Source organism: Pongo abelii, chromosome 6 (genome assembly GCF_028885655.2).
Source record: "Pongo abelii isolate AG06213 chromosome 6, NHGRI_mPonAbe1-v2.0_pri, whole genome shotgun sequence".
Taxonomy (NCBI): domain Eukaryota; kingdom Metazoa; phylum Chordata; class Mammalia; order Primates; family Hominidae; genus Pongo; species Pongo abelii.
Window position 1 is genome coordinate 45,209,798 of NC_071991.2, and position 143,820 is coordinate 45,353,617.

The 143,820-nt window shown below is 40.2% G+C and overlaps 1 protein-coding gene and 1 pseudogene across 5 annotated transcripts; both read right to left on the reverse strand.

Annotated features, from left to right (window-relative positions):
* Nucleotides 1–22,136: 22,136 nt before the first annotated feature.
* Nucleotides 22,137–109,355, reverse strand: RALA (RAS like proto-oncogene A). Of its 5 annotated transcripts, none has more exons than XM_063725732.1 (6): nt 105,289–109,355; nt 63,905–63,969; nt 43,200–43,350; nt 39,383–39,591; nt 33,115–33,289; nt 22,137–24,137 (listed from the first exon to the last, which is right to left on the reverse strand). In XM_063725732.1, the coding sequence occupies exons 3-6, from the start codon at nt 43,311–43,313 to the stop codon at nt 24,015–24,017; spliced, it is 621 nt and encodes a 206-aa protein (XP_063581802.1). In that variant the 5' UTR covers nt 43,314–43,350; nt 63,905–63,969; nt 105,289–109,355; the 3' UTR covers nt 22,137–24,014. The 5 variants fall into 5 exon arrangements, with proteins under 5 accessions (XP_063581802.1, XP_054416544.1, XP_063581803.1 ...); XM_054560569.2 differs by lacking the exon at nt 63,905–63,969 and adding an exon at nt 71,948–72,040; XM_063725733.1 differs by lacking the exon at nt 105,289–109,355 and adding an exon at nt 104,701–105,157.
* A 7,736-nt stretch (nt 109,356–117,091) lies between these two features.
* Nucleotides 117,092–119,764, reverse strand: LOC103891119 (akirin-1-like; annotated as a pseudogene).
* Between the last annotated feature and the right edge of the window lie 24,056 nt (nt 119,765–143,820).

A 143,820-nucleotide genomic window follows, 5' to 3' on the forward strand; every position in this document is an offset into this window, starting at 1 on the left:
AAGTGACTAACTTCCGGTCAAACAATGTGATGGAAATACATAGGAGCTCCAAAAACATTTCATAGGAAACAGCATGTGTGTTCCCTTTGCTCTGTCTTTGTCTCTCTCTCCATCCTGCTGCCCAGAACATGGATGCTACCATCTTGAATTATGATGTTGAGGCCACACAAGGCAGAGAAAAGCCTGGGCTCTCAACAGTGTAGAACACCTTTCCAGCCCTGGGAAACCTACCTGGACTTTTCCTTTTTTTTTTTTTTTTTTTGAGACGGAGTTTCCCTCTGTTGCCCAGGCTGGAGTGCAGTGGCACGATCTCGGCTCCCTGCAACGTCCGCCACCAGGGCTCAAACGAGTCTCCTGCCTCAGCCTCCCAAGGAGCTGGGACTACAGGCACGCCCCACCATGCCCAGCTAATTTTTGTATTTTTAATACAGGTGGGGTTTCAGCATGTTGACCAGGCTGGTCTTGAACTCCTGACCTCAAGTGATCTGTCCGCTTTGGCCTCCCAAAGTGCTGGGATTGCAGGCGTGAGCCACCACGCCCGGACTTTTTTTTTTTTTTTTTTAGAGACAAGATCTTGCTCTGCTGCCCAGGCTGGAGTGCAATGGTGTGATCATGGCTCACTGCACCTTTGAACTTTTGGGCTCAAGCCATCCTCCCACCTTCTTGGACTCCCAAGTAACTGCGACTACAGGTGTGAGCCACCATGCCTGGCTAATTTTATTTTTATTTTGTAGAGACAGAGTCTTGCTATGTTGACTGTTCTCGAACTCCTGGCCTTAAGCAATCCTCCCATCTTGGCCTCCCAAAGTGTTGGGATTACAGGCATGAGCCACTATGCCTGGCCTTTTACTACAAATAAAAATAAACTTATAAGTGTAGAAATCCCTTATTATGGAGTTTCTATCCCTTGCAGAACCCAGTTCTAGCACACACACTTCATGCTATCTCAGACTTGGAGCTTATTAATGAGGTTTGATTTCTCCTTGGAGTAACCAAGGGGAATAGAGCACAGGTGCTTTTGTTTTTAAATATTCAGATTTATTTGGGAGTTCTATCATGCATTCTCCTTCTCAGAGACACTCACCAGTGCCTAATCTGTGACTTCTTTCCTGGCTTTTTTTTTCTTCCTTCACTCAATTCAGAGATTCTTAATCTCTTAATCTAGAGCCGGAAAAAAAAAGTATTCTCTTGCATTCATCCAAATCTATTAATTCTGCCATAAACTGCCTGCCCTGAGTTCCTTGGGGCTTTGACGTTTGACACTCAAACCTTTGTCTCTGCTGGGTGCTGTGGCTCATGCCTGTAATCCCAGCACTTTGGGAGGCCGAGGCAGGCGGATCTTTTGAGGTCAGGAGTTCAAGATCAGCTTGGCCAACATGGTGAAACCCTGTCTCTACTAAAAATACAAAAAAAAAAAAAGTTAGCTGGGCATGGTGGCATGCGTCTGTACTCCCAGCTACTCTGGAGGCTGAGGCAGGAGAATCGCTTGAACCCGGGAGGCAAAGTTTGCAGTGAGCCAAGATCGCGCCACTGCACTCCAGCCTAGGTGACAGAGTGAGCTTCTGTCTCAAAACAAAACAAAACGAAACAAAACAAAAAAACCTTTGTTGCCTTTTGTTGTCTCAGAGATGTACTTTGAAAACCAGAAATTCAGAATGGACATTTTTGCGTTTCTGTGCCCCTCTTTCCCTGGGACTGGGAGCCCGGAGTGCTGTAGTGGTTGCCCAATAGGGGAAAGGTCACAGGGACCAGGAATGACCGGGGTGAAGACACACTGGCTAGTTTATTAAATGATCCTGCCACATGAGCATTCACCTAGATGTAGTATCAGAAAATGCCAATACAGAAAACACGAGAAGTCTTCAAGAAACTTTCCCCCCAAAAGATTCTGTGTTCAAGTAAGTTTGAGAAACACTCGGAGCTTTTAATATGCTAATATGCACTGTGAGATGGATAGAGTGCTGTATTTCCAAAATTTACTCCCCTACTCCCCGAACCACTTACTAACACATCAAAGCACACACAGGATTCTGTGTTCTAAAATGCACTTCTGTGTAAGTACATGGGGTGTGTGGATGCAGAGATGATGTCCGGGAGGAAACAGAAGAGGCAGGTATAAACAGTCGCCTCAGGGAGACGAGGTCGGAAGGAGACTCCCCTTTTCACTGTGTTATCTTTTGGCATTTTTGGCTTCTGTTTACTATGTGCATGTATTAAAATAGATGAAATTAATTTGTGGAAGCTTAGATGAGCCCAAACCTGAAAATGTATTGACATCATATTTAACTGAATCCTTATGAATGATAACTACTGGACTTACTGAGGGTCATCTTAAGAAATATCCCTCATTGGTGAGGATGTGGAGAAAGGGGAACCCTCGTACACTGTTGGTGGGAATGTAAATTAGCACAGCCATTTCAAAAACCATGGAGGTTCCTCAAAAAACTAAAAATAGAATTACCATATGATGCAGCAATCCCACTTCTGGGTATATTTCCAAAGGAACTGAAATCAGTGTACCAATGAGATGCCTGCGCTCCCATGGCCATTGCTGTGTTACTCACAATAACTAAGATACGGCTACAACAAAAGTGCCCATCAATGAGTGAATGGATTTTTTAAAGGGGGCAAATATACATAATGGAATACTACTCAGCCTTTAAACAGCAGGAAATTCTGTCTTCTGTAACAGCATGAATGGGCCTAAAAGGATCCAAGAGAAATAAGCCAGGCACAGAGAGACAAATACCAAATGATCTCATTTATAGATGGAATCTAAAAAAGTTGAACTCAAAAAAGTAGAAAGTAGAATGGTAGTTGCCAGAGGCTGGGCCAGTGGGAGTAGTGGGGAATGTGGATGGGAAAAGGGGGGATGTTGGTCGAAGGATACAACATTTCAGTTAGGAAGACTAGCTTCTGCTAATCTATTCTACAACCTGAATTCTAACCCTAACCTAATTATCTACAGAATGATGACTATAGACAATGTATTGTATATTTCAAAATAGCCAAAAGAATGGATTTTAAATGTTCTCATCACAAAGAAAAGATGAGTATCTGAGGTGGTGGATATGCTAATAAGCCTGATTCGATTACTCCACAACATACATATATTTAAACGTCACATTGTACCCCATAAATATATATGGTTATTATTGTCAACTAAGAATAAAATGAAAAATGAAGAGAAATATCTCTCAGAAACTTTTCATTGAACCTGATATAAGAATGGCATTGAAGATGCTAGAAAATAAGAAGCAATAAAAATAAAAACAAAAAATGAATTTAACTGGTGTGGTGTGGAACTGATGCTACTAATTTTTTTTAAAGCTCTAATGTGCAGCTGGAGTTGAGACCTATTGGGATTTAGAAAGATCTTTAAGAGGTCCTCACTCAATAGCCATTTCCCTTGTATTAGACAAAGTACTAGACAATGGGAAATTTTAAAGTGAGACTCAGTCTCTATCCTCAAATGGCTCATGGAGATGGAAGTCACTTGGTTTCTTATCAAAGACGTGTCCAGAAACAGCCTTTTCTGCACTCATTGAGCCCAGCCCGCTTGTGTATGTGCTAGGGAAGGGCTTGGCATCAAAGCGAGGCCAGAGATGGGCTTGCCCAGATAATGGCTAAAAGGAGCTTATCAAGTCAGCCTAGAAAGCTAAAGAGCTTTGGGTCACCTGCAACCCTGAGGGCAGCCTGGTCCTTCCAGGCACTGCGGGGAGTTCTACATCCTGGGTGACATTCTCAGGCCTAGGAAGTGCAGGAGGGGGTCAGCTTGAATAGCAGTGGCTCCTGGATTTTGCTCTAAAAAAACTTTTCCACTTGCCAGGCCTCTAACCACTTTTTTTTTTTTTAAAGCATCTCAGATATAGAATCACCCAGCTTCTATTTTAAACTCCAGCAAATGGAGAAATCACCATTTCAGGGAAGAGAGCATGTCAGTTTTGGACAACTCTAATTTTATTTTATCTCAAACTTTCTATTGGAAATAATTATAAGCTCAGAGAAAATTACAAAATTAGTACAGAGTCCTTTCCCTGCATAGTGACACCTTCCATGGGTATAGTGCAATATCAAAGCTAGGAAATTTGCATTGGCACGTTACTGTTTTAGACTACAGGTTTTATTTCACCATTAAAAAAATGCTTCATGCATTTTGTGTGTATGTATATTCTTCGGTGCAATTTTATCCCATGTAGAAATTTGTGTAACCACCACCACAATTAAGATGCAGAACTGTTCTGTCACTGCAAAAGACCTCTGTCCTGCTACTTCTTTATACTCACACCTACTCCTTCACTCCCCATCCCTCCCCTGGAAACCACTTATCTTTTTTCTCCATCTCTACATAGACAATGTTATATAAATGGAATCATTCAGGATGCAATCTTTAAATATAACAGCTTTATTGAGATATAATTAATATAACATGTAATTCCTCCATTAAAAGTGTACAATTCAATGGTTTTTAATCTATTAAAAGAGTCATGCAATGATCACTACAATCAATTTTAGAACTTTTTCATCACTGAAAAAGGAAACCTTATACCCATTAGCAGTCACTCCCTATTTCTCCCAAACTCTCAATCTTAGGCAACCACTAATCCACTTTCTTTTTTATTTATTTTTTGACTGTGTGCTGAACTCTTAATTTGCTTTCTGTACCTATAGATTTGTCTATTCTGGACATTTCATATAAATAGAATTACACAATATGTGGTCTTTTGTGACTGGCTTCTTTCACTTACTATAATGTTTTCCAAGTTCATGTATGTTGCAACATGTACCTCATTATTTTTTATAGCTGAATAATAATCCAATGGATAGACAGATCACATTTTGTTTACCTGTTTGTCAGCTGATGAACATTTGGATGTTTCCATTTTTTGGCTGTTATGAATTATGCTGCTATGAACATTTGCATACAAGCTTTTGTGTGGACACAGTGTTTTCATTTCTCTTAGGTATACACCTGGGAGTGGAATGCCAGATCATATGACAACTCTATGTTTAACTTTTTCAGAAACTGTCAAACTGTTTTCCAAAAGCTGTACTATTTTACCATCCCACCAGCAGCGTATGAGGGTTCCAATTTCTCCACAATCTTACCAACACTTATTATCATCTTTTTTTTTTTTTTTGAGACAGGGTCTTGCTCTGTTGCCTAGGATGGAGTGCAGTGGCGTGTGCATGGCTTGCTACAGCCTCAACCTCCCAGGTTCAAATGATCCTCCTGCCTCAGCCTCCTGAGTAGCTGGGACTATAGGAGCATGCCCCGACACCTTGGCTAATTTTTAATTTTTTTGTAAAGATGCGATCTCATTATGTTGCCCAGGCTGGTCTCGCAAGCAGTCCTTTTGCCTTGGCCTCCCAAAGTGCTGGGATTACAGGCATGAGCCTTGATTATAGGATGACTATAATCAAGAGCCATCTGTCTTGATTATAGCCATCCTACTCGGTGTGAAGTAGGAGCTCACTGCGGTTTTAATTTGCAATTTCACTGATGACTAATGATGTTGAGGATCTTTTCATTTGCTTATTAGCCATTTGCCTATATTCTTTGGAGAAATATTTATTCAGATTCTTTGCCCATTTTAAAATCGAATTATTAGTCTTTTTATTATTGAGTTGGAAGAGTTTTTTTAATATATGCTAGATAAAAGTCCTTTATCAGATATACAGTTTGAAAATATTTTCTTCCATTCCATGAGTTTTCTTTATTCCTTCTTCATGGTATCCCTTGAAGCACACAAGTTTTTAATTTTGCTTTGGTTTCTGTTTATGAGACAGAGTCTTGCTCTGTCACCCAGGCTGGAGTGCAGTGGTACAATCTCCACTCACTGCAACCTCCGCCTTTCGGTTCAAGCAATTCTCCTGCTGCAGCCTCCCGAGTAGCTGGGATTACAGGTGCCTGCTACCACACTCAGCTAATTTTTGAATTTTTAGTAGAGACAGGATTTCACCATGTTGGCCAGGTTGGTCTCAAACTCCTGACCTCAAGTGGTCCACCTGCCTTGGCCTCCCAAAGTGCTGGGATTATAGTTGTAAGCCACCACGCTTGGCTAATTTTTGTATTTTTAGTAGAGATGGGATTTCATCATGTTGGCCAGACTGGTCTTGAATTCCTGACATCAAGTGATCTGCCCACTTCAGCCTCCCAAAGTGATGGGATTACAGGCATGAGCCATTACACGCAGCCCAAGAGTCTGTTTTGTCAGTCTTTTTTTTTTTTTTTTTTTGAGATGGAGTTTCACTCTTGTTGCCCAGGCTGGAGTGCAATTGCACGATCTTGACTTACCGCAACCTCCGCCTCCCAGGTTCAAGGGATTCTCCTGCCTCAGACTCCCAAGTAGGTGGGATTACAGGCATGTGCCACCAGGCCTGGCTAATCAGCGCACTGCAACCTCCACCTCCCAGCGTGCACCACCATGCCCAGCTAGTTTTTTTTTTTTTGTATTTTTAGTAGAGACGGGGTTTCTCCATGTTGGTCAGGCTGATCTCAAACTCCCAACCTCAGGCAATCCACCTGCCTCGGCTTCCCAAAGTGCTGGGATTACAGGCATGAGCCACCGCACCCAGCCTTGTCAGTCTTAAGATCTCTGTTTTAATGTTAATGTTGGTCAGCTGTTCTGAATTCCAAAGGGAGGGAGGTACAATGAGGCATCCTGGACCCCTCCTTCCCATCATGACCTTAACTAGATGTTCAAGTTTACATTGGAATGCCCTTGGCTGAGAGGGGGTCCATCAGTTGATTGGGGGGCTCAGAATTTTATTTTTGGTTTATAATTTTCACGTATAGTTTGAAGAAGAAGTTCAATTTTATTTGCATGTGGATATTCAGTTGTTCCAGCGCCATTTTGTTAAAAAGACTTTCTTCCCCTTTTGAATTATTTTGGCATCCTTGTCAAAAATCAATTGACCATAAATGTAAGGGTTTGTTTCTAGACTTTCAAGTCTATTTCATTGATCTATTTGTCTATTCTTATGTCAGTACCACACAGTCATGATTATTCTAGCTTTGTAATAAGTTTTGAAATCATGAGGTGTGACTGCTCCAACTTTGTTCTTTTCTAAGATTGTTTTGACTGTTCTGGATCCCCTGAATTTCCATATGAATTTTAGAATCAGCTTGTCAATTTTCATAAAAAAATCAGCAGAGTTTTGATGAGAATTCCATTAAATATGTAGATCATTTAGGGGAGTATTGCTATCTTAGCAATACTGTATTAAGTCTTCCAAACCAGTATGTTTTCTATTTATGTAAGTCTTCTGTAATTTCTTTCAGCAAATTTTTGTAATTTTCAGGCTACAAGTTTTCCAATTCTTTTTTTCTTTTTTTGAGACAGAGTCTTGCTCTGTCACCCAGGCTGGAGTGCAGCGGCACAATCTCAGCTCACTGCAACCTCCGCCTCCTGGGTTCAAGCCATTCTCCTGCCTCAGCCTCCTGAGTAGCTGGGATTACAGGCACACTCCACCACCCCCAGCTAGTTTTTGTATTTTTAGTAGAGACCGGGTTTCACCATGTTGGCCAGGCTGGTCTTGAACTCCTGACGTCGTGATCCAACCTCCTTGGCCTCCCAAAGTGCTGGGTGTGAGCCACTGTGCCTGGCCAAGTTTTCCAATTCTTCTGTTAAATTTATTCCCAGGTATTTTATTCTTTTGAAACAATTATAAGTGGAATTGATAATACGACTTAAGAAGAAATCACTTAGGCAGATAGTAAGGGTATGGGAGTCCTCAACAAGGCTTTTCTCTTTAATGAAAAGCAGCCCAAATCATTTTCTAACAAAGAGCAGCCTGTAAAGCTGAGCTGCAGACATAGACAAGCAAGCTGGGAGCTTTCAGGGGTGAATGCTGGCAGGAACTGGGGAATAGACATGTTCAAGATGGCGGCTCCATCTTCCTTTCTCAGCCAGACACGTGTACAGTAAGGAGCAGACAAGACGGCGCAGTCCAAGGAGAATTCATTTGCATAATAAGATTAGAGTGGGGCAACCAGCCTTCCCCAGCTCTCTGCTGCTCCCACCCCCTGCCCCATGCTATGTAAATGTCATACCTGATCAAACCAATCTGTGAGCCCTATGTAAATCAGACACTGCCTCCTCAAGCCGGACTATAAAATACGGTTCATTTGCGCAAGCCAGTCTTTTCTGTTCAGAAGACCCATCTCTATATGTAGAAAGAGATGTTTTTCTTTATCTTCTCTTCTGCCTATTAAACCTCTGTTCCTAAACTGATGTGTGTCTGTGTCCTAAATTTCCCTGGCACAAGACGACGAACCCCAGGGTATGTACCCCAGACAACGTAGCCACTTCAGAATTATTATGTTTTAAAAATCACTTTTGTTGGGTTGTTTATAGCTAGTGTATAGAAATGGAATTGACTTTTGTATAGATCTTCTTCTACTCTGCAATCATACTGAACTCGTTTATGAGTTCAATTAATTTTTAATGGATTCTTTAGGATTTTCTGTACACAGCATCATGTCATCTGCAAACAGAGTTATATTTCTCCTTCCTGTGGTGTTATTTTATATATATAGGTTTTTGTCCGTGGTTCCGGCCCATAGCCTTTTATAGTCTCTTGTTATAATGTTGGGTGTGGTAGGCCTCAGGAAACAGAATCTCTTGCCTTCCCTCCTTTCACCTGCCCCAAGGCAGGACTCTAATCTTCCCACCTTTCTGACTGTGGGTCTTATGACCCTCCTCTGAGAGGATCCTGCCTCATACCCTGGGGGAAGGAATGCTGACTTCCTGAAGCTTCCATAGAAGTCCAAGAGAATTGGGTTCAGGAATTTCCAAATAGCTGAAAATGTGGAGGTTCCTGGAGGGCGGTGCCCCAGGGAGGGCATGGAATCCCTGAGCCCATTCCCCCACACTTTGCCCTATGTATCTCTTCATCTGTATCCTTTGTAATATCCTTTATAATAAACTGATAAATGTGTTTCCTGAGTTCTGTGAGCTGCTTCAGCAAATTAATTAAACCCAAAGAGGAGGTTGTGGGAACCCCGACCCAAGCCCAATGGTCAGAAGTTCTGGAGGCCCAGGTTTGTGGTTGATGTCTGTGGATCAGGGGTAGTCTTGTGGACAGAGTATTCAACCAGTGGAATCTGATGCTATCTCCAGATAGATAGTGTCAGACTTGAATTGGAGGACAACCAGCTGGTGACCCCTGCTTGATAGTAGGGAGAAATGCCTAAAATTTTGTCACAGAAATCTTCTTCTATATAGATGATTATTGTTGTGGTGTAAGAGTAGAGGAAAAACGTGGTTTGAGAGAGTTTTTCCTGACATAATTTGTGTCAGTGAATTGGGATTTGCTGGAAAGGCCCTGACCACAGAAACGTGGTTTGGGAAAAGAAAGAAAAAAAGGGTCGGAGGGGGGATGGGGCAGTGGTAAGAAACCTTTGATTCCTGGGTGGCCACGTGGTCACCCATGGTATGAGGCGGCAGCTGTGTTGAGATTGTAAACCGAAAATAAAATTCTAAGCCCCGTGACCGTGACTGACTGAATGGGCCTACTCCCTCTTGGCTAAGGAGATCACACCTAAAACCTGAAAAACTAGTTCAGGCCATGACAGGAATGAGGGTGCTGATGTTAGAGTAGGTAGCTAGGCAGACATGAGCAGGGCAGGAGAGGAGGTTTCCCCTGCCCAATCGCCAGCAATGTTAGGCAACCATCAGGTGAAGGTGGTTGTTAAACTGCCTGTCTAAAATAATAATCGGTAGTCTCCCAATAGATAGAAAACACCTGAAGCTGGTGATCAGCGGCTTCCCAAAAAGATCTGAGGAGTTGGGCAAGCAGGCTTAATCATGCACACTAAGGGGCAAAATGGTGGAGTTTCACTGGTGTATGACCTTCTTCTAGGAACACTTGACTGGTGTGGGAAAAAAATGCCTCAGATGAGCACGTGCACAACTTCAGTAAACACACTGCTCATGTGGCCCCTCTCAAGTGCTGACAGGCCATTGTGTGTTTGGACAGCCCACCCCAAGGGAAGAATCAAGGGAGAGGAAACACAAACCCTGGAACCATGACAGTGTATAAAACCCCTATTTGGCCAGGTGTGGTGGCTCACACCTGTAATCCCAGCACTTTGGGAGGCTGAAGTGGGTGGATCACAAGGTCAAGAGATCAAGACCATCCTGGCCAACATGGTGAAACCCCATCTGTACTAAAAATATATAAGTTAGCTGGGCCTGGTGGCATGCGCCTGTAGTCCCAGCTACTCAGGAGGCTGAGGCAGGAGAATTGCTTGAACCTGGGAGGCAGAGGTTGCAGTGAGCCAAGATTGCACCACTGCACTCCAGCCTGGTGACAGAGCGAGACTCCATCTCAAAAAAAAAAAAAAAGAAAATTCAAGGATTGGATGGGGCACTTAGATCTCTCAAGTCACCTGCTTGGCCTTCTTCCAAGTGTAATTTGCTTCCTTTTGTTCTTGCTCTAAAGCTTTTTAATAAACTCTCACTCCTGCCCTGAACTTACCTTATTCTCTCACTCTGCCTTATGCCCCTTGGCTGAATTCTTTCATCTGAGGAGGCAAGAATCAAGTTTGCTGCAGACCCGTCGGATTCATACTGCCAATACAGACATGCCTCATTATACTCTCCTCCCTTTAGAATTCAGGCACAATTGACCAGCATTAACATTAAAACAGAGATCTTAAGACTGACAAAACAGACAGTTTGTAGCAGTAAGATACCAAATTTCAAACCAGTGCTAATATAGCATCACATGACAGATAGCAGGACCTGAAGAAAATCCAAAATACATTTCTTTGACATATTTTGAAGTGACCCTCAAAGCCTCTTTGTGTTGGGGGAAATTTTGCATATGTAAAGAGTCTCTATTAACATAGCTAGATCTTTCCGTTTCCAGTTGCTCCCAATCCTGAAGAGACTCACTGAAAGTCTAGCACCTTTTAAAGGTCTACATAGGAAACATTTGCCATCTATTATCTCTAAGGTCGCTACCTATGAGACTTCATCTACATAATAGGAACCTTCATCTCCACAACCCCTCATCTTAACCTAGACACTTCTTTCTATTGAGTCCAGGTTTTTAGGTAACAACTCTTTCAACTAATTGCCAATCAGGAAATCTTTGAATCCATCTATAACCTGAAAGCCCCCTTCCGCACTTCTCCGGCTTCAAGTTGTCCTGCCTTTCAAGACAGAATTAAGGCATATATATGAGGTATCAATCAATGTCTTATGTCCCCCTAAATTGTATAAAATCAAGCCATAACTCAACCACCTTGGGAACATGTTCTCAGGACCTCTTGAAACAGTGCCTTGGGACATGGCCACTTATATTTGGCTCAGAATATTAAATATTTTAGAGTTTGTCTTTTTTCATCAATAAGGTAAATGTTTTCAGTGGAATTTAAAGATGGATCCAACTCCCAGGGAGTTGGGTCACTGGAGGCATAAGGAAATGCAAACTAATAAGAAAAAAATAAAATATTCAATCTCTCGGCTACTGTTATCTATAATAGCTAAAATGAAAGTAAAAGAGGCTGGGCACGATGGCTCACGCCTGTAATCCCAGACCTTTGGGAGGCCGAGGCAGGTGGATCACGAGGTCAGGAGATTGAGACCATCCTGGCTAACAGGGTGAAACCCTGTCTCTATTAAAAAATACAAAAAAAAAAAAAAAAAATTAGCCAGGCATAGTGGCGGGTGGCTGTGGTCCCAGCTACTCAGGAGGCTGAGGCAGGAGAATGGCGTGAACCTGGGAGGCGGAGCTTGCAGTGAGCTGAGATTGCGCCACTGCACTCCAGCCTGGGCAACAGAGCGAGACTCCGTCTCAAAAAAAAAAAAAAGAAAGTGAAAGAGAGTGTGAAGTTGGGTCTTGAGGCTGGACCAAGCTCAGATGTAGGTCTGAGCTCAGGCCACCAGCCTCAATGCTACCCACAAGTGGGAACATTATGCCAGGAAAACAAAAAGTACCTCTGAGAACTGTGGTTACCAAGAAGGTATTCAATGTGGGAGAAGGACGAAAACAAGTAACGACTGAAGCCAGAGGGAATACTGTGAAGGAATTGTTTCATTTTGTGGATTGGTATCATCAGCTTCCTAAGGCATCTTTACAAAAATGGATTATGAGAATAACTAATTTAGGAGCAGTATCTTTGGTTTTAAATGCTGAGAGTGGAAGAGCATGTTTGGGTTGATGCAGGACCCATAGCTCACTATTGAACAGTCGCAGATGGGTATATATGATCTGGACACACAGGAGGTTATGCCCAAGGGAACAGCCAGCCTGGTGCACTGGATAAAAGCCACTGTGAGGTCTGTTTACCCTGGGAAGGGAAACTGTTTAACTTCACTATAAAGGCCAATGGACACCCCAGATGAGGCAGCTGATTCACTTCATATGCAAGCCATGTGCAATTGACTCTATGACCTCAGGGATATTCACCCACTGAATATGTCTGCTACCCAGGTCATAGATAATTAATTTTATAATTTTTTGTAGAGATGGTGTCTCACCATCTTGCCCAGGCTAGTCTCAAACTCCTGGGCTCAAGACATCCTCCCACCACAGCCTCTCAAACTGCTGGGATTACGGGTATGACCCACCATGCCCAGCCCTATTTTTAATTTTAATTTTTTTTCTTTTTTTTTTTTTGGATATGGAGTCTCACTTTGATGCCCAGGCTAGAATGCAGTGGAGTGAGCTCTGCTTACTGCAACCTCCACCTCCTGGGTTCAAGGGATTCTCCTGCCTCAGCCTCCCGAGTAGCTGGGACTATAGGTGCACACTGCCATGCCAAACTAATTTTTTGTATTTTATTAGAGACAGAGTTTCACTGTTGTTGCCCAGGCTGGTCTCGAACTCCTGAGCTCAGGCAATCCACCCGCCTTGGCCTCCCAAATTGCTAGGATTACAGGCATGAGCCACCGCGCCTGGCCAATTTTGTTTCTTTTAAAGACAGGGTTCTCACTATGTTACCTAGGCTGGTCTCAAACTTCTGGCCTGAAGTGATCCTGCCCCCTCAGCTTCCCAAAGCATTGGGATTACAGGCATGAACCACCAAGCCTAGCCTATTCTCTCTACTCTTATGAATGGATCCAAAATTTTCCATAATAAAAAGTTAAAATGTTAACACTGCTCAATGAAAGTTAATGGCTTAGTAACTCTGCATTTCTTTCTTCTTTCTGTCATCTTCAATGACACTTCCTATGTTGTTTTACACTGTTCACAGAGTCTGCCTCTCTTTCTCCTGAAGTGTCCTGGTGGGCAGGAACTGTGTCCTGTTCACAGTCTTATCTCTGCAACAACGCCACTCACTCCAACAAATACAAGATGATGTAAAATACATGTCCTGGGGACATGATGGTGTGTAAAAGCAGACATAGTTGCCAAATCATTGAACTCAGAGTTCAGGGGAACCCTCAATCATTAATTAAATAGTTGTGCCCGTAAATGTACAATTGCTCCTAAGTGTTGCATAGGAGGATACATAGAGTTAACAGGTGGGGACTCGATTAGTTAGGCAGCTTAGGGAGGCCTCCCTTAGAAAGTAACAATCAGCCTGAGGGATAAGAAGCTTCAGTCTGAAGGATGAGAAGGAATTAACCTTGTTTATCAGTTAGGATGCTTTTGGCTTCAAGTATTGTAAACTGTAACTTAGTTGACTCAACAATAAGGAAAATGGATCATCCCATATAAGATGCCCAGAAATAAAGAAACTTCAACATTGGACAACTCAGTAGTTCAACAATGTCATCAAGAACCCAGGCTCCTTGGGAGGCTGAGGTGGGAGGATTGCTTAAGGAAAGGAGCTTCAGACCAGCCTGGACAACGTAGCAAGACCTCATCTCTACAAATATTTAAAAAATTAGCCAGGCATGGTGGCATGTGCCTATAGTCCCAGCTAATTGGGAGGCTGAGGTGAGAGGATCACTTTACCCAGGAGTTTGAGGCAGCACTGACCTATGATTGCATTACTGCACTCCAGCATGGTTGACAGAGCAAGATCTTGTCAATAATTCAAACAAACAAACAACAACAACAACAAAAACCCATGTCCCCTTCACCTTCCTCTTGCTATTGTCAGTGTTGGCTCATTTCCCCTCATATTGCAAAAATGGCTTTCACAGTTTCAGATGTTATGTGTAGAGACAAACGTTACCAACAGAAGAGGAGCCACTACTCCCTGTGCATCTACATTTAGCAGAAACTCTTCCCATGAAGTCTTGAGACAGCATCCCAAGTCTTATTGGCTAGAATCACATGATGCCTAGTCCAATCGATGGCAAGGGGAATGGAATCATCCTATTTGCTTAGACCAATCAAACATGATTTACTCCCTGGAGCTAGAATTGAGCCTTCAGCCTCTTTTCATACAGAAAAGAATGGATTCCTGAACAAAACTGGGTTGTGCCAGAAAGGAAAATGGGTGGTGGAGGAATAAATTTGGGGTAGGAACCAATATTGTTTGCTATGCTTGACAAAGAGGAATGCGAAAGAGGTTTTCCAGCAGTGGGACTAGCATGTGCAAAGGCTCTGAATTGGGAAGGGCTACAAGAAATGAGTGTGGCTGAAACATGGAGTGCCAGGGGAAGGGAGCACAGCATAAGATGGGGAGAGCTTGCAAGGCCCAGTGAGTCTTGTGCATTAGTTTCCTGTTGCTGATATGACAAATTATCTCAAATTTAGTGACTTGAAACACCACAGACTTATCTTACAGTCCTGAAGATCAGAAGCCCAAAATGGGTTTTATGGAGCTAAAATCAAGGTGTCAGCAGAGCTGCACATGTTCCTTCTGGAGGCTCTAATGGGGAATCTGCTTTTTGGCATTTCCCACTTCTAGAGGCTGCCTGCATTCCTGGGCTCCTGGCGTCACAACCCTCATTCTCTGCTTGCATCTTCCCATCTCATTCTCTGACTCTCTGACTCTGACTCTCCTGCCTCCATCTTAGAAGGACCCTTAAGATTACACTGGACCCACCGAGATAATCCAGGATAGTCATCTCATCTCAAAATCCTTAACTTAATCACACCTACAAAGTCCCTTTTGCCATATAAGATAATAACATATCCACAGGTTCTGGGAACTAGGACACGGACACCTTTGGGGGGCTATTTTGCAGCTCACCACACTATTTTTGGAGTCCTGTATTTATCTTAAAAAGACTGCTCTCACAGGTTGTTGAGTGCCTGTGGCTTTTCCAAGTGCAGGATGCAAGCTGCTGGTCTATCTACCATTCTCCGATCTGGAGGGTGGGTGGTCCCTTCTCACAGCTCCACTAGAAGGTGTCCCAGTGGGGAATCTATGTGGGGGCTCCAACCCCACATTTTCCCTTGGTACTACCCTAAATAGAAGTTCTTTTTGAGGGCTCCACCCCTGTAGCAGGCTTCTGCCTGGACACCCAGGCTTTTCCATACTGAAATCTAGGCAGAGGCTCCCAAGCCTCCTTCACTTTTGCATTCTGTGTGCCTGCAGGCTTAACACCAAGTGGAAGTCATCAAGGCTTAAGGCTTACATTCTCCCAAGTGACAGCTCAAGCTGTACCTGGGCCCCTTTGTGCCCTGGCTGGAGCTGAAACGGCCAGGATGCAGGGAGCAATGTCCCAAGCTATGTAGGACAGCAGGGCCCTGGGTCTGGCCCATGAAACGATTCTTTCCTCCTTAGCCTCTGGGCCTATGATGGGAGGGGCTGCCACAAAGTTCTCTGAAATGCCTTTGAGGCCTTTTCCCCATTGTTTTGGTTATCAGCAGTTGCCTCCCTTTTAGTTATGCAAATTTCTCTAGCAAATGGTTGCTCCACAAACTGCTTGAATTCCTCTCCTAGAAAAGCTTTTTCTTCCTCTGCCACATGGCCAGGCTGCAAATTTTCCAAATTTTTATGCTCTGCTTCCCTTTTAAATATAAATTCCAGCTGCTTGTACCTGTAATTCCAACACTTTGGGGGGCCAAGGCAGGTGGATCTCTTGAGTCTAGGAGTTTGAGACCAGACTGGGAAACATAGCAAAACCCTGTATCTACTAAAAACAAAAACAAAAAACGTTAGTGGGGTGTGGTGGTGCATGCCTGTATTCCCAACTAGTGGGCAGGCAAAGGCAGGAGAATTGCTTGAACTCAGGAGGCAGAGGTTGTAGTGAGCCAAGATCATGCCATTGCACTCCAGCCTGGGTGACAGAGTGAGACCCTGTCTCAAAAAAATTAATAAGGTTTATTAAAAAATGAATATAAATTCCACCTTTAAGTCATTTCTTTGCTCCTGCATTTGAGCATAGGCTGTTAGAAGCAGCCAGGTCATGTCTTGAATGCTTTTCTGCTTAGAAATTTCTTCAACCAGATACCCTAAATCAATCATCACACTTTAGTTCAAACTTCCAAAGACCCTTAGAGCATGGACACAATGTAGCCAAGCTCTTTGCTAAGGTGTAACATGCATGACCTTTCCTCCAGTTCCCAATAAGTTTTCCATTTCCATCTAAGACCTCAGAAGCCTGGACTTCATTTTCCATATCACTGTCACCATTTTGGTCACAACCATTTAACCCATCTCTAAGAAGTTCCAAACTTTCCCTCATCTTCCTGTTTTCTGAGCCCTCCAAACTCTTCCAACCTTGGCCTGTTACCCAATTCTAAAGTTGCTCCCACATTTTCAGGTCTCCTTATAGCAATACCCCCTCCTGGTACCAATTTTCTGTATTAGTCTGTTCTTGCATTGCTATAAAGAATATACCTGAAACTAAGTAATCTATAAAGAAAAGAGGTTTAATTGGTGCATGGTTCTGCAGGCTATACAGGAAGCATGGCGCCAACATCAGCTCAGCTTCTTGGGAGGCCTCAGGAAGCTTACAATCATGGCAGAAAAGGGGGCGGACATGTCACATGGTGAAAGCAGGAGCAAGTGAGATGGAGGGGGAGGTACCACACACTTTCTAATGACCAGATTTCATGAGAACTCACCATCGTGAAGACAGCACCAAGCCATGAGGGATCCACCTCCCGCCATGACCCAAACACCTCTCACCAGGGCCCACCTCCAGCATTGGGGATTTCAATTCAACATGAGATTTGAGTGGGGACAGATATCCAAAATATATCACCTGCTGAGCCCTGCATACCCTGACAATCACTAGCTGTCCTTTTAAGGCTCATTTGTTATGATAACTTGTCAGAAGTTTTGTGGCTTCTGTCTTGGAAATGGTTATTGACCTTTGAATAAGGACAGTGCTTCATCTGAAGCCTCCTCCCAGCAGTGGAGCAAACTCACAAAGCAGTTGCCAATTTCCTGGAATGTAATGTTTCCTTCTCTCTTTGGCAGATATGCAGTGAGACAGGGGGATTACCTGGATATGCTACTGGCCAGCCTTTTCACCAGAGGCTGCAGCTGCTGCTCAGCATTTTCCTGTTTTCCTTTTTCTATTGTTTAAAAATCCTGTTGATACAAGCTCTTGATGTTAATGTGTCTCAGAATAAATACAACTGTGACATAGGCTTCACAATGTGTTTTGCTGATTTCATCATGTATTATCATTCTCATTTGCTATCACTTTCCTGAGACAGTATGTTCTTTCTGGCACTGTGGGAGTGTGATGTGCTGGGGGCAGGATAAGAGAGACACAAGATGTGATGTGATATGCAGGTGTCTGTGCACCTTCACCTCCATGCTCCACTTATGCTATTGGCCCTCTCAAGAAGATTTGCCTTTGGTGATGCAAGCTGACCCCCAAAATAGAGAATCAAAGTGAAGGCAGGCTGCTTTAGTTTAGTGGTTTGAATCAGTGAACCACCTCATAATTCCCAAAATGCATCCTCACTCACATCCAATGCAATGGGGCCTGAAAATCTAACCACACAAACTCTTGGAGCCGGTATCTCAGGTTGCTCTAAAAAATTCTTCAAGAATGAAATTCTTCATCAATGCTTAACCATGTGCTCTCTATATATTAAGGGTCAAAACGTTGAATGATTCAATCTCTCCAGTCTCTCAGTCAATGAGTAAAAGTGTATTGAAGGCCTCTTCTAAGTCAGAACTTTCATATCAGGGGCCAAAGAGAATATTCATCCCCACATTAATGGTCTCTCGAGTTTGCCTCTCCCCTGGTGCTCCAGGCCTTCAGTGAGGCTGAGAGAGGAGCTTTATCTGTAACTAGTCAGGTATCTCTGACCTGTCCTTCCTTCTAGGGTCCTTATGCTCCATATCCCCATCTTCCTGGCAGGAACTCCAGATATTGAGAAAGATACTAGAGTGGGATAGAAAGAACACGAAAGACTCAGCCAGCAGTGGAAGATTAAGTCTTTCTAGCTGTGACCTTGCACAGGCCACCTGGTCACTGCAGACTTCACTTCTTTGTTCCCATGACTTGCCATCTGAGGGTACTTTCAGTGCTAAGACTCAGTGAATACAAAGGTGTGGCAACCTGAATCTCTGGTTCCTTAAAGTAGAGTCTCCCAGTTTCTTCTTTCCAACATAAAACATGGACTTCAGGGGTATTGTCAATGGTTTAATTGGTGCCAAGCAGAATGTCACACAGAAACTGCTTTTACGGAGAATGGGGGCAAGCCACAGAGAGAAATTTTCTCTGCATTTAAAATACACATACCCTGTACTAAAAATAGCTTATTCTTTGTAAAATCCTCACAATAACCCTAGGAATTAGGCACTGACTAGGAGTTTCACAGTGAAGAACCTGGGGTTCAAGGAAGTTCCTCAAGGCAAATGAGAAAGGATGGAGGCCAAATTTGAATTTCAGTTCATCACACTCTGGGAACCCTCAGACTATTGTGCTGTCTCCATTTAAAGCACCCTCAGCCCCCACCCAGAACTTGGAAAGGTAAATGGGAAGAGTTTGAAATTAGCAGACTGATGACTTGGCTGGATGTGGTGGCTTATGCCTCTAGTCTCAGCTACTCAGGAGGCTGAAGTAGGAGGATCACTAGAGTCCAGGAGGTCGAGGCTGCAGTGAGCTATGATCATGCCACTGCACTCCAGCCTGGGCAACAGAATGAAACCCTGTCTCTAAAAAAAAGAGAAAGATGACAGACGCTTTTTTTTTTTGATGTGGTCTCACTTTGTTGCCCAGGCTAGTCTCGAACTCCTGGGCTCAAGAGATCCTCCCACCTCACCCTCCACAGGCATGAGCCACCATGACTTTCTTTTTCTTTTTCCTTAATTGAAGCTCTGCATTCTAATTTTGGTTCTTATGTTACTTCTGTGATCCTCTGCCAATTATCTTTCTTCCCATCTGTAAACTGAGGGAATGGCTTCTAAGGTGCCTTTTAGGCCAACTTCTAGGATTCTAGGAAAACCATCTAAATATCTACCTGTTGAATCCATTGAATCTGGCATTCTTTTTTGTTGTTGTTGTTGTTTTTTGAGATGGAGTCTTGCTCTGTCACCCAAGCTGGAGTGCAGTGGTGCAGTCTCTGCTCACAGCCAACCTCCACCTCCCAGGTTCAAGCAGTTCTCTTGCCTCAGGCTCCCAAGTAGCTGGGATTACAGGTGTGCACTACCGCGCCTGACTAATTATTGTAATTTTAGTAGAGACAGGGTTTCACCATGTTGGCTAGGCTAGTCTGAAACTCCTTTTGGTGATCCACCCGCTTTGGCCTCCCAAAGTGCTGGGATTACAGGTGGGAGCCACCGCGCCCAGCCGAATCTGGCATTCTTTACAAAGACCAGTCCATAAACAAATAAAAGAGCTGGCATGTGATGATGCACCTCTCAGGGCTATAACCTGAAATCCATTTCACATCCTTCATAGACCAGTTACCTGTCAGCAGAGGCTCAGAAGTTAGCTCTAATACCTGCTTCCAATTCAACAAGCCCCAAAACTGTCTTTAGGAGTATTTTCTAAGTACTATATGCTTGCAAGCACCTAAATGCTTTTCTGTTTATTTTCCTTGGGGCTTTTGATGAAAGCAATCTTTTGTCAGATATCTGACAGTTTTTCTATCAGATTAGCCTTGCAAGTTTTCATGTGTCTCATATCCTCTCTTAAACAGATGTTAACTGTTCCTCCACCCTTTCCCCAGCCCCATCAATGGTGTCTGGGTCCTGATTGAGAATAGATGACCAAACCTCACTTCCTGCCCATTTGCCGTGCACCCACAAGGCATTGTCTACAGTAGCTGCATGCAGAACTGCTAGAGTAGAGGACTGAAATGATTTTGCAGTTAAAAAAACATGGGAGGAAAGCTCTGGGCTGTCAAAGGAATGCCGCCTCTTTACTGATGTTATGGAAAAAGCAGTGTCAGGCCTGGCTCCACAGCTGAGCTCTGCACAAGGTTTTGCCTCTTGGCTCTTGATCCTCTTAGCAACCAGGCTGCAAGCACAAGAAGCCTCTTTCTCATTCACACAGCAACATCTGCAAGCTTTCAGTCATTCAAGACGCTGCAGCCCTGGGGAAATCTCGGGTGTTTCCCACTTTAGTATAGGCAATAACTAACTGTAATCTGAGCTCCATTCTGTTGCTTCTCCACTGTGCAGTGATTAATAAGAGCACGGACTCAGAGCCAGACTACTTTGCTTCCAATCTCAGTTAATAATGACCAGTTCTGTGGCCTTGGGGAAGTTATTCAAATTCTCTATGCCTCAGTTCCAACATCTGCAAAGTAAGGGTTAATGGCACTATCTACCTCATTGGGTTAAGTATTAAATTTAGATATATAAAAATACAATATCTTGCATGTCAGATGTACTGTTTGCTAATATTATATGGATTGACGATCATTAAGAAATAGGGGGCCTACTTCAGCATAAGGAGAATGAGACAACCTCTAATCTTTTTGAAACTTCACTTCCTCTCCTTATACATGGGGTACTTTCTTCAGTATGAATTTCTGCAATTGTCCCTTACACCTGTTTGTCCTTCACCTGCGTATTCCCAGCCGAACCCAGAGCAGGCAGTCCATCAAAATCTATTGAATACTAAAGGCACAAAGACCTCTACTGATCTGCCATTCTTGACTTCAGACACCAAAGGAGGCTTTTTTTTTTTTTTTTTTTAAATACAGATACGGTCTCACTTTGTCCCTGATGGCTGAAGTGGCTTGTTCATAGCTCACTGCTGCCTTGAAATCCTGGGCTCAGTGGATCCTCCTGCCTCAGCCTCCCTGGTAGCTGGGATTACAGGCACGTGTCACTGTGCCTGGCTAATTTTTTGATTTTTTTGTAGAGATGAGGTCTCACCATGTTGCCCAGGCTAGTCTTCACTCTTGGGCTCAAGCCATCTGCCCACTATGGCCTCGCGAAGTGCTGGGATTACAGACTTCGCCTAAAGGAGACTTCTAACGCTGGATTACTCTGAAACCTCTACAGAAATTTTAGTAAATGCTTTGATAGCTTAAGGTAGTAATATAAAGTTGCCAAATTTTTACGTTCTTCTCACAACATTTTGAGACATGACTTTCTGACTCATTCAGGTGAGCAAGACCATGCCCGGCTAATTTTTTAATTTTTTTGTAAATGGGGCTATGTTGTCCAAGCTGGTCTCGAACTCTTGGGCTCAAGCAAACCTTCTGCCTTGGCCTCTCAAAGCGCTGGGATTATGAGGCATAGTATTTGACATCATATTGCATATTGGTGTTACGAATGTGTACACACAATGAGATTTAAAATTATTCCAATTATAACTTAAATGTGCTCATCCTAGCACTGCTTATGAGTTATGAAATTAAAATGAACCGGATTTTGAAAGGTTGTGCTCAATATTGGGCCAGATTGTTTCTAACTTGCAGGCTATTCGATAGTCAATAGGCCACACTTCCCTCCAGACATCAAACGTTGGCCTGAAGCTTGGTGAAATGGTATAGGGTGTCATTCCTTCCACAATTTGGAAATTGTCTCTGGGGCTCATTCTGATTAGAAAATGAATATAAAGCTGTCACCTATTCATTCTAGAGTTTGGAGCATTCTAAAAGTAATGTACACATTTGTCATTTCATGACGGCATAGAGTATCTTCAATGTAGTTGTACACGAGTCCTTCCATTTCTGAGCCTTGATTAAATCTGAGCAATGCTGACACTGTTATTTAGGAAATCTGGCATTACACAAAAGAAGTCTCCAAACTGAGAGCTCAAAAGATTTAGTTGTTTGGTAAAGATGCCTCATTTGATACATTTGAATGTTACATGTTACGTTGTAAACATCAAGTAACACCACAAACATTTTAAAAAAGGAAGTTTATTGGTCTTTAAATGGCTCAAATTGCAAATCAACAAATCGGGTAGTGGCATCAGCCTAAGACACGTGATGCATCTTTGTCAGTTGGCTTCATAGCACCTTAGTACCCAGGAGAGGAAAGGTCTCAAAGCAAAGTCACAATGTTAGTGGTTAGGACCCCTGGTTAAATAAGACTGTAATGAGTACACATGGAGATTGCTGGGCCCACTGGCCAGTGTTACATCGGTAACTTGAATTCCGCACATGGCATAGCCTATGAGAAATACGAAATGAAAGATGTACATCTCAAACCCTTTAAGGACAAATATTTAACATGAGAAGCTGGATGTAAATATCTAAAGAGTGAGTTCCTAAAAAGCCTATTTTTAACTTTACGTACACACCTGTTACCTGGAATGCCTGAGCACATCTTTGACCTGTTCAAATTAGGACTGAGGAAAAAGAAAAAAATACTTTGTTGAATCAACTGTCCTAGCCCCACTGCAAAGAGGAAAAAAAAATCTGGCAGTGGCATATTTCCCACTGAAATTATGTCCCCAAGTAGCATGCTAGAATTCTTCCAGCAGGTACACCACACAATGGTGACATAGCCTAATGTGTGGTCAGTGTGTGCCACACGTTTTCTGCACTATACCCAGGTTTGATGGCTTGATGTTAACTTCTGAAAATGTAGCTACAGTGTTCATTATAAACATAAACAGAACAGAATTACTCCTAATAATTCCTGTATCAAACTGTAACTTCATGAGTATAAATTTAGAAATGAACAGATGGCAAGCATGAATATTTTCCCAAAGTGTTCTAGTGCAAAATGCATTAGCACTACTGACATTTTCTTCCTCTGCCCTGCTCCCAGATTAAAAACTTAACACTTACATGCTCACCACTAGCAGAAAGGGATTTCCAGGGACCAGCATCTCAGAGAAAAGGAGGGTTCATTCAAACATAACTGGTGCTGAATCCTCGCAGTTGAAAATTATCTTGCAAGTATATGCTGGCCCTTCATTTAAAATGAACTTGCAGTTTATTAAAAGTGATCAAAGAGCTCTGGAATCTTATTTTCAAGAACCAGAGTATGGCACACATTTTAAATTTGGACAGACTCCTAGCAGACAGTTACTTCTCAAGAATTATCTATACAAAAGCTGTACTCCATGCTGGGCATCTATTTTCTCACCAGGACACATGGGGCAGTGGACCCCTGGTGTCAGTAAGAACACACCCAGAATGATATAACCGGATATTTTTCAGTTTCTAAATTAAGGCATATTCAAAAAATTCCATGTACAAGTTTACACCACTTTTCTAAGTTACTCACCAGGTAATTAAAGCAGATTCACAGATGAATTACTCTCAGTTTAACTATATGCAACAACCATGCCAATAACTTTTCTTCTAAATTTTGCATAATAATGGTTAAAAAAAGTGGTACAGTTTAACTATCATGTTCACAATTGTCATTTTTCAAGGCAGTAGAAGACCAAGACATTTTAAAATGATATAAAATTTAAGCTTTATAATAAACACCAGAGGAAGTCGCCTTTCCTCCCACTCCCCACCCCCATCTCACCTCTTCAATTTCAAGAAAGACTGCCCGAGAAACACAAGCTTACACGCTACATTCAGGACCATGATAAACGTAGGCAATTATGAAATAAGTTGAACTTTGCTTCTTGGTGAAGCCACATTAATTTCTTTTTAAAGTAAATTTGACTTTCATTGCAGTTCCAATTCATGCTTTTAGTGATATACAACAATTTCCAAAATGTTAAAGTAATTTCAGTCAATTAAGCCTTCAATGGCAATGCTTATAAATTATATTTATTAGTATGGTCAAGATAAGAAAGGAGTTTGGGCTTTAATTATAAAATGCAGCATCTTTCTCTGATTCTCTTGGCTAAACTTTTCCTCTTCTTTTTTCCATTCTTTTCTTTGCTGTCTTCCATCTTTCTCGCTCGAATTTCTCTCATTAAATCAAAAAATACCTAGAAAGAAAAAAAAATAGGATAAATAAAGCAAACAGATATATGAACTTACTACTTCTCCAAATCACAGCAGTAAACTTTGGGGGTAACACAAGTATAAATATTTAAGAGCTCTTGTTTGGGAGTATAGAGTGGAAAGCATAAAACTAAAGCCTGATTTTCCTAGTATCTTGAAAAAAGGAGGAAACTAGGAAGTTTTCTGAATTACACTTTATGGTAAAAATGTTCATATGTAATAAAACCTGATCTTTCTGTTCCAGTTTTTGAGACAAAAGTCTAAAAAGTGCTATAAGGTGATGACAGACCCAAAGATAAAACTCAATGGATTATATTTAAGTACTTTATAATCAATAAATGTATTTTATTAATTTATATTTAATAATATATGCTTAAATTTATATTTAATAATTTGATTATATTTCATAACTTGGTTTCCTCAGCTCCATTTTTAGAAATGAAGCTGAGGAAGATGGGTGTATGCTTTATCATCTTGATACCAGACACTATGAAACAACTTTGTCTGTTACTCTGTATTTGAGAATTTATCAGTTTTTGTCCGATGTCTAGGAACCGGTAAATAATGAGATATTAGCATAGTAACTAAGAAAATTACGAGTATAACAATTCAAAGTTAAATTTCAATAAGAAATTCCTATGTTCTGTAACATAGAAGGGTCTGGAAGGCTACACATTTACACTCCCACTCCCACTCCACATAAACGGCTGAGAGTATATGATAAAAGGAGGAATAACTTTTATGATCACTTTTGAATTCTGGATTTAAAAAATGTTTTTACTTATAGAATTAAAAAACTCAGTATGACTAAAGATAAGCAAGAAATACGAAAGCGACAATGAGTGCTGTGAGTAAAGAAGTGTGTGTATGTCATGACTGATGTGGCCTTTCCTAACGCGTCTGAAAAAAGCAAGGCACAGAATAGCAGATGGAGCGCTACCTGTGTGTGTGTGTAGGGCAGGAGTATACATGTATTTGTTCGCCCTTGCACAAAGAACAATGAAATAATAAACCAAACCCTACTAATCAATTTTATTTTCAAGAAGGGAGGAGGGTACAAGGAAGAGTGAGGCATCTCTGAGTATATCTTGTTATAGAATTTCTACTTTAGAGACATACGTGTTTTACATATTCAAAAATAAAATTAGGCCAGGTGTGGTAACTCACAGCTGTAATCTCAGCACTCTGGGAGGCCGAGGCGGGCAGATCACCTGAGGTCAGGAGTTCTAGACTACCCTGGCCAACACGGTGAAACCCCGTCTCTACAAAAAATACAAAAATTAGCTGGGTGTGGTGGCAGGCACTTGTAATGCAGCTACTGGGGAGGCTGAGGCACAAGAATTGCTTGAACCCAGGAGGTGGAGGTTGCACTGAGCCAAGATTGTGCCACTGCACTCCAGCCTGGGTGACAGAGCGAGACTCAGTCTCAAAAATAAAAATAAAATAAATAAATAAATAAAACAAAATATCAAATCCTAAAAATTGAAAATCAAATTAAAATAAATTAAGACTGGCTGGGCGTGGTGGCTCATGCCTGTAGTCCCAGCACTTTGGGAGGCTGAGGTGGGCGGATCACCTGAGGTCAGGAGTTCAAGACCAGCCTGGCCAACATAGAGAAACCCCATCTCTACTAAAAATACAAAAATTAGCCAGGTGTGGTGGCGTATGCCTGTAATCCCAGCTACTCGAGAGGCTGAGGCAGATCACTTGAATTCAGGAGGCGGAGGTTGCGGTGAGCTGAGATCGTGCCACTGAACTCCAGCCTGGGCAACAGAGTGAGACTCCATTTCAAAAAACAAACAAACAAAAAGACACAAACAAGTAAGACTGACTAGAGGAATTATTTCAAAGGTCTGTAAGACATAGCATAGAAAGTATCTATTTTAGAATAGATGCTAAGGATAAAAATAGACACAAAATTCCAACAAAACAAAACAAAGACAAATCTTAAACTTTTTTTTTTTTTTTGAGAGAGTCTCTGTTGCCCAGGCTGGAGTGCGATGGCGCAATCTCAGCTCACTGCAACCTCTGCCTCCTGGGTTCAAGAGATTCTCCTGCCTCAGCCTCCCAAGTAGCTGGGATTACAGACATGCACCACCATGTCTGGCTAATTTTTGTATTTTTAGTAGAGATGGGGTTTTGCCATGTTGGCCAGGCTGGTCTCCAACTCCTCACCTCAGGTGATCTACCTGTCTCAGCCTCCGAATGTGCTGGGATTACAGACGTGAGCCACAACACCCAGCCAAACTTCATTTTGTAGTTTGTTTGTGACAGCAATGTTGCTCTTTTGGAACTATTTTATTAATGCAAGGGAGGAATTATGTTAATATAATTTAGGAACCAAGATCTTCAGTGTAAGAGAAAAGATACAAGTACAAAATCAAAGATGTAAACATTTGTAATGTTAAATTTGAATTGGAAATAACAACATGATCACATTTTTTTTTCTTTTAATAATACCTATTTCCTAGAACTATTCACTGAAAAATGACAACACAATAGCAACAAGCAAATTATGTAACTATGCTGTGGCTGCTAAATATCATTCCTCCTAAACAGAACCTGAGTTCCTTAGATGAATGGCTGATTCCTGATCTGCAGCAAGAAGCATAAAATTTAAGTCAGAAAGCAAGGAAGCTATCAAAGATAAATGGGCTGAGTCAAATGGACATAGGACCAACATGAAGGAACATAAACGGTTAAAAGGAAAAAAGCATAAAACACACACACACACACACACACACACACACACAAAGTATGCAACAGAACGGAACACAATGATGACATAAAAGCCATGAGTTTTTGCCCCCACTAGTTGTGATTCTATTTCCCCAGAGACTAGGAATTTCAGAAGACCTCTGTTTCAAGTCTCTGGCTAACTAGCTAGGACAGGAGGTCTCGATTCTAACTAAATGTAATTATTGGAATATTCCCAGTATTGCTTTCTAATGCAGATAAATCACTATGAAAAGGAAACTAGATGAAGGTTTAATTTCTGATTTTATTTTCAATTGAATTTTGTCTGTTTAATTGACACATATTTACAGAGTACACAGTGATGTTTTGATACATATAACGTACAATGACTAAGACCAGGGTAATTAGCATATCCATCATCTCAATCATTTATTATTTGTGTTGGGAACATTCAATATCCTCCTTTCAGGTATTTGAAACTATACATTATTGTTAAGTATAGTCATCTACAATAGTATAGTACACCAGAGCTCATTCCTCATATCTAGCTGTAATTCTGTATAATTTAACTAATCTCTACCTATCCCTCCCATTCCAGCCTCTAGTATTCTCTGTTCTATTTTTTACTTCTATGAGATCAATTTTTTCTAAGCTTTTACATATGAATGAGAACATGCAGTGTTTAACTGCCTGTTCCTGGCTTATTTCACTTAATTGTCTCCAGTTCTATCCATATTGCCATGAATGACAGGATTTCATCCTTTTCAATGATTGAATAGTACTCTATAGTGTATATATATCACATTTTCTTTATCCATTCATCTGTTGTTGGCACTTGGGTTGGTTCCGTATCTTGGCTATTGTGAACAGTGCTATAACAAACAAATGTCATTAATAGGAAAATGGCTGAATTATGGAAAAGTCTAACCATGGAATACTTTGTGGTTTTAAAAAGAATATGGATACATCTATATGCAGTGACATGGAAGAGCTGTAAGATTTGTCATAAAATTTAAAAAGCACACCACAGAAATATGCTCTATATATACAGATACAAAATATATTACGTGCGTGTATATATATATATACACAAATCCTATTAATACAGGGAGAAAAAACAAGCAAACGCAAACTTTCCCTTAGAGATATGTATGCCTGCTTTTAACGTCTGGAAAGACACACCCGTGTTAGCACTGGTTACTGAAAGGGAGGGGAAAGGAGTGAACTATGGGAGAAAAGTGACTCATTTTTCCTCCTTATGTTTCTATATTATGAATTTTTCTTTATATAAGCATGTATCCATGTATTACTTGTACAATGAAAAAACCCAAATATGATATTTTCCAAAAAATACAGTGTATTTCTACCAAAATTCTTCCCTCAACATAAAACTGATTCTCCTGACATAATAAATCACGCTGCCCCTTTGGACATCTGTTAATATTTGCTCAACTTCTCTCTATTCTGCCAAAATATTCCTTAAAATCAAGAGCAACCTTGGAGTCATGAATTAAGAACCAGAGCATTTAGCTAGAAGGATACTAACAAGGTCATTGAATGAATCCAATGAGTACACAAGTAGGATTGCCCAGATGTTCCTCTAGCCTTGGAGTGATTCCTCTGTGACAAGCGTGGCTTCCTGAGACATGCCATGCCCCAGCTCTGGTGGCTATGACACTTTTTCATGAGTAGATTTAAAATCTGCATCTTTGAAACTTCCACCTAATGGTCTATTTGGACTCCAGATGAGGATAACACATGAGCCAATGATCTTATGGAGAGCTAGCATTTGTTCTGTGACAAAGCATGACACTTCACAATTTAATAAAAGGAAATTAACACTTGCTATTCCTGAAAATTTGTGATCAGGCTTCTAGTAGTGGATGACATAAGAAATGGGAGATACACTAGCTATTCCAACCATTGTTTTGTTTTGTTTTTGAGATAGGGTCTCACTCCATTACCCAGGCTGGAGGGTAGTGGTTATGATCTCGGCTCACTGCAGCCTCCACCTCCCAGGCTCAAGCAATCCTCCTGTCTCAGCCTCCCGAGTAACTGTGACTACAGACATTCGCCACCACACCTGGCTAGGTTTTCTATTTTTTGTAGAGATAGGCTTTTGCCATGTTGCCCAGGCTGGTCTCGAACTCCTGGGCTCAAGTAATCTGTCTGCCTTGGCCTACCAGAGTGCAGGGATTATAGGCGTGGGCCACCGCACCTGGGCCCCAACCATTGTTTTGAGTAAAATATTGAAGAAAGAATGTGAGCATGTGAGCACCAGAGTTGGCCAGACCCAGAAGCCACAGATGCCACCACGAACCCTGTGACCTTGAGCCAGTTATGTAATCTCCCCACACCGCAGATTCCTTGTCTAAAAAGTGAGCATCAGAAGAGTATCTATGCCTCACACAATTAAGGATTAAATGGTTGGTACTTACCACAGTGCCTGGCTCTTACAAACACAAACAAATATTAGCCTTTCTGATTATTAGATTATTTCCTCAGGAAAACAACCACGAACACAAGTATAACCTAATTCCAGAAACTGAATAGTTGCTGCAAATGACTTTTACGTAGCCACTGAGGTACTTTATCTGGTAGCCACTCTGCAGGATGTAGCAGTACATGAAATTATAGTCTTCAGTATGGATTTGCACCTCACCTTACAAGCAGCCTTGTTTAATGTAATTCTGTTTTGGACAGGTGACCACCGACTACAGACTGTATTAACTGAAACTGGCCACAGCAATGTTTCCTATGTGCTTTTCCAGAATCCTGCCACTTTTCATCAAGAGCTGAAGTCTATTCTCCTTCCTTCTCAACCTAGGTGAGACTTTGTGACTACCTCCAACCTGCAGAATGAGGTAGAAATAATGCTGCATAACTTCAGAGACTATGTCATAAAAGGCCATATGGTTTCTGCCTGGTTCTTATTCTCTTGTGACACTTGCCCTTGGAGACTCTGCCCACTGTGCTGTGAGGAAGCCTAAACTAGCACACATGGAAAAGGCCACATGGAGGAGCCAACCTGGAGAGGAATTGAGGCATCCTTGGATAACGGCCAGTATCATCTGGCTGAGCCAGATATGTGCGAACAAGCCTTCAGAACCTAAGTTTAGGTATTTCCAGTGCCTAGACTTGAAGTTTTCAGCTGAGGCAGCAGACACTGTAGAGCAGAGCCAAGCCATTTCCACTGTGCCCTGTTCAAATTCTTGGCCACAGAATTTATGAACAGAATAAACGACTGTTTTACCCATAAAGGTTCTGGGGTGTACTTTGTTATACAGCCACAGTAACTAAAACGGCCTTATACCTTTATTTTATTGTTTATTTTTTGAAAAAGTAATACAGTCGTACCTCAGTATCTATGGGGGATTGGTTCCAGGATGCCTGTGGATCCCAAAACCTGTACCTACTCAAGTCCTGCAGCTGGCCCTGCGGAACCCATGGATACAAAAAGCCAGCCCTCCACATATGCAGGTTTCACATCCTGCTGTATTCTCTGTCTGCATTTAGTTGTGGATGCAGAGCCCACCGACATGGAGGCAGACTGCATCTGTGAAAAAAAATCTGCACAGCTCAAATCTGTGTTGTTTGAGGGCCAAGTGTCCATGAACATGGCAAAAAGTTCACAAGGGTATTTACAGTGAAAAGAGCATAAACTGTGGCTTAATTCTCTGGAGGCAACCACAGGTACCAGAGTCTTACGTATCCTTATGACGTGTACATAGATAATGTGTATGTATGTGTGTTTAAAACACATGGCAGCAAGCTACAGACACCACTCTGTACTTTGTTTCACTTACTTTATAATTGAAGATCATTTGATATCAGCACATTTAGTTCTATCCTCATTTCTTTTTAATGGTTGGGCAAAACTCCATTATTTAAACCAGTCCATTATTGAACACTTGGATATTTCCAGTCTTTTGCTTCTAAAAATAATGCTTCACTGACTACCACTGAACATACATGTATACGTGAGTGCATAATTTGTTCTGTATAATACATTTTTAGCACTTAAATTGTTGGGTCATAATTCTGATGGGTATCACAAAACTGCCCTTCCAACAACATATGAGAGGTTCCTGTTTTTCTATACTGTTGCCAACAGTATATTCTATTCTCAACCTCTTTGCTTTTTTTCTCCCAAAGTGACGGGCAAAAAAAGGACATTCCACTATATTTTTAAGTTGTACTTCCCTTTTTATAAGTGAGACCGAGCCTCTTTTCCAGTTTAAAGGCCATTTGTGTTTCCTTTCTACGACATGCCTGTTGCTGTTTTTGGGCCATTTTCCCTAGGTTTTTGTCCTGTAAGAGCTGTGCTAATGCAGACACCATACTTCCCAGGGCCTCTGATGCCAACAGATGATCATCACAAAGACTGTTACAATATAGCTTTCTATCTTGGACTGCCAGTGTCTGCATCTCTTCCCCACTCCCCTTAGGTTCAAATAGTTTTTATAGTGTGTTCTACAACCTACTCGAAACATCGATTAGAAAAGTATATATATGCTATGAGAATGTTCAACGTTGCCTTTTAAAACCTCAAACACCCTCAATCTTAAAATATATTTTCATTAGTACTTTAAAAATATTTGCCATACAAATTGTCTCTTGAAATCTATAATTTTCTAATGACTTAGAAATGTCAGGCACAGGCTGGGCATTTTACATATGTGATTTCATTTCATCTTTACAATAATCCTGTGAAGCAGGTATTCTTGTTCCCATTTCCAAACGGAAGCTAACTGAAATACCCAAGCCCTAGTTACTGTGTTCAGAAACCATGGTTCCCAGGAAACTATGATAGGGCATGCTATGGACTGAATGCTTGTGTCACCCCAAAATTCATATACTGAAACCCGAATTCCTTATGTGATGGCAATAAGAGATGGGGCTTTTGGGTGGTAATTACTTCACTAGGGTAGGGTTTTCATAATGGAATTAGTATCCTAAGAAGAATCAGGAGAGCTATCTCTCTCTCTCTGTCATGTGAGGATACAGCAGGAAGGTATAAGGAAATCCAGCAAATCAGGAAGAAAGCCCTCTCCAGAATCATATTGTTTAAGACCTTGATCTTGGACTCGCCAGCCTCCAGAACTGTGAGAAATAACTTTGTTATTTAAGCAAAATACACATACACACACACATACACACACACACACACTTGCCCTAGTCCTAACCTTAGAAAAAATTAGTATCCTGAATATAAATCTGTAGTACTCACTTTGTACAGATATCTTAGACCTAAAGGAATCTGACAACGTCTTAAAAAGTTAATAAGCTTAAGACAGCAATGACACTGTCTTAAGACCTACAGCAAAATAAAAGAACAAATCTCAAACTTTTTTTTTAACCTAGTACTTTCTGGATCAGCGTTATAAATCTACAAGAACATGCAGCACTTGCTAGAAGTGTAAATTCTCATGCCCCATTCCAGACCAAATGAATCCAAATCTCTAGGGGTAAGACCCAAGAATGTGTGTTTATCAAGATTTACAGGCAGTTCTTTTGCCTATTAGAGCTTGAGAGGCACACTATAGAGCCTAGATACTTGCAGGCTGAAGAAAGACCCCACTTGGAGGCCTTTAAGATTCTGTGCTACCTCAGCCCAGTGAGCAGTCTTTCTAGATACTGGAGCTGGTCTAGGGCAGTGAGATGAAATGTACTTGCGAGTGTTCCACATCTGGTCTTCAGGAAGGGCCACTCTGAACAAAGCGAGAAGACAAGAAAGGAGGGCAGAGGGTTTCCTTTCCTTTCTTTCTCTTTCAGGAGAAAACAAAGGTTGAGGGTAGGGAGTGGAGAGTGGCAGGAGAGACTTTAAAATGCTCTTATCTGGGGGCTTCTTCGTCTTGGGAGGTACCCTTATTTTTAAGAACTTAGGTGGGGTTGGGTAGACATCAGGTCAGAGGTAAGAACGGTTTAGTGCTGGAATCTTGGGACTCACACGATTCCTTCTAAATTATCCAAAGACTCAATAGGATAAGGGGGAAAAAAAAGTCAGGAATGCCATCAGTGCTTTAAAAAAAAAAAGAAAGTACATTTAGCTGCAGTCTCTCATGTTTTAATGTCTCTTGGGAAGCTAAGGACAAGGTGAACTAAAATTCCTAACATGTATCTGAGCACTCAAGGATGATAAAAATCAACAAGCATTAAATCTCTATTTGAAAGTTTCATAGACTCTCCAGACAAAATGGAGCCAAGTTAAAGCAAACCAACCTATTTTAACGTGATGCAGTAGTAAAGAGAGTCACGTGTTACCTTGTCAACATTAGCTCGTGTTTTAGCAGATGTTTCCACGTAGTTAACATTCCACTGCTCAGCTCTGTTTTTTGCCTCTTCTACAGAAACCTGCCTTTTATCTTCTAAATCTGATTTGTTACCAACCAGTAGAAATGGAACATTCTCATCTTCTTTTACTCTTAAAATCTGCTCCCTGGATAAGATAAAATGAAAAAGAAATATTAACATTATAAGGATAGTACAGAAAGTTCTTGTTTACCCCATACCTAGATTTCCCTAATGTTAACATCTTCTACTACTGTGGTACACAAATCACATTTAATGAACCAATATTGATACAGTATTAGCAACTAAGGTCCAACCGTTATTCAAATGTGCTTGCTTTTGGCCTGACATCCTTTTTCTGTTCCAGGATCCCATCCAGGTGGCCACATGACATTTAGTTTCATCATGTCTCTTTAGCCTCGAGTTGGCCATGGTAGTTCTCAGACTTTCCTTGTTTTTGATGACCTTAATAGTTTTGAGGACTGCTGGCTGGCAGTTTGTAGAATGTCTCTCAATTGGGATTTGTCAGATGTTTTCCTCATGATTAAAGTAGGGTTAGTGGTTCTTGGGAGGAAGATTTAGAAAGTGCTATTCTTATTGCATCATATCAAGGGTCCCACCAATTGTTTTTTAAAACCCAAATGTGCCAGAAATTACTGGAAGTCAGACCTTGAGCATACATTTTGCATTGAGAGGTAAGTTATCCACTGTGAAAGCGTCATCAATTTTAAAGTACCATGGTTCTGCTCTTCCTAGTCATGTAAGTCTGAGCAAAGTGCAAAGTACTTCTTACCTCAGTTTCCTCATCTATAAAATGGAGCTAACAATTATTATACCTTCCTTATAAAGTTGCTGTGAGGGTTAAATGTGAAGTGCTTAAAACTGCATGGAACAGAGTAAATATTCAAAAAATGTTAGCTCATTATTAATCTACTGGAAGAAATGTTTTCTTATAAAATCAACAAACAAAAGGAAATCTGAAAGACTTAGGTTCACTAATTTGCTACCTTAAAAATGCCTCTCCTTTGAAATTATTAAGAGCTGTTGAAGCTATAGAACGTAAGTAAAGTCAGCCCTCTGTATCCACAGACTCAACTAACTGCAAATAAAAAATATCTTTTAAAACCCCAAAAACAGCCAGGTGCAGTGGCTCATACCTGTAAACCCAGCACTTTGGGAGGCTGAGGCAGGAGGATTGCTTGAGGCTAGGAGTTCAGTACCAGCCCAGGCAACATAGTGAGACCTCATATCTATAAAAAATAGAAAAAAAAATTGGCTAGGTGTAGTAGTGTGCACCTGTAGTCCTAGCTACTCAGGAAGATCGCTTGAGCCCAAGAGTTCAAGGCTGCATTGAGCCATGATTACATCACTGTACTCTAGCCTGGATGACAGAGTAAGACCCTGTCTCAAAAAAAACCAAAAACCAAAAAAAATGCCACAATAAAAAATAAAACAAAATTTAAAATGCAGAATAACAACTATTTACATAGCAATTACACTGTATTAGCTATTAAAAGTAATCTCGAGATGACTTAAGGTACATGGGAGGATGTGCATAGGCTGTCTGCAAATACTACACCATTTTATAGAAGGGACTTGAATATCCATGAATGTCGGTATCCATAAGGAGTCCTGGAACCAATCCCTGCCCCGCCCTGATACTGAGGGACGACTGTATTTTAGAATAAGAGACAATGAGAAAATTAAAGGGATATTAGAATGGCAAATCAGCAAAGTACACTTGGTTTTGCAGACTTTTTTTTTTTTTTTTTTTTGAGACAGGGTCTTACTCTGTCACCCAGGCTGGAGTGCAGTGGCATGATCACGGCTCACTGCAGCCTCAACCTCCTGGGCTCAAGCAATTCTCTCACCTCAACTTCCCGAGTAGCACACCTATACTATAGGCACGCACCACCACACCCAGCTAATTTTTTTCCTTTTTTTGTAGAGACGGGGTTTCACCATGTTGTCCAGACTGGTCTTGAACTCCTGAGATCAAGTGATCTGCCTGCCTCAGCCTCTCAAAGTGCTGGGATTACTGCTGTGAGCCACTGTACCTGGCTGCAGGCATTTTATAGTGATGCTTGAAAAACCGGGAAAAATCTTCTTCTTGCCTTATTTTCAGATTATTCTATTCTGTGCTTCTTAGACAATGTTTCCTAAATACCACCACCACACTACTACCACCAACATTTTACTCAGCGCTCACAATGTGCCAAACACTGCTTTCAGGACTTATGTACATTTTCTCATTTAATCCTTACCTAAACCTATATAGTTAGTATCATTAGTATTCTTGTCCTACAGATGCGGAAACTGATGCACACAGAAATTATGTTAACTTGCTCAGAGACACACTTAAGTAGAACCAGGACTGAGAAATCCAACTCCAGAGCACACAATGAACTTGTATAGTAGATACCAAGAGAATACGAAGGCAGACCTCCTGGATTTTAACTCTATGCTATTCCTGACTGTACAACCTGGGGCAAGCCACTTAACCTCCCTGCATTTCTGTTTCTTCATTTATAAATTTGGATGTCACTTTTTAAAAAAAAGTCAAATTTAAGACATCACTAGTTCTCAATCTTATTTTATGGACTCTAAGAAAAACTGCTAGCAATTATAACTGTATGGTGCCATATCATAAGACATAGCCCTGAGAGACGTTAAAATGTACATCTTATAATCTATGAAATCCAGTAGTATCTATCTCACAGTGTTGTTTGAGAAACTAGTTTATATATGTGAATGCTTAGAACAGTCTGGCTTCTGGTAAGTGTTGCATGAGTATGAGGTAGTGTTACTATTATTATTACTTCATTCACTTGATTACTCATGGTGTAGCAAACATTCTAACACATTCAACACTCAAAGGAAGTTCTTTGGACCTGAACTCTCAGTTCTTCTAATGTGAATAGACTATAGGCCGCACAGACTATGGGCCACAGAGAAAGTAAACTCCATTCTTCACTGATTTGTATTTGTCTTAAACATCCTTTTAGAAAATAAACTGTCAAACAAGCACGGTATCTGGCTGATGCAGGCTAAGATGTACAGCACTACACAGTGCTATGATGCTTCCTACCACTCACATGATTTCTTGCAAAAACCATGTCAACCTTCACCATGATTACTATTAAATATATGCGGTACTTGTGAAGGGCATTTTGGCCAATCACAATCTTTTTCTAGGGCGTGCTGTGACTTTCTTAACCAGTTTCCTTTGTGAATGAGGGCCTGAATGCTGTTCCTTTTTTTTTTTTTTTTTTAAATTATACTTTAAGTTGTAGGGTACATGTGCACAACGTGCAGGTTTGTTACATAGGTACACATGTGCCATGTTGGTTTGCTGCACCCATCAACTCGTCATTTACATTAGGTATTTCTCCTAATGCTATCCCTGCCCCAGTCCCCCACCCCACGACAGGCCCCAGTGTGTGATGTTCCCTGCCCTGTGTCCAAGTGTTCTCACTGTTCAATTCCCACCTATGAGTGAAAATATGCAGTGTTTGGTTTTCTGTCCTTGTGATAGTTTGCTGAGAATGACGGTTTCCAGCTTCATCCATGTCCCTACGAAGGACATGAACTCATCCTTTTTTATGGCTGCATAGTATTCCATGGTGTACATGTGCCACATTTTCTTAATTCAGTCTATCATTGATGGACATTTGGGTCGATTCCAAGTCTCTGCTATTGTGAGTAGTGCCGCAATAAACATACATGTGCATGTGTCTTCACAGCAGCATGATTTATAATCCTTTGGGTATATACCCAGTAATGGGATCGCTGGGTCAAATGGTATTTCTATTCTAGATCCTTGAGGAATCGCCACACTGTCTTCCACAATGGTTAAACTAATTTACACTCTCACCAACAGTGTAATAGCATTCCTATTTCTCCACATCCTCTCCAACATCTGTTGTTTCCTGACTTTCTAATGATCACCACTGAATGAAGCTGTTAACAACAACTAACCTGCCACTCAGTCTCACCACCTGGAAGGTGAGACTGACTCAGGTGTTTGTAACTCTAGCACCTCTGGTCATATGTGTGTACATACAGTCATTAATTTATTTCTTAATAAATACCTACTAAGCTACTCTGAGTCAGGTGCTGCAGGGAAACCAATACTGAAAAACTATAATGTGACTGATGCTGGTAGAAACACGGCTGTAGAAAACCTGGACTTACTGGGTTCCGAGGTGAGAAGATGTTATTTTTTTAGAGTTAATAGATTGGTTTTATTAGCAACTTTGCTGGATGTCAGAGAAAAGTAATTCTATGGTATAAACTTCATATACATTTTGCTTAATATAATACTCCCTTTAAATACAGTTTTAGAGGCTATTACAGAATTTCAGAATAGGGAAGTACAGTCTGGTCCAACTTCATTTTTGACATAGGAAAGTAAAAACCAAAAGGTAAGGGTTTTTGAATCAAGACAAATGTTTACTAAACATGTACTTACTATAGATTATATGCTAGCAACTATGTCATATATAGGTACTGGGGATACTGAGACAGGAAAGGAATGGGTGTTAAGTGTGATACCGGAGCTGTAGCAAGGACACTGCATATACAGACGAGGAAGCAATGGATTTTGTGGATCATAGAGATGACCAGAAAGGCTAAAGGGAGGAGCTGATATTTATGCTACTCTTTTATTTATTTATGCTACTCTTGCAGTTTAGACCACGTGGGGTGCCTACTGTAACCATTCAGACCTTTTCAAAAAAGCCTTTCATATTGTTGGTGAGTCACTAGGGTCATTTTTATTTATGGCAGGGGCATTGGAGGTATGCCCTAAGAGTAATGAATCATCCTTATTTTCTGTAATAGTAATAGCCCAAGATTCTTGCATGAAAATACCTTATTCTCTTGAGATATCACTTTGACTTTGGTGACTATGGTGATAACATTTATTCCATTACTTAGAACAAGACTTGCTATATTATAAGCACTCAAATATCTGCTGAATGAATAAGCACTGGCATTTATATAACTTTCAACATGTCTCCCACAATTACAAGCTACCAGAGTCTGCCATCCTTTGCATGCCATCATATATGAAATTTCTTCCTCACAGAAACCAACAAACTTTATGAATAAATCTACACTTCAGAGTTTCTCAATTACCTGCTTTTTGCAAAGAATGCTCTCTTAGAATAAGTTCTTGAGATTTTCAAGTGTGCATAAAAAGGAATGCTCTGTATAGGCCTTGGTTTAGTTTTTTGCTCACCCACCTGAAATGCCCTTTCCTTATGTGTGAAAATTCTTCTTTTCTTCAAGCTCATCTATTTCATGAAGGTTTCCCAGCTTCTTTCCCCTCCCAGATCCTCTGCACTAACCACTGCCCATGTTTCCTACTTTGTCACTAACTTGCTCTTGGTTAAATGCCTTATATATTCATCTAGGCTGTGTGAATCTTGAAAATAGAGGATACATTACATGCTTCTTTTCTGTCCTCCATAATCAAGTAGACACTTCACACAGAAATAAAAATATGTATCATTTAATTAAAGAACACTTGATTTATGCATGTAGTATTTGCAAGACCACGCAAGAAATCTATGCCAAATTCCTCTTAGATATAGAGGAGCACCTCTTTCCCCTTCACCAAAACTACCTCCTCTAAAACCAAATGGGTTCCAGATTTTGATTAAACAATAAATATTAAAAATATTATATAAAATCTAATGTGCCCATCTACAGAGATATTATTTCTATTAAAAAATTCATTCATTCTGAAGGTTCCCATGTAATAAGAAACAGAAACAAAAAATTCAGTCTGTGCTATCAGGGCATCTATATTTTGAGGAGGATGGCAACGTGCCTACTGAGCATTACATAGGTGCTGAGAAACTATGACTAACAGAGAAAGATGTAAAACCTGAGTAAGCTCCATTATGTGCTCTAAGTATGAACTGTTATGGCAGTAGTAGTTTACACTAAAGAGAAATACTTCAGTAACTCATAGAGACTCTGGGTAACTGAAGCTGTCACAAAATCAAACTCCAATATAGGTGACACTGGGAGAGCTGTAAGACTATGCAAAGTATCCTAACTCTGTGTACATAACACGGTAGAGAGAGTCATATACTGATATCAAAAAGGGAATAAACGCAATTAGAGACAGAGTAAAAGACTAACAAGTTAGAACCTTTAGTTGTCTACTTGTTTCTGGGGAAGAAATTGTTGTATAGTATGTCACAAGCAACAACATTACTCTAGGACATACCTGAAGTCAGCTGTAGCTGCAAAGGATTCCATTTCTGTAATAGAGAAAACACAGAGGAACCCCTCCCCGCTTCGGAAGTAGTTGTCTCTTATTGCAGCGTAGTCCTCCTGCCCAGCTGTATCTAAGATATCGATCTGTACTTCCTCCCCATCTAGCACTACCTTCTTCCGATAGCTGTCTGCTTTGGTAGGCTCATAGTCCTCCACAAACTAGAAAAGATAAAAACACACCAATTTTTTAATTATTACGTTTCATAACTTATTCTGAAATAATTATAAATTCATGTGAAGCTGCCAAAATAGTACAAGACGAGTTCTGTATACCCTTTGCCCAGATTCCTCCAATGGTAAAAACTACATTAATTTTAATTTTAGACAATTTGTTGGTTTCCTCATTTGCAAACAGAGAGGGCTGAATTATTATCTCTAGGCTGTTTACAGCTTGAAAACAGCTTTTCTTCCTTAAAACACAATACCCGCAAAAACTATCACACATATATTTTACCAAATTTATAACAGTCTTTTTTCTATGTAACTCTAAATATAAATTTTCACGCTAGAATTGTGGAAATAACTTAAAAGTCAATATTTTGGTAAGCACTGAAAGTATCATTAAATCCTTTCTTTTTCTAAAATGAACTAAGTCAATAAAGTGATTTACACTACTCAACAGAAAATCAAATCTTAAACTTTATGAGACTTCTTCCCAAACTTTTGATTTTTTAAAGTACAATTTAACAGCTTTACATTCCCACTCCTATCGTCAGCCCCATAAATCTCACTTTAATATACCTTGATAAACGAGTAGGTAGATAGGTAGGCAGGTAGATGATAAGTATGTGTATATGTACGCAGACAAGGCCTTACTATGTTGCCCAGGCTGGTCTTGAACTCCTGGGCTCAAATAATCCTACTGCCTCTGTCTCCCAAAGTGTTGGGATCACAGGTGTGAGCCACCATGCCCGGCCTATCTTTTGATATCATTGTTAGCATGTATTCATTTACACACAGACATTTGTGAGTTTTTTATTAGCTCCTATAAATATTTACATTATCTGATATATTCTTATTTATTTGCTATGACTGTATCCTGTCATTAGAATTTAACCCCTCAGAGCAGGGACCTTGCATATGCTATTCATCATTGTATCTCTAAAGCCTATAACAGTGCCTGGTACATGGTAGATACTCAATAAATAATTATTTAAAAAATGGACACAGTGTATTTGTAACTGTAAAAGTTAAATAACATTCCACCACATTTACATGCTATTAATGTGCTTAGTCATTCATTAAAAGTTAGGCATGTGGGCTGGGTGTGGTGGCTCATGCCTGTAATGCCAGCAGTTAGGGAGGCTGAGGTGAGTGGATCACTCGAGCCCAGGAGTTCAAGATCAGACTGGGACACATGGCAAAAAACCCCGTGATATGGTTTGGCTCTGTGTCCCCACCCAAATCTCATGTTGAACTGTAATTCCCAATGTTGTGGGAGGGATGAGGTGGGAGGTGACTGGATCATGGGGGCAGATTTCCCTCATGCTGTTCTCAAGATCGTGAGTTCTCACGAGATCTGATGGTTTTTAAAGTGTGTGGCACCTCCTCCCTTGCTCGCGTGTGCTCACTCACACACTCTCTCTCTCTCTCTCCCCTGCCCCAACATGTGAGGATGTACTTGCTTTCCCTTCACCCTCTGCCACAACTGTAGGTCTCCTGAAGCCTCCTAGTCATGCTTCCTGTTAAGCCTGTGGAACTGTGAGTCAATTAAATCTCTTTTCTTCATAAATTACCCCAGTGTCAGGTAGTTCTTTATAGTAGTGTGAGAACAGACGGATACACCCCGTCTCTACAAAAATATACAACAATTAGCTGGGCATAGTGGCATGTGCCTATAGTCTCAGCTACTTGGAAGGCTGAAATGGGAGGATCGCTTGAGCCTGGGAGGTGGAGGTTGCAGTGAGCTGAGACTGCATCACTGCCAGGGCAACAGAGCAAGACGTTACCTTAAAAAAAAAAAAAAAAAGTTAGGCATGTGAATATTCTGACTTTGGCTTCCTTACTGTCAAAAGGAGACTGATTTAAGGATTAGTCTGAGAGAAGATTAGCTCTTAAATAAACAGTATGAAAAAAAGAATTGAATGAATAAATCAGTAATTTCATGTAAAGTACCATGTTAATCCACTCTCCACAAACTTTTTTTTTTTTTTAGAGACGGGGTCTTGCTCTGTTGTGTAGGCTGGAATGCAGTAGCACAGTTATCGCTCACTGTGACCTCCAATGCAAATGATCCTCCTGCCTCAGCCTCCTAAGTAACTAGGAAAACAGGCACGCAGCACCACGCCCAGCTAATTTTTTAATTTTTTCATAGAGACAGGGTCTCACTTTGTTGCCAGCTGGTTCAAGCTCCTAGCCTCAAGTGATTCTCCAGCCTATGCCTTCCCTAAACTTTTTAATTCGTTCACTAACAAGCATGGCAACTGACAGATTTAAGGGTTTTATGTATGTGTGTAAAAAGAATGGTGAGACACAGGCAACAGAAAAAGACATGGGGGGTTGGGTGCACTGGCTCATACCTGTAATCCCAGCTTTGGGAGCCCAAGGTGGGAGGATCGCCCTGGGCAACAGAGTGAGACCGTGGTCTCTATTAAAAAAAAATAAAAGGTAAAAAAAAACATAAAGACATGGGGTGGGAAAAATCTGTAGGGATATTTTTAGTCAAAAGACTAGGTTTAACACTTTGTTGCTTATCACAGATCACTTTTCTTGGGTAAGTTGGGTAACTCTCTGAGGTTCTGTTTTCACATCTGTAAAATGGGGATATCACCATCAACCACACAAGATTGTTACGAGGACTAAGTTCTCTGCAACCATAAAACCTGGCTTTTATTGGGAGAAAACAGAAGTGAGGATAAATGCTTACATTGGATTACCAACTCTTAAATCATTAAGACTTGATAACATTCCTGCAGGGGAAGACTACATTGCTATATATAGGCTACACCTTAACTCAGGGATGATGAAGTCTGATATGAATACATGCATACAAATCTGTAACCTGTGTAGTAATTATAAATTTTAGTGACTTGGCCTGCTTAATGATTAATGTAGTGCCATGCCAAACACACAATAAACGACTTTTTCATCAAGTTTATTAAAAGATTTTTTCTTTTTTTTTTTTTTTGAGATGGAGTCTTGCTCTGTCGCCCAGGCTGGAGTGCAGTGGCGCGATCTCGGCTCACTGCAAGCTCCACCTCCCAGGTTCATACCATTCTCCTGCCTCAGCCTCCCGAGTAGCTGGGACTACAGGCACCCACCACCATGCCCAGTTAATTTTTTGTATTTTTAGTATAGACGGGGTTTCACTGTGCTAGCGAGGATGGTCTCGATCTCCTAACCTTGTGATCTGCCCGTCTCGGCCTCCCAAAGTGCTGGGATTAGGCGTGAGCCACCATGCCCAGCCTAAAAGATATTTTATATATGTTAACCTCAAGTCTCTATTAAGTATTATACACACCACTCCTATTAATTAAAGGTAGGAATCTCCAATAAAACCTAAAAACAAAAAAGCTAAAGTTAGATTACTAAAAAAAGCGTACTGTTTTTAGTTTAGCTTTGTTTTTAAAGCATGAGGTTTTTAAGGACCGTAAGTTCCTGATTTGTAAAATCAAGTTATGTACAGATGGCTCTAAACACAAAAATGAAAAAAAAATTATTAGTAATTTCAAGGATTCAAAGAATCCATACAAAATAGCACCAAAACTAAGCTAGGGAAATACTCTCTGAAAGGCTAAACTTTGATCCATTATAAAATTAGCACTTACCTCATCGTACATGAACTGTAGAGTCAGAGCTGACTTGCCCACACCACCACTGCCCACCATGATGACTTTGTGTAAGGCCAAAGAATTCTGACCCTTGGGCTTATTTGCGGCCATCTTGTGTCTCAGTTTTCACCAAAGGATTAAGAAGAATCTAAGAAGAATGAAAGAATAAGTAATGCTCAGTACATTCTTCTTTAGAATTCCAGTGTAAGAAAGAGATATGCCCTTAGAGTTCAATATACTAGTTTTCAATCTGTAGTGATTTTAAACAGATGGCAAATGAAGTATGCTGACTTAGGGAAAGAACCATGAACCATTTATCAGAGAATACCACTGCAATAAAACAAGCCTATGACTCAAGGGCATTTCTCTTAAAATAGTTGGGTTTCAGTAATGAGCTATGATCAAAAGTGAAAATTTCCCAGTACAACTGCATGCTGACAATAATGGGGTATCAGCTGCACTGCAATATGTCCACACAGATATGAAAGCAGGCTAAAGGATCTCTTTGTTTTCACACTAATTTATATTGGCAATAATTAAAGAGATGTTTCTTCCTTTTTTTTTTTTTTTTTTTTTTTTGAGACGGAGTCTCGCTTTGTCGCCCAGGCTGGACTGCAGTGGCATGACCTCAGCTTACTGCAGCCTCCACCTCCCAGGTTCAAGCGATTCTTGTGCCTCAGCCTCCTGAGTAGCTGGGACTACAAGCACACACCACCATGCTTGGCTAGCTTTTGCATTTTTAGTAGAGACAGAGTTTCACCATGTTGGCCAGGCTGGTCTCAAACTCCTGGCCTCCAATGATCCACCTGCCCTGGCCTCCCAAAGTGCTGGGATTACAGGTGTGAGCCACCGCGCCCCCAACCAAGATGTTTCTCTTGAGTAAGAAACAAGTGACCAAAAAGACTGCTAATGTGTTTACTACATCATGCCTCACATTAAGGACCTCACTGAAATGCTTACTTACTGCTATTTTATAGAAGACACCCCATCCCAACAACTTGGTAGTAGAATTATAAACAGAATTCAACACTGTATACCCCAACTAACAGATTACTGGAACATATGTTTCTTGGGATGGCTGGCCAATCTAACTTAAATGCTTCACTTTTCTCAGAGCATTCACTATTTAATACATTTTTACACTCAGTGTGGAGAGGCCAGGTTCTTACAGAAGTTGTAGTGACTTTTGGCCATGCTGACTTGGCCTTAGACAAAATCCTGTGAGGCCACAACAAACACTCCGAACATGTGTGGAGATCCAAGCAAAGAGACTTTTTGTTATTGGGAGTTGAGGGGGTTGCACCCCTTGTCCTCAGCAACTCTTTGACTTGTTTCGGACACAAACAGCTTTCTAAGTTGCAGCTCCCAGAACCACGCCCCGTCCTGTTTACCTCTCTATCTTGGGCCAATCTTTCCTAGCTCAGCTGCATCAGACCCACAATGGTCTCCTTCTGTTCTTCACTCTTCTATGCCTCTTGGCCTTTGCCATGCAGCTTCCTCTGTCTGGCATATTCTTATTCCATCTGGCTAACTCCTCTTGGTTTTTGGGTCTCAGCCTTACCTGAAACTCTCAACCTAAATTAGGTTCTCCTCTGCTCTGTGCTCTCAGATAGCATCTGATACTTTTCCTTCATAACCCTTATCACAAGTTGAAATTGCCTGAATATGTACTAGGTTGGCGCCAAAGTAATTGCAGTTTTGGCCATTACTTTCTTTTTTTAATTTTTATTTATTTTATTATACTTTAAGTTTTAGGGTACATGTGCACAATGTGCAGGTTAGTTACATATGTATACATGTGCCATGTACACATGCTGGTGTGCTGCACCCATTAACTCGTCATTTAGCATTAGGTATATCTCCTAAAGCTATCCCTCCCCCCTACCCCCACCCCATTGGCCATTACGTTCAATGGCAAAACCGCAATTACTTTTGCACCAACATAATAGTATAAGTATTCCTCTAGTACATCAGAAACAGTGAGTTCAGGGCCATGTTCATTTGGGTTAATAGTCTGCTTAATGTAACTAACATGGCTGGCAAAATCAGCCATTTAGTGCAAAAGTGTTGAATGAATGAATGAATGAATATACAAATGTTTGCAGTCTGACTTAACCCTGAGAAATGCTTTAAGCCAAGCTTGTCCAACCTGTGGCCCGTGGGCCACATGCGGCCCTTTGAATGCCCAACACAAATTTGTAAACTTTCTTAAAACATTATGCGACTTTTTTTTTTTTTTTTTTTTTCAGCTCATCAGCTATCGTTAGTGTATTTTATGTCTGGCCCAAGACAATTCTTCTTCCAATGTGGCCCGGGGAGCCAAAAGATTGGACACCCCTGCTTTTAGGTTGTACTGGTGTAAAGTAGCTCCTGCTACTAGAGGTTCAATCACAAACGGGCCAGGACAATCTGCCATGGGTCTGTGCCTCACATACTGGCTGTACAGGGCACCCAAGAACTGGGCGCGGCTTCAGGTCCCACCCATAAATCATTCCCATATGCCTGCTTGCCCAATATATAAAAGTATTAAGAAAAATCCCCCATAATCCTACTGTCCATTTAGCAATATGAACAGGCTAACATACCTCCTTGGAGACTGCTTTCAATCTACATTTAACATAACTGAGATCACATATACATAAATGCATTTTTTTCATCCTGTTCTTATCATTCTATCAAAAGCATTTTAGCAGAAGCAGTTTGAACCGTTAAGCATATGGCAAAAAATTTACACTTACAGGCTAAGAGTTCAATTTAACTCAACAAACACGAATTCAGCCACTCTTTTACTCGGGTATGGAGAACATGACCATTAGATTGTGAGTGCTTATCACTGCTCAAAAACAGTGAAAATTACAGTATACTGCAGGTAACTAAAAGTCTGAAAGATACCAAGTCTAAGCCAGTTTATGAAGCATGCTGTTGCTGGTGTTCCTAAATACATCAGGAAGTGACTTCTTTATTATGATCATTACTTGCTGGCAGTTATAATCATGTCACAGCTAATATATCTACTGTTTTATTTTTAAAACAGTACATATCACACGAGCTCAGGGCATTACCATATCAATTAATACTCTAAGAGTTGTGTGTGTGTGTGTGTGTGCGTGTTCAAAAGAAAACAGCAGTCACTACAACTAGGTTAAAACACTTTTCCTTCTAGAACAATTTAAAATACAATCTGTGACTCAGAAACAGAAAAGACAGAGATTTCCAAGGATGTTTTTCCAAAGTGCAAACATTTCCTAATAACTATGAGCTGCACATTCCAGACTATTATTAAGAGGCTATCCAGGAAAAGAAGCTCCTGCCAAGGAAAAACTACTCGACCCCCATTTTAAAAGACTTGGCACTCCACCACTTAATTCCCAAGCCCTGGTCTAGTTATTGTTTTGAATGATAAACAAGCCATAGCCCCTGCCTATGTGGAACTTAAGACAAACACACACACAAATTACACAAATAAGCAAATACCATTAGTGCTAAGTGCAATGAAAAAAAATAAGGCAGCAATGGGGGGAGGAGCTACTTTAACCAGATGGTCAAGGATGACTCTGAAGAGGTGGCATTTGAGCTGAGACCTGAATGTTTTGAAGAAACCAGTCAGCTCTGAGGGGAGGGAGTTCCAGACACAGGGAATAACAAGTACAAAGAACTTAGAAGGGGGTGGGAGTGGGGAGCATGTTCTAGGAAGCAGAAGAAGGCCAGAGAAGATGAAGCCTAGTGTCAGTCTGTTTCCTGTTGCTATAACGGAGTATCTGAGACTGGGTAATTTATTTTTTAAAAAGAAATTTATTTCTTACAGTTCTGAAGGCTGGGAATCCCAAGAGCATGGTGGCAGCAACTACATGGCTTCTGGTGGAAGGCATCACATGGCAAGTGGGCAAGTTTGCTGCCTCTTACAAAGCCACCAGTCTCATCATGGGAGCCCTACCCTGATGATCTTATCTAATCCTAATTACTTCCCAAAGCCCCACTGCCAATCAACATACGAATTTGGGGATTAAATTTCTAACACATGGCCAGGTGCAGTGGCTCATGCCTGTAATCCCAGCACTTTGGGAGGCCGAGGCGGGCGGATCACTTCAGGTCAGGAGACCAGCCTGGACAACATGGTGAAACCCCACATCTACTAAAAATACAAAAAAAATTAGTGGAGTGTGGTGGCAGGTGCCTGTAATCCCAGCTACAAGGGAGGCTGAGGCAGGAGAATCGCTTGAACTCAGGAGGCGGAGGTGGCAGTGAGCCAAGATCATACCACTGCACTCCAGCTTGGGCAACAAAGTAAGACTCCGTCTCAGAAAAAAAAATTGCCAACACATGAAATTTGCAGGACACATTTAAACCACAGCACTTAGTGAATGACTGGAGAGTAAGAGGAGGTAAAATTGACAGGTAGGCAGAGGCCAAATCACAAAAAGCCTTGAAGGCCCCGGCAGTGTTTGGATTTTACTACAACTGCAATGGGAAGCCTCTGGAGTTTTTAAGAAGGATAGTGGTAAAATTTGTGTTTTTAAAAAGATTACCCTGGTTGGTGTGTAGAGAATGGACAGTGGAAGTGGCAAGAGTTGAAAGTACAGGAGGCTATCCCAGTAATCCATGCAAGAGAGGACAGAGGCTTGGGGCACAGCAGCAGCAGCAGCAGCAGTAATGGTATTACTAGTTCCCGTATTAACTACTAATATCACCTATACTGGGGACAACCAGCATTTACTGACCACTCACTAAGTGCAAGGCACTGTTCTGAGCACTCTGCACATACTAATTCAGCTGAGTACTACATTTCAGATATTTACAATCCTAGGCGGTATGTACTATTTTAACTTCATTTAACAGATGAGGAATCTGGGTCACAGATGTCGACTTGCTCAAGACTGAGCCAGAATTCAAACTGAGGGAGCCTGCTCTCCTAACCACTATGTTATTTGGGATACATTTTGAAGAAACAGTTGATAGGACTTCCTGATTGACTGGATGGGAGAAAACAAGACTAACCTTTAAGTTTTTTGTCCCAAATATCTGAATGTTAGGCATCTATACCTAAGATGGAGAAGGACCAAGAAGGAATAGGTCTGGGAAAGAAATCCCAAGCTCTGCTTGCACATTAGACATTTCAACTAGAGTTGAACAAGAAAAACTGAATGTTTTAGTCTAGAGTTCAGGGATGAGGGTAGAGATGGAAAAAAAAATTGCATGTCAGTTTACAGATGATATTTGAAGTCACAAAACGGAATGAGCTTTCTTAGGGACAAGACGAAGATAGATACGAGAAAGTGGCAAAGGAGAGAGCCTTGAAACAACTCAACAGGCTAGTTCAGCAGGAGATCTAGTAATCGCACAGTCACTGAGCCTGGCTGACTTAAATCCCACTGACTGACTGAGGTGAGATACGATGAGAGACCAAAAAAAGAGCTAATTCTGTGCAAGATGGAGGTTGTTGTTAATTTTGGGAAGAGTCATTTCACCAATTGAGGTAAGAATGGGGTGGGTAGTGCATGCGAGTAATCCCAGCTACTTGGGGGGCAGAGGCATGAGAATCGCTTGAACCCGGGAGGTGGAAGCTCCAGTGAGCCAAGATCCAAGATTGCACCATTGCACTCCAGCCTGGGCTAGAGAGTAACACTCTGTCTCAAAAAAAAAAAAAAAAAAAAAAAGGAATAGGGTGGGTTTGGGTTGAGGAGAAACAGAAGGTACAGAATTGGATTTTTACTCTCAAGATGAATGGAGAAATGCAATCATAATGGGAAGGTGTTGTTAGGAAAAGGGCTTTTTGTTTGGCTGCTTTTTAAATATTATTAAGGGATGTTTGCATGACAATCATCCAAGAGAGGCATAAATTAATGATCTAGAAGACAGAGTGAACTCTAGGAGCAAAGTTCTGGAGTGAACCAGAAGAATTAGGACCTGGAACATAACAGGAGCAGGGACATCTCTTCCTTTGTAATGGGAGGTAAGACAATGCAAAGAATAGGGGTGTAGGTGCCAGCTGCAGGTAGATTTATTTCTTTGACTGTATCTAAATTTCTTCAATGAAATATAACCACAGATAATTTTGCGAGGGATTCGGAATTCAAAAGCAAGCCTGTCTAGATAGATCAATAGAACAGAATATACAAAACCAGATTCAAATACATACTGTAGTGTAGTGTGTAATAAATGGTGGCACTTCAAATGGGGGTCAGGGAAGATGGAGAATAATTCAACAGGTAGTGTTTGGACAACTGTCGAGCCAACTGGAAAAAAATAAAAGTTGGATCTATTCTCTTCATACCAATATAAAGCCTAAGTAGATCAAAGATTTAAGTGACAAAATGAAATCACAAAGGCACAAGGAAAAAAATATGAAAGAATTGATCATCTTTAATCTTTTTTTTTTTTTTTTTTTTGAGACAGTCTCGCTCTGTCACCCAGGCTACAGTGCAGTAGCGCACTCTCGGCTCACTGCAAACTCTGCCTCCTGGGTTCATGTGATTCTCCTGCCTTAGCCTTCCGAGCAGCTGGGATTACAGGCATGAACCACCATGCTCAGCTAGTATACATATATATATATATTTTTTTTTTTTTTTTTTGAGACAGAGTCTCACTCTTGTTTCCCAGGCTGGAGTGCAATGGTGCGATCTCGGCTCACTGCAACCTCCGCCTCACCAACCCCAGGTTCAAGCAATTCTCTTGCCTCAGCCTCCCGAGTAGCTGGGACTACAGGTGCACGCCACCACACCTGGCTAATTTTGTATTTTTAGTAGAGATGGGGTTTCTCCATGTTGGTCAGGCTGGTCTCAAACTCCCGACCTCAGGTGATTCGCCTGCCTTGGTCTCCCAAAGTGTTGGGACTACAGGAGTGAGCCACGGCGCCCAGCCTGTTTCATAACCTTAGAATGGGGAAGGTCTAAAGTATTACATAAAACCCGTCATAAGTTTGAAAAATTTTACTACTGAAAAAAATTTCTGGCCAGGCGCGGTGGCTCACGCCTGTAATTCCAGCACTTTGGGAGGGTGATCATGAGGTCAGGAGTTTGAGACCAGTCTGGCCAACATACTGAAGCCCCATCTCTACTAAAAATATAAAAATTAGCCAGGCATGGTGGTGCACGGCTGTAGTCCCAGCTACTCAGGAGGCTGAGGCAGGAAACTCACTTGAAACCGGGAGGCAGAGGTTGCAGTGAGCCGAGATTGCGCCACTGCACTCCAGCCTGGGCAACAGAGAGTCCGTCTCAAAAAAAAAAAAAAAAAAAAAAAATTCTGCACGGCAAAATCTTCTAGAAGCAAAGTAAAAAGATAAAACTGTGGAAAACATTCGCAATTCATTTTACAGATAAGAGATGATTTCTCTATATAAAAAGCCATACCGCACTTCTCACTACTGCACTTGACTAGTCTTTAAAATAGTTACTATAAATAAAAAACTGTAGGAAATTGGGCAAAAAATATGAATAGTCACGGAAAAGGATATACAAATGACTCAGTATACTTGACCTCACTGATAAGATAAATACAAATAAAGCTATATTGGGATAACGTTTTATCCATCAAACTGATAACCGTATGCTTGCAAGGGCTAGCAAACCAGAGCCCCCTTGACTTGTTTTCGTACGGCCTGTAAGTTAAGAATGGTTTTTGTTTTTGAAGGGTTGTAATTAAAATCAAACCAAACCAAGAAGAATATGTAACAGGGAATGTGGCTTGCAAGCCTAAAATATTTTCTGTCGGCCCTTTACAGAAAATTTTTGTCTATCCATGGTGTAGAGAAATAGGCATATTCAATGATTGCTGGTGGAACTGTAAATCTGATACATGGAATAATATGTAACCACAAAAAATGAGGAAGCTCTTTATGCACTGAAATAGAAGGAACTCCAACACAGAGTTAAAGTGAAAAAAAAAAGAAGATACAGAACAACATATCCCATATGCTATGTGTTGCCTAAAAACATTAAAACAAAAAAGGAACATTCAGGATTTGCCTGTTCATATATTTGGAAGGATATTTTTTTAAAATGGTAACACAAGGTTGTCTATGAAAATGGAAACTAAGTCACTACAGAGGTGAGAGAGTATACCATTTTGTACATTTGATTTTTGTATCATGTAAATGTATACTTTATTTTAAAAATATAATTAAAACTAGTCATAAAATAAATCAACAAAGCCCATTTATTGTACTTGGCAAAACTGCAATTAACTATGTTCTTGGTACCTTATATAAACTAGAAATTGGAGGTATGAGCTTGAATTTTAATTAAAATACAACTTATCCACATGTACATGCCTTCGTATTTTTCCCCTTCAAAGGAACAGGGGTCCTTGAATTCCAAATTGTGTGACTTATTTGGCTCCTCAATTATTTTCTGTCTCTTACCGTTCAACTTTTTAAAGTGATGTCCTAGAATAATACTATAGAACCTATTTGGGGTGATGGGTGGGCTTCAAGTTTTCAAGCTCACTTCAAGCTCTGCTTCATCCAGAAACTAGACAACTACACCATGCTCATATGAGCTACTTATTTCCTTTCTTCTTTCCTCCATTTTTCCTTCTCTCCAAAAATATACCGAGGGCCTACCTTACTACGTAAGGCACTGTGCTAGGTGCTGAGGCTATGGAATCCTGCCCTTGTATGTTTAGTTAACAGGTCCCACAATGTATTAGTTTCCTGTTTCTGCTGCAGCAAATTACCACAAAATTAGTGGCTTAAAACAATACACATTTATTCTGTTACAGTACTGGATGCCAGAAGCCCAAAATGAATCTTAAAGGGCTAAAAAGAGGATGCCAACAGGGTTGGTTCCTTGAGGGGGCTTCAGGGGAGAATGTGCTCCTTGCCTCTTTCACTTCTAGAGCCTGGGGCATCCCTTGGCCCCTGGCCGCATCACAGAAGCACCACTCTGCTTCTGTGGCCATACTACCTTCTCCTCTACTTTAGCCAAACTCAAACCTCCCTCTACTTCCCTTTTATGACACTGGTGATTCATTTGGCCCACCCAGATGATCCAGAATAATCTCCTCACCTCAAAATCCTTAATTATGCTGGCAGAATTCCTTTTTGCCACATAGAGCAACATTCACAGGTTCTAGGAGTTAGGACATGGATATTTTGTGGGGCCATTACTCAGCCTACTGCTTACCACACACAGGAAAGTGGGTCAAGGAGCTTCGGACCACAAATCTCCAATCCAGACTCTAAACTCTCTATTTTAAACTTTAAAAATTATTCCAAAAACAATCAACCCAGTTTTTTCAATACTTATTAAGGAATACTCTACCAAGTAAGGTGTCAAATACCCCATGACTGCCAAAACAAAAACCCCAATGATCTTTGTATGTCCAGAATTCATTATTATATTCTTTAGATTTTCGATAGAGAAGCTCATTACAGGATAAGCATAGCTAATCCAAAAATCTAAAATGTGAAATGCTCCCAAATCCAACATTTTTTAGTGATGATATGACCCTTAAAGGAAATGCTCATAGGAGCATTTGGGATTTTTGGATTAGGGATGCTGAACCGGTAAGTATAATGCAAATATTCTGAAAGCTGAAGAAAATCCAAAATCCCAAACACTTCTGATCCCAGGCATTTCAGATAAAGGATACACAACCTGTTTTAGGCTTCAGTGTAATAAAAATATTGGCTGGTAAAAGTTGTGAGAGTCCTTTTTAATAAACTGATTCAAGGAAGCATTTCCCTTGCATCTGATCTGAACGGTGCATTAAAGACTTATGATCGGCTGGGTACAGTGGCTCATGCCTGTAATCCCAGCACTTTGGGAGGCCGAGGCGGGCAGATCACGAGGTTAGGAGACGAGACCATCCTGGCTAACATGGTGAAACCCCGTATCTACTAAAAATACAAAAAATTAGCCCGGCATGGTGGTGGGCGCCTGTAGTCCCAGCTACTCGGGAGGCTGAGGCAGGAGAATGGCGTGAACCCAGGAGGCGGAGCTTGCCGTGAGCCTAGATCAGGCCACTGCATTCCAGCCTGGGTGACAGAGTGAGACTGCATCAAAAAAATAAAAAGACTTATGATCATTAAAGTTCTGCCCCTATCAAATCATTAAAAATCACAAGTAGGTAAAGGCCGTCTTAGTGAATGGAAAATATTTCATATAAACAACTCACACATGATACTCCCTATCTGCATTAAGAATATTTGCTCAATTAAAAAAACACAGGTAATATAAAATGAACAATTTCAGAAGAGGTAGAATATACATGACGAAGAAAAGGAGATACACAGTGTTTTTGTTTTTTTTTTTTAATTTCCCGGACATGGTCTCACTCTGTTGCCCAGGCTAGAGTGTAGAATGTAATGGTACCATCACAGCTCACTGCAGACTTGACCTGCTGGGCTTAAGTGATCCTCCCACCTCAGCCACCTGAGTAACTAGGACTACAGGCATGCAACCACCCTCAGCTAATTTTTAAAATATTTTGTAGAGACAGGGTCCGTGTTGCCCAGGCTGGTCTTGAACGCCTGGGCTCAAGTGATCCTCCTGCCTAGGCCTCCATGTTAGGATTACGGGCTGAGCCACTGTGCCAGGCCCACAAGTATATTTTCCTAACTGACTGAAGAACAAGTATCATCAATACAGGTTGAGCATCTCTAACCTGAAGATCGGACACGCTCCAAAATCTGAAACTTTTTGAGCACTGACATGATGCCACAAGTAGAAAATTCTACACCTGACCTCATGTGACCTCATGTGGGTTGCAGTCAAAACGCAAGTGCACAATACAGTTTATTCAGCATCCCCAAGACCCTGCTAGCTCTCTTCAGCTGCAATGTATCTTTTCTGCACATGCCCAGATTCTCTCATGCAAGCATTCCCACAAAGAGTAGCAAAATGGTTCCACGTATACAAACTTTGTTTCAGACATATAATTATTAAAAACTGGCTCACGCCTGTAATCCCAGCAGTTTGGGAGGCCAAGGCAGCCAGAGCACTTGAGGTAAGGAGTTCAAGACCAGCCTGGCCAAAATGGTGAAACCCCGTCTCTACTGAAAATACAACAAAATTAGCAGGGTGTGGTAGCATGTGCCTGTAATCCCAGCTATGCAGGAGGCTGAAGCAGGAGAATTGCTTGAACCCAGGAGGTGGAGGTTGCAGTGAGCTGAGATCATGCCATTGTACTCCAGTCTGGGCAACAGAGGGAGACTTTGACTCAAAAAAAAAAAAAAAAAAAAAAGCATAAAATTACCTTCAGGCTGCTATATGTATAAAGTGTATATAAAACATAAATGCATTTCATGTTTAGACTTGGGTCCCATCCCCCAAGATATCTCAATATGCATTTGCAAATATTCCAAAATCCAAAAAAATCTTGAAACACTTCTGGTCCCAAGCACTTAGGATAAAGGATACTCAATCTGTACTATTTAACGTCTCAGAGCACAGGGAAAGCTTCCAAATTCTTTTTAGCAAGCTAGCCTAACAGTGATGCAAAGTACTGACAAAAATAGAATAAAGACAAAATAGAGTGATTGGACTACCACATGAATATGGGGCAAAAAATTCTAAGTAAAAAATGTTAACAGATAGAATCTAGCATATTAAAAGAATAAACCAAAGTGACCAGGAGTGATTCAAACCAGATACAACAATGGCTTAGTAAGTCATAATTTCTGATATTAATAGATGAAAAAAATCATATGAGTATCTCTACAGGTTCTAGAATAATATTTGATAAAATTGTTCATAAAAAAAGCAGAAATAGATTATTGTTCACTTAATCACTCGGAAACTGTCTTAAAACCCAAATCAGGCCCAGTGCAGCGGCTCTAATCTGTAATCCCAGTGCTTTAGGAGGCTAAGGCAGGAGGATGGTTTGAGCCCAGGAGTTTGAGGTTACAGTGAGATATGATTTTGCCACTGCATTACAGCCTGGGCTACAGAGTAAGACCCCTCCCCGCTTTTTTTTTTTTTTTTTTTTTTTTTTTTACAGTGCATGCCTGTAGTCCCAGGTAATTACTTGCAGGCTAACTTTCTTTGTTGAATTTTTAGTAGAGACGAAGTCTCACTATGTTGCCTGGGCTGGTCTTGAACTGCTGAGCTCACGCAATCCACCTGCCTTGGCCTCCCAAAGTGCTGGGATTATAAATTTGAGCCACTGGGTCTGGCCAACCCTCTTAAGGGAGACCCTGTCTCTTAAAAATCATTTTTAATGACAAAATAAAAGCACTTCCATTAACTTCAGGAGTAAGATAAGGGTGGCTTCTAGCATCACTCTTACTTGGCACTGTTCTGGAAGTGGTACCATATTAGAAAAGGAAAGAAAGAGGCAAATGATCATTATTAACGGATAATATGATTTCATACCTAGAAAGACCAAAGGAATCAACTGCAAAATTACTACAAATAAGAGATTTCAAAGGGTAAATGGTTATATAAGGAATATAACATATACAATTAAATTTCTTCTCAAATGACAGAATATATAATGAAAGACCCAATTTACAACCTCACTCACAAAGAGTATATAACTAAGAATACAATTACCACTATCTGTGTAAGATACACATGAAGACAGTTTAATAATAATACTTAAGTAACATAAAGGATGACTTGAATAAATGAAGACAACCTGTTCTTGAGACATAAAGAGTGTATTTTGGTAAAGGTACAAAAACTCTGACAGTAAAAAAAGACTATTAATTATGAAAATTAAAAATATCTTCATGATTAAAAAAAACCTAGTAAGTCAAAACACAAAGGACCTGACTCAGAAGTCTTCTGACCTGTCTCCTAAAGTTTTCTTCACCATAAAATTTGTGAAGATAATTTCTCTCTTTTTTTTGAGACAGAGTCTTGCTCTGTGGCCCAGGCTGGAGTGCAGGGGCACGATCTTGGCTCACTGCAACCTGTCTCTCAAGCTCAAGCAATCCTCCCACCTCAGCCTCCTAAGTAGCTGGGATTACAGGCGTGCACCACCACGCTCAGCTAATTTTTGTATTTTTAGTAGAGAAAGTGTTTTGCCATATGTTGAAAACTGACTTGAACTTTTTGAGGGGAGGTTGATTTACATACAATAAAATTCACCCTTTTAAGTGTATGGTTTAATGAGTTTTGATAAATGTATACAGTCATGTAACTACCATGACAATCAAGGTACAGAACATTTCCATTACCCTACAAAGTTTCCTCTTGTCTCTTTGCAGATAATCTTCTCCATCACCCTGGCAGCCACTGATAGGATTTCAGGCCTTACTGTTCTGCCTTTTGGATCATAATGTATGTAGCTTTTTATGCCTGGCTTCTTTCTGTTAGACAAGGCTTTTGAGACACACAAATATTGTTGCATGTATCAGTGCATGTATCTGTTTTTTTTTTTTTTTTTTTACGACTGAATAGTATTCCATTGTCTGGATGTATCATGATTTATGTTGTTTCCATTTTTTAAAATTTTATTAAGTAAAGCTGTCGTAAACTTTTGTGTACAGGTCTACATGTTTTCATTTTTCTTGGGTAAACAACAGGTACAGAACTGGTAGGTTGTATGGTGTGTGATTAAATGTTTTTCAAAGTGGCTGTACCTTTTTGCATTTCCACTAACAATGTATGAGATTTCCAGTTGCTTTCACATCCTGGCACTGTCCTAGGCTTTTAATTTTAGGCAGTCTAGTGAATGTGTAGTGGTATTTCCTTATAGTTTTAATTTGCATTTTCCTAATAACTAATCATGTTGAGCTCTTTTCATGTAGTTACTTGCCATCCATATGACTCTGGTGTTCAAATCTTTTGTCCATTAAAAAAACTTTTGTTTTGTCTTTTAAGTGAGTTTTAAGAGTTCTTTACATATTCTGAGTCAAATCCTTTCCAGAGATGTGTTTTGAAAATATTTTCTTCCAGTTTGTGGCTTATCTTTTCATTTTCTTGACGTATTTTTTGATGAGTATTTTTCTCTATGCTTTTGGTGTCTCAAAAATGTTTGACATTTTAAGTGGCAAAGTAACTACTATGTTTTGAACATTTACAAATAAAGCCTTATTATTTAGTTAATAATTTATTATAAAGAGATGGAAGTCCAGTCAAAAAAATGACATTAGTTATAACTGACATCCTAAATAGTTAAGCCCTCCATTTTAAATATGCCATCAAGCTCGGTAGGAACAACATTCAAAGAAAATCCCTGCGGCATTTTTCTACTTTTGAAACATAACAACTTAGTATTTTCACGTTACTCTAACTGTACTGAATAAGGAGAGCACAAAATAATAATAAAGACTGAACTAAGAAAAGTAATATTCTGTTTTAAGGGCACAGTAGTTGATGGCTTAAAGATGGTTTAACGTTTTACCTTGTCTGCAAAATAAAATTTATTTATAAGACTTGCCAGACATGTTGTCAGACATCAAAGCACAGAATCTTAACATCATGAAGGGTCAAGTTTTATCTCCCTGGGTTTCAGCTTATTTGTAACACTAAGGTTAACATTAATAAAACAGCATATGTAAGATATCTAATATGCATAAATAATTATTCAATAAAGGGTAACAAATATTCAGGCGTCTTTTTAGAAGACCCTAACTTTACATGCCACACATACTCAGTCCACAGTCAGTGCAAAATCATTACCAGTAGCACAAAGGTAAAGCCCTTACCACAGTTAAAACTTATAAAAAATTTCTAAAACACATGAGAAAGTGATGGCTGAGACTTGAAAGACAAAGCATTAGCAAATCAAGTGAACCTTGGGGTGACAGTAAGAAAGAAAGCTATAAAAAGTAAAAGGGCCAAAGACAGAACTTTATAAACCAAGTCTTTAGATTTTTATCCTTAGAGCAATGGAGAACCACCAGGAGTTTTAAAAAAAGGGACTGGGACTCAGAAGGCAGGAGGAACAGGTGGAAGGCCACAGGTCAATGATGACTTGAGTTAGGACTAGGGAGGTGGGACAGATGGATCTAAAAGATATTAAGAAAAAAAGAGTCAAATGAACTAGATTAGTTGTGAGGGGTAAAGGAAAGTGAGAATTTAAGTCAAAACAACAAACTTCCTAGCGTAAGTGGCCATGGGAAGGAAAGGAAAGGGAACAAGCAGCTTCTGTGGGACCAGGTGGGAGGAGGAAGGGAGAGAAGAGTTACTGCAAGGAAATGATGGAAATCAATATTGATCTATTAAAAGATCAAAATATTTAATAAGAAAAATCTGAGAGTAGCTTAAGAATAAGCAGTTTTCTTACCCCAGCCCCAGTGGTTTTGCTACTAGACTATGACCTGAATGTTTTCAGCAATATTGAGAAATAAGTTAATAGGGTAGGACCTGAAAGGTGGAAAAGGAAATAAAAGACTCATAAACCGCTATTTATATTTTAATATTTGTTTTTAAACCCCTATGTTTTCAAAATCAGACATAGTTTAGAAAAGCATTAATAATTAATTGCAAAGATATATGTATGCTTCCACATTCCTATGCTAATTCTGGAAGGATACATCACCTTTTGAATTTTGATCCATGTGAATGTATTACATATTTGGAAATTAAATACACAGATGTTTTTATTTACTGAATTTAACAGCTTACAAAATTGAATAAAGAAATAATGTTCAGCTGAGCATGGTGGCTAACACCTGTAATCCCAGCATTTTAGGAGGCTAAGGTGGGAGGATAACTTGAGACCAGGTGTTTCAGACCAGCCTGGGCAACACAGTGAGACTTTATCTCTATAAAAAATAATAAAAATTACCTGGATGTGGTGGCATACGCCCGTAGTCCTAGCTACTCAGGAGGCTGAGGTGGGAGGACCACTTAAGCTCAGGAATTTGAGGCTGCAATGAGCTAAGATTGCACAACTGTACTTTGGCCTAGGCAAGACAGCAAGACTCTGTCTCTACAAAAATAATAATAATGCAGGCTTAGATGTTTAATAGATCTAATCTTTAAAAGTATAATTTATGTAATTTATACCTGCTTTAGGTTCTATGTATGAGCTACTACAAATTAAGCATATATATAGCCTGGTAGTTTGAGTTTCTGTTACTGATATATTTATGAACTTGATATTGTCTATGAGAGCTTTGTTAATTTTAAAAAATGCAGCCAGAAAAAATAACTGAATTAACCATGCCTGAATGATCCAGTTTAAAAATGAGTAGGGCACTTGCTTAACTGGTTAAGACTTACATCAAACCATGTATTAGAATAGTGACAGAAAGTTTACTAGCAGGCTTTTTTTTTTTTTTTTTTTTTTAAAGACACAGAGTCTCGGTCTATCACCCAGGCTGGAGTGCAGTGGTGCTATTATACCTCACTACAGCCCTGAACTCCCAGGGCTCAAGCAATCCTCCTGCCTCAGCCTCCTGAGTAGTTGGGACTACAGGCACGCCTGGTTAATTTTTTTCTATTTTTTTTTGTACAGACAGGGTCTCACTATGTTGCCCAGGCTGGTCTTGAACTCCTGGCCTCAAGTGAACTTCTCAACTTGGCTTCCCAAAGTGCTGATATTATAGGCATAAGCCACCGTGCCTGGCCCACAAATGAAATATTTTAAAAGAAAAATCGAAGCATAGCCTCTGGTTTACATGAAGACATCTGTTAAATCCCACTCTTTAATACACGTTTCATCAGTAAGTTGGCTCTCTTTGTATAGCTGCTTCTCTGATCTTTTGGTATGCTTCTGGATTTCCTTTTTCTTTTTCCTATGCCTATATTCTGCACCAACATATATTTATTGAGTCAGGTACTATGCTAGGCATTGGGAGAGGGTGGGGAATAGGTTCATAGGTGAGCAAGTCAAGATTCTTGACTTCAAAGATCTTAAAATCAAGTACAGAGATGGAGCAAGAGGGGGAGGGAAAGGATGTATTAAATTCTTATACATCATTTTGCCTTTTGCATTCCTTACCACTTACGTCCCACTTGTATTTTTATTTTATTTATTTATTTATTTAGACAGAATCTCGCTCTGTCGCTAGGCTGGAGTGCAGTGGTGCGATCTCGGTTCACTGCAACCTCTGCCTCCCAGGTTCAAGTGATTCTCCTGCCTCAGCCTCCTGAGTAGCTAGGAGTACAGGCAACTGCCACCATGCCCAGCTAATTTTTGTATTTTTAGTAGAGATGGGGTTTCATCATGTCGGCCTAGATGGTCTCGATCTCTTGACCTCATGATCCGCCCGTCTTGGCCTCCCAAAGTGCTAGAATTACAGGCGTGAGCCACTGCTCCCGGCCTTACTTTTTCTTTTCTTTTCTTTTTTTTTTTTTTTTGAGATGGAACTTCACTCTTGTTGCTCAGGCTGGAGTGCAATGGTGCGATCTCGGCTCACCACAATCTCTGCCTCCTGGGTTCAAGAGATCTCCTGCCTCAGCCTCCCGAGTAGCTGGGATTACAGGCATGCGCCACCATGCCCAGCTGATTTTTGTATTTTTAGTAAAGACGGGGTTTCTCCACGTTGGTCAAGCTGGTCTCAACTCCTGACCTCAGGTGATCTGCCCACCTCGGCCTCCCAAAGTGCTGGGATTACAGGCATGAGTCACTGCGCCCAGCCTTATGTTGTTTTACTGACTTCATAGCTGTAATTTTTAATGGCTATGTAATATATCATCCTGTAGACACAAAGCAATTTACTTACCATACACCATAATATAAGACATTAGAGCTGTTTTGAATTCTTCAAAATTATAATGGATGACCACCTATTTCTACATTTAAAGTACTTTCCATGAGACAGAATCTAAGAAATGGAAAATTAACAAATTGACTGTTTAAGGTTTATCATGCACATTGTCCAACTGCTTTCTTAAAGTGCTGTACTTTAGCACAGTAACTATGCTAGTATTGCTAGTATCCCTACTGGCACTGAGTATTCTTTTAAAAAACCTGCTACTTGTATACTGTGAAAAATATCTCATTGTTATTTCTAATAACATCTCTGATTTCTTAAAGAGGGTGGATATTTTTTCTATGTAGTATTTCTTTTGTGAATTGCTAGTTCTTATCCTTTACTCATCTGGCAATAATATCTTGTATCACATTTTGTGTAATTTCATGTCACCACTGGCTAGACTTTTCTTTTATCTTGCTCTCCCAGTCCACTATAGTAAGTTTCCTCTGTTGTTGGGTAGATCTGCTTCTCACAACAGATCAGGAAGACACTTTAAATTCACTGGGTATTTAAAGTTTCACTTTAGGTTCATGGGCAAGAAACAGGTTGACAGATTGGCTCCTTCTCCAAATATCAAAAAAAGAGAGTTTACCCTGGGTTGTTAACATGTTCATTAGAACTCCTAGTCCTCCCAGGCTGTGAGTTCAAAAAGAAATGTTTTTCGAAGTAGATTTCCAAAATTAGCATGGAACAGATGTTGCTGCAATCTTTGTATGGGCTGGTTGTGTGGGCAGGATATCAAGCTAGCTTTTCACATATATTCCTTTAATTAATAGCATGTCCTATCATCTCTTCTGCCCTCTGTTCCTATTGACTCATTGCTTAAAGTCTCTTCAGGACTCAGTGGGGAAGAAGAGATTCCCCTTACAGGCCTCCCTCACGGGAATGCTGGGTAGCCCTTCCTTCGCCCTGCTTCATCCATCAGCACCATCTGTCTTCTGTCTTCTACAACCTAGAAAGTCTCTGCTTTGCTGATGGTCACTCCATCTGTTCTCATTCTCAGTGCTATTACAGAATTACACATTTCTGTCTGTAAATTCTTTTTCCTGTCTTTTCACAGGGAGTTGGGGATAAGAGGAGGTAGACACATATATTTAGTCTACTGGCTTTCATTACTATGAACTTGAGTTAAAATCCTGAGTTGACTTGATTTGGAACCCCAAAATATTTCAAATTTAGAAACTATAAAAAAAATTCCAAGACATTCAATTAAAATTAGCTTGAGTTTTAAAGAATACTATTTTTCAATACCAACTTCAAGAGTAAATCAGTTTTCTGATATGGATGACCAAAGAATGATAAATAAACACAAAAGTTTAAGATGCGGCAATACCTGGCATCAAAAAGAGTGGGAGTGAGGCAGAAATGGGAGAGAAGAGAAAGGAAAGCTAATGGTCTGAACTACTACAGAGGATTGAAGTGATTTTTTCCCCAAAAATGTTTTTCTCTTCACAGCATTGGAACAAGTTGGCTAAAACTCAAAATTTATAAGAAGATGTATTGATCAAAGCCTTGAAAATTAAGCACTGACATTATTTTTACAAACCAGGAACGTAAAGCTAAAGACTGACTCTATAGCAACAAAGATTCCCTTTGTGCCAATTAACCTTTACTACAGCTCTTTTACAGACCACCTGCTGAATTCTTACTTTGTGGAACTGTGGGTGAATAGCCAATTCTTTTTAAGGAGTAACAGCGAGCAGCTAAAAAGAAAGAAAGAAAATATAAAGTAGTAATCTCTTAAATTCTGACTTGCTATATGTGGCACCCCACATCCATCCAGTCAGGTTAACCTCTTAGTATGTACTGTTAAGATCCTTCCTATATAAGTAAGGCATTGAGAATGTCACTTTTTAAATTTAAAGAATCCCTTTGGCACTGAATATAAAATATATTTACCTGAAATTATGTTTAATGACAACTATTATCAGTTACATTCTCCATCACAAATCTGTTTATCACAGGCTCACTTCCACGGGTGATCTTGAATGCTGTTGAGTACGCCTAATCCTACCATTTGAGTTCATCACCTCCCAACACACACAGGCACAGGTGGTTGAGCTCCTCCTACCCTCAGTGTTTTTTCATGACTATAAAAGTAACATATATTCATTATATATAACTTAGAGAGTAAAGTCAAAAAACGTCACCTTTGTGGCCCTGACACCCAGTATACATTTTTTTTGAATTTTTACTGTCTTCTAGGACTATCTTAAACAAAGTAGTCAACCAGTCACAAAGTTCAGCAAGCTAAGAGGAAAATTCCAAGGAAAGCAGGAAAAAGAAAGAGAAAAAAGGGAGATTAAAAAATCCAAATAACTGGATAGGGCAAAAACCTTGGGGAAAAATAAATAATCTTCCTATTTATTGAGTGCTTATTCTGTGTCAGACACTTTTTCAACTTCGTACTTAATTATCTCATGAAACCCTCAAAACAACTTTAGACCTATCATTCACATTTTATAGGTGAGAAAATTGAGCCATATCAAGCTTTAAAGATGTGCCCTAGGACACACTATTGATGTGAAGCCAGGATTAAAAAAAAAAAATTCATATCCTAAGTGTTTGCCATCTAAACCTGATCACCACAATGGAAGAAACTAGTAAGAATGACCTTACACAAAGGTTAGAGGCAATTTCTTTTAAACATAAAAAGATAATTCTCACGGGTGGCACAGAAAAGCTATCCAAATCATTTTATAAGGTCAGTGGTACAAAATAGCAATAATCACACCAAAAAAAAAAAAAAACTACATTGCAATCTCATTTATGAACAGAGAAATTCCATAAAATACCAACACCTGAAATTTACCTCTCAGCACACAAATAATCCATTACAGTATAGTGTGTTATACAGTTGACCCTTGGACAACACAAGGATTGGGGGTACTGAACCAACTCCCCCAACCCCACTGTGTGCAGTTGAAAATCCAACTTTTGACTCCTCCAAAACTTAACTACAAATGCTTACTTGACTGGAAGCCTTACCAATAACATAATAGTTGATTAACACATATGTTATATGTATTATATACTGTATTCTGACAATAAAGTAAGCTAGAGAAAAGATAATGTTAAGAAAATTGTAAGGAAGGAAAAATACACTTACTAGTCATTAAGTGAAAGTGGATCATCATAAAGGTCTTCATTCTCATCATTTTCATGTTGAGTAGGCTGAAGAGGAGGAGGAAGAGGAAGGATTGGTCCTGCTGTCTCAGGGGTAGCAGAGGAAAAAGAGGTGGAGGAGGTGGAAAGGAGGCAGAAAAAGCAGGCAAACTCATTGTAGCTAAAGAAATGCACTGTAATTAGACGTTTTTGCTTTTTCATTTTTCTAAAAATGTTTCTATGTGGTACCAATCCTTCTTCCACCATTTGCTTTAGTTTTAGTGCTTGTATCACGGAAGAGTCTCTGTTGTAAATGAAGTCAAAAGCAGTCTTGAATAATAAGAACCCTTTTGCTAGATTATCTAACGTCACTTTGTTTTATGGGTTTGCTTCTTCTAGGACTCCTTTCTCATCACCTGGCACCAGTTCAGAAGCATTGATCTCTATCAAGCAGACTTTTGTTCCCCCTCCCACTTTTTTTTTTTTTTTTTTTTGGCACTTCCACAAACTCTTTCAAGATTTCCTTGACTGGCTATGTCATAAATCTTATGAAGTCATACACAACATTTGGACACAGTTTTCTCCAGCAGGAATTTATTGTTTGGGGCTTAATGGCTTTCACAGCTTTTTCTATAACAATGATGGTATCTTCAATGGTGTAAGCCTTCTAGGCTTTCATGATGTTCCTTCTATTGGGGTCCGCCACAGCACTGACATCCTTTCCAGAGTGCTGTGTGTAATGAGCCTTCCAGGTCCTTACGACCCCCAATCTAGAAGCTGAATTCAGAGACGTTGTGTTTGGTGGCAAGTAGACCACTTCAGTGCCTTCGGTTTCGACCTCATAGGGTTTGGAGTGGCCAGGGGCATTATCCAATATCAAAAGAACTTTAAAAACCAATCCTTTACTGGCAAGGTACTTTCTGACTTCAGGGACAAAGCATTGATGAAAGCAATCCAGAAAAAGGGTTCTTGTTGTCCATGCCTTCTTGTTGTACAACAACCTAAAGACTGGCAGCTGGTGTTTATCTCTTCCTTTCAAGACTTGGGGATTAGCAGCTTTATAGATAAGGGCAGCCCTGATCATAAACCCGACTGCAGTTGCACAAAATGGTAGTTAGCCTATTCCTTTCTGCCTTAAATCCTGGTGCTTGCTTTTCTTTCCTACCAATAGAAGTTCCTTGTGGCTTTTAAAATTTTTTCCAGAATGGGGCAATTTTGTCTGCATTAAAAATCCGTTCAAGCAGATATCCTTTCTCCTTAATGCTTTTCTTAATGGCTTCTGGGAATTCACCTGCTGCTTCTTGGTTGGCAGAAGCTGCTTCTCATGTTATCTTGACATTTAAAAAGCCAAACCTCTTTCTAAAATTATCAAACCATCCTTTACTGGCATTAAATTCTCCAGCTTTTGATCCTTCACCTTCCTTTTGCTTTAAGTTGTCATATAATGACTTTGCTTTTTCTGGAATCACATTAGAATCTACAGCTATGGCTTTTTTTCGTTAGACCCAGGGACAGATTGGAAAGGTATGCCTTTCTTACAGCAACCCTGCACCCTCATAAAAGCAGAATTTACAATATGATAAAAATGTATTTTGCAACGAATGCAAAGTTTTTGTGCCTGCTGCTGTAGCTGCAGTGAAGGCTTCGTATATTTTCTTTTCTTTTTTTTTTTTTTTACAATGTCCCTTACTCTGGATTCATTCATCTTGAAATGATGGGCAATCACAGCTGAAGACCTCAATCTATGGTACATATCAGGCAATTAAACTTGTTTCTTGTAATGTTGACTTTTCTCTGCTTCTTGGGAGCACTTCCAGCATCTCCAGTAACATTTCCTATGGGTCCCACGGTGTTATTCAAAGTTTACAATGTTGTACAAACACTACATTTACTGGAGAGATGAACTGCTCACACAGAGATAATTGGTGTCACATGGCATTTGAAGCGGGTATTTGCAAAATTTGAGCTCAACAATAGCAACAGGAGGTAGTTATAAAATTATTACAGTAGTATCATATGCACTACAGTTAATTTTATGCAGTTATAATTTAATACTGAATCTTTACATTGGTTTACATTTCTCTTGACTGCAAATGGCACCATATATAGTTGTGTTTGTATGTGATATGATTTGGTCGTGTCCCCACCCAATCTCATCTTGAATTGTAGCTCCCATGATTCCTACATGTTGCAGGAGGGACTCAGTGGGAGACAACTGACTCATGGGGGCAGTTTCCCCCACACTATTCTCATGGTAGTGAATAAGTCTCACTTAGCTTGGCTCTCTCACTCTCTCGTCTGCCACCATGTAAGATGTGCCTTTCACCTTCTGCCATGATTGTGAGGCCTTTCCAGCCACAGGAAACTGTGAGTCTGTTAAACCTCTTTTTCTTTATAAATTACCCAGTCTTGGGTGTGTCTTTATCAGCAGCATGAAAACAGACCAATACAGGAAACTGGTACTGGTAGGGTGGGGTGCTGTTGTAAAGATACCCAAAAATGTGGAAGCGACTTTGGAACTGGGTAATGGGCAGAGATTCCAACAGTTTGGAGGGCTCCAAAGAAGAAAGGAAAATGTAGGAAAGTCTGGAACTTCCTAGAGACTTGTTGAATGGCTTGGACTGAAATGCTGATAATGATATATAGACAATGAAATCCAGGATGAGGTGGTCTCAGATGGAGATGAGGAACTTGTTGGGAATTGGAGTAAAGGTGACTCTTGCTATGTTTTAGCAAAGAGACTGACAGAATTTTGCCCCTGAACTAGAGAACTGTGGAACTCTAAACTTGAGGGAGATGATTTAGGGCATCTGGTGGAAGAAATTTCTAAGCAGCAAAGCACTGAAAAGGTGACTTTGGTGCTGTTAAAAGCATTCAGTTTTAAAAGGGAAACAGAGCATAGAAGTTTGACAAATTTGCAGCCTGACAATGCAATAGGAAAAAAAAGCCAACTTTCTGAGGAGTAATTCAAGCAGGCTGCAGAAATCTGCGGAGCCGAATGTTAGTCACTAAGACAATGGGGAAAATGTCTCCAGGGCATGTCAGAGACCTTTGCAGCAGCCTCTCCCATCACAGGCCTGAGGCGTAGGAGGAAAAAATGGTTTCATAAGCTGGGCTAAAGGCCCCTTCCCACCCCGCAACTGTGTGTAGCCTAGGGACTTGGTGCCCTACCTCCCAGCCACTCCAGCTATGACTAAAAGGGGCCAGGGTACAGGTCGGGTTGTAGTTTCAGAGGGTGCAAGCCCTAAGCCTTGGCAGCTGCTTCCACGTGGTGTTGAGCCTGTGAGTGCACAGAAGTCAAGAACTGAGGTTTGGGAACCTCTGCCTAAATTTCAGAGGATGCATAGAAATGCCCGGATGTCCAGGCAAGGGCAGGGCCCTCATGGAGAACTTCTGCTAAGGCAGTACAGAAGGGAAATGTGGGGTTGAAGCCCCCCAACAAAGTCCCCACTGGGACACTGTCTAGTGGAGCTGTGAGAAGAGGGCCACTGTCCTCCAGACCCTAGAACGGTAAATCCACTGACAGCTTGCACCATGAGTCTGGAAAAGCCACAGACACTCAACATCAGTTCATGAAAGCAGCCAGGAGGGAGGCTGTACCTGGCAAAGCCACAGAAGCAGAGCTGCCCAAGACCATAGGAACCCACCTCTTGCATCAGAGTGACCTGGATGTGAGACATAGAGTCAAAGGAGATCATTTTGGAGCTTGGATTTGACAGCCCCGCTGGATTTTGGACTTGCATAGGGCCTTTGGCCCCTTTGTTTTGGCCAATTTCTCCCATTTGGAATGGGTGCATTTACCCAATGCCTGCACCCTCATTGTATCCAGGAAGTAACTAACTTGCTTTTGATTTTACAGACTCATAGGCTAAAGGGACTTGCCTTGTCTAGATGTGATTTTGAACTGGGGACTTTTGAGTTAATGCTGAAATGAGTTAAGACTTTGAGGGACTGTTGGGAAGGCATGATTGGTTTTGAAATGTGAGGACATGAGATTTGGGAGGAGCCAGGGGCAGAATGATATGGTTTGGTTGTGTCCCCACCCAAATCTCAACTTGAATTGTAGCTCCCATGATTCCCGGGTATTGTGGTAGGGACCCGTTGGGAGATAACTGAATCATGGGGGCAGTTTCCCCCATACTATTCTTTTGGTAGTGAATAAGTCTCATGAGATCCGATTCTTTTATAAGGAGTTTCCCTTTTAGCTCAGCTCTCTCATTCTCTCGTCTGCCACCATGTAAGACATGCCTTTCACCTTCCGCCATGATTGTGAGGTCTCTCCAGCCACAGGAAAAGTGTGAGTCCATTAAACCTCTTTTTCTTTTTAAATTACCTACTCTTGGGTATGTCTTTCATGTCAGCAGCATGAAAACAGACTAATATAGTATGCATGTATTTTGATAAATTTTAACTTTTTATAAGATTTGTGTACATTATATGATAGTAAATAATAAACTGGTATCTGCATATATTTAATGCATTCATGATATACCTATCTTGTTTTCAATATTTCTAGGTTATACAGCTCACCTGCAAGTTTTTTCAAATTGTTGTAAATCTGTAAAAAAATTTCCAATATATTTATTGAAAAAATCTGCATAAGTAAACCATTGTGGTTCAAACCTGTGTTGTTCAAGGGTCAACTGTATTCCAAAAATGCAATATTAGATTAATAGTAAGCATAAAAATACAGTCATATGAATGGGCCCAATAAGAAAATCAATATAATCAATGCAAGTGAAAAGAAAAGGTTACGCAGAGAAGGCAAATCCATTAAAAAAAGAGAGAGAGAAAAGAAATAAGCATTGGATAAAATTCAATATTCCTTCTTGATAAAAATTCTTCTGAGTTAAGCACTAGAGACTGCCTCTTATAAGTGTTATGTATTTCTAAAGAAATGGATCACAAGTGGGAGTCATTTTACAATTTTTTTTTTTTTTTTTGAGATGGAGTCTCTGTTGCCCCAGCAGGAGTTCAGTGGTGTGATCTTGGCTCACTGCAACCTCTGCCTCCTGGGTTCAAGCAATTCTCCTGCCTCAGCCTCCCAAGTAGCTGGGACTACACGTGCACGCCACCACACCCAGCTAATTTTTGTACTTTTTAAGTAGAGGTGGGGTTTCACCATATTGGCCAGGCTGGTCTTGAACTCCTGACCTTGTGATCTGCCTGCCTGGGCCTCCCAAAGTGCTGGGATTACAGGCGTGAGCCACTGTGCCTGGCCTTAAATTGTTTTTAATTAAAAAAAAAAATTTTTTTAAAGAGGGGGCCACGGGCAGACAGATTCAGACTCCCAGCCACAGGCATCCAAGGGCCAAGAGCTGCACATAGCTTCCTTGGAGAGCATGTTCCTTTTATTACTATTTTTTGAGAGTCATTTTTATACAGGAGCCACACTAAACTTATCTGTATTTTTAAAAAATATACATGCCACTAAAGCAAGTGCAACGCATTTTTAAGGAATGCAAATTAGAGAGAACATGCTAGTGAGAGGTAGAAGGAAGCTCAGAACTCTTTTCTGGGCTTTAGTACTCCTTTCTGCAGTGGCCAATGAATTAAGAGACAACTTTTGCTCATATTTTTGGGCTTATTTAGAGCCTATTTACCCAGAGATTCCAAAAACAGTGATTAATAATAATAGCATAACACACAAATTACCAGCAGTGAAGGGAGACAGATGCTGTTCAAAGAAATTCCATTTTCTCTTGGCTACGATAAAATTATGAATCATGTGGGGTAAGCCGCATTGTGAGTCATAATTAAGTTAATAACCAACTACAGCCTGCTCACTACTGTTAACTCCCTTTCATGAAAGACAAAAGTGTATTTGAAAAGTACAAAATCTTAAGTTGAAGTTATACAAAACATAACATGAAGTTACAAACTAGGGGAAAAAAAAAAGACTTGACAATTCCCTGAAAATCATAAAACATCTTGTAGCACTTATATTTTTTCTTCCTAAGAGTACTGAAAAATCTAAATTTAAGATTTGATCATATTTATTTTTTATTTTTGAGACAGAGTCTCTCTCACTTGCCCAGGCTGAGGGGTAGTGGTGCGATGTGATCTCAGCTCACTGCAGCCTTGACCTCCTGGGGTCAATCAATCCTCCTGCCTTCAGCCCCTTTCATCCCCACCACAGCAGCACCACCACACCTGACTAATTTTTTCATTGTGTTTTTTTCTAGAGGGATTCTGCCATTTTGCCCCAGGCTGGTCTGGAACTCCTGGGCTCAAGTGATCTGCCTGCCTCAGTCTCCCAAAGCGCAGGGATTACAGGTATGAGCCATCACACCCGGTCCATACCTTAAAATTTTAAATAATAGTAATTTATGAAGTCATAAAGTTTCAGTTCATATCAGACAACTGATTACACCAAAAACATATGCATCTGTATGCAAAGTCTGCTTGAGGCAGGCTCGGTGGCGCACACCTGTAGTTCCAGCTACTCAGGAGGCTAGGGTGGGAGGACTGCTTGATCCCAGGATTTTGAGGCCAGCCTGGGCAACATGGTAAGACTCCATCTCTAAAAAAAAATTAAAATAAAAAAATTAAAAATAGCCTAGAGGGAAGATTCGCTTACAGGTATTTTTAACCAGAAGTATGACTCAGAATCAGCTTTTTAAAAAATGCATTTACTCTGGACCCATCCATGAAGATCCTAATTCACTGGTCAAGGATGCAAACAGTGTGTGTGTATACATATATTTTGTAAAAAACTGCCTAGATAACTGTAGTTCATATCTCTGGTTAAAAATCATCACTGTGTATATTTATAAAGTGAAACCATATAAAACTGCAAACATTATATATATATACATACAAAAACAGCAGTTTCATATGGTTTATCTAATAGAAAGTGGCTAGGGGATAAAAATATCCAACAGACTGAACATACTAGTTTGCACCAGTGCGCTTTACTAAGTTCTTTATACTAGTTGTTCAAAGTATTGATAACACCAGGCAAGAAATGGGCAAAAATATACCTAGAATTTGTATGGGGAGGTGAGAGGGTTGGAGAGGCAGCTGAAGGAGAAAAGGAGCAAAGTCATGGACGCCACAGTGCAAACCACTGTTATGTCTGGGATGAAGACCACTGGGGTTAATGATAGAGTGAGATGGTAATAGAAGACACCAGAGAACATTAATTTAAGAAAAGCCCTGCATTTAGCAACTGTCTGTGTGCTCAAGAAAGGGACAACGCTTCTCAGTCCTTTCCAACGTGTCTAACATCAAGAATACGGACTAGAATGCATGTGCTGTTAATACTCTTAACTCAGAGAAAGAGAAGTAGGGGGAAGAGTACCCTCTCTTTAAGGGGCTTAGTGGGTACAGTCATGGCTCATCAGGAATGAACTAGTATCACACAGGCTGGGCATCAGGCCCATGCACAAGTAAACCTCCAATCTTTTAAAACTATCATTAAAAGACAATCATATTTAAAATTGAAATACTAAACACATGCACCTACATTCAAACTAGTGGTTGGAAGCAGAATTGTAGCATTTCATTAACAATTTTTTTTTTCTTTTTTTGTGGAGACAGGCTCTTGCTGTCTTGCCCAGGCTGATCTTTAACTCCTGGGCTCAAGCAATCCTCCTGCCCCAGCCTTCCAAAGTGCTGGGATTACAGGTGTCAGCCACCATGTCTGGCTGCATTTCATTATCACTTAAGGCTTACAGGTCTCAATTAATATAGAGGACAGGTTAATGACCAAAAAGATAATGTTTAGAAGGTTCAGACCCCACAGAAAGTAGGGCTTTCCTGGGACCGTCTCCAATACAATATCCTTCAGTATACTAGTCTATTTCTTTCCATTTTACAATTTTTAACAAGTTGCTTTTATGTTTACCTAGAAGTTTCATTGAACAATTTTTAAAAGTAAACATAATGAAATTGAAGAATCACAGAAGGAAGCCTTAAAATAATCCAAACCCTTCATTTTTTATATGAGGAAATAAGGGTTCGATAAGAGTTACATCACTGGCATGAAGTTCTAGAGAGTTGTGGTGGAGTTAAAATGAACTGGGCTGGGCGTGGTGGCTCATACCTGTAATCCCAGCACTTTGGGAGGCCGAGGTGGGCAGATCACGTGAGGTCAGCAGTTCAAGACCAGCCTGGCCAACATGGTGAAACCCCGTCACTACAAAAATACAAAAATTACCTGAGCATGATGGCAGGTGCCTGTAATCCCAGCTACCTGGGAGACTGAATGGGAGAATCGCTTAAACCCGGGAGGTGGAGGTTGTAGTGAGCCGAGATCACACCACTGCACTCCAGCCTGGGTGACCAAGCAAGACTCCATCTCAAAAACAAAAACAAAAAACACAAAAACAAACAAACAAAACTGGAACTGAGCCAGGATGGTATGATCCAAGAGATTCTATATATCCATGCCAGGGTAGTCAGATGTGACATCACTGGAAACTCCCCAATGACTTTTGAAGTGAACATCCCTTACCCTCATCCCTTCACTTTATCCCAAAATCCAGGGTCCAGATCAAGAGATGGGCTGAGCATGTTTGTTTTACTTAGTAACTGGTACCCACTTCCACATTCACCAATCTATTATACTGGAGGACTGAGTTTAAATAAATGGGCCAGAGTTCAACTAACTTCCTTCAGGATTAGACACAATATAACCTAACAGTTTCATGTTATGCCAGGTGTTCAAAAACATGGTCTTGTTGCACAGTAACAAGTGCTGTATGAAGACAAAGAAACTTGTTACAATAGACTCTTAACAACAAGGCATTCTGGTTGCCAGATAATTGGCTGCAGCTCATAAATTACCTTTTTTTCCTTTCCTGGGTTCTTGTTCCTATCAAAAATCAGTAGTAGCCTCATAGAGTCATAACTAATCCCAAATTAGTGAGTCTTAACTCTAAAGGATTGAAAGAAAGACAAATAAAATGCCAATGCTCTTATATGCTATAGGATTTTAAATTGAGAAATAGCAAACATGAATAGACGGGACCTGTATTTGCTTAATTCCAGTAGACTAAATACTTTGGCCTAAATACAGTTGTCAATCTCATAAACCCAAGAAATACTCAGAAGCAAGAACATTCAAGTAACTCTGAATTTTGAATTGCTAGTTACAGTTCACTCGACAGGATGCAACTATAATGTACAAGGCTTGGGAATAAATTTAAGATATCAGAATAGGGGTTTTGACTCTGCCACTACAAAAAACTATATACTCACTAAAACACCAAAGGGACTGATGCAAAGCCCCTTAGATAAATACTGCCTGCCTTTTTATGTAAGTTCAGCTGATCACAATAAAAAGTGAAATTAGTTTAACCCAGCTTACTTAAAATTCTTCAGAGACTCCACATTGCTCATAGGTGAAAATCTAAATTCCTTAATTCTGCCCCTCCGCATTTCTTTTTTTACTCCTCTCCCCTTAATCCTTATATGCCTTGATCCTGATGTATTCTGTAATTTCTATTAATAATTGTGGAAAATTTGGGGAAGTCTGGGTTAAATTATAATAAGCAAAATGAAACAATGATACCAAGTAAGGTTAACAGACTCTGTAGGGACTGGCATGACATAACTCAAAGAAACAGAAGATATACTTGAAGTGAGTTTACAACAATCAATTATTTTCCAAATAATATTCTGATCCACATACCTTTTTAAGAGGAACAATAAACTGGAGTTACAGTATGAAAAAAAATTAAGAAATGGGAAAAGAAAAACCTTGGTTATCAAAAGCTTATCTAGCCACTATGTTATTCTATATGAATTTTAGAATTATATTTGGAGCAGCTTTATTGAGGTACAACATATGACAAACTGCACATATTTAAGTCTGTTCAACTGTAATCCCTCCCTTTCCTTTCCCTCCATCTCCCCTCCATTCACTGATCTGCTTTCTGTAAATATAGATTAGTTAGTACTTTCTTCAGTTTCACATAAAAGGAATTATGCAATATGTACTCTTTTATCTGGCTTCTTTCAGTAAGCATAATTTTGACATTTATCCCTGTTGCTTGTATCTATAGCTCATTTCCTTTTATTGCTGAGTAGTATTCCATGGTATGGATATCTTACAATTTGTTTATTCATTCACCTGTTGATAGACATTTGAGTGGTTTGTAGTTTTCAGCATCTGCTGACAAAGGTACAAAAGGCAATTCAGTAAAGAAAGAATCACTTTTTTAACAATGATGCCAGAACTATTAGATGCAAAAATACAATTGCAAAAAAAGAATTTAGAGGCTGGGCGTGGTGGCTCATGACTATAATCCCAGCATTTTGGGAGGCCAAAGCAGGAGGATTGCTTGAGCTCAGGAGTTCAAGACCAGCCTGGGCAACATAGTGAGATACAGTCTCTACAAAAAATAAATTAGCTGTGTATAGTGGCACACGCCTGTAGCTCCAGCTGCTTGGGAGGCTGAGGTGAGAGAACTGCTTGAGCCTGGGAAAGCGAGGCTGCAGTGAGCATGATCACACTACTGCACTCCAGCCTTGGTGACACAGCGAGATCCTCTCACAAACAAACAAACAAACAAAAATTTAGATTCACATATACACCATATACAAAAAAATTAACTCAAAATGGATTGTTTCTACATGTAAAACCTAAAGCCACAAAACTTCTAGAAGAAAGCATAGAGTTAGGCATGTGACCTTGGGTTAGGCATTCGATGATTTCCTAGATACAACGTCAAATGCAAAATCTATCAAATTGATAAACTGGACTGCATCAAAATAAAAAACTTCCGGTGTTTGAAGGTTAAGAAAATGAAAGGATAAGTCACAGACTGGGAGATAATTTTTACAATTTAAAATTAAATTACTGAGCAGAAGACAAAAGGAGGCAGATTTGGCTCACTAGCAAGATCTTTCCAATTACTTATTACTGTAAAAATTGGAATAAACTGTCTGTAAGCCCCATCAAAGAATTCAAACAGATAAAGAAAGAGGATTGGAGACTGAGTTAATTAAATTCAAATTCCTTCTTATTCTATAAATACATATTTTAGCTATTTCTAAGAAGACCAATTTAATGCATATTTGATAACATTATTCAATGGTAAAAGAAGCAATTATGTTCTTGATTCATACAATTCAATAAAAATGTTTTCAATTAAAACATTTTTACTGATAGGGTGATGTGACTGTGTACATAAAGGTAAAGAAAGTTGTTCAAATAGAACCCCCTGTGCAGTGTCCTCTGCCTTCCAATTGCTCTCCAGCCTTCAATGGGCTAATTGTTTCATTGTTCCCTAGTATTCTGGATATAACTTCTATCAGTGCTACTCACCAAATTAATTATTGGGAGCTGAGAGCTGTCTTTTTCAGTTCTGTAATCTCAGCATCTAGCACAGTATATGAAAATAACTAGTACATATTCAGATGGAAAAAAAACCCTAAACTCTAGAAAATGATTTTGGAGAACAGTTCATCAGTATTGGCAAAATTCTAAGACATCCACCCAGGAGGAATAGGAACTCTACTTAATGCTGTTTTATCACCTGGAAGTACAATGTACTACAGACAAATTAAACACTGGTCTCAGAAGCTATAAGCTACTACAAGACTAATGCTCAAAAAGGTCCTAAAAAATAAAATGGAATTGTGAGGGAGAATTCTCCTGAGCTGAGGTGACACTTCATATAATTATTCTAAATAAATAAATTCTAAATAAATTATTCTAAATAAATTATTACAACTAGGTAGGAGGATTATAGGAGCTCAGGAGTTTGAGACCAGCCTGGGCAACATAGCAAGGTCTCATCTCTACTAAAAATGTTTTAAAAATTGGCCAGGCATGGTGGCACACATCTGTGGTCTCAGTTCTCAGAAGGCTGAGGTAGGAGAATGGCTTAAGTCAGGTAGTCAAGGCTGCAGTGAGCCATGATTGTGCCACTGCACTTCAGCCTGGGTGACAGAGCAAGACCCTATCTCAAAAAATAATAATAATAGGCCGGGTGTGGTGGCTCAGGCCTGTAATCCCAGCACTTTGGGAGGCTGATGCAGGCGGATGATAAGGTCAGGAGTTTGAGACCAGCCTGACCAACATGGTGAAACCCCGTCTCTACTAAAAATACAAAAATTAGCCAGGCGTGGTGGCGCATGCCTGTAATCCCAGCTACTCAGGAGGCGGAGGCAGGAGAATCGCTTTAACCTGGGAGGCGGAGGTTGCAGTGAGCCGAGATCGCACCACTGCACTCCAGCCTGGGCAACACAGCGAGACTCCGTCTCAAAAAAAAAAAAAAAATAATAATAATAATAGTTTGAGACCAGCCTGGCTAACAATAATAATAGTTTGAGACAAGCCTGGCTAACATGGCAAAACCCCATCTCTACTAAAAATACAAAAATTAGCTGTGTATGGTGGTGCATGCCTGTAATCCCAGCTACTTGAGAAGCTGAGGTGGGAGAATTGCTCGCACCTGGGAGGCAGATGTGGCAGTGAGTCAAGATCACACCACTGCACTCCAGCCTGGGCAACAGAGCAAGACTTCATCTCAAATAATAATAATAATAATAATATAGTTAATTAATTCAACTATATCAAGATTTGACTACAAAGAAATTCAAATCCTCTGATAGGCATTTACTAAAATCACTCTAGAAAGTAGCAAACCTCTGTAAAACTTTTCTTGCTTCTTACCTTATACAGGTATTATGAAGTTCAGGAGTCTGAGGAATATTATAATTGCTTTATTCTTATATCCACTCCAACAGGTTTATGTTACTCCTATGATTACAGCAACTGAACAATTTTTGCAAATTAACTGAGGATTTGAATATCCCAGTCATCCTTGAGAACCCAATAAAGCCAATGGACCTTCATCCTAGAAGCACTACTATGGTCCTGTTTAAAAACTAATGCAAATATCATAAAACTTATACCTACAATTATTGCTTTTGGTGAATTTGTATGTGAATTATTAGCAAGAATTGATATGGTGGGGGATGGCTATTACAGTTTGAATGTTTGTCCCAACTCATGTTGAAATTTAACTGCCTTTGCCACAGTATTAAGATGTGGGACCTTGAAGAGCTGAGTAGACCATAAGAGGCCACCCTCATGGGTGGGATTTGTGCCCTTATAAAAGGACAAGTTCATCACTTTTCACTTTGCCCTTTCACCCTCTCTTGCTCTACTGCCATAGGAGGACACCACATTCCTCCTCCCTAGAGGATGCAGCAATAAGGGACCATCTTGGAACCAGAGATTGAATCTGCTGATACTTTGATCTTAAACCTCCCAGCCTCCAGAATATGCGAAGGAAATTTCTATTCTTTACTAATTACCCAGTCTGTGGTACTTTGCTCTAGCAGCAGGAAATGGACTGAGACAATGGCTATCGGTGTCATGATTATCCATAGAAAATTAGTGATAAGAATATTTATTGTAACATTATTTGTCATAGTAAAAAACAATTATGGATAGCCATGAACCATAAAACAGTCATTTAAAAATGACACTGAGTACTGAATGACACTGAAAAATGTTCAGAAAATAAAAGCTGCTTACAAACAGTATTTATATATTAACATATTAACTTTATTTTGAACAGATATGTATTACTACAAACATGAAAAAATTAGATAGCAAAATAAAATTTCACTAAGAGTAATCTGAACAAGGGAATACGAAAAATGTTTAACTTACAGGGCTTTCTGCTTAACTGTATTCCAGTTTTCTGCCACAAATATTACTTTTGTAATCAGGAAAAAAAAAAAAGCTTAGTGAAAAAGGAAAAATATTTAAAATATTTGTGGTTAGGCTCCAATATAATCAAACTGTCACAAATAGCTGCTTCAGCAATTGTAGAAACACTGGTCACATGACACGGAGTTTTGCAGACACTCAAGTGGATGAGTGTGGTGAGGAGCCTCCAAGATGGCTTCCAACAATCCCCACACCTCCTAGTATTCACGCCCTTATGTAGGCTTCTGTGTTGTACCAGGGTTGGTCTGTGTGACAAATATACAGATGTTCCTTAACATACAATAGAGTTACATCCCAATAAAACCACTGTTAGGTTGAAAACATCATAAGTCGAAAATGCATTTAATACACCTAGCCTACCCTGAACATGCTCAGAAGACTTATATTAGCTTACAGTTGGGCAAAATCAACTAACACAAAGCCTATTTTATAATAAAGTGTTTGTTGACTATCTCATATAATTTATTGAATACTGGGTTGAAAGTGAAAAACATAATGATGGTACACCATTGTAAAGTTGAAAAATCCTAAGTCGGGGACTGTCTACGATACAGAAGTAAAGGCATGTCACTTCCAAAGATTAGGATACAAAAGGCTGAGGCTTCCGTCTTGGGCACTCTGTCTCATTACTTTCTAAAGGGGAAGCCACATTATGACTAGTCCAAAGGAGAGGCTGATGTGGCAAGGAACTGAAGCCTCCTGCCAGTAGCCATGAATGAGATACGAAGCCGACTCTCTAGACCCAGCCAAGTCTCAGAAGTCTGCAGCCCTGGCTGACACTTTGATTGCAGCCTCATGGGAGATTCTAAGTCAGAACCATCCAGCTAAGCTGCTTCCACACTGCTGACCCACAGGAACTGTGATAATAAATGTTTGTTGTTTTAAGCAGCTAAGATATTGGTAATTTATAACACAGCTCCAATAGATAACTATATAGTTAGCTTACAGTTTGAGACTAGGGCCCCTTCCAAGAACCCGCCTTAGGAAAAAGCAACGAGACTGCAAGTCATTCTGCTCTAAATTCAAAGTTCTGATTTTCTATGTGGTTTGACCAAAACCAAAAAAGGGGTCTTAATACCTTCTTCAAAATGTTCAATTCCCTAGATTTTATATCTATTTCTTCCCCTCTCCCACTCATATTTCATCCTATCTTTTCGTCAGTTACTGTAAATCTAAGGGTTGGCAAACTCTTTCTAGTAAATATTTTAGGTTTCTCTGTAGCACTACTCAACTCTGCTGCCATAGTTTGAAAGCAGCCACAGACAATACCTAAATAAATGCACAAGGTTATGTTCCAACAAAACTTTATTTTAAAAACAGGCAGCAGGCTGAATTTGGCTCCAGAGCTGGGGTTTGCCAACCCCTGCTATAAATGAAACTGATCAAGATCCTAGTAAGCCCAATGCTTCCACTCATGTCGATCTCATTCCCTCTAGCCAACTCAACAGAGACTGCTCCAGAAATTCTCCCCCTTTCATCCATGAATTTGTTCCTCTCTACTGGATTCAAATGTATTTTTTTCTATCTTAAAAATAAAACAAAAACTCTCAACCCTACTTCATTTCTCAAACTCACTGTCTCCAATTCTGTTGCTTTTATTCTCTCTCAAGCCTACTCATATCAAGCTTTTGTTAAGGTCACCTCCACACTGCTAAATCCAACAGTCAATTTTCAATTTTCGTTATACCTCACTTATCAGTAGCAGCTGACCCAGATCATCACTCCCTCTTTCTTAAAACATTTTCTTTGTTTGGTTTCCAGCATACCACAATCACCTGGTTTTCCAAAGTCATTATGGCTTCTCTTTTTCCATCCATCTCTTTTTGGGTCTCTTTTTTCTATCTACATTCATTCCTTTCATGAGTTCACTTAGGCTGTTTGAGTTGCTGTAACAAAACATGTAAGTTTGGGTAATTTATAAAGAACAAAAATGTATTTCTCATAGTTCTGTAGCCTAGAAGTCCAAATTGAAGCAGGTTCGGTGTCTGGTGAGGACTATCATCTGCTCCAAGATGGCACCCTGTTGCTGCATCCTCCAGAGGGGACGAATGCTATGTCCTCACTAGGAAAAGGAGCAGAAGAGGAAAAAAGGGCCTAGCTAGTTCCTTTAGCCTTTTTATAAAGTTGCTGATCCCATTCATGAGGACTCTGCCCTCGTGAACTAATCACCTCCTATTGGCACCATCTCTTAATATTGTTGAATTAAGGATTAAGTTTCAACATGAATTTTGGAGGCAACACAAACATTCAAACCATAATTTGGGGATGACATCCAAATTTATATCTCTGGATTTCATCTCTCCCCTGAACATCAGAAACTGCCTACTTAACACATAAAACTAGTTGTCTAATAGGCAACTTAACTGTCCAAATTCCAAACTGTCCAAAACTCCACACCTGGTTTAACCTACTCCAACCTGCTTCTCTCTTAGCTTTCCCTCTATTAGTAAATGGCAACCCCATTCTTTAGGTTGCTCACACTGAAACTCCTGGAGTCATTCTTTTATTTTTATTGAGACAGGGTCTTGCTCTGTCGCACAGGCTGGAGTGCAATGGTATGATCACAGCTCAGTACAGCCTTAATCTCCTGGGCTCAAGCGATCCTCCCACCTCAAGCCTCCTGAGTAGCTGGGATTACAGGCGCATGCCACCATGCCCAGCTAATTTTTGTATTTTTTGTAGATACTGGATTTTGACTTATTGCTTCTTCTGTCTCAATCTCTTGGGCTCCAGTGATCCGCTTGCCTCGACCTCCCAAAGTGCTGGGATTACAGGGGTGAGCCATTGCACCTGGCCCCTTGGAGTCATTCTTAACTCTTCTTTCACAGCCCACATCTGATTTGCTGGCAAATCTGTCACCTCTACTCTCAAAATATAGCCATTCCTAAGACTTCTCATATCACTGGGAATAAAAGCCTTATGAGGTCTAAGAGATCCTAAATTACTTTGCCATTCCTTCTACTGGAAGATTAGCACATGGCTCACTCCCTCACATCCTTTAGGATTCCTGTCTGCAGAACATAAGATCCATGAGGGCAGGAATTTTGCCCATTGTATTTACTGTTATATCTCCACTACCCTAGATAGTGCCTGACACATGAGGCCCTTAATATCTGCTGGACGAAAGAGTTAACTGTGAAAAGAGACCAAAAAAAAAAAAAAAAAAAAAGCTATTAAGTTGATGGAAAACTTACTGGCAAAACAAACTGTATATATTAACTCCTTTTTCATTTTCACACTGTTTTTAAACATAAAGCTCTGGATTACACATGATAGCAGAAAGAGGACTAGACTATGAGTCAATGGGCCTAGGTTCTACCACCTAATAGCCTCTAAATATTTTGGTTTTCTGCCACTACAAACCTCTGAAGACCATGGTTTTCAGATATGTAAAATGAGAGGATTGAACCCAGGCCACTGGGCCCCTGTAAAACCTACAAAATTCCAAAATTTTGTATATGACTTTAGAAGCTTACATGATGAGAGCCTCTATAAAGGTGTGTTAATAGGGAAGTATAAATCTGACTTCCGGAGAAAAATGTTATACCATATAGAAGTGGCATACCAGCTGATGCGGTTGTTGAAACAAAATGAAACAGACACTTACTTAAGGGCTTAAAATAGATCTAAGACTTTATGATAGATACTTGAAAAGTTATCTCTGTTTTCAATAATAACACTGAAAAGCAGGAAGAAATTTTCATTCTTTCTTTAAACAACAAAAATTTATTTCTTACAGTTCTGGAGTCTGGGAAGTCCAAGATCAAGATGCCAGCAGATTCGGTGTCTGGTGAGGACCCATATCCTCCTAGATGGCTGTATTCTCACTGTAACCTCACGTGGTGGAAGGAGCAAGGGATCTCTTTGGGGTCTTTTTCAATAAGGACACCAATTCCATTCATGAGGTCTCTTCCCTCATGACCTAATTACCTCCTAAAGGCCCCAACTCCTAATACCATCACCTTGCGGTCTAGGATTTCAAAATACGAATTTGGGGGGAACATAAACATTCAGTCCAGTGCAAACACGTCCGGGATCACACAACAGTAAGCTGGAATTCAAATGCAGGACTATGAAACTCCAGACCTACATTGTTTCAAATGTTTCCAACAATACCTCAAGTTTTAGTTACAGGATACACAATACACCTAGGATAGATACAGAACCTTTTGATCAGAAACAATCACAGAGTAAGCTTCATGAGCGCAGAAGCTATGTGGATTTCCACTAGAAAGAATCTGTGGTGGCTCACGCCTGTAATCCTAGCACTTTGGGAGATCAAGGAGGGCGTACCACTTGAGCGCAGGAGTTCGAGACCAGCCTGGGCAATATGGCAAAACTCTGTGTCTACAAAAAATACAAAAATTAGCTGGGCATGCTGGCACATGCCTGTAGTCCTAGCTACTTGGGAGGCTGAGATGGGAGGATTGCTCGAGCCTGGGAGGTCGAGGCTGCAAAGAGCCATGACTGTGCCACTGCACTCCAGCCTGGGTGACACAGTGAGACCCTGTCCCCAAAATAAATAAATAAGAATCTGTTCATAAGCTAACAGGAATACTCAGTTATACTGATCTCACTAAATGCTTTAGTGCCAACACAACATTTATATACTATTAAAAATAAAATTTTACATTTTATAATAGCTTATCCAACCTCTCATTATTTTCTTACTTTTTCTAACTCATTATTTTATGGTTTATAATGGAAATCATATAACTGAACAGCAGTACATGGGTAAGGCTGAAAAGTAAATATATACATGGGAGGCTCTAGAGTTCTGTACTGAGAACATGCAGGACCAAAAAAACATTACTCCTCTGTAACAGAGGTACTCAAAGTGAAGTAGTTAATGACTAGAACAGAATAAATTTGAGAGTACACAATTAGAAACTTTTATAGAGAAACTAGAGCAATTTTATGTCTATTCAATGTTCAATCTTTTTTTGAGACAGGGTCTTGCTCTGTTACTCAGGCTGGAGTGCACAGCAAGAACACGGCTCACTACAGCCTTGACCTCTGGGCTCAAGTGAAGTGATCCTCCTGCCTCAGCCTCCTGAGTAGCTGGGACCACAGATGTGTGCTGCCACATCTGGCTCATTTTAAAAAATTTTCTGTATAAATGGGGGTCTCACTGTGTTGCCCCAACTGATCTCAAGCAATCCTCCCACCTTAGCCTCCCAAAGTGCTGAGATTACAGGTGTGAGCCATTGTGCCCACACAATTTAAAAGTGGGCTTGTTTTTATTTTTTATTTTTGGAGGGGGGGTTGTGGGGACAGGGTCTTGCCCTGTCATCCAGACTGGAGTGCAGTGGCATGATCATGGCTCATTGCGGTCTTGACCTCCCAGGCTCAAGTGATCCTCCCACCTCAGCCTCCCAAGTAGTTAGGACTATATGTATGAGCCAGCATAGTTTTATCTTTCAAACATTTCATTCTTCTAGTAATTCATTGTGGTTGTATTTTCCAAAGGTATCAGTTGGCCACTTATTAAAAATTTTTAAAATAGCCCTTCACCAGAGATAATTTTGAGAGCTCGGAAGTTGAGAATGGTCCCAGTCTGTCTAAAGGCAAATCTTATAATGCTTCTTAAATTGTTTTGATGACTCCCCATTGACCTGAAATAAGGTGCTTTATGATCTGCCTACAACCTCCTGACACCTCTAATCAGCCTCTTTTCCCTCCCCTATTCACCCCTTAGGAATATACTCTTGCTCTAAATTCATGGCATGAATTTTATTTCCCAGTTTTGGACATTCAATGTCAAACTCAACCTGATGCATCTCCATTATCAAAATCCTATTCGTCCTCCTGTGGTCACTTATGGAAAGCTTTCCTTGTTCCTTAAGCCTAGATTAAGTGCCAGTGCCTATTATTTGCCTAGTATAGTGCCTGGCACATGGTAGGTGTTTATTCATTCAAGAAACATTTTATTAAACAAGATTTATGCTCATGTCACTATACCACAATGTCTCCCCTAAAAGGTTATATGCTTCCTTTACACTTTACTGACGATAAATGGACTTTTATCAGCTTCAAATATTAAAGGAAAAACAAACTATAATTTCTAAAGAAAAAACTCTCAATTACTATCATCATTCCCTCTCTCATTTCATTTATAAGGCCATAATTGTCAATGTGTCCCAGTTTAAGAATTAAGAAAACACACATTAGTAACAACATTCATCTCAAAATATTTTCATATTACTGCCTTAAAAACGAAATGTTCTTTCTGAACCCTTCTGCCCCCCACCTCCCACACTGTCACACAGGATTTACAAAATAGGTTTATTGACTAATATAACAAAAATAAGCTACAAAACCCTGCTGTTGTTTACCCTTGTCCCAAGAATTTTAATGTAAGTGATAATACTTTATACTGACATTAAATTGGAAAAAAAAATGAGTACTCAGTTCTGAACTTGGATGATGTTACAATTATAATCTCAATGTTTTAAGCCAAAGGATACTTCACACTTTTAACGTCTAGGAAAGTCATCAAAAAGTCTGATTGCATCAAACCGGCTTAATCCATCAGTGTAAAGAAAGAGGAAAAAGTAATTTATAAGCAGAACTTGGGTTTCCTACAAATTTGCACAAATCTGTCATGTGATGAAATGTATTGTATACTGCACAACAAAACTTTTTAAAATGAAGTACCTAAAATTTCACTAAAGGCATAGAAGTTTACTACTTTTTAGTCTCAATGGTAGTGATCCTCTGACAAACATTACTTCTGGGTTTTAAACAATCAAGAAATAACAGCGTAAATATTCTGGACTATATATTTACCTAATCTCTTTTGGTTGAAGAACAAATTGTCAATATTTGCATCAAAGATGTAAAAATCTAATGAAATTAGATAGTTTAAATCCACTAAGAATAAAGGGCAGTATTCTGTTTATGGCAAAATAGTAACCAAATGAACAGCTGGGGTTGAAGGAAAAAGAGATGAAGGATGACACAAAGTATTTCAGTAGTAATGCAATCTTATTCTTTTATTTCCAAGTCTCTACAAGAAAGCAACTATTATCTAGATAATTTTAAAAGTACTCACATACATATTTATATGAAAAATTAAACTATGTTTCACTCAGGCTAATAATAACAGCATTCTCTAAATACTTAACAACTGATAGAGGGAAAGTGGACCAGGATGTGCTAAGACACAAATGGAAGTCAAGCTGGGATAAACCTCAACACAGTCAAGATGGGAAAACCTTGATGATTCAACCAAGGTTACAAGAAATGATACATTCTAACTGTATGAATTAGCTCCCAAAATAAGCACCAATGAGTGAATACCTACTGAGTATCTTATTACACTTAACTCTTAACACATACAAATTTAAAAAAAAAAACCATAGGAATTTCCCAGCAAGACCATAATCAATAAGAAACAATCAATTTAGCCACCAGAAGTAGTACTCAGGTAGAATAGTATTTTAATTTCTGAGTTATATTCAGTAAAGATTTTGAGTTCAGAATTTTGTCTCTCTCACAAATTCCTCAATTTAACTGAATAATTTTTTAAAAGATTTCTGAGGACCTGGAGTCATTATGCGTATTAACCTGCTCTCAGAGGCTATTACAAATTCAGGGCAGTATTCCTTGAATTCAATAGCCCTGTAATGTGGAACTCTGAATTCTTCTATCAGCATTGCACAGTCTTTCTTTTCTTTTCTTTCTGTCTTTCTCTCTTTATTTCTTTTGAGACGAAGTCTCAACTTTGTCACCCAGGCTGGAGTGCAGGTGGCGTGGATCTCGGCTCACTGCAACCTCCGCCTTCCAGGTTCAAGCGATTCTCCTTCCTCAGCCACCTGAGATGGCTGGGATTACAGGCGTGCACCACGACACCTGGGTAATTTTTGAATTTTTAGTAGAGACAGGGTTTTGATATGTAGGCCGGGCTGGTATCGAACTCCCGACCTCAAGTGATCCGCCTGCATCTGCCTCCCAAAGTGCTGGGATTACAGGCATAAGCCACCACGCCTGGCTAATTTTTGTATTTTTAGTAGAGAGGGGATTTTGCCATGTCGGCCAGGCTAGTCTCAAACTCCTGACCTCAAGTGATCTGCCTGCCTCAGCCTCTCAAAGTGCTGGGATTACAGGTATGAGCCACTGTGCCTGGCTATTTTTCTGCCTCTTTCTTCCCCTGCATAGTTGTCCCCCGCTGATTACTACTGCCTATGTGCCTGCCTGCAGCAGCATCCTTTCACCCCTAAAAATTGTTTGGAAATAAACTATCAAGTTTACTACTAGGTATAAAGTAACAACAAGTAGGTTCTGGGTGATAATCTAATTATTCTCTTATGCATCAGATACATAATAGCCTTTAGTGCTAGGACTTTGGCATTTATATGGATGCTCAAAGGTGTTCTTTGTTTGTTTGAACTTTACTTCCTAATTCTTAATGGTATAGTCTTAAGTTTCCTTATCTTCTACCTCACAGGGTTTTACTGGATGATTAGATGTAAATAATGAATATAAAATTGCTTAGGTCAGGGCATGGGAACAGAAGGAAATCTACAGATTTTAGTAACTTCCTCCTGCCTTATGTGTTTCATACCTAAGCTGTAAAACTTGAGCTCCAAGTAAGTGAATGTTACAGTGTTATTTTCAGAAGTTTGCCATCAGGATGGTTAGAAACTAACTAAAGAAATGAATGATGTGTGGCTTGAACAGGCAGACTGCTTGGGAAACCAGTGGGAAAGTTTTACGACAGCCAGCTTCCATTATTTGATTAAAGGTATATGTAAAATGAATACTCTGAATTCTGTCAACAGAGGCGCTATTTAACAAGTGCTCAAAAATGTGTCTACTAAATGCTGCTCCTGATAGCAAACCAAGGAACAAAGAGAAGTCACAACAGTCTTCAGTCCAAAGAGGACATATTTTTAAATATAAACATCCAAAAATGAAGCAGATTTCCACAATATCACTACAGGGGTTTACGAATGGCTAATAGCTGGATAGTTTTGAGGGGATTTTTGTAAAGAGTGTGAAGGAAATCAGAATATATAACCCCAAAATATGCCTCTTTGATGTAAACATTACTTTTTAGCTGAATACAACTGCAAGATAGCAAACTAAGGAAAATCTATCTCTACTCTCTCCCTTTTCTACCTAAAGGCAGGATATAGGATATAAATTCTCTGTTACTAGAGACAACTCTAGACTCATCAGCCCAGAGACAGCACCAGAGGAATCTGCAAACAAATCTTACTCCTTTACTTTCCCTCTATATCTTTACCTTTCCACCATTTCCCACCCCTGGAAGCGTAAAACCCTTTCCTTTGTCCTGTCATTTACCCACACATTTACTGTTCTTTGTTGAAGATGCTATATAAACCAGAGCTCTAAGCCACTGTGCTCTGAGTTCGTTTTCACTGAGGTTTCTCCCACATGTTGAACGCTGCACATGTTAATAAATTTGCTTGTTTTTCTATTGTTAAATTGCCTTTTGTTACAGCGGTTGTCCCAACTGAGGAACTAAGATGGGTAGAGGTGATCTTTAGCCTCTCTCTTGGGTAGAAAAATACACAAGATGACCCCTTAAGGTCTGTTCCAACTCTGACAGATAATACATTTTATACAGATAATCTGAAGCCAGAATTTTTCAATTCTGCATTTAATTTTCATACTAAAATAAATCCCGAAAAGTACTAGATGGAAGAAATGTAAGTTCCACACAGTATCCAAAGATATCTGTTCAACTACATGAACAAATTCCAGTTATATCTATCTACTAAGGGTTTAGATAAGAAGCACTTCAAGTGATAAAAATGATTTCCTTTTTTGAGCAAGAAAATCACAAAAACTACATCAATAACACCATCACCATCACCATCCACATCATATACCCAACATCATGAAAATGAACTGGGAATTATCCTTACTTAAAAAAAATTATCCTTACTTAAAACAAAAATCACTTCAAAGATGAATCATATAACATATGGACATTGACAGAGCTTGGGAATCCAAATATATGAACAGAGGGGAAGCAAACCAATAATAAAAAATTGATTTCAGCAATCTGTAGAAATATAGGAACTCCAAGATGGTCATAACCCCACTCAGAGAGCTAAAGAAAACTACATAAAAGAACGTCCATGAGAAGTGGGGAGGTCAGCCACAATTATCAAGTTGTTATCATTGTTGATACAGGTCCCCTCCCTTCCCTGGGAGGTGGGAAGATGTATGTGGAATGTTTTAGCATAAACCAAGTATCATATATGTTTGTTTCAATATGAAAATGGTGCTATTAGTAAAGCCTGATTTAATGTTAAAATTAATCAGAAAATAAATGTGAGTTTTCAAAAATAGTCCAGGTATTAACCCTCTATTCATTACTTTTGGTTTAACCTCATAAAAATGGGCAAAAATGATATAACACCCATAAAGAAGTAGACATATGATTTGTCTGCCCAGCACCCCTTCCTCTCCTTACCCCATCACAACAGGACTAAATTAGGATGTGCCACTTCCCTCAAAAGCAAGGCATGAGACCCAAGCTGGCCAAAGCACTCCATTTCTTGGGCTCTTCTGATAGGGCTAGTGAGGAAGACTGTCTCTGCTGAGCTGGGAAGAACTGAATCTGGAGATAAAGGTGACTATACTCCTGACCACATGAAGAGAATCTGCCAGTAAAATGCAGAAGGAAGTAGAAGAAGAGAGGAAAAAAATGGCAAAATTCTGTTTTGCTGAACTGGATTTCTGGCTCTTACAACTGAAAGAGTCCTAATACCCACAGTATGACTATTTGCTTCACATGGTCCAAAGCGGAAGAGTTTCTCACTGCTTAATTGTTGAATGAAGATGAAGGTGACTATTCTTTCTTTAATTGATTCTGCTTCAATACTATTAATAGATACATGGAAGAATTAAGACCAGAAGATTTAGCTTTTCTTCCAAGCCTCCAAGAAAGTCTCATGGGAAATTAGAAAACATTAAGAAAGGCTCATGGTCAACATCATTACAAAAAAACATAGCACTCTCTGAGAGAAAATATCTGCCATTCATATATATCTGATGTAAGATTTGTATCTGTAATAAACAAACTCTTACAACTCAGTAACAAGAAAATAAATAACCCAATTTAAAAAGAAACAGGAAAAAGATTTGACTAAACATCTCACCAAAGAAGATATGTGAATGGCTAAGAAGCACATGAAAAGATGCTGAACACCATCAGTTATTAAGGAAATGCAAATGAAAACCACAGTAAGATATCATTTCACGCTGGGTACAGTGGCTCATGCCTGTAATCCCAGCACTTTGGGAGGCCAAGGCGGGTGGATCCTTTGAGCTCAGGAGTTTGAGACAAGCCTGGGCAACACGGCAAAATCCCGTTTCTACAAAAATTAGCCAGGAGTGATGCCACGCACCCGTAGTCCCAGCTGTTGGGGAGGCTGAGGTGGCAGGATTGCTTGACCTGTGAGGCTGAGCTGCAGTGTGCCAAGATCTCACCACTGCACTCCAGCCTGAACAACAGAGCAAGGCCCTGTCTCAAAACAAAACAAAACAAAACAAACAAAAACCAGATACCATTTCATACCCACTAGAATGGTTATAATACAGAAAAAACACTAATGTCAAAAAAGACTACAGCAGGTCCTCAAATAATGTTGTTTGGTTCATCATCATTAGGTTTTAATGAAATAAGGGAAAAAACCCCACATTCCAAAGATGTGCATAAGAGGTTCACAGGCATGTCTAAATTGTCCATGTCTGAGTGAGTGTGGGTGTGTGCATGAGGGCATCCTGCAACAGGACGGTGTCCTGTTCAAGGCTGGTTCCAGCCTGGTTCCCTGAGTTGCTGGAATAGGCTCTCACCATCCAAGAGCCTGAACTGGAAAAAGCAGGTTGGAAAATGAATGGATGAATACAAATTATCAGAAAATAAAAATCTATAAAGTCTATGATCATCGGACAAATGCATGAAAACACAGGATATGATATAAAAGTGCTCAGAAAGCCTGCCATATTTGTGATTATTTCTCTCCCTCTATTTTTTAAAGGAACAGGGTCTCACTATGTTGCCATGGTTAACAGTGCAATGGCTATGCAGTCTTAACCATAACGCACTACAGCCTCAAACTCTTGGGCTCAAGAGATCCTCCTATCTCAGCCTCTCGTGGAGCTGGGACTACGTGCGCACATCACCACCATTTCTTTTTTAACTATGTGGTGGCAGAAAGTGCTCCTTACAATTTTCACATTGTAAAGATTTCTTCTTTGATTTGACCAACCACCAGTGCAACTGCTGTCACTCACTGATTGACCAAAAATTGGTTAAGTAATAATCTTACTTGTTTGTATCAATCTTTCTGAAAGGTATGTAAAGCTCACAATTCTTTCAATGTTTAGAAGTGTTTTGGGTCTTGATTTAGAAATTTGTGATGTTTTTGTGACCAGAAATATGCTGCAAAAACTTAACTCTTGTTTGTATCAATTAACCTATGGTAAAATTGTTTTTGTTATACACCATTTCACTTAAAGTCACATTTTCTAAGAACCTACCTATGACATTAAGTGAGGACTTACTGTGTAACAACTGTCCATAAACACGCAGAGAAATAGAAGCCCTCAAACACTGCTGGTGAGGATGCAAAGTAATGTGCAGCCACTCTAGAAAACAGTGTGGCAATTTCTTAAGAGGTTAAACATAAATGTACCATACAACCCAATAATTACACTCCCAAGTATATATACATGAGAAATGAAAACTATGTCCACACAAAGACTTGTACATGAATGTTCACAGCAGGATTATTCACAACAACCAAAAAGTGGAAAAACTCCAAATGTCCACCAACTGATAAATACATAAACAAGATGGCCTGGGCACAGTGGCTCATGCCTATCATCCCAGCATTCTGGGAGGCCAAAGGAGAGGACTGCTTGAGCCCAGGAGTTTCAAACCATCCTGGACAACACAGGGAGAATCCTATATCTACAAAAAAATTTAAAAAATTAGCCAGGCCTGGTGGCATGTGCTTGCGGTCCCAGCTACTTGGGAGGCTGAGGTGGGAGGAATGATTGAGCCCAGGAGGTCAAGACTGTGGGGAGACATGATGATAAACAAAATGTGGTATATCCATATCCATAGAATAGAATACTACTAAGCAACAAAAAAGAACTACTGACACATGCCGTAACATGAATGAACCAGAAAGACACTATGCTAAGTAAAAGAAGCCAGACACAAAAACCACATACTGTATGATTTCATTTCTAAGTACCATCCGGAAAGGGCAAATCTATGAAGATCCCTATTATAACCTTAGAAAAATCACTGACTTGACACTAAATATTGTTCTAAAGCTATGAACAAGTGGCACACTCCTGTAATCCCAGCTACTCAGGAGGCTTAAGCAGCAGGATCACTTGAGGCCAGGAGTTAGAGGTTAGAGTGAGCTGTGATCACATCATTGCACTCTAGCCTAGGTGACAGAGCATTCAGCCTAAGTGACAGAATAAGACCCTGTCTTTTAAAATAAAATTTAAAAAAAAGACAGAGAGAGACATTAGGAGACAACTGGGAAACCTGAATCTGGGTTAGATATTAGAGAATGTTATGGAATTGTTACTAATTTTCTTAGGTGTTACAATAGTATTACAACAGTATTATGCAGGAGAATGCCTTTATTCTCAGAAAATGCAAGCTGAAGTACACAAAGGTGAAGTTTCTCCAACTTACTTTCAAATAGCTCAAAAATCAATCAATAAATAAAAGCATCTATACTCAGAAAAAGCAAATGTGGCCAAAATGATAATTGGTGATTGGTGAATATAGGTGTAGGGTATGTAGGCATTCAATACACTATGTTACTCTTTTCTATAGGTTTGAAATGTTTCAAAACAAAAAGCTGGGAGGAAATAGCACTCTCATTTTAAACCTAACCAAATGTAAATGGAATCACCAATACAGTTATCTGTGCATTTAGAAAGAAGCACATAGTTGGTGTATAAATACTGTCATCTTTTTGGTCTACCTGTGTTAACATACTGAAACTAACAGAGGGAACAAATGGAAACTAAAAGTATAAAATAATTATTCAGAGACTGAACCAGTTAAAGCTTTACAAAAAATGCTATTGTTAAGGAATACTTTTTGAAGTATTACTTAAGTCAAAGCAACATAATGAATTGGTGCTAAAATCTTTAAGTTACAGGTGTGTTCAAAAGAATTGTTGAATGGAGGTTAATAAATGTGGAAGAACAGCCGTCCTCTCTATATCTCTTGGCTGATAATAAAGATCAAACAAGGATAATGTATACAAAAGTGCAGGTTCCATTAAAAAAAATTAGTCACACTTTGTACCTTCCTGTTAATAGGGACAGAAATATAGGATTAAACCTAGCATCATTTTGGGTTACTGTGGCTGTAACTGGGACTCCTCAATTATGTAGTCAACGCTGCACTAACAATTCACTTAGACAATGTCAGTATTCACTATGAATAATTCCCCTTCATTACTCTTAAACATTCTATTTGCTATACTACAAATTTTAAGTGTGCTTTTAACAATTTAATGTTTTTAATAGCTTGAAACTCATCTGATATGGTTTGACTCTGTGTCCCCACCCAAATCTCATGTCAATTTGTAATCCCCACGTCAGGGGACGGACCTGGTAGGAGGTGACTGGATCATGGGGGTGGTTTCCCCCATGCTGTTCTAGTGATAGTGAGTTCTCATGAAATCTGATGGTTTAAAAGTGTAGCACTTCCTTGCCCCCATTGCTCTCTCCTGCTCCACCATAATGAGAACGTGCTTGCTTCCCCTTTGCTTTCCGCCATGATTGTAAGTTTCCTGAGGCCTCCCAGTCATGATTCCTGTTAAGTTTGCAGAACTCTGAGTCAATTAAACCTCTTCTCTTCATAAATTACCCAGTCTCAGGTAGTTCTTTATAGCAGTGAGAGAACAAACTAGTATAACATCAAACACACAAATGTAAAACAGCAATTTTGTTGATGAATCAAAAAGAAAGTCCACCTGGAAGTTCAAACAAAAAGTCACATTTATAGTTTTTACAACAAAGAAAGTGTTCTTGGGACTGGACCTCAAACTTAGAGATCAAAGAAGAAAAGGCATACACGATATGCTAAAATATAGATAACTTAATAAACACAGGGGAGCTCAAAGTATCCTAGCAGATGAAGGAAGACAGAAATTATATTCACTAGAATGGCTATAAAAAAAAAGATAAGACAATAACAACCGTTAGTGAAGTTGCGGAAAAACTGGGAACTCTCATACGCTGCCAGTGGGGATGTAAAATGGTGCAGCCGCTTTAGAAAAGTTTGGCTGGTCTTCAAAATCTTAAACATGGAGTTATTATATGACCCAGCACTTCCACTCCTAGGTATATACACCCAAGAGAAATGAAAACATACATCTATGCAAAAACACATACATCAATGTTCATGTCAGCATTATTCAATATAAGCCCCAAAGCAGAAACACCCGCATGTCCATCAACTGATGAATGGATAAATTATGGCATACTCACACAATGGAACATTATTCAGCCATAAAAACAAATGAAGTATTGCCGCATGCTACAACACGGATGATCTTGAAAACATTATGTTAGGTGAAAGTAGCCAGACACAAAAGACCACCTATTGTATGATTCCATTTATGAAATCCAAAAATTATCTGGAATAGGCAAGTCTGTAGAGCAGGTTCCCCAACCCCTGGGCCACAAACTGTTACCAGTCTGTGGCCTGTTAGGAACCGGGCTGCACAGCAGGAGGTGAGCGGAGGGTGAGCAAGCATTACTGCCTGAGATCCACCTCCTGTCAGATCAGTGTTGGCATTAGATTCTCAAAGGAGTACAAACCTTATTGTGAACTGCACACCTGAGAAATCTAGTTTGTATGCTCCTTATGAGAATCTAACTAATGCCTGATGATCTGAAGTGGAACAGTTTCATCCCAATGCCATCCTCCTCCCCATCTCCCCCAGTCCGTGGAAAAACTGTCTTCCACAAAACCAGTCCCTGGTGCCAATAAGGTTGGGGACCACTGCTGTAGAGACAGAAAATAGGTTAGTAGTTGCCAGGGGCTGAGGGGCAGAAGAAATCAGGACTGATGACTAATGAGTATGGCTTTCTTTTTGAAGGTAATGAAAATGTTCTGGAATTAGATATTGGTGATAATTGCACAACTCTGACTATATTAAAAACCACTAAATTGTACTTTTTCTTTTTCGAGACAGGTCTGGCTCTGTTGCCCAGGTTGGAGTGTAGTGGCACGATCTTGGCTCACTGCAACCTCCACCTCCTGGGCTCAAGCGATCCTCCCACCTCAGCATCCTGAGTAGCTAGGACTACAGACAGGCACGCGCCACCACGCTCGGCTAATTTTTCTGTATTTTTTTGTAGAGATGCTTGGCTAATTTTTTTCTGTTTTTTGTAGAGATGGGGTTTTGCCATGTTGAACTCCTGGACTCAAGCAATCTGCCTGCCTTGGCCGCCCAAAGTGCTGGAATTACACGCGTGAGCCACCACACCTGGCAAAACCGTACATTTAAAAGGGCAAATTTTATGGTATGTGAATTATATCTCAATAAATCTGTTACTATAAAGAAGATTCAAGTCCTCACTACAGAAAAATAATAAGCAAAGGAAATAAAGACAATTCACAGGCTAAGAAATATAAATGACCAATGAATGTGCAAAAAAGACAAGCAGTTGTAACCAGATAAATAGAAACTTTAACAAAACAAAGAAATGGATTTTATGAACTGGATCAAAACAAAACATAAAAATAAATAAGCATAGCAACAAATGGCAACAAAATGATCAAGTTTTATTTTATTCTTAGGGACTAAGAAAGCTACTGAAAATCACAAGCAGCAAGTAAGAATGAAGTAGCAGGCACAGAGAATTGTCTTAGCTGTATTATGTAGACACAAGAAATAGGAAGACTTTGGAGATTAATAGGGTAGTGGGAAGGTTACCAATTATTCAAACATTAAATGACTAGGGCTGGTGTCCCAGAAACCTAAGACTTCAGGGGATGGACTAAATATTTTAGGCAGAAAGATGATGGAAGACAGATTTCCCTCAGACTAAAAATGGTGGGGGCAGGCAGAGGAAATAAGACAACAACAAAAAAGAACAGAAAAGATCACCCTCCTGCTGAAGTGTGCCATCAGGGTAGCCGCATGTACCACAGGACAAGATCTGAGGATCTTCAAGGCAGGAAACCCCCAAGTCTGCCCCACCCAAGTCTGAATTTCATACCAGTGAGGCAGCAAGACCCAGAGAGAAAAAGTTGACATGGGTCACAGGAAAAGTGAAAACAGACAGCTGGAATGGACCAAGGTGAGTGAGGGCCCCTCAACCTAGGGACAAGAAGAGATCATTAAATACTCCACCTACCAGCACTCCTGGGACAGCAAAGATGGACAACAGGCCATGGACTGAGAGTGGTAAGGAGTTCTAGGAAGGAACTCATTAGCATATGGGGCAATAAATTAATAAATATCCTACCACCCAGCCCTCCTGGGAGAGAAAACAATAGAATGACAGAGAAAGGCAACAGGATGTAGTCTGAGAGTTCACACAGGGACCTGGTAATCTTGAAATTATAAGAATCTACAGAAAATATGCTACTTGAACTTTCTGGATAAATTAGACGGCAGTGAAATAAAAACACTCTCCAGAACTTGGGAGACCAAGCACTGGTGTGCAATGACCATCACTGCCATGTGGAGGGAACATGTGCAGGATGCTGGGCCAACACCTGATTTCACACCAACAAATCATTCCTGCCAGATGAGTGGATTCGCATAAATAAAACCTGGAGAAAGAACTGCCTCAAAGCCAGATGTCCCAGGCCTTACACACTTGTCAAGAACCACCCACAGCTATGTACTCTAGGATTACCCCCCAGTGGATAAACTCATCTAATTACAAACCTGCTGATAGGGTTTGGCTGTGTCCCCACCAAAATCTCATCTTGAATTACAATCGCCATAATCCCACTTGTTGAGGGAGGGACCAGGTGGGAGGTGACTGGATCATGGAAGCTGTTTCCTCCATGATGTTCTCATGACAGTGAGTGAGTTCTCACGAGATCTGATGGTTTTATAAGGCAGTTTTTCCCGCTCTTGCGTGCACAGCTCGCTCTTGCTCACTCTCATGCATTTTCATTCTTTCTCTCCCCTTCTCTCTCTTCTGCTGACATGTAAGACACGCCTGCTTCATCTTCTGCCATGATTTTAAGTTTCCTGAGGCCTCCCCAGCCATGTGGAACTGTGAGTTAATTAAACCTTTTTTCTTTATAAATTACCCATTCTCGAGTATGTCTTTATAGCAGTGCGAGAACAGACTAACATTTACCTTGCTATACGATCTAGAAATCCAAGAAGTCAAGGCAGGAACATATCAATACAAAACAAGCCTTGCTCATCTGCAAAGCACGCACACCACTTAAGACTATGATGCCTAGAAGGGAATCCCTAGATTTTCATAGACCTATGACAGCTTTAGCCTAGAAGGGAAAAGGAGGTCACCCTGTGGCATCTATAACTAGCTGGGTAAAAAACAAAATGAAATCCAGAAAACTGTGTAGAGAAGCGAGAAAACTCAGGGCTGCTTGTATAAACTGAGAAACCATGGAGCAGTTATCATGCTAAGCACCATATTTTGCTACGATGCACTAGGAAAGTTGACCTTTCCTGCTTCTTACCATATCCATCTCCTTAAGTATCTTTTGTTAAAATTTAATTTTTTAAAAATTGAGATGGGGTCTCACTCTGTCACCCAGGCTGGAGTGCAGTGGCATGATCTCAGCTCATTGAAGCCTCCCCTCCTGGACTCAAGTGATCCTCCCACCTCAACCTCCCTAGTAGCTGAGACCACAAGCGCATGCCACCATACTCAGCTAATTTTTGTACTTTTTGTAGAGACAGGGTTTCACCATGTTACTCAACCTGGTCTCAAACTCATGAGCTCAAGCTACCTGCTAGCCTCAGCCTCCCAAAGTACTGGGATTACAGGCCTTAGCCACCACGCCCAGCCAATCTCCATAAGCATCTCTTAAAGACACAGCGAAGGACTGTGTGCAACCCTTGCAAGGTATATACATAGCCAAACTATTATCTAGGTTGAAATGTACACATTTGTATATTCATGGTGAAGATAATACAATGAAGCAATCAGTACCTCTATTAAAGACACTGTTACACTGCTATTTAATATTGTTCTGGAGATATTAGTCAATGCAACTAGATAAGATAAACAGTTAAAGGCAAAAACACTGGAAAAGAAGGAAAAAAAACTATTTACAGATGACACGATAGTATATCTGGAAAGTCTGAGAGAAACAATGATGGAAGTAATTGATATGATTTGGATGTGTGTCTCTTCCAAGTTTCATGTTGAAATGTGATTCCCAATGTTGGAGGTGGGCCTAGTTGGGGGATGTTTCGGTCATAGGGCAGATTCCTCACGAATGGCTTGGTGCTGTCCTCACAGTAATGAGCAAGTTCTTACTCTATTAGTTCACATGAGAGCTGGTTGTTTAAAAGAGCCCAGAACCTCCTCCTCTCTCTCACTCTTCTTTTGCCATGTGTCACACCTGCTCACCCTTCGCCTTCTTCCATGAGTAAAAACTTCCTGAGGCCTCAACGGGCCAAGCAGATGTTGGTGTCATGCCAGTACAGCCTGCAGAACCATGAGCCAAACAAATCTCTTTCCTTTATGAATTACCCAGTCATAGGTATTCTTTCATAGCAATGCAAAAAAGGCTAACATAGTCAACTTAGTAACAATTTGGCAAGGTGGCAGGAAGACATGCAGAAATCAATAATATTCGTATACACGGACAATAACCAGTTAAAATACATAAATGATAAGAAAACTATAATAGCAACAAAAAAGATAAAATAGCTTAGGAATAAACAAGAAATGTTGAAAACCTGTATGAAGAAAACTATAAACCATTCCTCAAAGACACAAAAGTAGAATGTAAAAAATAAAAAGACATTGTTTGTTTTAGGTTAAGATGTCTCAATACCATCAAGATGTCAATTCTCTAGCAGGGCATGGTGGCACACACCTGTACTATCATCTACTTGGGTGGCTGAGGCAGGAGGATCACTTGAGCCCAGGAGTTCAAGGCTGCAGTGAGCTACGATGGCACCACTGCACTCCAGCCTGGGCAACAGAGGGAGACCCTTTCTCCAAAAAAAAGATGTCAGTTCTTCATAAGTTAGTATAAGTTTAATGTGATCCCAATAAAAACAGCAATGAGGCCGGGCACCATGGCTCACTCCTGTAATCCCAGCGCTTTGGAAGGCCGAGGCAGGTGGATCACTTGAGGCCAGGAGTTTGAGACCAGCCTGGCCAATATGGTGAAACCCTGTCTCTACTAAAAATAAAAAAATAAGCTGGGCATGGTGGCACGTGCCTGTGGTCCCAGCTACATGGGAGGCTGAGGCAGGAGAATCGCTTGAACCTGGGAGGCAGAGGGTACAGTGAGCTGAGATCGCACCACTGCACTCCAGCCTGGGTGACACAGTGAAACTCTGTCTCAAAAAAAAAAACAAAAAAAAACCAGCAATGAATTGTTTCATAGACTTAGACAAGTTGATGCTAAAATTCATACAAGAAGGCAAGAAAAACAATGAAGAGGAAGTGCTATAATGGGGGACTAGCCCTACCAAACATTAAAACATACTACAAAGCCTCTATGATTAAAATGATGTGGTACTGGTGCATGAATGGTGAGATAATCCAATAGAAAAAAATATACCCAACTGCATATAGAAGGAACAAGAATTTTTCTTTTTTAAATAAATGTCATTGGGGCAACTGGATAGCCACTTGGAAAAGGATAAAATTAGATGCATTCCTTATATCATACATAGAAATAAACTCTGAATGGAACTAAATGTGAGAAATGAAACTATATGAGTACCAGAAGAAAGCATGTGTGAATTCCTCTATAACCTGAAGGTAAAAAGTTTCCTAAATATGACTAAAACTTCAGATGCAGTAAATTTAAAATTTATACATTTGACTATATAAAAACAATCTTTTGCATGGCAAAAAATCACCACAAGCAATGCCAAAAGATGACTAGCAAAAATATCTGCAACATATGTCAAAGTTAAACGGCTAATATTCTTAAATAGAAAAAACTTTTCAAAGCTGAGAGGAAAAAAGACTGAAAGTCATATAGAAAATGGGCAAATTGGTTGGGCACGGTAGCTCATGCCTGTAATTCCAGCACTTTGGGAAGCTGAAGTGGGCAGATTGCTTGAGCCCAGGAGTTTAAGACCAGTCTGGGCAACATGTTAAAACACCATCTCGACAAAAAAAAAATACAAAAATTAGCAAGGCATGGTGGCATGCACCTATATTTCCAGCTACTCAGGAGGCTGAGGTGGGAAGATCACTTGAGTCTTGGAGGCTGAGGCTGCAGTGAGCTGTGATCGCACCATTGCACTGCTGCACTCCAGCCTGGAGGGTCCAGCAAGACCATGTCTCAAAAAAAAAAAAAAAAAGAAAGAAAAAAAGTAAAAGAAAGCTGGGCATGGTGGCTCACGCCTGTAATTCTAGCACTTGGGGAGGCCGAGGTGGATGGATCACGAGGTCAGGAGTTTGAGACCAGCCTGACCAACACGGTGAAACCCCATCTCTACTAAAAATACAAAATTAGGGCCAGGCACGGTGGATCATGCCTGTAATCCCAACACTTTTGGAGGCTGAGGCAGGTGGATCACGAGGTCAGGAGATTGAGACCACCCTGGTTAATACAGTGAAACCCTGTCTCTACTAAAAGTACAAAAAATTAGCCGGGCGTGGTGGCACGCGCCTGTAGTCCCAGCTACTCGGGAGGCTGAGGCAGGAAAATCGCTTGAACCTGGGAGGCAGAGGTTGCAGTGAGCTGAGATGGCGCCACTGCACTCCAGCCTGGCAGAGCGAGACTCCATCTCAAAATAAATAAATACATACACACATACATACATACATACAAAAATTAGCTAGGCGTGGTGGCGCGCCTATAATCCCAGCTACTCAGGAAGCTGAGGCAGGAGAATCGCTTGAACCTGGGAGGCGGAGGTTGCAGTGAGCAGAGATCGTGACACTGCACTTCAGCCTGGGCGACAGAGCGAAACTCCGTCTTGAAAAGGAAAAAGAAAAGAAAAGAAAGTGAGCAAATAATATGAACAATAAAAATAAATATTAAAATGACCCTTAAACATGAAAACATGTTCAATTCACTTGTAATAGAAGTACAAATGGAAAATACACTGAGATACCATTTCTTACATATTAGATCAGCACAAATTCAAAAGCTGACAAAACACTGCTGGTGAGGCTGTGAGGAAATAAGCACTCTACTCTCATACACTGCTGGTAGGAATGCAAAATAGTATAACCCCACAGGATGAGAAGTTTGACAGTACCTAACAACTCTACATATGCATTTATCCTGAAGATGTATCTCCAACAATACAAAGATACATGTACACAAAGTTTTTCACTGTAACATCATTTGTAATTGCAAAATATTAGATATTATTTAAATGTTCAAACAGGACATTAGTTGAAAAAACTATGGTACATACACGATGGCAGTTAAGAATGAAAGTTACTGATTTTAGTTTATGTATATTATCTTTTCACACAACTACTGACTTGTTGGGAGATACATACCTATTAAGTTGTTCAGACCTAATTACTTAATAAATGAAACTGGCCAGGCGTGGTGGCTGATGCCTGTAATCCCAGCACTTTGGGAGGCTGAGGCACGTGGATCATGAGGTCAGGAGTTCGAGACCAGCCTGGCCAGCATGGTGAAACCCCATCTCTACTAAAAATACAAAAAATTAGCCAGGCATGGTGCCGTGTGCCTGTAATCCCAGCTATTCGGGAGGCTGAGGCAGGAGAACTGCTTGAACCTGGGAGGTGGAGGCTGCAGTGAGCTGAAATCGCGCCACTGCACTCCAGCATGGGTGAAAGAGCGAGACTCTGTCTCAAAAAAAAAAAAAAAAATTAAACTGTTAGGTGTTTCTTTTGACCTAGGGATGCTGTGAAAAAAACTACTGCAATAATAAGGGTGCCATGAATTGAGAAAGTTTGGGCACTTGACTGATAAAGGCCTATGAAGAAGGCCTTTAAGAGAAAGAATGTGTGTGTGTGTGATTATGAGGTTACTGTGGATTGTTGTCAACAAAATTTACAATAGGCTAATGAAAGTACTCTCTCCAGTGTAGTTAAGAGCTGTAACAGGTATTATGACAGCACATAAGAGAAGCAACCAGCCCAGTCTTAAAGGTTTTTTTTTTTTTTTTTTTTTTTTTTTTGAGGGATGGGATCCAGAGAGAGAATCTAATTGTAATTTTTTGGAGAATTATAACCTAAACTGAGTTCTGAAGGACCAGCAGGAGTATACTAGATTAGGGGAAGGAAGAGAGGCTAGAATTCCAGGAAGAGGAAATGGAGGACTGAGTAAACAAACACTAGCATTCCAGAAGCTGGGTATTGGTAGAACAAAAGATCATCCAAGAAGAGAGATAAGGCTAAATGGTTAGGTAAGAAAAAAAATGAAAAATATGAAAGATAAAGGCGAAAAAAAGAGAGGTAAGGAGCACAACTTGAAGGTTTTGTATATGAGATTAAGGATAAATGGAGTTTGAATTTTATTAATGGGCAAAAAAGAGCCACAAGAGGATTTTAAGCAGAGAAATATCACCATTGTTCTAAACAAGAATGGGAAAAGTATCAGATGGGTTCCAACGATAGGCTAGAAGGCTGCTGCAGTAATCCAGAATATCTAGACAGGACAGCTGAACTCAGTGTTCAGTCACGCAGTGTGGCAACCTCCACTTTCAATGGAGTACTATGTTAGCTTCTCGACTACATAAGAAAACAGATCCTGTGGCTTAGATGACCATAATCATAATCTTTTGGAAACTGGGGGATCTTTGCCCACCTTCCCAATAAATCTGGGAGTATAAGCCATTTTATAATCTAACTGTGTCTTATTGTCCAAAATAACATTATCAAACCCTGACATTTAGTTTTAAAAGTAAATTCAGCAATAAAATCTGATCCCAGACTTTAAGGAGATTATGTATGTCAATGTTACATCTACTGCATCTAATATAGGACCCTACCTGTGAAGGCCTTTAAGAATAGTATCATTTTATGGAAGCATGCCTTTTTTGGCTTGTAAAGACTACCCTCTTGACTTTGAGAAACTAAGTCATCATCTTCACGTATAATTAAATCAAAGATGCAAATTCTCACCTAAAATTTACTCATACATCTTTTAGAAACCCATAGAACTTTAATTTCTTTTTTTCTATATGGCAACCGAAATCCTTATGAATGCGATAAGGTAATAAGAAAGATGTCTTAAAGAAAAAACAGAATAACTGTTACTTATGGGGGCCAGATAATCAGCTGTTTTTTACTTAAGGGTATATCTTTAAAAAAAAAAAAAGAGAGAGAGAGATGGACACATTCTTCAAATTAAGCCTATTTAAAAGTGCATTTTAAAAAGCGCACAGGCTTAGAAGGAGGGAAGAGAATTCTACCAGCACTGAATAGCAGCTAAACCCTTACAAGACTTCTGCCACTTTTAAGCCTCCATCTTAAACCCAGAGAAAATGATGAATGGTCTCAAACGGTTAAAAACAGACCAAGCACATCTCTGCTTCTTTTACCATTCTTTCTACTGTCCCCCATAGCTTCTCCCCCATTTCCATTAGTGAAAGAAAGAACTAAAAAAATGGGATTTCAAGGAAAGGTCACTACAAATAGATTTATGGTATTCCTCTCAAATAGGGACAATTCTGTTACCTTAAAAAGCACTAATCAAACACCAGAATTGAGTCCAAATACTTTACCAGGACACCTACGGGAACAATGCCCAACCATTTTTCCATCATGGCACACATGGACGGTGATAACACTGTATTTGTAGGCACGCTGAAGATAAAAGAGAAGAATGGCTGCTGCTTGAGGCCACCTGGCCAGGACCACTGGCAACCCCAGGCCACAGTTGATGTCCAAGAGAGAGGAATCAGTATCTGTGCCTGCCAGTTCCAGCTCAGTCAGAACGGCCTTTTCCACAGCCATTTAGGATTAACTGCAGTTAATACTCAGTGCTCTCAGCAATTGTTACTTTCAAATCTAGGCTCTACTACACACAAGCTAGGTGCCTAGCCTCTTCAATTTACCTTAATAAAGTATGGGAAAACTACCTGTCTTGCAGAAGTGTTGTGGAGATTAGAAATAATTTAAGTAAAACTCTTATCACAGTGCTCGGCAGGCAATCAACACATGAGAACTCTTATTACCAAGAGGGTTGCTGAATTAAAGAAGGAAAATCTAACCTCTGTATACTGGTAATGTCACTGAGGTAAGAAATTGCTGGCTTCCCTCTCCTTAGTGTCTAAGAGTTAAAATATTTTATAAAAAAATGAAAATCATAAACTGTCTCCTTCAAAATCATAATCTTTTTCCTCATTAACATTCACAGCCTCTTATTCCAGTATTTTAAAAGTAATTGTCCTTGCCACTCATCTACTAAAGAATACAAATGCATATTACACTGATATGCATATCTACAAGAATTGATACTGGTACATTTATTTATGTTCTGTAGAAGCTAAGCTTGGAAAAACAGTGCAGGACCACCACCACATACTTGGAGAGGACAGAAAACGTCAGCACTTTCTTCTTATTTGAACCTCCCTAACGTGAAAATAATCCAACCATCTATAGACAAAAATATTCCCTCACAAATGGTAGACAAGATTCTTTTCTATAATTAGCCCTTTCTTCCTTTGGAAAGCCCTGTGAAGAAAGTGTTGTAATGAAGTACTGCTTCAAAATAAATGATCCATATTATTGCACACTCAGCAAACACACTAGAGAACAGCATCTGGATCTTGGAAAATAAATGTAAAAGAGGCTATTGGTAAATCATGCCAAGGTCACATCAGGATTTCAGAGGATTGCGTGTATTCATGGGAAGAATGAACCACTATAAACATTCTGGGAAGCACCACGTTATCCAAACAATGGTAACTCCTAATTTCCTCTTTTTCATTAAGATAGGGTACAGTTATCAACCCCAAACATAAACTTGCTGTGTATCACCAGGCAATCTCTTCCTACTAACTCTGAATATGCTCAAGTAGTAAGCATTTAACACTAGAATACAAGTTATAATGCCCAGCACAATTTTAATATAATTTTAACCTTTCAGAGGAGGATAGTTTTGGAAGGCAAAGAATTCTTTGACTGCTGAAGAATGAAAGACGAAGTAAAGTCTGTAAGTGGCAAGAACCTAAAACAAAGCCAACAGCCTAGCCCAATAAAAATAAGCAACTCCTGGATGGTGACTGTGAGATAACCTATACATTCATTCATTCAGTGCCTAAATGTGTGAATAGCTTCTATGTTCAAGGCATACTGCATAGAAACAGTCATAAGTAGGATATGGCTCCTGCCCTAAAGAAATCCAAGGTCAAAAAACGGTGTTTTCAGATAATATTTTATAATAATAGTGTATTATTTTAATACAGGAGTCAGTTTAGAATAATATTGTATTACCAGAGACAGAAAAACATGAGCTAATAAGACACACTGAAATACATTAATAAACATACTGTAAGAGTTTACTAATAAAATCTGTTATCCAATTTCTGGAATATGATTAAAGTTGCAATTTACTCTCTGGAAAAGAATTAACTTATGATACATGTTTTATAAAGGTTCCCCCCCCCACACCACACAATTTGTAAATTAGGTGCTTTTCAGCTTGACACGTAGGGCGTGGCACGGGACTTCTCACACTACCTCAGCGACACTTGGACCAGCTCTTACAAGTCTGGACATTCAGGTTTCCGAGCACAGGCCAGTTAACTCCCTAATTCTCCCTAAATCCTGAAACAACACTGCCACCCCTGTGTGCCGTCACCCCCGTCTACTTAAACACATATATCCAGGCTAAAGCATGCCAATCACATCTTCCACTTCTGGAAATCTTTCAGAAACGAACCACAGAGGAAACACCTCTCTCCCAAAATGTATTCTCTTCTTCATATTAGAAGCTAGATTACCTGAAAATGGGCTAAAGCTGTGCAAGCACCCAAGGCCAGGTATTCAGTTCAGTGCGGAGAGTCTAATGACTTTAAGTCTCAAAAACCATTCCTTTAACTGGCAAACAAACAAACAAAACAAACAAACAAAAAACCCTGGCGGAAATGCTTAAAAAGCAGCAGCTCTAGCACAGGCAAGGAGTGGAAAGAAAGGGAAGGAGGGGAGAGGGGTGGAGTGAGGAGCGGGGACTGCGGCGGCAGCGGGTTGCCCCAGGTCGCGGGCACCGCCCGGGCGGGAACTTGGGCACCGTGGACGAAAGGTGCGGGGTGACCTTCGGACGAGGCCAACTCAGAGGGACTGCCGGGCGCGGGGGACCTCTCCGCAGCCGCCCACTCTCGGGGGCTCACTCGCCCCACAGCGGCGAACGCGGTGCCCCGGATTCCAGCCAGGCTCATCTCGCAGCTCGTCCCCGGGCAGAATGTGGGATGTGCAATCTCGGCAGCCCGAACCCGCGTCAGGGCCTCGGCCCGCCGCCGCCCGGACACACCCCCGCCGCCGCCCGGGTGGCCCCAGTCCCCCCCCGGGCGGCCCGAGCGGGCATCGCTCACCTGCACCGCGAGCCAGTCCGCCGCCCCGAGGGCTCCGGAAGCCGCGGCTGCGTGGCTCCGGCCGGAGGGTACTCGGTCCTTGTCGCCTGGGAGGCCCCGCGCCGGGAGCGGTCGAAGGAGGAGTCTGACGGGTGGCGGGGGAGCCTGGGCGGCTGGAAGAGGAGAAGGAGGAGGAGGACTCCGACGCTTTGCTCTAGGGAGATCCACCCTCCTCCTGGCGGCTCTGCAGCAGCCGCCACAGATCACTTCCGGGGCGCTGGGGAGCGGGGCGGGGCAGCTGGGGAGCGATTTCCTGTCCGTGGGCTGAGACGAGGGTGATCATGGGCCTGGGCCGGAGAACAATGGCTCGGAGGGCGCAGGCTGCCCGGCGTCCGCCCCCTGCAAGCTGAGGGCTGTCCGCGCTGTCTTTCCGACGGCCCCACCCCCGGCTCTCTGAGCTCCGCGAGGTGAAGTCATCTCCCGGGGGCTCGGGAGTGGCCGCGGGCCTCGCGGAGGTTCCCGGATCTCGGTGTCGTCGCCGCGGTGTCCTTGTCTTTCTTTTGGGGACCAGGAGGGGGTTCTTTGGGGAAGGAGGGGAGAGCGGAGGCCGCCATCTTGCTTCTAGAGGGTCAGCTCATGTTCCCTGGGCGTCTCAGGGTTGAGGCCGCTCGTGTGGCGTGGCCGGGGGTATTCAGAGCGGAGCTGGGGACGTGGCTTGTCGCAGGCCAAATCCCAGGAGGCCGGTCGGCCGCCTTCCCTGCCTGGAGGGTCTTGTGGCTGCCCTGGGCCTCATCTAACTGCTGACCCCCTGGAGAATTCGCTTTCTCGGACGGTCTGCGAGTTCTTTCTGAGGGGTGTCGAACCCCCCTGCGACTCTGCAGGTGTCGGTGTGGTACTGAGATCATCTTGCGGCCCCATGGCACTGTGATTTGGTAGCTTGTGAGAAGTAGTTTCACTAAATCCGTAAATTTAAGTTAGCAGCTACAGATTCTTATGTCTTGACATTTATTCGTTTCTCTTTGCTCCCCACAAATTGAGTACCAACTACATTCCTGGTATGAACCATTCAAGGAATGTCCAGTCTAGTGGGCAGACAGACATGAAAACAAATCATTGCTATTGGAAGTATGGTATATCAAGATGTACAGCGTAAAGAATGGATAGCTTTACTAACTGTAGGTTAGAGTTTTAAAGATAAATAGGCATTTTCTACTACAAAAATAGGGGTGGGATGGCAAATCCAGATCCAAACAGAAAGGAGATGCAGCACGGGGACAAATAATGTGTTGAGAAGAATGAGTAATAATTACAGATCTTGAAGTTCAAACTTAGGTTGCTGAAAAAGATGAGGCTGGAGAAGAAAACAGGAGCCAAATCACGAATCGTCTATGCCTTGGTGAGGCAATGAGTGGACAGATTACAATTTAAGCTATTCTTCTGTTGGTAGAGAACAGATAACTTGGGGGGTGGAGGTGGGGGGGGCAGAGAAGGGTAAACAGAGAGCCCACAAGGGGGCCATTGCAGAAGCCAATAAGAGAAAACTTAAGGACCCTGTGTGAATGGTAGTGAGCATCCAAAGGAGATGGATTCCTAAAATATTCAAGAGGCCATATCAACTGGTAATTGGTTGCTAGGGGCAGCTGCCAGATAGGAGAATGGAAGAGGCAATGATGACGCCTTGTTTTGCTTTGAGGGAAGGGCAGGATAAGGGTGTATTTTACCAGATAAGATAAGGAAGAGTTAGGATGAGTCCTGGGAGGGGACAGACATTTTTGCAGAAAAAAAATGAGTTCAGTTTTGGAGTTGATGAGTGAAGTAAGAGTGGTGCTGTCTAATGGTGGTTGCTATACGGGTCTAGAGCTCTAGGGAGGAGCTGGGCTGAAGTTGGAAACGCCACAGGTTTACATTACCATATCCAAGCTGACTGCACAGTTTCAAAACCACTTCTCCTTTCTCCCTGCCTTTACTTGGGAAAATTACTGAAATACTGCATTAAAAAACCCGATATGGTGATATGTGTCCATCCATAGTCCAATACTCTAATGTTTAATGGTCTTCTAAGGACCCTAAAGGTCAGGTTTAGCAGAAACTGGATGTAACAGTGGTAACCATTAATAGTATAGCATCATTAACTCATAAAATGAAATATTATCTATGTTTATATTTTAATGTTTTAATTTTTTTCTTTTTTATTCTGTAGGAATTGCTCCATTCCAATAAAAATATTTTAAATTTAATCATTGACAACAGTTAAGCTGGCCATAGGCTAAGGATTGAGGATGGTGGGTTGCACAAATATCTGCTGAATGGAGAACTAGAAGGAGGATGACTTGAAGAAGAGTGAGCAATAGGAATGCAATGAAAGACAACCTCAAATTCATTAGTCAGCCTCTCTCAGCTGCTTTTCGGTGGCTCACAGCTATGCTAACCTAGCATAAAGCAGTCAGAAATAGAATACTTCATTTTGAGCAGAGCTTCAGAAAACCACAGATAGTAAAAGCCCTATAAATAATAGCTACAGCTGCAAACCAAAGACTAATTATTAGTTTTTAACTCTATATCCCTGTAGAGCAGCATTTTTGAACACAAAAAAATGAGAAACTCATTCACTTACATCTTAGATTATTTAAATACAGTATTCTCAATTTGTCTAGGATAAAAAAGCATTTAGGTGTATTGAACAACCATATAATGGATAATATACTGAACAGGAAATGAGAATAATTAGCTTGAGTCCCTTTTTTGTTAGTTGTTCACCGTATGACCCTAGCAATGTCACTTAACCTCTCTATGCCCTAGTTTCTCTGACTGTAAAATAGAGATAATAATAACTTTCTATCAGCTGCCTCTCAAAGATATTATAGGAAATAAATTAATGCTATGAAAGCTCTTTGAGGTACTTGGATGAAAGGGCATAATTGTAAGTACATATTATTAATAATTAGCACTAATATCCAGTAGCACTCATGAGCATTCCTGACTTTGTTGCCTGGATTACTCAAAGAACATGAAGGATCCTGTTTTGAAATACACTTAGATTTTTTTCTTAACTTGTGAATTGACTGTTTACTATTTATGATCAAACCTTATGTATTAACAAATATAGTTAATGAAAGGGAAGTAAAAAGAAGTTTTGGTAACCACAACTTTTATATTCATGCTACTCATAGCTAATATATGCTTTGGGGGAAAATACAGGGTAGATAGGGATTTGCCAGAAGCATGTTTTAGAATTAATGATTAGTCTACTCCAGTCAGTTAACTGGAATTTTGTATTAAAAACATTACTCATGTCCCCATAGAATAATGCAGTCCCTATAGAATTTATAGACAGTTACGTGTTTGACACAATTAAGTTGAATATTCTTGTGAGACTCTGTCATTCTCATCACTGTTTAATCAGAAACATGTAATGAAATATATAGACTTGTGATGTTTTGTCCAATGTCTATCCCTAAAGTAGATGAAAATTTTTTCCATTAAATTGGTGACTTCAGTATTTCCTTTAGAAAGGTGTATGCATAATGTAAACATTTAAATATATTCATGACTACATAATGTGCATATTTATTTTTATACACTTGCTTATATACCAATTTACAAAATTATAATATAATGTATATTAACTATACATCTGGGAACAACAATGACAAACAAGCCTTCTTTGTGTTTTAGGACCAGATAGAAAGGTAATTGGTTAATAGCCATTTGTCACCACTGGTGAAAAATCAACTCAAAGTCATCTTTTATTATTTATTAGAGTTATGAACATTATCTCTAAGATTCATGACACCATGACTGGGTGTGGTGGCTCACACCTGTAATCCCAGCACTTTGGGAGGCCAAGGCATGTGGATCGCTTGAATACAGGAGTTAAAGACCAGCTTGGACAACATAGGGAGTCCTCATCTCTTAAAAATAAAAAATAAAAATAAAAAACAAAACAAAACTAGGCAGGCATAGTGGCATTCACCTGTGGTCCCAGTTACTCAGGAGGCTGAGGTGGATCCCTTGAACCCAGGAGGTTGAGGCTACAGTGCCTGTGATCATTATACTGTACTGCAGCCTGGGCAACAAAATGAAACCCTGTCTCAAAAAAGAAAAAAAAAATTCCGTGACACCTTGACATTTGTACTATTTCATTTTGTTTTCACAATTTTGTGAGATACAAATTGTTGAAAGAAATAGGCTCAGAGTGCTGAAAGACTAGCTCTCTGAGACTAGTTTTTAAAGACTTAAAAATTCGCTACAATTGTCAAGTAACATACCCAAACACACATTTTGAGATTCTCAAATATATTGTTTGTTTTAGTACTTTATACCAGGATCACCAGCTTGATATGACTGTTAGTCCAGAATGTATTTATAATATGGACATATCTGGCTTATTATTGATTGCCTGCAGCATCTCCAAAATTCAGCCAAACTTACGTTTTTAAAACTGAAAACTACAATTCTTATGTTTATGGCTGTATCTTTACCAGCTTGAAGACAGGTACTTTGTTTTATTCATTTTTGTATCCTTCATGGTGCCCAAAATAAGTACTCAGAAAATATTTTGGGGATGAGTAAAACGTATATTGTGATGTTTAGTTGAATTAGTGGGAAAAAAGCTGATACAATCACCTCAGAAACTGTCTTAGGAGGTCGTATACATTTTCAGCACATTCATGTAAAGATAGTTTATTTGGGTTTGTACTTTAAATTGGTGGAACCATTGCCTCAATTTCCTACTTCATTTTTAATGACGTCATGCCTTGGAGAGATAGGCTTAAGTAGGTGCTGGAGATGACAGTCACCTGTATCATATGCTTCTGGATATGTTTGTTGGGCTGAGATAGTCCGGATGACCCACAACAAAAGGGTCATCTAGAATATCTAAACACAGCTTTAATGAGAATGCGTAAAGAGTGGGATTATGAGAGTTTAGGTCTTCATAATTCTCCCCTTCATGTCGACGACCTTTGTGGGCCACATATTTCTATACTTTTTCTGTCAAGGGATTAGAGGATAAGACTACTATATCAGTGGTTCCCAAATGTGACTGCTTATCACAATCACCTGTGTAGTTTCAAAGGAAATTCAGATTCTCAAGTCCCACTCTAAACAGAAAATATTTAGATTTAGGATTAGAAAATATTGGGTGAACTCCAAGGCATCTGTAACTGTAATAACACTCTCCCTCAAATTCCAATGATCAGTCAGGTTTGGGAAGTTCTGGTTTCAATAACTTGTTCAAGGTCACACAGAACCCTAAATAGAGCCAGAAACTAACTCAAATCTTTTGAGTCCAAGTTAAATATATTTTCACTGGACTCCTGCTGTCCTTTTACTGACAATATATGATGGGGTAGGATGAAGAGGTGGGGAGAAAAGTAGCAATTTTAGTTTTTTCATTTTTATTTTTTACCATATTCTATGACATGGTTTTAAAATTAAATGAGCTAACATCCATAGAGTGCTTAGAACAGTATCTGGCACATGGTAATTAGGTGTAATGTTTCAACGAATAAGTCTCCATTGTCCAGTCATGGCATTCACTTTGCCTGGGGTTACATTAGGTAACATTTTATTGGATATCAGCTTTTTCTATGAAGAAAAAAATGTATGTAAATAAAGGTGGAATCTTTAGCCTTTATTTGTCATGGAAGCCCTGAATTTGTATAGCTGAAAATATTTCTATATTGTTTGTTTTCATCTTTTCTAATATATTAAGAAAATATTAATGATATACTTATTAAATAAAATTGTGGATGTATAGCTGTGTAGTATTTTTATATTATCTAATTTAGGATATAAGATAAGGTATTTTACATTGTCTTCTGATCACTGAACTAGCTCCAAAATTGATTCTTATTGGTATGTAATTATTTAGTTTTTAGAAGTTATTGTTTGGATTGATCTTCCAGATGAAATATTTCCCCTTAACAAGGTAATAGATATGAGTGGCTCTATTTTATTCTCTTATTTCTCTGCAAGTTTTTCAGTTTTTCCATCTTGAACAACTTTTTATACTTGTTAATTATAAATAAAATTATGCATTTTCATTACTAGTAAGTGAAGAACCCAATTTAATACTTTAAAATGCTCTTTGATACATTTGGACAAAGTCTGTGAAAATATGCCTTTGGTTAGTACCTGTCACTATTAAAATTGATATCTATTTTCATTTTTATTCAGTTTTATAAATTATATTATTTTTGAGGGATTACCCTATACCCAGCATCAATTTCTAGTGGCTCCTGTAATCCCAGCACTTTGGGAGGCCGAGGCGGACGGATCACGAGGTCAGGAGATCAAGACCATCCTGGCTAACATGGTGAAACCCCTGTCCCTACTAAAAATACAAAAAATTAGCCGGGCATGGTGGCGTGCTCCTGTAGTCCCAGCTACTTGGGAGGCTGAGGCAGGAGAATGGCGTGAACCCGGGAGGCGGAGCTCGCAGTGAGCCGTGATTGCGCCACTGCTCTCCAGCCTGGGCAACAAAGTGAGACTCCATCTCAAAAAAAAAAAAAAAAAAAAATTACTGTATTATAAATGGATTGATGTATCCTGGAAAAAGGTAGAAGTAGTGATAGACCAGAACAGAAGATATTTATAACCTCAGGAGGTATCTGGCAGGTAGAGTAGATCAGACTAATGGAGAAGCTAGAAAAAGAATCAGATATCATCAGTGATGAAGCCCCTAACTATTTGAATCCAGAGTCAGCCAAGGAAATGTGGTTAAATTACCACTTGTGAAATATTTACGGTATTTCAGACATTGTTTAAGGCACTTACCAAAACAAGAAATGGCTGGCTAGGTCCCATGAATCTAGTTAGTTTGAGTCTTGAGAGTCAGAGAAAATAGTACTAGTAAACAGGATATTTATATTACTCTATATTTCTATGCTTATATACTTTATTATAAGAATTCAATTAATAATAACATAAGAGTGTGTGTTAGTTACTACTTATAATCAAATTAACAAGTTTTGAACTATACTCATTCCTTCCTCCTTCATTCTTTTTACAATAGAGGCCATCATTCAATGTGTATTCTAGGTCTTGGCTACTCCTGTCTAGTTGGGACCTTGGTCCATCAATTATTCTCTCTCTGTTGTGTCTTCAACCTCTCACTCTTTACTGGTTTCTTGCCATTAGCATTCTCATTTGTTAAAGTGTCTTCTTCATGCATATCCTCCTTCTAGCTTCTGCTCAAATTATCCTTTTCCCTAAGGAGAATTTTTGAGAAAATTGTCTATGCTTGCTTATCACCAATTCCTCACCTCCAAGTTACCCTCAACCATATATTAGACTTTTACCCCCAATACTGCTGTGAAACTACTCTTGATAAACTTACCAACATCATTTCTATTATGAGAGATATCTTAGTTGTTAATATTTCAATAGTATTTGAAGCTATTGACCATTCTTTCCTTTCTGAAACAATCTTTTCTCTTGGCTTCTGTGATACTATGCCTAACTGTTTCATTGTCCTTTGCATGCTCTGTCTTTGCTTAAATATTGCCACTCCAAGGAACTGTAAGGCTCTTATCAATGTAGTCTAGTATCCACATTCTTTTTGGATAATCTCATCTACACCCATGGTTTTATACACCCATGGCTTTACTTTCTGTATATTGGTGACTTCTAGCTGTGAGCTCACTCCTAAGCTTGAAACCTATATATTTAATTCCCTATCTAATATCTCTTTTGAGTGTTTTGTAGGTACCCAGCTCGAACTAGGCATGTCCAAAGTGACTGATGATAGTCAAATGACCAAAGCCAGAAATCTAAATGTTTGCTTTGAATTTTCTCTCTACGCATCCACTCATTTACCAGGATGTGCTAAATCTTCCTCCTCATTATATCTCAAAGTCATTCATTTCACTCTGCTTCTACCACCACATCCCTAATCCAATCCATTATTACCTCCTTACTATTATTGTAGTATAGATTCAATGGGTTCAGACTTTTCCTGCTCTAAACTCATTCTTCACTGTGCAGCCAACATGATCTGGGAGGCAAATATGATAACTTCTCTGCCTAAACTACTTTAATACTTCTATTAATCTTAGGATGGTCTGGAATGGCTTGTTTGTCTTTCTTACTAGGAGGGCAAGAACTCTGTTTTGTGTACTGTTATTACCCCCATATTGGCTCAATATTGATTCTTTTAAGATGAATCATGGGAAAATATTATGAAGGAAAGTGCTCTGTGTGTTAATCAAGATAAGCTAGGTTATATTGCAGTAGCAGAAAACTTCAAAATCTCAGTGGCTTACCATCACAAAAGCTTATTGCTTGCTCATGCTACATGTACAGTTTGCTAGGATTCTCTCCTTTTCACTGTTACCTAAGAACCTACCTGTTGGAGGCACCAAGTGACATGTGTTTTCACAGTCACTGCAGGTGACTGCCAGGTACATAGAACATGGCAAATCTTGCACTGGCTGTTAAAGTGACGTACTTGCACTCATAATTCATTGACAAAGCAAGCCACATGTCATGCCTATTCAAAGTGGATAATCAAACCATATATCTGAAAGGAGAGGGAAACATAAACATTTGTATATAACCCAATGATATCATACCCTCTTAGTTGAGACTCTTTTGCTTGCAGGTGACATAAAACCAGCTCAATCTAGCTAAGGGATGATGAGAATAATATCCCTTCAAATTTAAAAAGGGAATGAAAGACCAGTGTGGTGGCTCATGCCTATAATCCCAGCACTTTGGGAGGCTGAGGTGGGAGGATTGCTTGAGGCCAGGAGTTTGAGACCAGCCTAGGCAACTTAGCACAACGCTGTTTTGTTTTTGTTTTTGAGACAGAGTCTCACTCTGTCACCCAGGCTGGAGTGCAGTGGTGCGATCTGGGCTCACTGCAACCTCCGCCTCCTGGGTTCAAACAATTCTGCCTCAGCCTCCTGAGTAGCTGGGACCACAGGCGCACACCACCATGCCCAGGTAATTTTCGTATTTTTAGTGGAGATGGGGTGTCATCATGTTGGCCAGGCTGATCTCGAACTCCTGACCTCAAGTGATCCTCCCACCTTGGCCTCCTAAAGTGATAGGATTACAGGTGTGAGCCACAGTGCCTGGCCTCATTTATTAAAAAAAAAAAAAAAAAATAGCTGAGCATGAGGGCCCGCAGCTGTACTCCCAGCTACTCAGGAGGCTGAGGCATGAGGGACTGGTTGAGCTCAGGAGTTCAAGGTTACAATGAGGTATGATTGCACCACAGCACTCCAGCCTGGGCAACGGAGCAAGACACTGTCTGTTAATCAAAAGGGGGTGGGGAGGGGAATCATAAGACAGCAGATCATAAACTGAAAAAATTCAACAACTGAAAATGCAGGAGTATATCTGGGCCTCAGTGATAACTGGAACCAGGACTCTTCCTCCAAATCTTGTCTCTGTTTTGTAGGTTTGCTTCAGTCTCCTCCGTTTCAGAATGACTGACTGTCCATATGGCCACTGATATCTCCCAATCCTCATACCTCATGGCTGCCACCACACCAGAGAGGGCTAGATGTCTTTCGGTTTTGTTTTTCCAGTTTCTTTAGTAAATCCTGGGATGGGACTCTGAATGGTTTGGTGGGAGTCATATGTCCACTATTAGACTAGTGATCTATAAGCCAGGAGACAGAGTCATGGGGCAGAACCATGATGCCTGCCACCCACCCCTCAAGGGGCCTGTGATGGTTAATTTTATGCATCAACTTGGATGGGCTGTGGTAACCAGCTATTTAATCAAACTCTAAGTATGGACGTGAAGGCATTTTGTATATGTGGTTAATACCTGCAATCAGTTCACTTTAAGTAAAGGAGAATATCCACAATTGTGTAGGTCGACCTCATCCAATCAGTTGAAGGCCTCATAAGCAAAAACAGAGGTTTCCTGGAGAAGAAGAAACTCTGCCTCAAGATTGCAGTGTCAACTCCTGCAGAGCTTCCAGCCTGCCCTGTGGATCTATGGATTTTGGATTTGCCAGTCTCCACAATTATGTGAACCAATTCATTAAAATAAATCTAGACAGCTATAGATATATCTATGTATCTGTGTCTGCAGAGCTCTGACTGATACGGAGACAATTCCAGGATATGACAGAATCATTGTAATGCGAGCCAGGTGGCTACCCCAACCGAGTATCGCTGACAGGAACAGAGATGATAAACTGAGGAATGGGAAAGAAAAAAAGGGAGGTGGGAATACGAAAAAGTACATGTGGTAAATAATATTAGAATGTAGCTATGCATTGACTCACAAGAGACTAGCTGTAAGTTACCTAACTTTGTCCTAATGCATAGTGAGTATTCACAAAACCATGATAAATATATTGAAATTGTCATCCCTTTCTAATTCAGATTATTCCTTTATTTTGAATTACTCTGTCAGCAGATGGCATGTTTTCTATAATTCATGTCTTACCATGTTTTATTTTTCTTATTTAACATTCTACAACTGGTGGTTTTATTTTCTAAATAAATTTATGTCACCTAATGCTGCTATAGCAAATTAATGCAAACTTAGTGGTTTAAAACAAACAAAAAAAAGTTTTATTTTACAGCTCTAGAGGCCAAAGTCTAAAACGGATTGGCAGGACTGCGTTCCTTCTGAAGGCTCTAGGGCAGGGGTCCCCAACCCCCTGGGCCACGAACTCGTACAAGTCTATGGCCTGTTAGGAACAAGGTGGTACAGCAGGAGGTGAGCGGCGGGCTAGCCAGCATTACCACCTGAGCTCCACCTTCCATCAGTTTAGCAGTGGCATTGGATTCTCATAGGAGCAAAACCCTATTGTGAACTGGGCATGCGAGGGATCCAAGTTGTGTGCTCCTTGTGAGAATCTAACTAATGCCTGATGATCTAAGGTGGAACAGTTTCATCCCAAAACTATCCCCGCTAGCCACCTGTCCATGGAAAAATTTTCTTCCACAAAACCAGTTCCTGATGCCAAAAAGGTTGGGGACCACTGCTCTAGGGGAGAATACTATTCTTTGCTTCTTCCAGCTTCTAGAGGCTGCTCAGTCCTCAACTTGTGGCCCTCTTCCATCTCCAAAGCCAGCAGTCTCATCACTCCGTCTTCTGCTTCCATCATCATATCTCCTTTCCAACTCTGACTGTCCTGTCTCCCTCATAGAAGGTCTCTTGTGATTATACTGGGTTTACCAAATGGTCCAAGTGAATTTCCCCATCTCAAAATCCGTAACTTAATCACATGTGCCAAATCCTTTTGCCTTTAAAGTAATATATTCACAGGCTCTGGGGCTTAGGACATAAACATCTTTAGGTGAGGGCATTCATTGTTCAGCCTATTGTAATAAATAATTATCATTATCAAATTGATACACATAAAGTAAAAAATCAAATAATATTGAAAAATCCCTCTCTCCAAGGCAAGCATTTTTAGCTTTTGTATCTGTTTCTTCTAGTATTTATCTTCATCCTTCTCAATAATGGGCTTACATGGTCCTTCTTATTTTACCAGTTTTATTTTATTTTTGAGACGGTCTCACTCCGTTGCCCAGGATGGAGCATAGTGGTGCAATCTTGGCTCACTGCAACCTCCACCTCCCGGACTCAAGCAGTCCTCCCATCTTAGCCTTCCATGTACCTGGAACTACGGGCACACACCACCACATCTGGCTAATTTTCTGTACTTTTTGTAGAGACGAAGTTTAGCCATGTTGCCCAGGTTGGTCTCAAACTCCTGGGTTCAAGCAATCCACCTGCCTCGGCCTCCCACAGCGCTGGGACTGCAGGCATGCACCATGGTGCCCAGCCTATTTTATCAATTTTAGACATCATATGTTGACTTTCTGTTTCTTTAAGAAGACAAGGTAAACAAATAAGTAATTTATTTGTTTGCAGTGAAGCTTGTTAACACCATATAATGAAAATGTACAAAGAACCATGTTGCAATTATTGGGTAGATTTAAGTTAAAGACATTCATTAATAAAGAATCTTTGAATGTGAATATTCCAGGACTATCTCTAAGCCATTTGATCAGAACATCTGTCTTTGACTATTACCTTATTTGGGAAGGTATTGACATAAATTTGAATTAAGCTCAGAATTTTTCAAAATAAGCCCTCATTAAAAAAAAACTATATTCTATATTCAAATAAAATAATATGAATAGGATTTTCCAGAAACAATAATAAAGGAAACAAGGTATCTTGTAAAATGTGGTCCTGAACAAATCATGGCAAAAAAATAAATGTATACTTAACTCCCAACTCCTCACAAAAGAGGCTACTTTCTGTGCCTCAGCCGTGGAAACAAGGGGCAGAATACCCTATTAGCAACCTTGGGCAGGGGGTTGCCAACACAAAAGCTCAAGCACTTAAACATAGCTACCTCAAAATAATTTGGGGGAACCAGACCAAAGGATTCAAATGTTGTTTTTAATAACTGATACAAAGGTAAAGTGCTCCTGCAACTAGCAGTGCCAGGGGAGCCTGCCTCAGCCCAGCACTCACCTATGTTATGCCCCAGAGCAAACCCTGATGCTCCTGCTCCAGGGGAGACCTTTTCCCTTTAGAGGTTCAAGACCCAGTGAACTCTTCGATTGTGTGAATGAGGTAAGCACCAATTCCATTTGGGAATTTTAAGGCTTGGAGTTAAATATTTTTCTAACACAGCTAGGCAGAGTCCATGTGTCAAAGGCCAGTCTCCAGTTTGTTCTAATTTCTCACTATATATTTGTATATCTAAGACAACAGACTTTCACTGTATTGTCATAACCACAGCCAATGGCCATCCTCACTTTTTTTTTTTTTGAGATGGAATCTTACTCTGTCACCCAGGCTAGAGTGCAGTGGCACAATCTGGGCTCACTGCAACCTCTGCCTCCCTGGTTCAAGTGATTCTCCTGCCTCAGCCTCCCGAGAAGCTGGGATTACAGGTGCTCGCCACCATGTCCAGCTAATTTTTGTATTTTTAGTAGGGACAGGGTTTCTCCACGTTGGCCAGGCTGATCACGAACTCTCCTCAAGCGATCCGCCCAGCTCGGCCTCCTCCCAAAGTGCTGAGATTACAGGCATGAGCCACCATACCCAGCCTGCATCCTAATTTATGATTCCTATTTTGTGCCTGGAAACAGTCCCCATATTTAACAATAATACCTACACATAAAACAATCCACTGTTACAATTTATATAGTCACAAAACATTAAGTATCTTCTGTAGACCATAAGTTTTTAACCATAATTTTCTGCATCAAATCCACAGCCAGAATCCCCAAGATCAAAAAAATTTGCACAGTACAAACCATAATCTAAAGTACACGTACAGTCACATACACACTCTCACACACACTTCTTACAGAACTGTGCTTGGGGAAACTCCATTTGTTGAGTGCCACTGAAGGCATATTTTGCTGCACTGCTGCTCCAGGTATTTTTGTTTGGAAAAATCTGTCACAGTAGGGTATGATTATTTACTGGATGAACAGAAAAGAAAGATATACTTGTGGCAACCAGAAAGCTTTAAGGTCTTCCAAGTCATATAAAATGGACCTGCAGAAACGTTGGAATGTTCTCAGGACGCAAAGTTGGAGCTGAAATGTGATATCAAACAGTTGCAAAAAATGTATAGCAACCATGCCTTGAGGTCAAACCTGGTACTGAGATCTGCAACAAAAAGCTTCAAGACACATAGTTTGTTGGGCTTGTCCCACATGGTCGCATAATCTGATCATGTGTGAATTTCACAAACGACTCGTATTGCTCTGCTAGTTTGGTATTGAGGATTTGCTCATACTCCTCCCAAATCTTCTCTTCATATTTTAAGAGACGTGTACATATTGTTCCAGCTTGCCGCAGGGCCAAGGTGGGCTGGTCCATCTTCACCCAGGAGAAACCTGGAGCACTGGGTGCTGAGTGCTGAGGACTGAGGCTGGCTTTCCTAAGCACAAGCTGCCCTCTGATTAAGAACAACTTCTAAATGTGTCCACCTCTGATAATGATTCTATTATATGTTGAAAAATGTGCTTCGGAGTTGGAAGGTGCCTCTGGCGGCCAGGCGGGGCAGGCTGCTGCAGGGTCGCGGTGGTGTTTGCGTCTGAAACTGCAGCGGTGGCTCGGCGTCCCAGGGCCTGGGGCCCGGAGTCTGGTGGGGAAGCGGGGAGTGGCGCGGCCGCTTTGGGGAACCAGGCTCAGCAGCGTCGCCTCGAGCTCCGTGGGCTGCTTCGGCGTCGCCCCGCTCGCCATGTGGCCGGGGACCGGGAGGGGACGCGGCCGTAGTTGCGTCTCAATCTCTGGACTCCTCAGCGGGGCTCTCAAGCCCAGTAGGCTCCAATCCGTTGATTTCTTGTTTTGATAGACAATTGGATAGACAGAGATTTGGCTCTGTTATCACTGTCCCCACAACTTTCCCCATTCTCCCAATTCGATAACATCATTATTTTCTGATAAACTTATAACGAAGATTTGTCTCTGTTACAACCCCCCAACTTTCCCCATTCTCCAAATTTGATAGCATCATTACTTTCTGATAAAATAATAACCAGTGTTCCCACATGATGGTGATGTAAATATGATTCACTGCACAGCTTAATAGAGAAGTATGACTGCATTTCCTTTTAAAGATTTTTGTTTGGCTTTGGTATGTGCCTTATTGTTTCACTTATCTGATTTTCTATCCAGATGTTCCTAATGCTTTCCAAATATTTCATCATATTATCTATGGGGTCTCCCTTTTCCTGCAGCTCTTCCCCTGGGGGCCTCCAGTCCTCCTGATCTCTGGCCTGGTTATTCTCCCCGTCTACAGCACAATTATCCTGTGATTCTCCTTCACTGCTTTCTTGGATAGCACATTAAAGGGGCTGGAGGGCTGGAGTGCAAAGAAAAGGTGACAGCTTTTCTGAAAGTGAGATTTCTGACATGTTGGACTGAAATTGTCTTTGTGTTCTGCAGTGATGGGAAGGATTTTTAAATCTGACTTAATCATTAAGCTCAAGTCAGGCTTGACTTTGGTATAAAATGAACCCTGATTCAGTATTTCTGACAATCAAGTAATACTCAGAATGAGTATTGGTTGTTTTAATTATATAACTTCTTCAGTTACAAGCCCAAAGTCTTTTATGTAATGAGTGAAAGAGTAATTAAAAGCATTTGTTTACACTCCAAATCTGAATGCTTTCTGAAGGAAAGCATTGGTAGATCCCTTATCAGTAGTTACTGAGAATTCATACATAATTAATAAACTTCTGTAATATAGAATGAAATTCTAGAAAATGTAAAATTTTGTTTAGACTGTAATCATGCCTAAAACGTATGTTGAATAGAATTAGCTTATTTCCTGTCTTTCTTCTTGGAAGAAATCAGAGTCCCTCAAATCAGTCATTCTGTAAATACTTGTTGGGTGCTTATTATGGTCAAGAGACCAGATCTCCTGAGAGATCTTATCTTTGCCACCTTCTCTTCCTCTCTTTGTTTTCTATCCTTTTCTTTTTCTTCTTTCCCAAAAATCATCCCTTAAACTTTCTCTATGTCCTGCTCCATCTGCTCTTCACTTTCTGTCTCTCTCAATCCCTACGTCTTCTCTTGTCAGCAGTCATTTGATCAACACAGGTGCCTTCTGTGTATTCCCAAGAACTTTGCCATATGTATTGTCCCAATTTTTAACTTCCCTAGGGTGCTGTGCTGAATATTTTATAGGCATTAAATAAATTATTGAAAGGCTTTAGAACTATAGGCAAATGGCACTTCGCTTATGTCCTTGTTTCTAAGTCAATTTTTAAAAGTTGCATACCTTTATACCTTTATAACAATGGCAGCTTTGTTGATTTCAGGGTTATTCAGTAGTTTCCTTAATTAATTTTTTTGACAGAAATAAAGGAGTCAAGGGAGGATGAACATGTTCTATGATCCTTGGATTTGGCCTGAAGGCTATTAAGGATTTCAACAGAAAAGGAATCAGTGCAGAGGAAAGGCCAAAAACAGAACAAATATATTAGGGCCAGGCTCCCTGGCTCACTCCTGTAATCCCAACACTTAGGGAGGCCAAGGCAGGTGGATCACATGAGGTCAGGAGTTTGGGACCAGCCTGGTGAACATGGTAAAACCCCGTCTCTACTAAAAATACAAAAATTAGCCAGGCATGGTGGCATGCGCCTGTAGTCCCAGCTACTCAGGAGGCTGAGGCAGGAGAATTGCTTGAACCTGGGAGGGAGAGGTGGCAGTGAGCCAGGATTGTGCCATTGCACTCCAGCCTGGGCAACATGGCAAGACTACATCTTAAAAAACAAACAAACAATAACAACAAAACCCAAATATATTAGTTTTCTATTGCTGCTGTGATCAATTACCACAAACTTAATGGCTTAAAACAACAAAAAGTGTATTATCTTAGAGTTCTTTATTGAATTCAAAAGTCCAGCATGGATCTTACTGGGCTCAGATCAGTGTCAGCAGGGTGTAGCCTAGAGGCTGCCTGATTTCCTTGGCTCATGGCCTCCTTCCTTCACTTTCAAATCCAGCAATACCAGGCCAAGCCCTTCCCATGCTGCCATTTCTCTGGTTCTCCAATTCCCTCTTCCACTTTTAAGGATTCTTGTGATTATAGGATAATCCAGGATAACTTCCTATTTTAAAGCCAGCTGATTATCAATCTTAATTCCATTTCCAACATTCATTCCTTTCCTATATAATCTAACACAGTCTCAGGTTCCAGGGAGTAGGACATAGACCACATTGGGGAGGGCAACAGACATTATTCTATCGACCACAGTGAGCAAAGGAGAGGATCCTGACAGTCCCAAAGAAGGGAAAAATTATGACATTAAGTAAATCTCATAATTTGGAGATGTAGAAGATAACAGAGAAGCACTGAAGACAGTGTAGCCCATGATGTAGCGAATACTTGACATTTTCATAGAGTATGAGGCTGAGAAGAACTTCGACATGTCACGTAATTGTTGATAGAAAGCAAACCACTAGAGTAAATTTGCACTGGTATAAAGACCAACATTTTAGAAAGGAATAAAAATTTTATTTTTCTCCTGAAAGACTCAAACTTAAAATAATGACAGTAGGCAACTCTATGCAAATCACCCTGAAACAAGAAAGTACATATTTTTAAAGCTCAATACAGTTTACAAAATGATTATACTCTGCAGTTATACAATTTGATGAAATTTGGATTTTAACTTATTCAATAGTTCATTCTGTATGGCATCTTATAAGTACTACATAATGCTATGTTGGATTTTGATTTCTTTTTAGTGCTTTTTTGGTATTAAGTCTGGAATCTTCTAATTTGCCCTTAAACCTAGATAGAAAATTGTGGGCACACCCTTGTGTGTGTGCACAAATATAGCAACCGGAATGTTATCTGTGTACCACCATTCACCCAGTTCCACCTTCATGCTCAGCAGAAGTCATCATGGTGGAGTAGATTTATACAGCACAGAATAATAGTTTCATTTTCTCCTTTGTTCTTGCTATGAGCCACAAACTAATCACTGTCAAAGAGAATGAGATTGGAATTATCTGTTCCTTTTGAATGTACATGAGTTTTCCCAATGTTAAACTAAAAATTTAACTACATGTAGGTGTTTAATACACTAGCATTGTTCTATTTGCTAAATTTTATTAAATGAAACTTGAAGTCAAAATCCAAAATGTCTCTGTATTTTTGAAATGGTTATTTAAAAATAACCATTTTATTGTTGTTTAAAAATACAATCTGTAACTCTGTTCCTTCTATTCTACTTCTGACTCTTTGTGCTTAAACTTTTTTATTTTTTTTGAGCACAAAAAATACAGCTAGAAGTCCCAAAGGAAGAAAAACAATTGGAAGCAATAAGTAAATGTAATAATGAGATTTTAAAGTTGTAGGAGACTTTTGAAGTGGTTTTCTAGAGAGAATTTCTAAAAAAAAAAATTGTTTACCATGATTCTTGGGGGTAGGGCAAAAGACCCTGTAGCTTACCTGTTTCAATTTTCTGGTAAAAAGAACTCTGTGTTTCTAAACAAAACAAAACAAAAAAAGAACTCTGATGATGAATGAAACAATAAAAATTGAAGTAGAACCATAATTCTAGTCATTCTCAAAGCCCAGCAGGAAGTAAAAACGATAATCTAGAGAACATATTCAGTTTACCTATAAGAACTGAAGAAAGAACTTGCTTTGGGAGAAGTTCTCAGCCTATGTCATAGGGTTCTGCAGAGAAACAGAACCAACAGAGAGAGAGAGAAAAAAAAGATTGCCTCACACAATAATTGAGGCTGAGAAGTCCCAAGATCTGCAGGCAATGAGCTGGAGACTCAGGAGAGGCAATGTGTAGTTTGTCTGAGCCTGAGAGCCTGAGAACCAGGAGAGCTGATGGCGTAAGTTCCAGTTTGAAAAACAGCTGGCTCAAGACCCCAAAACAGCCAATGTTTCAATGCAAGACTGGAAGAGGAAAAGATTAATGTCCCAGTTCAAAGCAGTCAGACAGGAGGTCCCTCTTACTTGAGGGAGGGTCAGTCTTCTGTTCTATTCAGGCCTTCAACTGTTTGGACAAGGGCTACCCATAGTAGATAGGACAACTTGCTTTATTCAATCTTCTGATTCAAATGTTAATCTCATCCAGCACCAACCTCACAGACACACCCAGAATAATAATCAACCAACTATTTGGGCACTTTATGGCTCAGTCAAGATGACACATAAAATTAACCATCACAGCTCATAGGTTAACCACAATCTACCTCATAGTAGGTTGCAGACCATGCTTACAAAGTCACTTTGACCTGGTCTGGTTTCCCACCCAAAGCAAGAATCTCTCAACAACATTGCTGCTAGATGGCCATGTAGGGTCTTCTTGGAAATTTCCAGTGGGGAAATCAATATTTTATGAGAAAGCTCAGGGGCAGCTTTAATTATTTTAGATAGGTCTATGTTATTTTGAACTGAAGAATATCTCACTGTAATTTTCAGACATTTGTCCTTCTTCTAACCTTTGGAACTACTCAGAATAAGTCAATAGTCTATTCCACACACCAACTCTTCAAACAAATGAAGATTCTGTTATATTCTTCCAAACACTTTTTTCCCAAGTTAAACATTTCCAGCTTATTTTTCTAATCCTCATAGTATATGATTTCTGTGACACATTCTAGTTTTGTCAGTTTTCATAAAATGTGATATCTTAAACTGAACACATTTTAAATGTGTTCTAACTCCTTTATACTAGGGAAAAATCAACTTTGAGGCTCTGCTTCTCTTATTTTCATATAAATAAAAGAAGTTTTCTGTTGATAAAACCACTGAAGCCATTATTTATGACTATATAACTACTAATCAAAGTAGCCTTAATATTATTTCAAGTTGTCCAATCCAAGTAGTTTACATAAATGCTTTCCCAAACTCCTCTAAGATAAATACACAATATTTCACATATATATTAACACAATCATCCTGCAATGTGTTGTTTCCTTTGAGACTCAAATATCAGTGGAGGTCACACTACATACCTAAAACCCTGATTTTGTTAGGTATCGACTTATCCCCCTTGTGACTCAGGTAAAGGTGACACTAAGAAGTAAATCCTGATTGGTCTAAGACAATTAAGATGTTTCAGAATAGGAGCAATCCTTCTTGCCAAAAGAATGGTTTAATGGCAGGCATGTGATATAGCTCTGGCCAATTAGATGTGTAAGAAACTCTTTTGAGTTGCTTCTTGAAAAGGTTTCCACATGTTTCAAAAGGAGATGTTAATAAATGGCCTCTTTCCTTCCTCTGGATGTTCTATGTGGATGTGTTGACAGGCACAGCTATAGCCATTTTGCTCTCAGCTGGAAATGTCAGAGGAACATATTGAAAGAATCTGTGTCCTTGACGTCAATCAACCCTTCCTCCATACTTCCTGCCCTTCCTCCATACTTCCTGTTATGTAGATATTAAACTCTTATTATTTAAGTCAAGTTCAATTAAGGTTTTCTGTTACTTGCAACCAAAGTCGTCTTAATTGATAGATTCTGCCCTTGAACATATCAAAAACGGAGTTAACCCTCATCTCACAGTTGGCAGAAGATCTAATATCCTCTCGATATTTCTTTGAATTTCCTCAGAATGACTTTCTCCAAATCCAACTTCCTGATACTGAACTCTTGAACACTGTGCAGATCCAGCTGTGGAACATGACTTCATCTCAATTTATTTAAAAAAAATCCACTCCCATAATACACACTAAACTTTGTGTGTGTTAAATTTTATTGAAGATTCAGACTGAGGGAATAGATTTTATATTACTCTGGTGAAACATCTTAAAATGAATCATTAGATATTCTTGTTTTTGACATCCTCAGCAATTCCATCTACTGGAATTTTTTACTGGTCACCTTCCATGGTCAGCAATCTCTGGTTTCATTCTCCAGGCTAATATCTTCGGGAAAAAGCACTTCATCACAATTCTCACAGCTTAATTTTCTAATTAATTTAGTTTTCCACCTACTTAGGGACTCTGGTTTACTTTTCCATATCAAAACTCATCACATGAGCCGGGCGCCGTGGCTCACTCCTGTAATTCCAAAACTTTGGGAGGCCGAGGCAGGCGGATCACGAGGTCAGAAAATTGAGACCATCCTGGCTAACACGGTGAAACCTGTCTCTACTAAAAAATTCAAAAAATTAGCCCGGCGTGGTGATGGGTGCCTGTAGTCCCAGCTACTCGGGAGGCTGACGCAGGAGAATGGCGTGAACCCAGGAGGTGGAGCCGAGATCACGCCACTGCATTCCAGCCTGGGTGACAGAGCGAGACTCCGTCTCAAAAACAAACAAACAAACAAACAAACTCATCACATGCTCTGCTAAATTAGAGGCCGTCTACTTTGGGTCTTACTTTTCTGGGGCACAGAATTATTGGCAGAAACTTTGAAATTTAGACCCGGCACAGTGGCTAATGCCTGTAATCCCAGCACTTTGGAAGGCCAAGGGAGGCAGATCATTTGAGGCCAGGAGTTTGAGACCAGCTTGACCAACATCGTGAAACCTCATGTCTATTAAAAATACAAAAATTAGCCAGGTGTGGTGGCGCACGCCTGTAATCCCAGCTACTCTGGAGATTGAGGCACGAGAATTGCTTGAACAAGGGAGGCAGAGGCTGCAGTGAACTGAGATTGTGCCACTGCACTCCAGCCTGGATGACACAGTGAGACTCTGTCTCAAAACAAACAAACAAACAGAAAACAAACAAAAAACTAAACTTTGAAATTTCAATCTCTGTTTTCTTCTTCTTCTACCTGCCTCTGCAAATGGAAAGAAACAACGTAGAGAGGAATTTTCCTGTTGATAGAATTCAGCCACTCCACCTTAGAAGAATGAAGCAGCTGTAGTCATTCTGGGTTTTAAATAACACATTTTTTTCTGTGATAGACAAGAATGCTAATATAATGAGTAATTGTGCTAAAATATTTGCAAAGTGAATCTTCTCAGAAACTTTGAATCTTTTTCTGATGCTAAAGAGTTCTACAACACGGAAATCCATCATTTCATTATGAGTTTCTATTCATGGTAAGACTTGTTTTAAATCTCAGAAACTTATTGTCTAACTAGCTCTGCAGGTCTCTTAGATATTAAGGAAGCCACACTGTGTCACTGTGTTTGTTTCAGCAGTCTATCAGCTGCATTGGGCTGGAATATTCTACCTTTCTAGCATTAACAGTTTGATGATTTTTCAATGATAGACTCTATAGAATTAGCGCTGGATTTAATAATGCATCTCTCACCAGATGTTCTCTTAAGTTTCTTATGTTCTTTCTGACTGGGTGTCTCTTTGAGTCGTCTAGTTTTCCCTAAAAAGGATAGAAATAACGAACATGATTCCAGGACAATTATTACTCCACAAAAATTCCTGTTAATTACTCCTAGGTAACACAGTTTTTTCTAAAGTAATCTGCTCTCTTAATCCATTCATTTTTTTCATTCATTCATTCAGTACCTATTGACTGTCTTCTATAGATAACCCTTGCTGGGCACTCTTCGGCATTATGCCCTTCGAAGTTAGAATATTCATGAAAATAACTTTAACTTTTCTAATTTCATATCAATGTCAAATCTATATAATGCTCTACCCAAGCATCTGCTTAATTCAAATACGATTCAATGCAACAAAAGGATTAAGTCAAAGAAGTTGGACTGTGCTTTATAGATTTTTTTTTTTTTTTTTTTTTGAGACGGAGTCTGGCTCTGTCACACAGGCTGGAGTGCAGTGGCTCCATCTCGGCTCACTGCAACCTCTGCCTCCTGGGTTCAAGTGATTCTCCTGGGTTCAAGTGATTCTCCTGCCTCAGCCTCCCGAGCAGCTGGACTACAGGTGCCCACCACCATGCCCGGCTAATTTTTGTATTTTTAGTAGAGATGGGGTTTCACCATGTTGGCCAAGCTGGTCTCGAACTCCTGACCTCAGGTGATCCACCCACCTTGGCCTCCCAAAGTGCTGGGATTACAGGCGTGAACCACCGTGCCCGGCCCTTTATAGTTTATTGTTACATTTATAGTCTGTTATTCTTAAGAATTAAAAGGAAATACTGCCATAATCAGAAGCTTTGTTTACTTGTGTTAGCTGCCCTGTAAACCTTTTACAATGTTTTTGTAATAGTATTAAACGTGGTTACAGAATTTTGACTTGAGTAAAATTAAACAATGAAAACTGTTCTGTTGTTGTTCTCAGTCTGCTTACTGTATCTACCAATTTAGCATTTATGTCAGGAATTAAGCATGTTCCTGGCACAGAACTTAGTAATATGATGCTGGTCCCCAAAAACCTTACTTAGATAACTTTTTAGAATTGTGCCTAATCAAAAAGCATTTTCGCTTTGTGCTTGTTTTTGTTTGGTTTGAATAATGCTTGCTTTTATAAAATAATACAGACAAAATCTTCTCTTTCAGACTAGATTTAAACCAGTCAAAATCACAGCATATGAAGATGATGATAGTACTGACTTGTTGTCTTAGTTTGGTAGGGTTGCCATAACAAAGTATCACAAACTGGGTGGCTTAAACAACAGAAATAGTTTGTCTCATAGTTCTGGAGGCTAGAAGTTCAAGATAAAGGTGTTGACAGGGTTTGTTTCTTCTGAGACCTGTGAGAAAGAATTTGCTTCGTGCCTCTCCCTTAGCTCCTTGTGCTTTGTTGACAATCCTTCCCATTTCTTGGCTTGCAAATGCATTACCTTCTGCCTTATCTTCATGTGGCGTTCCCCTTAGTGTACATGTTTGTCCCCAGATTTCCCCTTTTAATAAAGACAGCAGGCCAGGGGCGGTGGCTCACACCTGTAATCCCAACACTTTGGGAGGCAGAGGCGGGTGGATCACCTGAAGTCGGGAGTTCGAGATCAGCCTGACCAACATGGAGAAACCTCGTCTCTACTAAAAACACAAAATTAGCCAGGTGTGGCAGCACATGCCTGTAATCCCAGCTACTTGGGAGGCTGAGGCAGGAGAATCGCTTGAACCCGTGAGGCGGAGGTTGTGGTGAGCCGAGATAGTGCCACTGCACTCCAGCCTGAGCGACGGAGGGAGACTCCATCCCAAAAATAAATAAATAAATAAATACAAAATAAATAAAATAAATAAAAACACCAGTCATATTAGATTAGGGGCCCATCCTATTCTAGCATGACCTTACCTTAATTATATCAATAACCCTATTTCCAAACAAGGTCACATTCTGAAGTACTGGGGGAAAGAACTTCAACATAGGAATTTGAGGGGACACAATTCAACCATAACACTCATAATCAAAGTTATGTTTTATATTAGTGGTTCTTCCATTTCCTTAACAAATATTTACTGTCTGCTAAGCACTATGCTAGGTAGTGGAAATACAATAATAAATTAGATACGGTCCTTACTCTCAAGAAACTTCAGTTCATGGATTTGTGCCTCTTCCTTTTCAGTCTTTTCACCTCCAAGGAAATGAAATAAAAAGGGGACTATCAATGTTTAAGGACCATATGGCAGAATACCTAAAAACAATAATAATGGCCAATATTTGTTGAATACTATGCAAATATCATCAGGTAAATTATCTCATTTAATCTTTAAAACAACACTTCAGGCCAGGCATGGTGGCTGACGCCTGTAATCCCAGCACTTTGGGAGGCGGAGGTGGGTGGATCACCTGAGATCAGGAGTTCGAGACCAGCCTGGCCAACATGGTAAAACCCCATCTCTACTAAAAATACAAAAACTGGCCAGGTGTGGTGGCGCATGCCTATAGTCCCAGCTACTCAAGAGGCTGAGGCAGGAGAATCTCTTGAACTTGGTAGGCAGAGGTTGCAGTGAGCCGAGACTGTGCCACTGCATTCCAGCCTGGGCAACAGAGCGAGACTCCATTTCAAAAAAAACAAAAACAAAAAAACAAAACCAAAAAACACTTCAAAGTAGAAACTACTATTATCACCCCACTTACAAATGAAGAAACTGAGGCTCTGAGAAGCCTAGCAAGTGGCAGAGTGAGGATTTATTTATTTATTTATTTATTATTATTTTTTTGAGACCATGTCTCTCTGTCACCCAGGCTGGAGTGTAATGGCATGATCTTGGCTCACTGCAACCTGTGCCTCCTGGGTTCAAATGATTCTCGTGCCTCAGCCTCTCTAGGAGCTGGGATTATAGCTATGCACCACCACGCCTGGCCAGTTTTTGTATTTTTAGTAGAGACGGGGTTTCACCATGTTGGCCAGGCTGGTCTCAAACTCCTGTTAAGTGAACTGCCTGCCTTGGCCTCCCAACAGAGTGAGAATTTAAACCTACGATGGCCTGCCACCTGAGCTAGATACCATTGCTATAGAACCCCTATGTTATACATCTTCTAATGGTGGGGAGAACTGAAAAAAATGTCTTTCCTTTATCTTTAAACAGTTTATGTAACATAATACCTATCATCAAATTTCTTCTCCTTCTCTTTGTTGCCTTCTTCTTTTTCTTCTTCTTTTTTTTTTTTTTTTTTTTTTGAGACAGGACCTCAGGGTCTCACTTTGTCACCTAGGCTGGAGTGCTGTGGCATGGTCATAGCTCACTGCAGCCTTGACCTCCTGGGTTCAAGCAATCCCCCTGCCTTAGCCCCACAAGTAGCTGGGACTACAGGCATGAGCCACCACACCTGGCTAATTTTTGTATTTTTGGTAGAGATAGAGTTTTGCCATGTTGCCCAGGCTGGTTTCACACTCCTGAGCTCAAGTGATCCACCCTTCTTGGCCTACCGAATTGCTGGGATTATAGGTGTGAGCCACTGCACCTTGCCTGTTGCTTTCTTTTTTACTTGCCAACATTTACAACTTCATTTGTTTCTTCCATCAACACTTCCTTTAAAAAAAAAAAAAAAAAAAAAAACTTGGCCCAGGTATGGTGGCTCATGCCTGTAATCCCAGTACTCTGGAAGGTGAAGCAGGTGGATCACTTGAGGTCAGGAGTTCCAGACCAGCCTGGCCAACATAGCGAAATCCCATCTCTACTAAAAATACAAAAATTAGCTTGGCATGGTGGCTTGCACATGTAATTCCAGCTACTCTGGAGGTGGAGGCAGGAGAATCGCTTGAACCTGGGAGGCAGAAGTTGCAGTGAGCTAAGATTGTGCCACTGTACTCCAGCCTGTGTGACAGAGTGAGGCTCCGTCACAAACAAACAAACTTGGCAGGGCATGGTGGCTCATGCCTGTAATCCCAGGACTTTAGGACACCAAGGAAGGAGGATCCCCTGAGCCTAGGAGTTCGAGGTCAGTCTGGGCAACATAGTGAGTCCCTGACCCTATTTAATTAAAAAGTATTTAAAAGAGCCAGAAAAAGCAGCACATTGTAGACAGGATAAAAATGCCCGGCTAAAAACAAAACAAAAACAAAACAAAACAAAAAAAACCAAAGCATAACATCATAACCTGGAGCAATCAGGTTGATTTAAATATATAAATATGATACAAATGTCTAAATACGGAGCAGATTTTTCTTGGTTAAAAAAACGAGGTTCTGGCCGGGCACAGTGGCTCACACCTGTAATCTCAGCACTTTGGGAGGCCAAGGCAGGTGGATTGCTTGAGCTCAGAAGTTTGAGATCAGTCTGGCCAACATGGTGAAAGCCCATCTCTACTAAAAATACAAAAAATCAGCGAGGCATGGTGGCGGGCACATGTAATCCTAGCTACTTGGAAGGCTGAGGTGGGAGAATCGCTTGAACCTGGGAGGTTGCAGTGAACCAAGATCATGCCATTGTACTCCAGCCTGGGCAACAAGAGTGAGACTGTCTCAAAAAAAAAAAAAAAAATGAGGTTCTACTTCCATTAATGGGAGAGTAGCATGTATCAGACCAACCATTCCACAAGTAATACTTATAAACTCTGAACAAAGCATTAAAAAAAAAAAAATGAAGACATTGAGAAGGGACCAAAGTAGGCAGAAAATGGAAAGGAATCAAATTTAGAGGAAAAGAAAGGCATTGGGTGAGTTTTTCCATTTCTTATGACTCTTTACCTGAGGGTGGGCTCCAGCAAGGCTTGCACCGGGTAGCTAATACTCACAGACTCATAATCATACAGGTTATGTATTAAGAGTCAGAGTTTGGAGCAACCACAGCTGGAATGTGAGGGAGAAGATTCTAGAAAGGAGAAAGCCATAGAGGAGGGGCCCCAGTTTGTGAATATAAAATCTATTTGAAAATCTGGCTGATTCCTGCACTATCCCTGTGCAGCCTGAGAAGCCCATACATGGCTAAAAGAGTGGAACAAAGATTTCAGCTACTGCCCAACAGAGAGGGGGTAGAGTTTGGAGTTTGAGTTCTGCCAAGTTATCTGTCTACTACAACAAAAATTAATACTCTTGAGAAGAACATAACAGAGTTCAGAGTTTCTCCAATTTATCATTCACTGATCATGTCCAGGATACAACCCCAAATTACTAGACATAAGAAGAAACAGGAAAATGTGACCAACCAACACTCTAAGGAAAAGACAATCACTAGAGACCAATCACAGAATGCTTCATATATTGTAATTAGCAAAGATTTTAAGGCAGTTATTGTAACTATACCTAAGAATGTAAAAGAAAACATTTAAATGAATGAACATATAGGAAATCTCAGCAGAGAAACAAACCATAAAGAAATAACCAGGCTGGATGCAGTGACTCATGCCTGTAATTCCCAGTACTTTGGGAGGCTGGGGTGGGCAGATTGCTTAAGCTCAGAAGTTTGAGACCAGACTGGGCAACGTGGCAAAACCCTGTCTCTACTAAAGATACAAAAAATTAGCTGGCCATGGTGGTGCGTGAAGTCCCAGCTACTTGGGGGCTGAGGCAGGAGGATTTCTTGCACCCATAAAAGGCCGGGCACAGTGGTTCATGCCTGTAAACCCAGCACCTTGGGAGGCCAGGGCAGGCAGATCACTTGAGGCCAGGAGTTCAAGACCAGACTGGCCTACATGGTGAAACGCCATCTCTACTAAAAATACAAAAATTAGCTGGGCGTGGTGGCACTGGCCTACATGGTAAAACACCATCTCTACTAAAAATACAACAATTAGCTGGGCATGGTGGCAGGCACCTGCAGTTCCAGCTACTCGGAAGGCTGAGGCACAGGAATCGCTTGACCCCAGGACTTAGAGGTGGCAGTGAGCCAAGATTGTGCCACTGCACTGCAGCCTGGGTGACAGAGCGAGACTCTATCTCAAAAAAAAAAAAAAAGAAATAACCAAATGGAAATTACAGAGCTAGATATTAAAGTATCTGATATTCAAAAATTCACCAGATAGGCTTAACTGCAGATTGGAGAAAAAAAAAGAAGAAAGAACTAGTACCCTTGAAAATAGATCAATAGAAATTATCCCATCTGAAAAAAGCAGAGAAGAAAGCCTGGGAGAAAATGAGCAGAATCCCAGTGGCTCATTAAACAGCATTAAGAGGTTTAAATATGTGTAACTGGAGTCCCAGTAGAGAGAGAATGGCCAAAAATTTAAAGAAATAATGGCCGAAGTGTTTCTGAATTTGGTGAAATATATGATTTTGGCAAACTGTAAGCAGGATAAGTACAAAGAGAACTACATCTAGGCACATTGTAATGAAACTACTGAAAACAAAGGTAAAAAAGTATTTAAAAGAGCCAGAAAAAGCAGCACATTGTAGACAGGATAACAATGACACATAAACAGCTGACTTCTTACTAGAAGCCACAAGGTAATGAATCATATGTTTAAAGCACTAAAAGGATAAAACTTAGAATTCTGTATCTATTTCATGTCTAGTAAAAGTACATATGGTTGCCTACATATGATGTTTCAACTTGTGATTTTTTGACTTTACTACGGCTTTATTGGGTGGTAGTACGTGCATTTTTGACTTGTGATATTTTTGATTTGTAATGGGCTTGCCATGGGTTAAATCCATCACAGATAAATTTATCATGAGTCTATAACTCCATGGTAAGTTGAGGAGCGTCTGTATCTCACATTTTACATATAGCAAAAATATCCCTAAGGAAATGCCAATTAAAACAGTGAATTACTACTACAAATAGATGACACTAAATACTGATGAGGATATGAAGCCACAGGAACTTTCATTTATTTATTGCTTGTAAGAATGCAAAATGGTAGAGCAACTCTGGAAGACAGTTTGGTGGTTTCTTTAAAGACTAAACATACTCTTACCATATGATCCAGCAATTGTACTTTTCGATATTTACCCAAAGGAGTTGAAAACTATGTTCACGCGAAAACATGCACAAAGATGTTTATTGCAGCTTTACTCATAATTGCTGAAAACTGGAAGAAACCAAGAAGTCCTTTAGCAGGTGAATGGATAAAATGACTGTGAAATATCAACTATGAAATATTCAGTGCTAGAAAGAAATGAGCTATCAAGCCATATAAAGATATGGAGAAAACTTAAATGCATATTGCCAGGTGAAAGAAGCTAATCTGAAAAGGCTACATAATGTATGATTCCAACTACAGTATATGACATTCCGGAAAAGGCAAAAATACATAAGTGTAAAAAGATTAGTGGTTGCCAGGAATTAGGTAGGGAGGGAGGGATGAATAGGTAGAACACAGAGCATTTTTTAGGGTGGTGGAAATACTCTGTGTGATGCTATAATGGTAGATATATGTCATTATGCATTTGTCAAAACCTATAGAATGTACAACACCAAGTGAATGCTAATGTAAACTGTGGACTGTCGGAGATAATAATGTTATCAATGTAAGTTCAGTAATTGTAACATATATACCCATCTGGTGGGGGATGTTGATAATGGGGGAGTCTATGCATATGTGGGGGCAGGAGGTATCTGGGAACTCTGTATCTTCTGTTCAATTTTGCTGTGAACTTAAACTTCTCTAAAAAATAAAGTCTATTTTTAAAAATCCTTCAAGAATAAAAGGGAATAAAAAAAGAATAAAAGTGAAATAAAAGGCATTTTAAGATAAATGAAAACTAAGAGAATACATTGTCAGTGGACCAGACCCACAAAAAAATGCTTAGAAAGTATTTAGTACTATGTATCAAACAGTATCCTCCATGTTTTATCTTGTGTTTCCCAGGCCAACGCTGAAACAAAATTTCAAGTGAGGTGGTTTATTTGGTAGGTGTTTTCCACTGAATTGTGTCCCCCCACCAATAAATTGAAGACCCAAAGGTCTTCTAAAAGGTTACTAAGTTAAAATGAGGTCCTCAGGGTGGGCCTTAATCCAGTCTGAGTGGTATTCTTGTAAGAAGAGGAGTTTGGACACAGAAAGAGACACTCCAACACATGTGCACACAAAGAGATGACCATGTGAAGACACAAGGCAGCCGTCTGTAAGTCAAGGAGAGAGGCCTCAGAAGGAACCAAGCCTGCCAACACCTTCATCTTGGACTTCCCAGCCTCCAGACCTGTGAGAAAATAAATGTCTATTGTTTAAGCCACCCAGCCACCCAGTCTGCGGTTTTTGTTATGACAGCCCTAGCAAACTAATACAGTAGGTGATCTCAGGAAATGTGATAGAGAAGTGGGAAGGGAAGAAAGGGAAAGAAGGGCAGCCAAGGTAAGATGTTATTACAGGTTGAGTGTCCCTAATCCAAAAATCTGAAATCCAAAATTCTCCAAAATCTGAAAGCTTTTCAGTGCCAATACGATGTCACAGGTGGAAAGTTCCAGACCTGACCTCATGTGATGGGTGGCAGTCAAAACTTTGTTTCATGCACAAAATTATTTAAAATAGTGTATAAAATGGCCTTAAAGCTATGTGTATAAGGCACATATGAAACATAAATGAATCTCATGTTTAGACTTGAGTCCTACATAATGAAATATCTTTATCTCATTATGTTTATGCAAATATCCCTAAATTTAAAAAAAAATCTGAATTCTGAATTTCTGGTCCTAAGCATTTTGGATAAGTGACACTCAACAGCATTAGAGTCAGGCAGATATGGGTTTATCCTCTTAGCTCTTTATCTGTAAAATAAGGATAATATTGCCACTTTATGAGAATAAAATAACATAGTCCATATAAAACCCTTAGCAATTATCTGACATATCTTAAGTACTCAATAAGCATCTTTAAAAAAATCATTTAATTTCATGACAACTCTAAGATTAGAGTAAATGATTATCTGTTTTAAAATATCTCCATTAATTAAAAAGATTACCATTTAAGTTGTGTTGGGAATCTTAACGGTATTATTTTGGTGTATTATGTTTAGTGCAATGGCTTAGTAAATACTTAATGTACTAAATACTTAAATATATAGCATGCATTCAGTGATTATTTATTTATACACTCTTATGATTTTCCTATTGATATGGCTGGGCTGTACTCAAATTACATTCCCTTGTGTTCTGTATTTTCCTATTTCTGCAATCACACACTGTAAAATATAACACGTACATATTTTATTATGACACATATCAGGTGTTTTCTTCCTCTGAGTCCCAAGGTTTTTGGACAGGGACTTTTGGTTAGTCATAGTCTCCATCTCTTGTGGTGAAGTGGGTGACCTTATCATCTGTCTACCGCCTCTAAGCACTGTTTCTTGAAATAAGACCACAGTTCCCTAAATGCGACTGCCTGCAGCTCCTTTCGTCTTGCTGCAGCTGCATTCCTGGAATTGCCCTTCATAGGCCTCCTGGGGCCTCCTGGGAACTGGAGAGCATTTTGTAATGGAGATGTCAGATACTTAAGCAAATTACCTTTAATTACGGAAAGCACAAAAGCTCAGAACAGAATTAGTGATCAAAATGGATTAATGGATTATCTTTCTATTAGTAATAGTTAAGAGAAGTACAAATTTAAATACAGAACTCCTACCTTCACATTTAAAAATACAGTCTCAGGCTGGGTGCAGTGGCTCACACCTGTAATCCCAGCTCTGTGAGAGGCCAAGGTGGGAGGATTGCTGGAGCTCAGGAGTTTGAGACCAGCCTAGTGAAACCCTGTCTCTACAAAAATTAAAAAAATTAGCCAGGCGTGGTGGTGCATGCCTGTAGTCCCAGCTACTTGGGAGGCTGAGGTGGGAGAAACGCTTGAGCCTAGGGGGGTTGCACCACTGCACTCCAGCCTGGGCAACAAGAGACCCTGTCTCAAAAACAAAACATGAAAACAACTTTCAGATTATGTAACTGAGTATGAGAAAGACAATTTACTTTTTAAAAAGTTTATTCTTTAAGAAAATGTTAAAAACACATTTGTAATAGTTTTATTGGATTACAAGCATGTTAAGAATTTTTACTGACTTCAAGAAAAGAAAAAATCAATTTATATGTATATTATAACCAGTACTAGTGAGAGGTGAAGCCAGCTAGGCTTCTGGGTGGGTTGGGACTTGGAGAACTTTTCCGTCCAGGTAAAGGATTGTAAATGCACCAATCAGCGTTCTGTATCTAGCTAAAGGTTTGTAAACGCACCAATCAGCACTCTGTAAAAATGGACCAATCAGCACTCTGTAAAATGGACCAATCAGCTCTCTGTAAAATGCACCAATCAGCTCTCTGTGAAATGGAACAATCAGCAGGATGTAGGTGGGGCCAAATAAGGGAATAAAAGCTGGCCACCGGAGCTGGCAGCGGCAACTGAGACGTTTTCCACCTTGTTAGAGATTTGTTGTTTTGCCATTAGCAATAAATCTTGCTGCTGCTGACTCTTTGGGTCCACGCCACCTTTAAGAGCTGTAACTCTCACTGTGGATGTCTGCAGCTGCACTTCTGAAGCCAGCGAGACCACGAACCCACCCATACGCCCACTGAGAGGAATGAACATCTCTGGCGTGCCAACTTTAAGAGCTGTAACACTGACTGTGGAGGTCTGTAGCTGCACTCCGGAAGCCAGCAAGACCACGAACCCACTGAGATGAATGAACAACTCTGGAAACGCCACCTGTAAGAGCTGTAACATTCACTGCGAAGGTCTGCGGCTTCACTCCTGAAGTCAGCAAGACCAAGAACCCCCAGAAGAAAGAAACTGCACACGTGAACATTTGAAGGAACAAACTCCAGACACATCATGTTTAAGAACTGTACCATTCACTGCCACTGTCTGCGGCTTTGTTCTTGAAGTCAGCCAGATCAAGAACCAACTGGCAGGAACCAATTCCAGACACCTCAGGAGTGGAGAGACTAAAAAAAAATTTGATTTACAATGTTCACTCATTAATTGAGCAGATGTTTATTAAGCACCAAGTATCACCAGGCACTAGTCTAGATGCTAAAGTTGTATCTGTGAATAAAAGAGATGAGAAAAAAATTAGTACCATCACATTTGAAAAAAATATTTCAATAAAATATCTAGAAAAAATGAAAGAATGAACAAAAACAACTTGTTAAGTTCAGTGAATGTCAAAGAAACAGTGAATCAAACCCCACATGCTGAGTGAGGGATGGCCACATTATTTTCAATATGGAAGATTACCAAAAACAAAACAAAATTAAAAGTAGAAACAGGCTGGGTGCAGTGGCTTACGTCTGTAATCCCAGCAGTTTGAGAATTCATGATGGGCAGATCACTTGAGCTCAGGAGTTTGAGACCAGCCTGGGCAACATGGCAAAACCCCGTCTCTACCAAAAATAAGCCAGGCGTGGTGGTGCACCTGTGGTCCCAGCTACTGGGGAGGCTGAGGTGGGAGGATCATTTGAACATGGGAGGCAGAGGTTGCAGTGAGCCAAGATTGTGCCTCTGCACTCCAACTTGGTGAAAGAGTGGGACCCCATCTTAAAAATAAAAACAAACACGCATTACAGATAGCGAGGAAAGCTACCTTGAAAATGACAATAATGAGCAGAGTAGTCAATGTCAGCCATTTAAAAATGTTAATGTATCCGCAAGTAATGCTAAACTGATCTATAAATCCATCAGATCCAGTGAGACAAGATTCCAGAGATAGAATAAAATAAAAGTTAAGATGAGAGAAAATCAAACAACCATCTGAATGCTCTGACAAGGTATATGTCTTGATAAGGTCCCCTGGATGCTTGATAGGCCCTTACTATGTATTCAGAAATTCTATTTATTATATTTTATTTTAATTTTATTTGCATTTTTTAAAATTCTTCTTATAAACCTGAAATAAGGAATTTTGTTTCTTTTGTTCAATCAGAGCAATCATGTTCTGGCAGATTTGGCCACGTAAACTAAACACAGAAGAGACCTAAATTGACAGAGCAGGAGCATCGCCATCTTGGACATGCAACGCCATTTTAAAGTTCCCCTTGATCGAAAACCACCTAAATCCAAAGGGCATCAGCCTAATGGCTAAGGTCAGCATGACTATAAACCACAAATGACATTTCTGACCAAAAACATTCCAACCCTAAGATAAACCCCTCCCTAACCGGATACATGCAGCCCTGAGATAACCTGCCCTCTGGCAGAAGAGATGGCAGTCCCAAGATAACCTCCTCTCCAACAAGAGACATCCAACTCTGTGATAAACTTCTCTTCCACACAGAAACATTCCAAGCCTGTGATAAGCTCTCTCACCCTAAAACCGTTAAATAGTCTGTAAGAGAGTGCGCTCCTGACCAAAAATCGGCCAGAAGCCGCTCTCAGGTTTATTCTCCAAAATAAACCTGTCTTTGACTGTTGAGCTGCTTTTGTGTTTCTTTCCTCTTTAACTCACATAAGCAAGCCGGACTGTTTATGTCACTTTATTCATTAATACAAAATCCTCATATAATCCAGATAAAATCCTCATATAATCCAGATAAAAAGGGACTTGGGGCTGGGCACGGTGGCTCATATCTGTAATCCTGCACTTTGGGAGGCCGAGGTGGGCAGATCACTTGAGGCCAGGATTTTGAGACCAGACTGGCCAACATGGTGAAACCCTGTCTTTACTAAAAATACAAAAAATTAGCCAGGTGTGGTGGTGTGCACCTGTAATCCCAGCTACTAGGGAGGCTGAGGCAGGAGAATCACTTGAACCCAGGAGTTAGAGGCTGTAGTGAGCCAAGATCATGCCATTGCACTCCAGCCTGGGTGACAGAGCAAGACTGTCAGAAAAAAAAAGAATGGACTTGGATGTAGACTGTGGGAGAGGAGCTGAAAGAATTATCCTGTGGAAAGCTGTTCATTTAAAACATGCGTGTTGAGCACTTACTGTGTGCTTACCACTGTACTAAGTGCTGAGGATCCAGATTTGAATAAAATCAGTTCAAACCCTCAAATAGCTCACAATCTGCTGGGGCAACACTGAGGAATCATTATAATACATTGGTCGGGGGGAATGCAGGAGATATTAGATAAACAGAGGACAAAGTGGTAACCTGGAGAATGAGTAATGACTTCCTAAAGGTGGTATTTTAGTTGAACTGTGAAGGATAGATAGTGGAAAAAATCATTCAAGCCTCAGCAACCAATACTTACAAGGACATAGAGTATTTAGGAAACAGCAAGTGTTACTATCAGTGATGTGTGAGGCCCTTTGGTTGTACTGATAGGAGATGACATTGGAAAGAAAGGCTGGAACTAGTTGTTTCAGAGCCACGGAGAGACAAGGAAAAGGACAATATGATCAAACTCATGTTTCAGAAAAATCCTTCTGGCAATGTTGTGGAGGACAGGGGAGCTATGGGAGGTAAAGGAAGGAAGATAGGAGGGTTATTCCAATAGGCCAGGCAAAAATTGATGAAAGTCTGAATTAAGTCAGTAGAAGTTCAAATCTGTGGGATTTTACAGCAGGCCCTGAGCATGAGTGAGTGTTTAGCTAACGAAAACCTGTTTTGAAGGACAGCGTTGGACATACACCAACAAATATTTTTGCATGGATTCTCCTTTTTCTCAAAACCATCCGAACAATCAGCAAACTACTCGCTATGTTTTTCTCTTATTAGACATTAGACTTCTGTCTGCCTAGTGGCGTTCAGGAGATAACCTAAATCACTGACAAGATTTTAAGAGAGAATAGACTATAATAATATTAAATCTACCTATTAAATATTGAAGACTAACAATCACCTAACCAGGTAGTAGGAAACTGAGGTCTTTGATTATACCAGGATTCCTCAAAAGTTCGGTACTGATAAGGGAGAAAAATTAGATCATGCTGATTCTTAAAAACTATGGAGAAGAAAATAAGGTTTCTTGCACAGTTAAGAACTAGGTTTGCCAGGCACGGTAGCTCATGCTGGTAATCCTAGCACTTTGGGAGGCCGAGGCAGGAGGATCTGTTAAGCACAGGTATTTGAGTCCAGCCTGGGCAACATGGTGAGATCTTCTCTCTACGAAAAATAATGATAATAAAAAGAATATCCTTCCTAAGCAGTCAATGAAGCTTCCTTTTCTTTTTCCTTTTTTTCTGAGACAGGGTCTCCTTGCTCTGTCACCCAGGCCAGAGTGCAGTGGTGTAACCATGGCTCACTTCAGCCTCGACCTCCTGGCTCAAGAGATCCTCCCATCTCAGTCTCTCGAGTAGCTAGAACTACGGTCACACACCACCATGCTCAGCTCCTTTTTGTAATGTTTGTAGAGACGGGGTTTCACCATGTTGCCCAGGGTGGTCTTGAACTCCTGAGCTCAAGCGATTTGCCCACCTTGGCCTCCTAAAGTGCTGGGATAACAGGTGTGAGCCACCATACCCAGCCAATGAAGCTTTTTAAACTTTAACTTTAGAGTTCATATTCTAAAACACATGTGTTCATGACGGCACTGAAATAGCTACATAGAAAACTACATAGTAAAAATTTTTATTTATTGACATTGTTTTTCAAAACTTCATCAATCTGTAAGGTAAATGAATAATTTCTAAAGTTAGTATGTGACTTATTTTATAATAAAAAGCCTTTGTTTTAAATTAAAATTAAAATTAGCCAGGTGTGGTGGCTGTAATCCCAGCACTTTGGGAGGCCAAGGCAGGTGGATGTCTTGAGGCCAGGAGTTCGAGACCAGCCTGGCTAACATGGAGAAACCTATCTCTACTAAAAATACAAAAATAATCCGGGTGTGGTAATGCATGCCTGTAATCCAAGCTATTCAGGAGGCTGAGGCAGGAGAATTGTTGAACCCGGAAGACGGAGGTTGCAGTGAGCCAAGATCATGCCACTGCACTCCAGCTTGGGTGACAGATAAAGACTCTGTCTCCAAAAAAAAGAAAAAAAAAAAAAAACTAAAATTATATATTGTTTACATTTTTAAACTAAATTCTAAAATCAAGTGTGATTTCTTTAAAACTCAGAAGGAAGCAGGCAAGGGAATAAACAAGAAGCTTTGCTTAATCTGTTAATAAGACCAAGTAAGTGGATGTAAACAACGTTAGTACTAAGCAAATATCCACATACTTGATACATGTGTCAAAGCCTTCTCCTTTGAGAGGGAACTTTCATTATTAGGAAAGAAACCCTGTGGAGTTTCCTGCTACTGCTGTGCAGTGTGTGGGGGGTAGCTGCCATTTTTTCCTTCTTGTTTTTCTTTTTTTTTTTTTTTTTTTTGAGATGGAGTCTCCCGCTTGTTGCCCAGGCTGGAGTACAATGATGAATGATGAGATCTCGTTTCACTGCAACAAGCGATCTCCTGCCTCAGCCACCTTAGTAGCTGGGATTACAGGCACACGCCACCACGCCCAGCCAATTTTTGTATTTTTAGTAGAAACGGGGTTTCACCATGTTGCCCAGGCTGTTCTCGAACTCCTGACCTCAGGTGATCCGCCTGCCTCAGCCTCCCAAAGTGTTGGGATTACAGGCGTGAGCCACCACGTCCGGCCCATTTTTCCTTCTTCTAAACTTTGTCAAGCTTTCAAGCCTACAACATGTACAAAGAAGGACTAAGTAATACTAGCTTTTCAGAACTAAATAGTCCACAGAAATATGTTAATTAAAAGTTTAGGCTGGAGTGAAAGGAAGATTGGAGAAATTTTAACACCTCAAAGTGACAACTATGTAGGGGTTGGGAGCGACTGTTATTAACAAGTCCCAGAAACCAGCAGAGACTAAGAATGAATTGGAGCCAATTGACCAAGAAAACTAAATGAGATTAAATCGTGATTTTAAAAAACTAAAAAGTAGTAAGGATACATACAAAAGTTTTTGTTTTCTAAATTTTATTCTAAGTTATCTTTAAAGCAGGGTTTTTAGACACAGCACCCCTTTTCATAATGAATATATTGTAATATTCCCTGTACTGCCTTGAAGTGAAATTTATAGACAATATAACTTACCTGCACACATGATTTTTAAAAAGTTATAAGGCCTTGATTGTAATATAGAAAATAAATAAAAGGAAGATACTCAACAGCAAAATAATATGTAGTTTGATACATAAGTGTTTGTACACAACCCCATTAAGGCATCATAAAGGAGCCCAAAGCAGGGGATGTGGCAGGTGTGTTGCATGGGTGACTCAGGACCCAGAGCAGTGCTGCTGTCAGTTGGTAAATTCCAAATACAACATGGTACAACATGGTACAACAGGGTGCAACATTCCTTCTGTTTAGACATTAGTCATATCCCTGGAAAATTCAGTGTATATTAAATTGTACCTAAAATTATATATACATATATAGGTGTAATAGTACAAGGGTGGTAAAGATTAACTGAAAGTTAAGACACTTGATTTCTTTTTTTCTTTTTCTTTTTTTTGAGCCAGAGTCACTCTCTGTTGCCCAGGCTGGAGCAACAGCCTGTAATCCCAGCACATTGGGAAGCTGAGACGGGTGGATCACTTGAGGTCAGGAGTTCGAGACCAGCCTGGGCAACATGGTGAAACCCTGTTTCTACTAAAAATACAAAAATTAGTTGGGTGTGATGGTGCATGCCTGTAATAACAGCTGCTTGGGACGCTGAGGTGGGAGAATCACTTCAACCTGGGAGGCGGAGGTTGCAGTGAGTCAAGATCACACCACTGCACTCCAGTCTGGGCCACAGAGTGGGATTCCGACTGAAAAAGGAAAAGGAAAAGGAAAAGGAAAACAGAAAGAAAGAAAAGAAGGAAAGAAAAGAAAGAGAGAAAGAAAGACTCTTTCCAGGCTTTAGGCTGGTGGTGAACCCATGACTTGCAGCTGTGGGGAGAAACCCCTTTGTATTTCACTTGAGCTTTAGTGTTCCCACAGGGCTTGCACGTCTCATCTCATCTGTAAGATGAGTACTCCAAGGCAACGTAAGCAAAGTGTTTATCCCAGTCCCTGGA

Coding starts and splice junctions, on each gene's coding strand:
- RALA (XM_009242850.4), bottom strand. CDS start 43,313: ATGGCCGCAAATAAGCCCAAGGGTCAGAATTCTTTGGCCTTACACAAA. Junction 39,592..43,199: donor TACAGTTCATGTACGATGAG/GTAAGTGCTAAT, acceptor TATCTTTTCTAG/TTTGTGGAGGACTATGAGCC. Junction 24,138..33,114: donor CACGAGCTAATGTTGACAAG/GTAACACGTGAC, acceptor TTTTCTTTCTAG/GTATTTTTTGATTTAATGAG.